Source organism: Rattus norvegicus, chromosome 1, assembly GCF_036323735.1.
Source record: "Rattus norvegicus strain BN/NHsdMcwi chromosome 1, GRCr8, whole genome shotgun sequence".
Taxonomy (NCBI): domain Eukaryota; kingdom Metazoa; phylum Chordata; class Mammalia; order Rodentia; family Muridae; genus Rattus; species Rattus norvegicus.
Genome location: NC_086019.1, coordinates 77,882,247 through 78,001,102, shown reverse-complemented (window position 1 = coordinate 78,001,102; position 118,856 = coordinate 77,882,247). Strand labels below are relative to the sequence as shown.

Sequence of the window (118,856 nt, the reverse complement as noted above, 5' to 3'; positions counted from 1 at the left end):
GGGGTGGAGAGGGACAGGATTACTCCATCCAGATATATAAGCTTGGTATGGTGGCTCAGGCCTGTAATCCCAGCATTCTAGAAGCGGAAGCTGGAGGATCACCTTGAGTTCAATGAATAAGAAAACAAAAGCTGGGGGTTGGGGATTTAGCTCAGTGTTAGAGTGCTTGCCTAGCAAGCGCAAGGCCCTGGGTTCGGTCCCCAGCTCCGAAAAAAAGAAAAAAGAAAAAAAGAAAAAAAAAAGAAAGAAAACAAAAGCTGATTACAGTAGCTTAATATCCATGACCTCAAGTACTCAGAAGTGGAGGCAGGAGAGTTTATTTACCTTGAAGGTATGAGAAAAGGGTCAGTCATGGTGGCTAAAAAAGACTGTAAACCCAGCGCTTGGAAGGCTGAGGGGTGGTGGGATCATCTGGGGGAGACCTACATCTACATAGAGTTCCAGGTTAGTCTGGGCCGCAGAATGTGACACTGTCCCACAAAGAAAAAAATAACATAAGACTGAAAGTGTAGTTCAGGTGGCAGGGTGAATAGTATCCAGCACCGGATACATTTGGGGGATATGGGATGGGATGTAATGTCCCCACTTGGGAAGTGAAAGACCAGCAGAGGTTCAAGGTTGGTCTCCCCAGTACAGTGAACTCAAGTGCATCCTGAAACTGAGCCTCAAAAACAAAGTGAAACAAACTAAAAGATTGAAAAAACAAAAAACCAAAACCAAAACAAACAAACAAACAAACAAAAAAACTCCAACAAACCAACAAAAACAAAACAAAATAAAAAATAAAAACACACCCTAAATTCTCCCCATCCTGCCTGGTGTGCACTCCAGCCACACTGGCCTCCCAGGGGCCCATGCCAGGGCCTCTGCATGTGCGGTCCCTGACTGTAGAGTCCTCACCTCTCCATACCCACCTTCTGCTTGGCGTTCGGGGTCACAGCACTTACTCCAATCAGAAACTCAAAATTTATGTTATTCTTTGAAGCTCTCAGCAGGTCCTTGGGTATTAGCGGATACACACACACACACACACACACACACACACACACACACACACACTCACTTCCAAGTTCCTGTGACTTTTCTACGCTGGATTCCTGCGGACTCCAGACTGGGACTCCTTTCTGCCCTGTGTGGACACATGATCTGAGCTGCGGGTGTCTGTTGTTCTGTCCTCCCATGCTCAGTTGGCCTACTCTGTCACACTTCACACTTTTGTTAACCCAATTGGCCCCCTATTTGAGCTCCATGAGGTGGGGAATCTTGTCTACACGGTCCTAACATCAGGTCCTGGGCCTGACCCATAGCAATGCTCAGTGGAATTGGGGACTTTTGAGACAGAGCAGACACCAGGCAGAGAAGAGGGCAGTGTGGGAAGGAAGCAGCCTGTGCTGAGATGCCCCTAGGGAGAAAGAAGGGAGAAAGCAGGAAAGTACAAGCACCAGAGGTGGGCCCTGAGTCTAGAAGGCTCTGGAACTGTGGTCCAAGAAAGGAGCCTGGGCTCGGTTTACTTTCCCAGATTCTATTTTTGTACAGATTTGCACGGCACTGTGATTGAATTCAGAACTTTATGCAGGCCAAGCAAGTGTTCCATCATCTGAGTTACATCCACGGCTGTGCCAGGGAGGGAGTACAGGAGTAGGGACTCCCGAGGGGTTGCCTTTGATGGGGAGCCTGTGTTATGAATGAGTGTCGCCGGTTCTCCCACTTCTCACGGATCTCCTGAAATGCCAGGCACAGGCGTTCTACCCCAGGCAAGAGCCACAGACTCAGGGGTTGGGGATTTAGCTCAGTGGTAGAGCGCTTGTCTAGGAAGCGCAAGGCCCTGGGTTCGTTCCCCAGCAGGTCGGTCCCCAGCTCCGGGGAAAAAAAAGAACCAAAAAAAAAAAAAAAAGAGCCACAGACTCAGTGCTGGCACTAATGTACCTGGTATGAATAGCTGTTAAGGAAACTGAAGCCAGCACCTGCCAATTAACGTTATAGACTCTTTAACACTGGAGTGATGACATTTGCCTTTTCTTTCCATTTCCTTTTCTTTCCTGTTGTTGTAAAATTATATAAAGTGGGCTGTCTTTTATTCCCGCTAGGTCTGGCACTGCAGTGCCCCAAGATATCTGCTAAATATCTTAATCTCGGGCTGGAGAGATGGCTCAGTGGTTAAGAGCACTGACTGCTCTTCCTGAGGTCCTGAGTTCAAATCCCAGCAACCACATGGTGGCTCACAACCATCTGTAATGAGATCTGATGCCCTCTTCTGGTGTGTCTGAAGGCAGCTACAGTGTACTCATATACAATAAAATAAAAATCAAAAAAAAATATCTTAATCTCTATGAGCAAAGCATCTCACCTGCTCTGCTTCATTTCCTATCACAACTGCCAAAGGCCTCTCTCTGAGCCTGGCAGCAATCTCTCTACCTATCTAGTTCCCAAGGCAGGTTTCCATGCTAGAAACACATATCCCAACTCCGTGGCAGCCCAGCCCAGCCGCCACACGCTCTCTTACACTTAAATCTGCACATGAAAGAACACACAACACAATAACCTCTGATTCAATTGATAAGATATAATTGCCCACCTAAACATACAAAGTCCTGTACACATCCATCCCTTAAGAAGATTTATAACAACCTGTGTAAGATTACACAGAGTGGAATCTTTTTTTTCTTTTTTTCAGAGCTGGGGACCGAACCCAGGGCCTTGCGCTTGCTAGGCGAGCGCTCTACCACTGAGCTAAATCCCTAACCCTCACAGAGTGGAATCTTAACGTCAGCCTCCATGTTCTCCGGCAGCTACTCTTTCTCTTCTCCCTTTCCGTTCCAGTCTTCCTACTTGTCCAATGACAGGCCTCATTCTATCCTGTACCGGCCCTCACCTGTACGATATCTTACACTTTCTTTTTCCTTTCCTTTTCTCTTCCTCCTTCTTCTCACCAACCCCTACTTCTACCCCCACCCCTGCCCAGGGTTTTACTATGTCGATCTGGGGGGTCCTGGAACTCCCTCACTCTGTAGACCAGGCGAACTCCTAACTCACAAAGATCTGCCTGCATCTAATTTCAGAGTGCTTGGATTAAAGGTGTGCACCACCATGCCTGGCTTGTTTTCTCTCTCTCTCTCTCTCTCTCTCTCTCTCTCTCTCTCTCTCTCTCTCTCAAGATTTTATATATAAAATCTTGGGTGTATGTCTGCCTGTATATCAGATGATTCAGTGCTGAAGTGACCAGAAGAAGATGTCTGATCCCCTGGAACTACAGTTACAGGCTGATGTGAGCCTCCAAATGGGTGTCAGGAATTGAACCATGTCCTCTGGAAGAGCAGCCAGTGCCCTTAACTACTAGATCATGTCCAGACCGTGCCAAACTTAGGTGATCAGGCTTGGCAGTAAGCATCTTTGTTCATGGAAACATCTTGATGGCCCCCCTAGCCCTTGTGGGAATCTTATGTTGTTGTTTAATTGGCTTATCAATGTGAAAATTATGACATTTCGTGCTCACTGAGTTTAGGTTGATCTGTAAATCCTCTTGTTCCCTCCTTCCAATCCTCCCCACTGTGCTCTTTCACCCACAGTCTTCCCCTCACAGGTGTTCTATTATCCTCCCCACACCCTTCCTTACAGCATCTTCTCCTCTTGGGGTCCCTCTCTAGTTTCCTGGCCTCTGCCCACACTCTCTCCCACGCAATACACATGCATAAAAATGAAAGCCAGAATCCACATTTGAGAAAGAACATGCAGTGTTTGATTTTCCAAGCTAGAGTTAGGTTATTTAATATATTTTCCAGTTCCATCTATTTTCCTGTCTTTAAAAAAAAAAAGATTTGTTTTTATCTTATTTATGTCTTACATGACCATGTCTCACTGTGTGTGTTTGCCCGTGGAGGCCTGAATGAGCTTTGGACCCCCTGAAGCTGGAGTCACAGGTGGTGTTTGTGAGCCCCCAACAGTGGTGCTTGAACTTCCTCACTGTGAAAGAGCAGTAACTTCTCTTAATGCTAAACCATCTCTCTAGCTGCTGCTCCCCTCTTTGAAAAAAATAATAGTTTGATTTGTGTGTCTGTGCCTGTTGTGTGTCTCTCCTTTCTTCCACCCTTTCAACCCCCTAACACTAGACAAGAGAGAAAACAGGATAGAGAGATCTCTGAATAAGGGAAGGGCCAGAAATGGGGGCGACATCTTTAATTACACTATTTCCTGCTGATTGGGGACATCAAGTTCCTTGAGGCAAGTTTGATCTTTGCTGTGAGGATATCTATTTTTTTTTCTTCTTGTTGTTTCTTCTTCACACACGATTACTTAAGAGACAGTGACCAATAACAACTGACAACCAACAACCAACAACCAATAACCAACAACCAACAACCAACCACCAACAACCACCAACAACCAAACTCCCAAACAACCCACACTGCCTCAAACAACAAACAACAACCAACCACCAACAACCAACCACCAACAACCAACCACCAACAACCACCAACAACCAAACTCCCAAACAACCCACACTGCCTCAAACAACAACCAACAACCAACCACCAACAACCAACCACCAACAACCACCAACAACCAAACTCCCAAACAACCCACACTGCCTCAAACAACAACCAATAACCAACCACCAACAACCAACCAACAACAACCAACAACAACCAAACTCCCAAACAACCCACACTGCCTCAAACAACAACCAACAACCAACCACCAACAACCAACCAACAACCAACAACAACCAAACTCCCAAACAACCCACACTGCCTCTCGGTGGCCTAGCATTTGTATACCCTCTGAAAAATCTGCAGAATTCCATACGTCATCACAGCAACTACCAGCAGGGGGCAAAACCGTGCCTTAGCTAGAAGAGAAGGCAAATCACAGTCAGCTGCTAAGTGCAGTCCAAAACACCCCATCTCCGCACACAGGATTGAAACAAAAGCACGTTCTTGTAATATTTGTGTGTTCTTAAAAGAAATAAAAATTTCAACATTCTTACTACAGTGTGTTCTTTCTTCCTTTCTTAACAGGGCCTCATGTATCCTAGGTTGGCTCGCTTCAAACTCACTATGTAGCTGATTCTGTCCTTGAGCTCTGGGTCTTCCTGGCTCCTTCCCTTGGGTGTTAGAATTTTAGATACATAACACACCAGGCTCAGAGGCTCCTCCCTTCCCTGGGAATTCCAGTTAACAGGCAGGAGGATTACAAGTTCGAAGCCAGCCTGGGAGACTTATTTAAAAACAGGAGCAGAGAGTGTAGCTCAGTGGGTAGAGTGCTTGCCTAGAATGCACAAAGTCCTGTGTTCTGGCTACTTTTCTGTTGTTATGATAAAAATGCCACAACCAAGACAATTTATAAAAGGAAGGGTTGTTTTGACTTCCGGTCCCAGTGGGACAATAGTCCATGGTGGCAGAGCAGAGGCAGCATGCAGCAGACACGGTGGCTGGAGCAGAAGCTGAGAGCTACATTCTTTACTGTAAGCATGAGGGAAGAGAGAGCAAACTAGAAATTCGAGTCTTTAAACTCTCTAAGCTCTCCTCTAGTGAATACACTTCTGGCAGTAAGGCCACACCTCTCAAACCTCCCAAACAGCGCCATCAGCTGGAGACTAAGTGTTCAAATGTCCAACACCATGGGGGACAGCTCGTTTAAACCACCACACACTGGGCTGGACTCCACAGCACTGACTAACACCCAGCGTGATGGTCCACACCTCTAATCCCAGCCTCTGCAGGTAAACGAGGAAGGATCAGGAGTTCAAAAGCTTCCTCCAGACAGCCTTGCCTTTGAAGAAAGGTGGAGGAGTGGACTAGGTTGAGCAGGCACTGCTCTTGCAGAAGACCCGAATTAAGTTCCCCAAACCCACATGATGGCTCGTAACCATCCATAACTTGGCTTTGGGGGGTTTTGATGCCTCTTCTAGTCTTTTCAGTGGTCCACATATACTAATGAGTGCACATGCATATTCACATATAAATATTTTTACTAATAGATGAAGAGGGGCTGTAGAGATGTTTCATCAGGTACAGATATTTGCTGCCAAGGCTGATGACCTGAGTTCAATCCCCAGGGAACATGTGGTAGGACAGAATCAAAACCCTCAGATCATTCTCTTATTTCCTCATACATACTGTGGCATGCTTATAGTGTGTGTGCGTGTGCACACACACACACACACACACACACACACACACACACAGCAATAAATGTAATTGTAAAAGTCCTTTGAGCCAAGTGGTAGTAGCTCATGCCTTTAAAGAAGTTAGAGGCAGGGGAATCTCTGAGTTCAAGGCCAGCCTGGTCTACAGAGTGAGTTCCAGGACTGCTAAGATTACACAGAGAGACCTTGTCTAGAAAAAACAAAACGAAACAAAACAAAAAACCTGCCTTAGTTAAGGTTTTACTGCTGTGGACAGACACCATGACCAAGGCAACTCTTACAAAGGACATTTAATTGGAGCTGGCTTATAGGTTCAGAGGCTCAGTCCATTTTCATCAAGGCAGGAACATGGCAGCTTCTAGGTAGGCATGGTGTAGGAGGAGCTGGGAGTCTTACATCTTCATTTGAAAACTGCTAAGAGAATACTGGCTTCCAGGCAGCTAGGACTATGACATTAAAACCCACCCCACAGTGACACACCTACCCCAATAGGGTCACACCTCTTTTTTTTTTTTTTTTTTTTTTGGTTCTTTTTTTCCGGAGCTGGGGACCGAACCCAGGGCCTTGCGCTTCCTAGGTAAGCGCTCTACCACTGAGCTAAATCCCCAGCCCCGGGTCACACCTCTTAATAGTGTCATTCCCTGGCCCAAGCATATACAAACCATCACAAAGCCCAATTTAATAAATAGCCCTTTGAACCATTACAGAAGGAACTCTGTTGGCACAATGCTGGCCTAGCATTCATGAAGGCTGATGTTCTATATTTATCACCACAAAAACCAGATGCAATGGTATATACTGTAATCCCAGTGCTTGGGCAGTGGAGGCAGGAGGATCAGGAGTTTGAGATCATCCTCAGTTATATATTGAGTTTGAGGCCAGTCTGGAATACATTAGACCCTGTCTCCAATCAACAACAAAATCCCTTTAAACAATGTAACTTCAAAAGCCACCAGAATCATGAGACTCAGTCACATAAAACAGAAGGAGAGAGAGAGAGAGAGAGAGAGAGAGAGAGAGAGAGAGAGAGAGAGAGAGAGAGAGAGAGAATAAGGAAGGAAGGAAGTCAGACAGGCAGGCTAGGCACTCACGCTGGGTTCTCTTTTTTTTTTTTTTTTTTTGGTTCTTTTTTTCGGAGCTGGGGACCGAACCCAGGGCCTTGCGCTTCCTAGGTAAACGCTCTACCACTGAGCTAAATCCCCAGCCCCTACGCTGGGTTCTCTTGAGAAGCCCACACCTATACGTGGATGAAGACTGTCCTTTTCCAAAACTTCCCTTTCTAGTCGCATCCATGCTTAAACATCTCTTCCCAATAAACTCTGACTTTATTTTGTACTGACTTCTCCTGAAACTCTTTTCTGTTGCAGTGGCAAGAATCCCAGCTTAGCCAAGTGCAATCTCAGAGAAGAACTAAGGCTGTAGCAGGAGACAGAATGGTGCTGAGTCCCCACATCCTCTGACACTGAAGCCCTGGGTACACATCAGAAGACACAGGGTCCTAACTAGCACCCCAACTTCTGGTTATGCAGGTCTAGTGTTAGGCCTGAGAAATCATGTTCCTAACAAGTCCTAGGTGAAGCTGAGTTGCTGCTGCTGCTGCTGGCCTAGGTCTGTCTGTCTGTCTGTCTGTCTAACAGGATTTCATATAGTTCGGGCTGCCCTGGAACTCTATATATAGTCTTGAACTCCTGACCCTCTTGGCTGGCACTGAGACCTCGTGCACGCATGCACACACACACACACACACACACACACACACACATTTTTGAGACCCACCCCATCAGACAATGTCCTGAAACTTTTCTGCAAGTTTGAAATGTTTTATAATAAGATGACAACATTTTTTAGCAGGGATACGGGGTAATCCCCAGGGAAGCAGGGCCTGAGGGGGGACCTGGGGATAGGATGAGGCATTGTGGGGGAAAATGCTGAGGATAGCCACTTCTGACCTAGATATTTTTAGGCTGAGGCAGAGCCCAGGGGAAAGCGCTTTTTGCTACCTGTGCCTAAAGGCTTCTATGTGGGAGGCTTGGGACCCTGGGGAGCAAAGACAGAGCCCAGCATGGGGTGGATATGCTTATGCTTATAATTCTAGGCCATAGAGTGCTTTAAAAAATTAGTTGTTATTATTGTGTACGGTTGGGCACAAGTGCCCAACCATATGCGTGTGTGGAGATCAGAGGACAACTTTGTGAAGTTATTGGTCTCCTGGCCATCTTCTTATGGGTCATGGGGATTGAACTCAGGTCATCAGGGTTTGTGGTAGCCGCGTTTATCTGCTTAGCCTTCTAGTGCTCCCCCTTTGACTATTTTTAACTTTTTATGTAGCATGCTCAGGACCCTAGGTTCCCTGGTGGCATATGCCTGTAATCCCAGAACTCGGGAATCAGGAGCAGAAGCAGAAGAATCAAGAGTTCAAGGTTGGTCGCCTTCCCTTCAAGAATCTTCACTCACCCGTGCTTGTTCTCCTGTCACGCCGCTACCCGCTGAGCTTGCACCCTCCCCGCTTGCAGACATGGCTGACATCAAGAACAACCCCAATATTCTTCATTTTTCAGTGTTATGGGTGACTTGACTGCCATGGTCTTCAGCGCTATGGGAGCTGCCTATGGCACAGCGAAGAGTGGCACTGGCATCGCAGCCATGTCGGTCATGAGGCCAGAGCTGGTCATGAAGTCCAGCGGTTATGGCTGGGATCATCGCCATCTACAGCCTGGCGGTGGCAGAACTTATCACTGACTCCCTGACTGATGGCATCACTGTCTACAAGAGATTTCTTCAACTGGTTGCTAGCCTGAGTGTGGGGCTGGGTGGCCTGGCTGCTGGCTTTGCCATTGGCATTGTCGGAGATGCTGGTGTTCAGGGCACTGCCCAACAGCCTCGACTGTTGGTGACCATGATCCTGATGCTCATCTTTGTGGAGGTGCTTGGCCTCTACGGTTTCACTGTGGCCCTAATCCTCTCCACAAAGTAGTCTTTGTCTACCACCAGTCACAGGATAGGATGTAAAGATCACTCCTCCTCATTCCAAAGGAACAGCCTGACACACGCAAACCTGCCCCCTCAGTACTTGGTCTTGTAAATGTGCAGTGTCCTAGTGCCTATTGTCTGTTGTCCCGCCTTGCCGCTACTGACCCATGCTGTGGATGAGTTCACTCATCTCCCACTCAGGCCCCTGACCAGTGACTTTGTCAGTCTCTGGTCACCCCACCCAGCACCCTATTGTGTATAAGAATGAATTAGAGTTGTCATTTTTCTGTTTACTGGATGTTTATTTATAAAAGATTTGACCTATTCCTGTGTCCATGGACACTATGCAGTGTCTCCACTCTACCGCAATCATTTGTAGACTGTTGCCTTGTGGGGTTTCTGGTGCTGAGACTCCTTAGATGGAGCCACCCTCCCCACAGCCCTGAACAGCCAGGGTGGAGGGTACAGTGCTCCTCAGAGCTGGCTCCCAGCTGTGTCCAATAAAAGTTCTCAGATGTGAACAAAAAAAAGAGAATTCAAGATTATCCTCAAATACATAGTGAATCAGAGGTCACCTTGGGGTACATGAGACCCTGTTTCAAACAAAACAAAACAAAACAAAACAAAATAGAACAATCCTCTTGATAAAAATGTACTTTATGGGCTGGAGAGATGGCTCAGTGGTTAAGAGCACTGGCTGCTCTTCCAGAGGTCCTGAGTTCAAATCCCAGCCACCACATCACAACCATCGGTAATGGGATCTGATGCCCTCTTCTGGTGTGTCTGAAGACAGCTACAGTGTACTTATACATATACATTTATATATACATATATATATATATAAATCTTTTTTTTAAATGTACTTTATGCCTCAATAACTCTCTCGCTGCTATGTAGTGACAGACTTTGGCTGCTTAGATTTCCTGACGTGTAACCGAGAGAGCACTTCTTCTTTTCCATCTCTTCTCAGTGGCTGCTCCGATCTCCACTATAGCTCTCAAGTGCCTGAGTCTATTTTATTTATTCTTTTAATCATCGAGACTAAGAAACTGCAAAAGGCATCCCATGTCCCCGGGGACAGGATTGAGGGGAACATCCAAAGAGGTTGTTGAGAGTCTCTGGGAGTTAAGAGGTTAGCTCTGGGCTGTCCGGGAAACCGGTTTCCTCTTTGGTGGTATGAGATGATGATAGTGTAGCCGGGGCTGGACATCCTGGGAGAAGCAAAGCTGGGGTATTGGGCTCCCATTTACTCAAACATGGGCCCAAAATTTCCTGAGGACGTCACCTCTTTATAGGAAAGTAGGTCGCGGGGTTGGGGATTTAGCTCAGTGGTAGAGCGCTTGCCTAGCAAGCGCAAGGCCCTGGGTTCGGTCCCCAGCTCCGAAAAAAAAAAAAAAAAAAAAGGAAAGTAGGTCGCTGGTCAAGCCCTTTACTTCTCTGTCCCTCAATCTCCTCATCTAACGTGAGGATTAATTAGCATCCACCTTCCAGGATTGGCGTGGAGCTGAACCGGTTAGCACTCACTGTGAGGGAGTACTAACTGATTATGGGTCCATATTGAATTTGCTTAGTTCTGTGTCTGACTCATGATAAATGTCACATAACTGTACATGCCATCACTATGTCACCACCATCACCACCATCATCACCACCATCACCACCATCATCACCATCATCACCATCACCACCATCACTAGCATCAACATCACCATCACTACCATCATCGCCATCATCACTACTATCTTCACTACCATCACCATCATCACTACTATCATCACCATCACCACCATCATCACCATCATCACCATCACCACCATCACCACCATCATCACCATCATCATCACCACCATCACTAGCATCAACATCACCATCACTACCATCATCACCATCACCGCCATCACCACCACCATCACCATCATCACTACTATCTTCACCACCATCACCATCATCACTACTATCATCACCATCACCACCATCATCACCATCATCACCATCATCACCATCACCACCATCACCACCATCATCACCATCATCACCATCACCACCATCACTAGCATCAACATCACCATCACTACCATCATCACCATCACTGCCATCACCACCACCATCACCATCATCACTACTATCTTCACCACCATCACCATCATCACTACTATCATCACCATCACCACCATCATCACCATCATCACCATCACCACCATCACCACCATCACCACCATCATCACCATCACCACCATCACCACCATCACTAGCATCAACATCACCATCACTACCATCATCACCATCACCGCCATCACCACCACCATCACCATCATCACTACTATCTTCACCACCATCACCATCATCACTACTATCATCACCATCATCACCATCACCACCACCACCACCATCACCACCATCATCACCATCACCACCATCACCACCATCACTAGCATCAACATCACCATCACTACCATCATCACCATCACCGCCATCACCACCACCATCACCATCATCACTACTATCTTCACCACCATCACCATCATTACTATTATCATCACCATCACCACCATCATCACCATCATCACCATCATCACCATTGCCACCATCACCACCATCATCACCATCATCACCATCACCACTGTCATCACCACCATTACCACCACCATCATCACTATCCACCATCATCACCATCATCACCATCACCACCATCACCACCATCACCACCATCATCACCACCATCATCACCATCACTGTTGTGTAATGCTGTCTTTTGAGCATAGCAGGCACTGCCATATCTGTCAGAGAGGCTGTGGCCACTTCTAGGAGCTGCTTGGCACTGTGTTCACTGATGCTCCCAGGCAGAAGGAGATGGGAGGACTGTTAGTTCTCAGTTTCCAAACACTTGTTCCTGTGCTTCTGTCTTAGGCGTGTGTATTTTCACCACAGCTTCACGTTGTGTTGCGATCTCAGGAGATGGTAGAGTATACCCATGGAAGGTAATGTAAGGGGAGGGGCTGGAGAGATGGCTCAGAGGTTAAGAGCACTGGCTGCTCTTCCAGAGGTCCTGAGTTCAATTCCCAGCAACCACATGGTGGCTCACAACTGTCTGTAACTCCAGTTCCAGGGGATCTGACACCATCATACCAGTGCACATAAATTAGAAGTCATCCTTCATGCTTAGGAGAGACTCGATGGTATTGAGACTGTTTTGGGATCTCCCAAGCTCCTTTACGTTATTCCTCCCTCTGCTCTATAAGTAGGTTCAATAATCTCATCGTCTTGCCAAGTTGAATCTTCATGAAATTGCAATCTTTCTTTGGAGCCCTGTGTGGGGAAGGGGAGCAGGTGTTCATATCCCGCCCAAATAAAAGAATGCACCAATCATCACCAAGGTCACCACCATCACCATAACTACCATCGTCATCACTCATCACTGTCAACAAAATTGATGGTAAGGAAAGTGTGCTCTCTGTTGGGCATAGTGGCTCACACCGTTAGTCTAAGAGAGGGTCAGGAAGGAACTAATCACCCCCATGGACAATATAAAGAAAGAAAACAGTCTCTGAAGCAAGCTTCTGTGGGTTCTATCCCATAGGGCCTGGCCACCTCCTCGGCTGCTCTTTACTGTGTGGTCTTTCCCCCTCAATTTTCTTTTCTAGGTGCATGCACACAGTAGTTCCATTCCTTACTGTTTTCTTCATTATTCTGATTGAGACAGGATCTTGGTGTGTAGGCCTGGCTGACCTGGGACTTGCTGTGTAGCCTAGGCTGGCCCCAAACTCCAAACAATGCCCCTGTCTCAGCTGTTCAAGTGCTGAGATTACCATGTTCCATGACACATTTACTTAATGGGCCATTTTTGTTTGGGTGTTTGTTTGTGTGTTTGTTTTAGATAGGGTTTCTCTGTGTAGACTTAGCTGTCCTGGAACTCATTCTGTAGACCAGGCTATCCTGGAATTCAGAGATCCACTTGCCTCTGTCTCCACAAGTGCTGGAATTAAAGGTGTGCATCACTGTTCCTAGAGACTGAATCACCAACCAAAGATTGAGCAGACGCTGGACCTAGGGCCCACGCATACATGCAGCAGATGAGCAGCTTGTCCTTCACACGGGTCCCCCAACAACTGGAGTGGGGGCTGTCTCTGAGCCTGTTACCTGCCTGTGGATCCTGTGGCCCTAAATGAACTACCTTGGCTGGCCTCAGTGGGAGAGGATATGTCTAGTCCCCCAGCAACTTGAAGGGCAGGGAGGGGGGCTGTTGGGGGATGACACCCAAAGGGGGAGTTCTCTTTCCAAAAGAGAAGGGGAAGGTGGATTGGGGGAAGGACTTGTGTGTGGGGGGACTGGGAGGAGAGGGGCTGATATTGAAATGTAAAGTGAATAAATAGATTTAAAAATAACTAAAAAAGAAAAAAGGTGTGTACCATCACACCCAGATATTTGGGCCCCTTTTTAACCTCCTCCTAGATCTCAGAGCAGTGATTTTCAACCTTCTTAAATGCTGTGACCCTTTAATACTGTTTTTCATGTGGTGGTGGCCCACAACCATAAAATTATTTTCATCGCTACTTCATAATTGTAATTTTTTACTGTTATGAATTGCAATGTAAATATCCAATACGCAGGATATCTGACACAGAACACCAGTGAAAGGATCATTGACTCCCCCCCCCCTACACACACACCCTGAAATGGGTTTCCACTCACAGCTTGAGAATCTCTGCCCTTGAGCCCATCTCTGGAATTTTCATTGTCTTTGGGTTCTGAGGTCTGGTATACAGTGGTATCCAATAAATACATGCTTTGGGTTCTGAGGTCTGGTATACAGTGGTATCCAATAAATACATGCTGGTAGCGCTGGAACCTAGCCTTGGGGTCTTCTGCCATCTACCCTGCAAATCTGGTTGTGTAGGAAACCCTAGTAGTTGGGCCTCCAGTTGGGGACCAGGTGTCCCTGGGCTGCAGCCCCATGGAGTGTGAACAGAAGCCTCTCTGCTTATCAGATCTCAGGGGCCAGTTGAGAGACCGGGGGGGGGGGGGGGGGGGAGGGGGGACACACACGGGACTGACTGCACCAGCTCTCGGTATGGCGATGGGTCAATCACTCCACCCCAGGCTCATACCTTACTCCAGAGCGTCAGCCGGAGGGGTGAAATCGAGGTCCAAATGATTCCTGGAAACAGGAAGCCTAAGAAGCCTAGTCTCTGTGTGGAGGCCATCCACGGAATCCTGAGGTTGCAGTGGCGTGAAGAGGGGACAAGGAAGAGGTTTCCCTGAGTGGTGGTTACTTAATTTTTTCATCTATTTATTCTGGGGCGTGTGTGGGGGTCTGTTTTTGCCACGTGCCCGTGCCACATGACGTCTGCAGAGGTCAGAAGACAAGTTGCAGGACTCAGTTCTCTTCTTCCAAAATAAGGGTTCTAGAGATCAAACTCTATAGAAATCAGGTCCAGACCTCGCAGTTGTTTCTTTTATTGTTGTTGTTGGGGGAGGGGCTCTCACTGTGTAGCCTACGATGGCCATGAACTTTTTTTTTGTTTTTTTTGGTTTTTTTTTTTGGTTCTTTTTTTCGGAGCTGGGGACCGAACCCAGGGCCTTGCGCTTCCTAGGTAAGCGCTCTACCACTGAGCTAAATCCCCAGCCCCATGAACTGGTTTTAAATGCGGGTGCTACCAACCTTCAGTCAAATAGGAGAGCCAGGTTGTAACCCCAAACCTTCGACTAGCCGGGGTAGGGCGTGCTGCGCAGCGATAAGCCAAGGTGCAACCTAGCTACTTTTACCCACATTCCCAGATAGAATCTGAGCTCTCTGCAGAGGACGCCACTCACCGCCTTACCGGCTCTCCATTGATCCTATCCGCTATCTCTCCACGCCCTTGGGCTTCTGCGGACCAATCAGATTCTCGAGACTGACCCGCCTTAGCCGCCTGGCGCCTTTAAAGGGCGCCGCCCAGGCACGGGCGGATTGGTCTGTCGGGAGGGAGGGGCAGGCACGTAAGGGGAGCAGACCTCGTGACCAAAGCGGGCAAAACGGTGACCCAGCCCGGAACCAGTGACAGTCCAGTGGGCAAAGTGCCCTGAAGGGACCTAGTGGAGGGGCTGACTGGACTCGAACCTGGTATTGCTGGGTAAGTCCAACGGCCCGTCCTTGCAGACGGGGTAAACTGAAGCCTTGCGGGGTGTCCGGCTGGAGCGGGGCTCCAATTCGTCTCAGGATGGTCCATCAGGGAGGGACGTCAAGCTTCTCCAGAGTTAAGTTTTGTATCAGACCCGGGAGTGGGTGACTCCCACGCTCATTTCTTCCAGGAAGAAAAGTGTCCCAGAGAGGGACTGAAACTCACTCCGGGTCACACAGCTTGGAAATCTGGGTTCCTGTAGTGGTGGCAGTAACCACTTGCCCAATTGAGCAATCCCCAATCCGTACACAGGAAGTCATTTACTTCAGTTTAGGACAGATTTCCATTACAGAGGGCTCTTTTCAGAACCCCCATGATGTCCCTAAATCTCTCTCTAGTCCAGATATTCCCCTTCACTTCTACACGCCCGCCCCACCTCACCCACCCTTCCCCCTCCCCCCTCCCTCCCTCCCTCCCTTCCTTCCTCCTTCCTTTTTCTTTCTTTTCTCCCTCTCCCTCTCCCTCTCTCTCTCTCTCTCTCTCTCTCTCTCTCTCTCTCTCTTTCTTTCTTTCTTTCTTTCTTTGTCTAAGATTGGTCTTTTCTGTCTCAACTCACACCCAGGTTCCACTTCGTCTTCAGATCATACACACCTATCCTGAACTTTTTTCTTTTTTATTCTGTCAGATATTACATCTTGACAACAGTTTCCCCTCCTTCCCTCCCAATACCCCACCCCCCATCCCATCTACTCCTCTTTCTTTTCAAAAAGGGCACACCTGCCCTCACACACCAGCCAAATATAGCATATCAAACTGCAGTAAGACTATGCACCTCCCCTAGTATTAAGGCTGGACACAACAACTCAGTGTGAGGAAAGGGGCCTAAAAGCAGAAAAGAGTCAGAGACAGACCCTGGTCCCACTGTTAGGAGTCCCCCAAGAAGACCAAGCTATACACGTGTGACACATATGCAGAGCGCCTAGGTCAGTCTCATGCAGCCTCCCTGGAGCCTGGTCCAGTCTCTGTGAGCCCCTCTGGACCCAGTGTAGCTGATCCTGTGGGTTGTCTCCTGGTGTCCTTGACCCCTCTGGCTCCTGCAATGCTTCCTCCTGTCTTCTGCAGGACTCCCTGAATTCTGCCTAATGTTTGGCTGTGGGTCTCTGTATCTGTCCCCACCAGTTGCTGGATGAAACCCCTCTGATGGCAGTTGGGCCAAGCACCAATCTATGAGCATAGCAGAATATCATTAGGAATCATTTCATTGGCTTTTTAACTTTTAAAATATTTATTTATTGCCAGGAGGATTGGTTCTATCCTAGGTCTCTGGGCTATCCAGCCTCCCATTTGTGGCCCTCTAAGTAGTAGGGTGGGTTCCCTCTGGTGGCTTGGGTCTCAAGCTGAGCTAGTTATTGGTTGGCCACTCCCACCATTTCTGGTCCACTTTTACCCCAACATATCTTTTTTTTTTTTTTTTTTTTTTGGGTTCTTTTTTTCCGGGCTGGGGACCGAACCCAGGGCCTTGCGCTTCCTAGGTAAGCGCTCTACCACTGAGCTAAATCCCCAACCCCTACCCCAACATATCTTGTGGGCAGGACAGATTGTAGGTCAAAGGTTTTGTGGCAGGGTTGGTGTCCTAGTCCCTCCACTGGAAGTCTTGCCTGATTACAGGAGATAGCTGGTTCAGGCTCCATATCCCCCTCCATATCACTTGAGTGAGTGTTAGCTAGGGTCAACCTCCTAGATAGCTGGGAGTTTGCATTACACTAGTCTAGCTTGTTACTGAGATGCTCCCCCGCCCCCAATTCTAGTTGTCTCTCCCAATAACTCTCTCCCTCCTGCTCCCGCCCACCCCAGTCTCCCCTTGGTATCTAGTGTATTTTGCCTTCCCTTGAGCCCTCCTTGTTACTTAGCTTCTCTGGGTCTGTATGTAGTGTGGTTATGTTTTAGTGATGTCTAAGTGAGTACATGCTACTATATTTGTCTTTCTGTGTCTGGGTTATCTCTCGAAGGATGATTTTTCTTTCTAGTTTCGCTCATGTGTTCTAGATCCATCCATGACCAGGATGTATCATCCCTTGGGTATATGCCCAGGAATGGTGTAGCTGGGTTTGAGGTAGATTGTGTCTTAGTTTGGGCTTTACTGCTGTGAACAGACACCATGACCAAGGCAACTCTTTTTTTTTTTTTTTCCAGAACCGGTTATCTTTATTTTTTGGAAAGTAAGTTGGCTGTGTTAACAAAACCACATTTGCCAGTGTGGGCTGAAAAACCATATGCTAGGCCCCAAGAAAGTCACCCTGAGCCACTGTCCTGACCCTGCTGGCTGACAGGCAAGGGACAGCCACCCAAGCCTAAGGCCCAGTAACAGTACAAACCGTAACAAAATTGCATTCAGCACTCTCTCCCAAGCTTTGAAAGGTAGCAGTCTAGGCTATAAAAAGTCTAGGATCACTTCATAGGAAGTGTTAAGCCTACAGCAAAACAACTTGTAAAAACTCAATAAATTATAGATGGATAAACTTGTAACAGACATCCATTAACATCTGAATCTTCTTTGCAGGGCCAGCCCCTCCCTGGGCACAGGCCCCTTGCCTGGAACACATAACAATTAGAATAATCTGTATGAAAAATACCAGTTCACCTTGAAATCTTTAAAAATCTTCTAAAGAAAGTCCCTATATAATCTCATCCCCCACAGAAGAGGGCCAAAGGAAACAAACAAAAAACAAACAAACAAACAAAACAAAAACAAAAAAACAAATGCTTACTGGAGCCACCATTAACTAGGAGAGCCGCTCAAGCTCCATGGGGCCACGTCCAGCCTTGGTGGGAGGCCAGACGCACATTCTCAGCAACTCCCTAAATTCAACACAAACCTCTTCAGCTGTTAATAAGTTACAACTTAAAATTTCTGCAGGGGTTGGGGATTTAGCTCAGTGGTAGAACGCTTGCTTAGCAAGCACAAGGCCCTGGGTTCAGTTCCCAGCTCCGAAAAAAAGAAAAGGAAAAAAAAATTTCTGCAATACCCTGGGACTAAATGCTATGAACCTGGGGTCGGGGACTAGAGCTCTGAGGGTTGATAAATAGCTTTACAAATATACAGGTCCAGGTACAAACAACACTGCAGTGCCAGAAAAGGCCCCTGCTTCTCGGCCTGCCTGTGCAAAGCAATTCTTATAAAGGACAACATTTAATTGGATCTGGCTTATAGGTTCAGAGGCTCAGTCCATTATCATCAAGGTGGGAGCACGGCAGTGTCCAGGCAGGCAGTGTCCAGGTAGAGCTGAGAGTTCTACATCTTCATCTGAAGGCAGCTAGTAGACTACTCACTTCCAGGCAGCTAGGACTAGGGTATTATTAAAGCCCATCTCTACAGTGACACACCCACTCCAACAGGGCCACACCTCTTAATAGTGTCACTCCCTGGGCCAAGCATATACAAACCGTCACAGATTGATTACAGATTTCCCAAGAAGCCACCATATTGATTTCTTTTTTTCTTTTTTCTTTTCTTTTTTTTGGAGCTGGGGACCGAACCCAGGACCTTGCGCTTGCTAGACAAGCGCTCTACCACTGAGCTAAATCCCCAACCCCTACCACCATATTGATTTCTAAAGTGTTGTACAACTTCGCACTCCCACCAGCATGTGCTATCTGCTGGGGTTTTGCTTAGAGCTATTCTGAAGGGTCTAACATGCAACCTCAGGGTCGTTTTGATTTGTATTTCCCTGATGACTAAGGACATTGAACATTTAAGGGCTTCTCAGCCGTTTGAGATTCCTCTCTTGAGAATTCTCTGTTTAGATCTGTAACCCACTTTTTAACTGGGTTTTTGATTTGTTGGTGCCTGATTTATTGAGTTCTTTATGTATTTTGATATCAGCCCTCTATCACATGTGGAGTTGGTAAAGATCTTTTCCCAGTCTGCGGGCTGCCTATTTGTCCTACTGACAGTGTCCTTTGCCTTACAGAAACTTTTCTTGAGGCCCCATTTGTCCGTTGTTGATCTTAGTGCCTGAGCCATTGGTGTTCTGTTCACTCCTGTGTGTTCGAGGCTATTCCCCACTTTCTCTTCTATGAGATTTAGTGCACCCGGTTTTATGTTGAGGACTTTGATCCACTAGGACTTGAGTTTTGTGCAGGGTGATAGATATGGCTCTATTTGCATTCTCCCACATGCAGACATCCAGGTAGACCAGCACTATTTATTGAAGATGCTTTCTTTCTCCACCATATGGTTTTTGGCTTCTTCTTCAGAAATCAAGGTGGGTCTTCAGTTCCATTCCACTGATGAAGTCTGTTTTTATGACAGTACTGTGCGGTTTTTATTATTATTGTTCTGTAGTACAGCTTGAGGTCAGGGATGGTGATTCCTCCAGAAGTTCTTCTATTGTTCAGGATTGTTTTGGCTATTCTGGGTTTTTTGATTTTTTTCCATATGAAGTTGAGAATTACTCTTTCAAGGTCTGTAAAGAATTGAGTTGGAATTTTGGTGAGGATTGCATTGAATCTGTAGATTGCTTTTGGTAAAATGGCCATTTTTACTCTATTAATCCTGCCAATCCATGAGCATGGGAGGACTTTCCATCTTCTGAGATCTTCAATGTCTTTCTTCAGAGACTTGAAGTTCCTATCCCATAGATCCTTCACTTGGTTAGAGCTACACCGACATATTTTATATTGTTTCTGACTATTGTGAAGGGTGTTGTTTCCCTAATTTCTTTCTCGGCCCGTTTATCATGTGTATAGAGGAGGGCTACTGATTTTTTTTTTTTTTTTTTTAGATAAGCTTGTATCCAGACACTTTGCTGAAGTTGTTTATCAGGTTTAGGAATTCCCTGATAGAATTTTCGGGGTCACTTATGTATACTATCATATCATCTGCAAATAGTGATACCTTGACTTCTTCTTTTCTAATTTGTATCTCCTTGATTTCCTTTAGTTGTCTATTGCTCTGGCTAGAAGTTTAAGTACTATATTGAGTAGGTATGTCAAGAGTGGACAGCCTTGTCTTATTCTTGATTTCAGTGGAATAGCTTCATGTTTTTCTCAGCCTAATTTGATGTTGGCTGTAGACCTGCTGTAAACTATCATTATTGTGTTTATGAATGTGCTTTGTATCCCTAATCTCTCTAAGACTTTTATCATGAATTAAAAGTCTCCCACTGTTAATGTGTGATTTGAGCTTCAGTAATGTTTCTTTTACTATGTAGGTGCCCTTGTGCTTGGGGCATAGATGTCCAGAATTGAGATATCATCTTGGTGGATTTTTCCTTTGATGAGGATGAAATGTCCTTCCCCATTTCTTTTGATTATTTTTGGTTTGTAATCTATTTTGTTAAATATTAGAATCGTTACACCAGCCTGCTTCTTGTCTCCATTTACTTGGAAAATGTTTTTCCAACCTTTGACTCTGAAATAATGACTACTTTTGTTACTGAGATGCGTTTCTTGTATTCAGCAGAAGAACAGACTCTGTGTTTTCATCTGTTCTGTTAGATTGTGTCTTTTTACTGAGAAATTGAGTCCATTTATGTTGAGAGATATTAATGACTAGTGATCGTTAATTTTTGTTATTATTGGTGGTGGTGGTGGTGGTGGTGGTGTGTGTGTTTCCCTTCTTTGGTTTTGCTGCTGAGAAATTATTTTCTGTGTTTCTTGGGTACCCTTAACCTTCTTGGGCTGGAGTTTTCTTTCTAGTATCTTCTGTAGGGCTGGATTTGTGGATCGATATTGTTAATATTTGACTTTGCTGTGGAATATCTTGTTTTCTCCACCATGGTGATGGAAAGTTTTGCTGCATGTGGTAGTCTGGGCTGGCATCTGTGGTCTCTTAGAGTCTTCAAGGCCCTTCTGGCCTTTAGAGTCTACTTTTATATGGTACTTGGCCTTTATCCCTTGCAGCTTTTAATGTTCGTTTTTAGGTCTGTATGTGTAGTGTTTTGATAATTATGGGATGGGGGACTTTCTTTTCTGGTCCAATCTATTTAGTCTTCTGTAAGCTTCTTGTGCTTTTTTTTTTTTTTTTTTTTTTTGGTTCTTTTTTTTTCGGAGCTGGGGACCGAACCCAGGGCCTTGCGCTTCCTAGGCAAGCGCTCTACCACTGAGCTAAATCCCCAACCCCCTTCTTGTGCTTTTATGGGCATCTTTTTCTATGGTTTTGTTGAAACTATTTTCTGACCTTATTATTCTTAGGTTTGGTCTTTCCATAATGTCTCAGATTTCCTGGATGTTTTGTGTCAGAATTTTTTTTTTTGATTTAACATTTTCTTTGACCAATGTATCAGTTTATTCTATCGTATCCTGTACGTCTGAGACTCTCTCTTCCATCTCCTGTATTCTCCTGTTCACTTACCTAGGGTTTCTGTCTCCGGGATTCCCACAGTTTGTGTTTCTTTATTGCTTCTCTTTCCATTTTCAGGTCTTGAAAAGTTTTATTTCCTTCCCCTGTTCGTTTGGGTTTTCCTGGACTTCTCTAAGGGATTGATTCCATTTTCTCTTTAAGGGCCTCTATCATCTTCATCAGATTGTATTTAAGTTCCTCTTCTTGTGCTCTGGCTGTGTTAGGATGCCCAGGGCTTGCTGTAGGAGGATACCTGGACTCTGGTGGTGCCCTATTGCCCTGGCTCTTGTAGACTGTGTTCTCGTGCTGGCCTCTAGGCATCTGGGATTGGGGTAATTATAGGTTTAGCTGCCAGGTTCTGAGTTTATCTTTGCTGGATGGACATTTTCCTCCTTGGTTGCTGTTTCTTTTCTGATCTTCAAGCCAGAGTGGCTTGTGGTTCTGGTGGCCTGTGAGTCAGGTCCAGTAGAGTGTCTCCGCTGGTGTTTTGGTGGCCCGAGTAACCTCTGAGGTTTTGAGTGTCAGCATTGCCTCTGGTGTTCCAGGAGGTAGCATGGCCTCTAGTAGAGCAGTGCTGGCCAGAACTTGAAAAAGAAAAGGAAAGAAAAGAAATAAACACTGCTATAAAATTAGAGTAAGGGTGCAGGGCATTGTAGTGCATGTTGTAATCTCAGGACTCAGGAGACTTGAGTTTGCCAGGAGACTGAGCCAAGCGTTGGAGGCCAGCCAGTTGAACTTAGTGAGACTTTGTCTTTAAAATGAATAAATAGTACCAGGTGGTGCACACCTTTAGCTCCAGCACTCAGGAGGCAGAAGCAGGGGAAATCTGTGAGGTCAAGGCCAGCCTGGTCTATAGAGTGAGTTCCAGGACAGCCAGGGCTGTGCAGAGAAACCCTGTCCGCCCAAACAATTCCACAAAGCCAGGCAGTGCCAGTGCACACCTTTAAATTGCTGTCCTCTATTGCTGTCCAGCTTACTAAAACTGACACCTTTATAGATAGAACACATTACCTCAGGCTGGGAGATTGCTCAGGAGGTAACGCCGTGCCTGTACCCAAGCGTGAAGACCGGAGTTTGAATTCTCAGCACTCATGCCAGAAGCCAGTAGCAGCCATTGTGTGTCTGTGCGTACTTTGTGCAGCACCAGGACCGGGGAGAAAATGATAGACACATTGATGGGTCGGGTGGGGTGAGGGGACAGGTGAGAGCCAGTCTGATGGAATCCTGCCTCCATCTCCATAATGTCAGGATAAAGGCATGCACGACCATGTCCAGTTTATCCAGGGTTTTGTGTATGTAGGCCAGCACTCCATTAACTGAGCTACACCCCCAGCCCCTACTGTTGTTTTTTTGTTGTTGTTTTTGTTTGTTTGTTTGTTGAGACAAGGTCTCTGTGGTGGTTTAAATGTGCTTGGCCCATGAGGAGTGGTACTGTTGGAGGTGTGGCCTTGCTGAAGGAAGTGTGTCACTATGGGGGTGGGCTTTGAGACCCTCCTTCTAGCTCCCTGGAAGACAGTCTTCTTCTGGTTGTCTTTGGAAAAATATGTAGAACTCTCAGCTCCTCCTCCTGAACCATACCTGCTTGCAGGCCGCCATGCTTCCTGACATGATGATAATGGACTGAACCTCTGAATCTGTAAGCCAGCCCCAGTTAAATGTTGTCCTTTATAAGAGTTGTCTTGGTCATGGTGTCTCTTCACAGAGATAACACCCTAACTAAGACAATCTTTCTGTGGAGCCCTGTCTGACTCCCCTAGAACTCACTGTGTAGACCAGGCTGATCTCAAACTCACTGAGATCTGCCTGTCTCTGCTTCCTGAGTGCTGGGATCAAGGGCCTGTGCTACTCTGCCTGGCCTGAGTTTTTGTAAAATAAATATTGATGTCCTTACTACATAACTTAAAAAAAAGTCTGTTGCTTACCACTACCTCCCTCAGTGTCCCTCTGTTGGGTGTCCACCTCCCTCAGTGTCCCTCTGTTGGGTGTCCACCTCCCTCAGTGTCCCCTCTGTTGGGTGTCCACCTCCCTCAGTGTCCCTCTGTTGGGTGTCCACCTCCCTCAGTGTCCCCTCTGTTGGGTGTCCACCTCCCTCAGTGTCCCCTCTGTTGGGTGTCCACCTCCCTCAGTGTCCCCTCTGTTGGGTGTCCACCTCCCTCTGTGTCCCCTCTGTTGGGTGTCCACCTCCCTCTGTGTCCCCTCTGTTGGGTGTCCACCTCCCTCAGTGTCCCTCTGTTGGGTGTCCACCTCCCTCAGTGTCCCCTCTGTTGGGTGTCCACCTCCCTCAGTGTCCCTCTGTTGGGTGTCCACCTCCCTCAGTGTCCCCTCTGTTGGGTGTCCACCTCCCTCAGTGTCCCCTCTGTTGGGTGTCCACCTCCCTCATTGTCCCCTCTGTTGGGTGTCCACCTCCCTCAGTGTCCCTCTGTTGGGTGTCCACCTCCCTCAGTGTCCCCTCTGTTGGGTGTCCACCTCCCTCAGTGTCCCCTCTGTTGGGTGTCCACCTCCCTCAGTGTCCCCTCTGTTGGGTGTCCACCTCCCTCAGTGTCCCTCTGTTGGGTGTCCACCTCCCTCAGTGTCCCCTCTGTTGGGTGTCCACCTCCCTCAGTGTCCCTCTGTTGGGTGTCCACCTCCCTCAGTGTCCCCTCTGTTGGGTGTCCACCTCCCTCAGTGTCCCCTCTGTTGGGTGTCCACCTCCCTCATTGTCCCCTCTGTTGGGTGTCCACCTCCCTCAGTGTCCCCTCTGTTGGGTGTCCACCTCCCTCAGTGTCCCCTCTGTTGGGTGTCCACCTCCCTCAGTGTCCCCTCTGTTGGGTGTCCACCTCCCTCAGTGTCCCCTCTGTTGGGTGTCCACCTCCCTCAGTGTCCCCTCTGTTGGGTCCTTGTGTCCCCTCCCTCAGTGTCCCCTCTGTTGGGTCCTTGTGTCCCCTCCCTCACTGTCCCCTCTGTTGGGTCCTTGTGTCCCCATACCCCACTGAATGAATAAAAGATGAATGAGCACAAACAGGTCCACACAGAAGCGGTGGGAAGGAGCTGCAGAGAAAGCCCCGCGGGAACCCCGACTCATGCAGCAATTTGAGGTTCCAGCAACAACACAGCCTCCTAGGAACACTGGCTGACATGTGCCATTGGCTGTGAAGCCTCAGACCCTGTGGGTGGATAGACTCCATCCATTCAGGGGAAGTGAGGACAAACGTCCGGGCCCCTCTGGAACACAGGTTTTCCTCCTCTTGGAAAAGTGTTACTGGGCAGGTGGCTTCACTAGCCTGTGAGGGGAGATGGCTCATTCCGCGAAGTACGCGTCATAGGTGCATGAACACCATGTAGAAAGTCAGCGCGGGTTGATGTAAAAGCGGGACATGGTTGCGTGTACGTTGTGACCCCAGCCATGGAGGACAGAGTGACTCCGGTTAGTGAGAGACCTTGCCCAAGGCAGTAAGGTGGAGAGCAAAAGAAAAAGATACTGGACATCCTGCTGTGGCCACACATGCATGCACATGTGTACACGAGCACATGCATGCACAGGAGCATGGACACACACACACACACACACACACACACACACACACGCTAAATGGCCAGAACAAACAAAGCCACAGATACAGACAGCCAGGGAGGGGCTGGGGAAGGAGGGATTTGAGGTGACTGTTAATGGATGCAGGGTTTCCACTTGCCATGATGAAAATGCTTCTCCGAGGTTAACAGTGATGGTAGACACATGAATATGCCCCCTGCGCATCTAAATTTAAATTTTATTTTTAATTTTTCTATTGATTTCCTACTTTTAACACCTTTCTTTTAAAAAGATTAATTATTGTTTTATTTTATGTGTATGGATATTTTACCCTCGTGTATAACAATGCACCACATTGTTGCCTGATATTTGCAGAGGCCAAAAGAGGTCACTGAGTGCCCTGGAACTAAAGTTATAGATGGTCGTGAGTTGCCAGGAGGGTGCTGGGAATCAAACCCAGGTCCTCTGCAAGAGCAGCCAGTGCTTGTAACTGCTGAACCATCTCTCAAGCTCCTTCATTGGCTTTTAAAGGCAAGGTCTTATTCCATATTCCTGGTTGACTTGGAACTCTCTATTTAGCCGCAGGCTGGCCTTGAACACTCAGTGATCCTCCTGGCTCAGCCTCTTGAGTGCTGAAATTACAGTCATGGGCCATTTTGGGCATTCCACTGTAGACTCATATATCACATGGCCTTTGTTATGGGCTTTTTCCTAAATATAGTACTTTTGGGGTTCACCAGAGTTGTAAACGCCTATTAGGTTTTCATTAGTTTTTATAACTTGATAATATGCCATGTGTGAGAATCTTCCCAAGACTCAGAAGGCAGATTCAGCAGCAGTGTTTTGTTTTTTTTTTTTTTAAAGATTTATTTATTTATTATATATAAGTACACTGTAGCTGTCTTCAGATACACCAGAAGAGGGCATCAGATCTCTTTACAGATGGTTGTGAGCCACCATGTGGTTGCTGGGAATTGAACTCATGACCTCTGGAAGAGCGGTCGGGCGCTCTTAACCGCTGAGCCATCTCTCCAGCCCCAGCAGCAGTGTTTTTGTACATGGTGTCTTAGTTACGGTTTCCATTGCTGTAAAGAGACACCATGACCAAGGCAACTCTTGTAAGGACAACATTAGTTTGGGCTGGCTCACAGGTTCAGAGGTTCAGTCCATTATCATCAAGGTGGGAAACATGGCAGCGTCCAGGCAGGCATGGTGCAGGAGGAATTGAGAGCTCTATATCTTGATTGGATACATCTTGATACTGCTCCAGGATAAGAGTTCCAGACAGCTAGGAGGAAGGTCTTAAAGCCCACCCCCACAGTGACATACTTCCTCTCACAAGACCACATCTACTCAAGGCTATACCTCCTAATCCACCACTCCCTGGGCCAAACATCCAAACCAGCACACATGGGTCAACCGAGACCGGAGAAGAACTATTGGCCTTTCTGAAAAGGCCAGGTTTTAAGGTTCTTAAAGCCTGGCTTGGTGGCAAATGCTTATTAGCCCAGCACTTGGAAGGCTGATCCAGAAGGGCATCAGTTTAAATTTAAGGTTACCATGGGCTAAATAACAAGACCCCGTGACCCTTTTTTACCTCAAGGATGATGTCCCAGATCTGTATGCCCTTAGACAGATCACCATACTGCTCATGCCTCAGTTTCCCCAGGGGTGGAGGCCTGAATGAGCTCCACTAGTGACAGATAGAAAGTGAATCAACTACTTGTTGATGTCATATAATCCTTATACAAGAAGGAGAAAGTGGGGGCTGGAGAGATGGCTCAGTGGTTAAGAGCACTGACTGCTCTTCCAGAGATCCTGAGTTCAAATCCCAGCAACCACATGGTGGCTCACAACCATCTGTAATGGGATCTGATGCCTCCTTCTGGTGTGTCTGAAGACAACGACAGTGTACTCACGTTAAATAAATAAATCTTTGTTTAAAGAAAAAAAGAGAGAAAATGGGGGTGGGGTAAGGGGTGGGGTGTCACTGGGGCCAAGGCAGACATGCTCAGAAAAGGCTTCCTTAAGAAAGTAGCCCTACCTATGAACAGGGAAGGAGTGAGAAGGGAAGGAGGGAGGGAGGGAGGACACTCCAGGCCGAGGAAGCAGATGAAAAGGCCTGGAGGTGGGAGCAGGAATGCAGGGTGCTTGCATAACAGAACCAAGGGTACAAACCCTGGATGAGTCCATTAACCCTCAACCCCTGCTGTATCCTCAAGGATCCCAAGGACAGCGCGGGGGTGAAGACGAGATGAGGAACAGAGAAGCACATTCAGGAAAATGGCATCTCTCCTCCCCTCTCCTCTCCCAGACCCCCTACCCCACCACTCAACCTCAGTGTACTTGTTATATACAGTTTGTCTTAGTGTTTTACTGCTATGAAGAGACACCATGACCACAGCATTTAATTGGGGCTGGCTTATAGTTTCAGAGATTCAGTCCATTATCATCATGGTGGGAAAAATGCAGTCAGACATGGGGCTGGAGATGGAGCCTAGAGTTCTACATCTTGAGCGGCAGGCAACGAGGAGGAGACTAGCTTGAGCATAGACCTCAAAGCCTGTACCCATAGCAAGGCCACTCCTACTCCAACAAGGCCATACCTCCTAACTGTGACCCTCGCTATGGGCCAAGCATTCAAGCACATGAATCTATGGGAGTCAAACCCATTCACATCACCACACAGTTGAACCGGGAGCTACTTACTCCATCCATACAGATAAACAAGGAGGCTGGCTTGGCTGATCTTAGCAGTGTAAGATTCAAACTTAAGGACAAAGGCTGCCTTAGGCAAACAGCGGGTGGAATTTAGGATAACACCTAAGAGATAGCTGCCCTTAGCAGGGGTCCTTCACCACCCCCTCTGCATGACAAAGATATTTCCCCACCAAGGGCCTCCAGTAAATTCGAAGCACAATAGGCGGCCACCAATGAGTTCAAAAGGTAATAGGCCCCACCAAGAGAAATAACCAACTCACGCTGTAACCTAAAGCCTATACCCTGAAACAGTATAGAGTGTGTGGGCCTCTGTTCTTCAGGGTCACCTCTGTCTGTACTGGGTCATTAAACCTCTTCCTTATCAGTCCCCATCTCCGTGTTTTCATGAGTGGGACCTCCTGGACGTAGGGCTGATCAGGTCCTACAGCAGGAGCAGCCTCTGTGGAGGGCAGTTTGCAGGCCATAAACATCATGGGTGGGAGAGAGCTACGGTGGACATTTCCTGCACACATTGCCAATATTCGCGCTCAGACTTGACAAAGGCTTTGCCCGTTTCCCATGTTTCTGAGGGTTTGGGTCTTGACATGGTCGTGGTGTGTCAAAACCACACATTTACTAAGCTCTTCACTGAATCCCTATAGTCCTCCCCTGTCCCTGCCTACTGTCCCTCTGTCCACCCCCAGACAATGGCAGCAGCCAGGGCTAGCCTGGGCCGGATCCGCCCAGAGTCCTCCATCCTGTTCCTATGTGACATGCAGGAGAAGTTTCGTCCCAGCATAGCCTACTTCCCACAGATTGTGTCAGTGGCTGCTCGAATGCTTAAGGTACGTAGCGCAGTCTTCTCAAGACTCAAGCCCTCCTCCCTCAGACCCCAGGAATCCAGTCCCTTGCCCTCACCTTGAGATCCAGCCCTTTGTCTCTTTTCCCACGTAGGTGGCCCGGCTGCTAGATGTCCCCATCTTGCTGACAGAGCAGTACCCACAAGGCCTGGGCCCCACAGTTCCTGAGCTGGGCGCTCAGGGCATTAAGCCAGTGAGCAAGACTTGCTTCAGCATGGTGCCCAGCTTACAGAAGGAGCTGGACAGGCGCTCCCAGCTGCAGTCTGTGCTGCTCTGTGGCATCGAGACCCAAGCCTGCATCTTGGTGAGACCCTGTCTGACCCCTGGATTCCCCATCCTCACCTCCTGCCCTGGGGCCCTGGCTGAGCTTCCCTCAACCCTCATTCTCAGTACCCAGCTCAGACTGGGACTTCCCAGTTCCTCACTGGGAGCCCTGCTTGTGCTCTGGGTCTGGACCTGACCTCTCTGCCCTTAGAACACGGTTCTGGACCTCCTTGACCGGGGACTGCAGGTCCATGTGGTGGTGGACGCCTGCTCTTCTCGAAGGTGAGAGGGGAAAAGGGCGGGTATGTATGCTGTGGTGTCCCTGACACACATGGTCCTTCCTCTCTCTCTCCTGCAGCCAGATTGACCGGCTGGTGGCACTGGGCCGTATGAGACAGAGTGGAGCTTTCCTGTCCACCAGCGAATCACTCATTCTGCAGCTTGTGAGGGATGCTGCCCACCCCCAGTTCAAGGAGGTATTGGGCCCTTTGGGCTTTTGTACCTTTCTCCCCCCCCCCCCCCCCCCCCCGAGCTGAGGACTGAATCCAGGGCATTGCGCTTACTAGGCAAGCGCTCTACCACTGAGCTAAATCTCCAACCCCTTGGGCTTTTGTGAATAGAAGAGTTATCCCTCCTTTTGATATAGGGCTCCTGTGTCCCAGGCTAGCCTTGGGCACACAGCGTAGTCAGGGGTGAGTTTAAACTTCTGCTCTTCACGTCTCTGCCAACCAAGCGATTTTACAGGCACACACACCACTACACCCAGCTGGCTTTTTTGTTTTTGTTGTTTTGTTTTGTTTTGTTTTGTGACAGAGATTCTCTGTGTAGCCCTGGATGTCCTGGAACTCATTCTGTACTCTGTAGATCAAACTGGTCTCCAACTCAGATATCTACCTGCTTCTGCCTTCCAAGTGCACCACCACCACCCAGCATGGTTTCTTAATTTATTTTCATTGTATCATGTATGAGTGTGTGTACATTCGTGTCTGCATGTGTGTCTTCGTGTGTGTGTGTCTGTGTGTGTCTGTGTGTGTCTGTGTGTGTGTGTGTGTGTGTGTGTGTGTGTCTGTGTCTGTGTGTCTCTGTGTGTGCATGCACTCACTTGAGGGAGTCAGTTCTTTCCTTCACCCATATGTGTTCCCAGGACAGAACACGGTCAGGCTTGAAGACAAGTGCCTGTGTTCGCTGAGCCAGGTTGCTGACCATGGCCCTTTCTGTTTTTCTGTTTCGTTTTGGTTTTTTGCTCCCCCAGCCCCAACTCTTTGAGACATTCTTACTCTGTAGCTCAGGCTGGCCTCAAATTCATGGCAATCCTCCTGCCTCAGCCTCCTGAGAACTGGGATTACAGATATGCACCATTATGCCTTACTGAGGAATGAATACCATTTTTTTAGGCTTCTGAAAAACATCCAGGGGCAGGGCAGGCTGAAATAGCAGTGTGACATTAAGTATCACAGAACAGAGCAGTGTGACCGGTCAGGAGGCCCCTTCACAAATTCTGGAAGCAGCCGTGGCCCTTCACCAGGGTAGAGGCAGTAGACATACACACTTTGGTTTCCTGGAGATTAACCAATGATGCTAATGTGGTTGACTACTCCTGTTCAAGAGGGAGTTGTGTAAATGGGTTGAGAGTTCATAGGCACGGTTTGGACCTGTGCAGGATCTGAGGGCCTAAAGAATGAAGGCAAAGGTAAGACTAGTGAAGAAGACGAAGAGACCCCAAGAGGGAGCCGTCTACCACTAGTGGTCCAAGGCAACTGAGCAGACCAAGATGGTGGGCGATTAGCTCAACCAGGCAGATGCATCGAGAAATAGATGAAAAGGAATACCATTTTTTTCTTTTCTTCCATTTTTGTGTGCCTTCGTGCAGAGTGAGTGTACGTGAACATTTGCATGCATGTGGTGGGAATATGTGTGTGTGCATGCATGTGGAGGCATGAGGTTCGTGTCTAGAACATTCCTTGATCACTCTTCCACCTCATACTTACAGGCAAGGTCTCTGTCAAACCTGGAGCTTGAGGATGTGGGTAGCTTCTCACTGGCCAGCTTGTTGTGGGATTTAGACTGGAATTATAGCGGGCCCTGCCCAGCCAGCGTTTATGTGGGTTCTGGGCATCAGAACTTGAGTCTTAACACTTGTACACATGTTTTATACATTGAATCGTATCCTCAGCCCATTCCCAGGTGATTCCCCCTGCTTTTAGGACAGGGGCTTACTATATAACCATGGATGGTCTGAAACTCTAACTGTACATCAGGCTGGCGTCAAAATCAGAGATCTGCTCGCTCTGCCTCCTGAGTGCTCTGTTAAAGGTGTGCACCATGTCCAGCTCCAGAATAATTTTTTTTTCTTTTTTTCGGAGCTGGGGATCGAACCCAGGGCCTTGTGCTTGCTAGGCAACAGAATAATTTTTAAAATGTTTTTTATTTTACTTTATGTATGTGGATGCTTTGCCTGTTTATATGTTTTACAGCTCATGTGTGCAGTGCCCAAGGAGTCCAGAACAGGGCACTGGATCTTTTGGAACTGGAGTTAGAGTTGCAAGTGGCTTTGTGGGAGGTGGGAACTGAACCCAGATCCTCTACCAGAACAGAAATGCTCTTTTTTTTTTTTTTTTTTTTTTTGGTTCTTTTTTTCGGAGCTGGGGACCGAACCCAGGGCCTTGCGCTTCCTAGGTAAGCGCTCTACCACTGAGCTAAATCCCCAGCCCCCAGAAATGCTCTTAATGGTTGAGTCGTCTCTCCAGCCTGCAGGAGAACTTTTTAGCAGAGTGATTGGCTTGAGGAGAGAGGCTGCAAGGAGGACCAGAGAGATGGGGCTTCTCAACTTCTTGACCTCTGTCCACAGATTCAGAAGATCATTAAGGAGCCAGCCCCAGACAGCGGGCTGCTGGGTCTATTCCAAGGTCAGAACCCCCTCTTGCTGAACTCCAGGCCCTGACTGAGATGAGAGTGTTACTCTGTCATTGGTGGAAGCGGCTGCCCTGTGGGAGGGGAGGGGTGTAATGCCTCCTGGTGCAAGAGCTGGTCCTGGAAAAGCAAAAGAGACTCCTGGGTGCTGGAAGGGGTTGGGGACAGGAGGTTGACTGAAGAGGGGTGGAGGGGGAACTCTGCTTAGGTCTACCTCACGAGCAGAGGGCAAAGAAGTGTCACAGACTAGGACTCATACTCTGAATAAACATTGATGTGGCTGTGGACTGAAACATTGTTGGGGTTTGCGGGGTGCTACTAGAGCGTGCAGGTAGAGAAGGAGATGGGTCTTTGGAGGTTGAGGGGAGGGGAATATCTCTTCCCAGCCCCAAGCCGGGGCTAACGGAGGCCATGTCTGCATGGTAGGCAGTGTGTGTATCTTGAAGAGTTTCTGGCTGACCCCACGTCTTAGGGTTTCAGCTGCTAAGACAAAGCACCATGACCCAAAAGCAGGCTGGGGAGGAAAGGGACACTACCAGATCAGTGTCCGTCATTGGGGAAAGTCAGGACAGGAACTCAAGCAGAGCTGGAACCTGAAGGCAGAAGCTGATGCAGAGGCCATGGAGGGGCGCTGTTTACTGCCTTGCTTCCCATGGCCTGCTCAGCCTACTTTCTTGTAGAACCCAGGACCGCCTGGCACCACCCACAATGGGCTATGACCTTCCACACTGACCACTAGTTGAGAAAATGCCTTACAGCTGGATCTCATGGAGGCATTTCCTCAACTGAGACTGTTTTCTCTCTGAGGACTCTAGCTTGTGTCAAGTTGACACACAAAGCCAGCCATACAGCCCATCCCAAATAGTACTTGTGCCCAACCCTGCTGGCCCCTCTGACACAACAACTCGTACATCCTGCAGGCCTCACATCCAAGCTCTGCTACCCCGAGAGGGAGCTGGGCGCCGTGTTACCACGGTTGCAGAGGCCACTTAGAACCCACATGACTAAACCAGGAAAAACATTTCCCTAAACAGCCTTTCTCTGGAGAGCACCCACTCGGCTTTATAGCATCCTGTAGGCTTGCACTGAGGTGCCAGAGAAGAGCCTGGAAGACCAGGCAGTGTGTGTCAAGGACAGGTTTCCTTCATGGAGCCCTTGCCTGGGCAGTCCATGAAGCTGTGGAGGGGAAGCCTAAGTTGCAGTGGAGACATCAGGGTGTTGGAGATGGCCCTCGGAGAGACAGATGCACTGTTCTTTTCAGGAGAAAGTCTTCCAAATGAGTTTACCTTTTTATACCCATCACCACTCTTGGCAGGTAAAGTAAGGTTTCCTGGACCACAAGCACGCTGGTACTGGGGCAGTTCTGGTAACGAAGGAGACAGTGCCTAAGTGATTACCGAGGCGGGGCGGGGCGGGGCGGGGCGGGGAGGGCGGAGCACACAGAGCATGGATACACAAGACACAGGTTTTCTTTTCCAACCGAGCAGTGGATGCATACTATTTCGTACTGTTCAGAACGATATGGAAATTAAAATGAATGCTCTATTTCTGGAATTTTCTGTGTGGTATTTGAAGACCAAGACCGATTGTCTGAACTAAAACTAGAGAGATCTCGGATTACATGGGGGGAAAGGAGGGAGGAAATCACTGGATTTTCTCAGATTCCAAATCCCATGAACTAATTCTTTATAATCTCTTTCTGAAGAAAGCTGGATCGGCAGAACTATCCATGTCTATCTGGTGATATCTTCGTAAGACAACCGGTCAGCTGACTGAAGGATAAATACTTGATCCTCCTCATGATGGTCCCTACCCACCCACCCGCCCACCCAGGGACCAGATATAGGAAAGACAGGCCAGCACGGATCTTCTTTCAAGCCCCTTAGGACTGGGTCTGCAGGTCAGAATGTGCTGGCCTTGAAAACCAAAGACTACTATGGCTTTCACAGAGGAGTGACACCCTTACCTCCATATCTTTGTATTTTGGGGGCCCCAGGGCCCCTCCCGAGCTGGCATTTTCTCATTTGCTTGTTTGTGGACACCTTCCTTACTCAGATTTTCCAGGCATAATCTTGCTGGCTGCTACAGTCCCAGACTCTACACGTAAGTGCACACAGCTCTCCACATCATCGTGGGGACTCAGGACAGGGAAAGGGAGACTGGTATATTTCAGCCCTCAAACCGTAAAGCCAGCACCCAGCCCGAGCGACGTGGACACTGGAGCCCCCTCGTGGAGCATTCTCAAAGCACAAGCTTGTGCACTCAGGTCCTGCCTGGCTGGCTGGTTAAACCAGCGGCTGGGACTGGGCTAGCAAGAGTATGCTGTCCTAGCCACAGCAGTGGTCATCGTGTGCCAGCTTCGAGTCTGAGCCTTGCCTTCCAACCCTTCAGAAATCTAGAACCCAACCTCTGCAGCTCCTTACTGAGGCCTCCAGGCCTCCCTCTGGACCTGAGAGCTGGAGGAGGACAGGACGGCACCCCCACCCCCACCCCATCTCCTCAACCCAAGGATGTGTGTGTGCCCAGGACAAAGAGACACAAGTACATACACACAGGAAGGTGGGACCTGCCCAGGACAGACAGACTAGGGCATTTTTGGGAAACCCTAAGAGAGGGGAGTGAGGCATAATATGACAGGCCTGCAATCCCAGCACTGTCTAAAGAGAAAACCCCAACAACCCACAATAAACACTAGGTTTAAACTTTCCTCAATTCACGATAGGCCTCACCTCTTACACACTCAGAACTCTTCAGCTACACTGACCTCCCTTAGTGGCTTCAGAGTTCCACCTCAGGGCCTTGGCTGTGCAGTTCCTGCCCCAGGATCCCATGCCTTGAGACAGCCCGATTCTGCTTACATTTCAGGCCCTCCCTGACCATGCATGTCCCATAGTCCTCTCAGTCAGCCACACATTTGTGTCCTAACACTCATTCCAATCAAAAGCTGGAAATCCATCTTGCTCTCTGAAGCTCTCTGCAGGTTCTTGGGCATTACGTACCCACAGAGACGGGGATCTTGTCTGCTTTGTCTGCAGAGTCTTAACACTAAGTCCTGGGCCCACCCCATAGCAATGCTCTGTGGAATTGGGGACTATTGAGACAGAGCAGACACCAGGAAGAGAACAGGGTGTGTGTGTGTGTGTGTGTGTGTGTGTGTGTGTGCGCGCGCGCGCGCGCGCGCGTGCACGCGCACGTGCAATCCAGCCACTGGGAAGGAACGAGGGAACATTCATGGCCAGCTATTCTCCCAGAGTTCTCCATCCTGTCCCTCTGTGATATGCAGGAGATATGTAGGGGTTAGTCAAAGTGGACAGAGAGTGGCCCTGGGTCTGGGAGCAGAGCTCTGGACTGTGGTGCACAGTGGGAACCCCAGCTTGGTTTATTTTTCCAGGGTTTATTTTACATGTTTATGGGGTTCTGGGCATGGAATCCTGGCTTCTTGCATGTTGGCCAGGCACTCTACCAGCTGAGCAGTAGTCTTACATCTGTCAGGAGCGGGGAGGTTGGCTGGGCCTGAGATGGGTTTGGCTTGTGTTGTGAATGGGTTTCAAAGGGTTCCCCAGCTGTCCAGGATTCCCTGAGGATCACAGGCACAAGGTGCCTCCCAACTGTCTCCCCAACCCCAGCCAGGCTCCAGGCTTCCCCCTTGGGCATCCTGGGGAGGGAGCAGAAAATTGGAGAACCTTGGGGCCTGTATTGGGGTTGGCTGTCCCTGGTCTCCTGAGCCCAGAGCATGAGAGGTGAAATCGGATGCCACCTGGGGGTTACCAGCAGTGAGAGTCTGGCTGAAGCTGTCAGGCGTCATCAAGGGACACGTAGGAGGGAGCAGAATGTCATCAAAGAGGTCAAGGGTCGAGGTGTCTAGGGCAGCTGGGCTCAAGCTGGGGCTACCATGGAGCACTTCCATGGGGGCCTCAGCACATGCCACCCCCAGGAAGGGGGATGGAGGTGGTGGAGGTGGCCTTTGGAGCTGTGGTCTCTGGGCAGGCGCTTTTTGAGACAGGATGGTCAGGGCCAGGTGTTGGGTGGCGGCTTCAATCTTGGCAAACTCCCTGGAAGGAGGGGGAGGGAGGGAGGGAAGGAGAGAGTCAGTTGTTCGCCTAGGAAGACCCCTCTTCTGAGTACCATCCCCCATCCCCTTCCCCGCCCTGCACTTCACCCGGAGAGAGACGCCTCTTCTTTCAGGTCCATTCCTCTCCTCTGCCAGCTCATTTCCTGGCCTCTGCCTTCATTTTCATAAGTCTGACAGGTCATTATGTCTCCCCAGGGAAGTTCTGATTGCTGTGGGGTTGTGCACTGCTCAAGGAAGTTCCGTTAGCCCAATCCTGGACACATCTTGACAGTCAAGATTTATCATAACCCTATTTCAATACAGGAAAGTGAAATGTCTCGGGGAAAGAGCTCCTTTCCAGTCAGTAACAGCGAAGGGGAGCCGTGGGCCAGCGGTGCACTGCCTATTGATAAGCGAGTGTTCTTCAATGCTGCCCACACCCTCGTGTCTCTTGCCAGAAGCTCCACCCCCTCCTGGTACTTCCACCCCCTTAGCAGTCCCGTGGGCAGATTTCATAAGCAGCTGGGGCTGCATTGTGTTTCTCCAAATTCTTTTATGTCTAAAAATTAATTTTTGCTATTATCTTAAATAACTTTTTAAAACATTAATTGTGTGTATGCTCCTTCTGCCTCCTTCCTCCCCCTTTCCCCCTCCCCCGCTCTCCGCACCACACGTGAAGGCTATGTGAGTTTCTGTTTCTTTTAATGTCAGTGTTTGTGTGAGTGTATCTGGATGCCTGTTTATAGATAGTTGTGAGCCACCCGGTGTGTGTGCCGCGAACTGAACCCTGGCTCTCTGGAAGGGCAGCAAATTATTTTTAACTACTAAGCCATCTCTTCCTCAGCCTTTTCCTGGTATTTTACTCAGTAAGTCCGGCTTGGTTGCAAGTACCTTTACCTGCTGAGCTGTCTAGCTGCCCCATAGCTGCCGATCTGTATAAGTGTGTATTTCTGTGGGAGTGAGGGTGGGTTGAGATCGAGAAACTAGAAAAGGCACATGGCAGGAGCCATGAGGTTCCAAGGGAGGGAGGTGCGGAGGGTAATAGAACGGCTGTGATACAGAAGGGGAAGAGGAAGACTGTGGGTGGAAGGGTACAAGTGATGGTGGCACCGGGAGACAGGGAGAGGAACAAGGTGGGTGGGATCAACCCAAACTAAGTGTGTATTAGACCAGAAATTTCTGGACCTGCCAGCGGTTAAATAATGATCCACAGACTTATTAATATCTATAAGAACTTAGGTCTTTGGCTTGGGCTACCTCCCAGTTAGCTCATCTAGTTGACTCTTCGCCCACGACCCTCTGTGGAAAGTTCTACCTCCCTGTCCCGCTGGCAAATCTATGGTCTCTGATTCTTCTCCCAGAGACGCTCTCTCTGCCTGGAAGTTCCGCCCTCCCTTCCTGCGTCAGCTATTGGCTGTCAGCACTTTAGTAAGCCAATCAACAGGCAAGGGAGGAAGGGACGCTTACAATACTGAGGAAGGTGATGGTTCAGAAGAATAACAGTCCCAAAGTCCGCCAGTACTCAGCTCTCTGGTGGTATAGCAATCAACGTCAAACTGCACACAGTGCACCAAAAATACGTGTATGAAAATGCCATATGTGGGGAGGAAGAGATGGCTGAGTGATTAACAGAACTGGCTGCTCTCTCAGAGGACCGGATTCCATTCCCAGCACGCACACGGAGGTTTACAAGCATCTGTAGCTCCACTGCCAAGGGAGCTGTCGCCCTCTTCTGGCCTCTGCGTGCACTGCATACGTGTGGCACACAGACATACAGGAAGGCAAAGCACTCATAAAAAATAAATCTTTAAAAAAGATAAGAAAGTCCCGTAAGGAAACCAGATACTTTGTATACTAATTTTCAAAATTAAAATTTTAAAGCAGAGCGGGGGAGCCACACCTGTGATTAAGTCTACACACAACTGACCGTTAGAATGCTGCAGAATTAGGGGTAAGTCATCCCAGGCTAGCTTTACTTCCGTTAGTAGCCGTTCATGGTGGGTGCAACACACCTGCAGTCCCAGCACTTGAAAAATGGAGGCAGAAGGATCATGAGTTCAATGCCACCCTTGACCACATACTGAATTTGGAGACAGCCTGGACTATATGAGTTCTTATGTCAATAAAGATTCCAGAGACAAAGCAGGAAAGAGAAAGAGGGAGACAGGGAGGTAGAGAGGGAAAAGGAGAGAGGGAGGAGGAGAGAAGGAGGCAGAGGGAAACAGGGAGGGAGGGAGGGAGAGGGAGAGAGAGAGGATATTAAATTATAATAAAAAACCAACTGGGGGTTGGGGATTTAGCTCAGTGGTAGAGCGCTTGCCTAGCAAGCACAAGGCCCTGGGTTCGGTCCCCAGCTCCGGAAAAAAAAAAAAAAAAACCAACTGAGCACAATGCTATACATATGTAATCTCAATTCTCTTGGAGGCTGAGGCAGGGAGATTGGTAGGTGTTTGAGACCAATCTGTCTGACAGAGTGAGTACCAGGACATAGAAATACTCTATCGCAGTAACAACAGCGCACGTATGGATGGGTGACGCGCACACACGAGCGCATACACACACACACACACACACACACACACACACACACACACACACTTTGAGGAACGATTACTCCCTTGGGTTTGGAACGTAGCTCAGTTAGTAGGGTGCACACACCAGTCCCTGGGTCAGATCCCCAGCAGTGAATACACTGGGTGTGCTGGCGCACACCTGCATCCTAACACATGGTCGGTGGAGGCAAGAGGATCAGAAGTGCACTTACTGTGAATGAGTTCTAACTCATCATGATTTAAAAGTCAAGTGCAGCATGTGGTACATTTAAATGTCGTGCACTTGTGACTGTCATCTTCATTATAACCCATCACCATGCCACCAGAATCATTGTCATCATCACCACCAACACCACAGTCACCGTCATCACCACAATCATTATTATCACCACCAGCACCAATATCACCCCCATTACCATCATCACCAGCACAGCACCACCACCATCACCACCACCACCACCACCACCACCATCACCACCACCACCATCACCACTACCACCATCACCACCACCACCACCATCACCACCACCACCATCACCACCACCACTACCATCACTGTCATCACCTCCATCACCACCACCATCACCACCACCATCACCACCACCACCACCATTACTGCCATCACCTCCATTACCACCACCACCATCACCAACACTGCCATCTCCACCACCATCACCGCCACCAACACTGCCATCACCACCACCATCACCACTATCATCACCACCATCACCATCATGATTATCACCACCAGCACCAATATCACCCCATTACCATCATCACCAGCACAGCACTACCACCATTAATCACCACCACCAACACTGCCATCACCACCATCACCACCATTCTCTCCATCACCACCACCACCATCACCACTACCACTATCACCACCACCACCACCATCACCACCACCACCATCACCACCACCACTACCATCACTGTCATCACCTCCATCACCACCACCATCACCACCACCATCACCACCACCACCACCACCACCACCACCACCACCACCACTACCATTACTGCCATCACCTCCATCACCACCACCACCATCACCACCACCATCACCACCACCAACACTGCCATCACCACCACCATCACCACTATCATCACCACCATCACCATCATGATTATCACCACCAGCACCAATATCACCCCATTACCATCATCACCAGCACAGCACTACCACCATTAATCACCACCACCATCACCACCACCACCAACACTGCCATCACCACCATCACCACCATTCTCTCCATCACCACCATCACCTCACTATCCTCAGCCTCGGTGCCTTTACTCTGGCTCTGGCTGCCACCTAGATGCTCAATGTGCCTCACCTTCTCCAAGCCTTAGCTCAAACCCACTCTCAGTGAAGCTTCCTTGGCCTCTTCCTTTAAAACAATCACACTCCCTCCTATCCCATTTCTTCCTCTGTAACATTTGCCATCTCCTAACGTAGTCTTCATTTTAAAGTCTAGGTAAAAGTTTACATAACTGGGAAATTCGCTGTTTTCTATTTGTTTTGAGACAGAGTCTTAAGTGTAGCTGAGGCTAGACTTGAAATCCTTGCAGCAGAGGAGGACCTCGAGTTCCTGATCTCTTGGCTAATTGAGCTGGCATGGTGTACACCTGTGATTCCAGGAGGTCGAAGCAGGCAGATCAGGAGTTCAAGGTCATCCTTTGGTATATAATTGTGTTTGAGGCCAGCCTGGAACACACAAACCCTTTGATTTAAGAAAAAATGTGTTCGGGGTTGGGGATTTAGCCCAGCGGTAGAGCGCTTGCCTAGCAAGAGCGCAAGGCCCTGGGTTCGGTCCCCAGCTCCGAAAAAAAAAAAAAAGAAAGAAAAGAAAAAAAGAAAAAATGTGTTCAGTGGATTCAGTGGCACCTGGGATGTTCCAAATTTTTTCACTTTTGAGCTCCTGATCTCTGTGCCTCCGCCCGCTGGATGCTATGATTACAGCTGCACTGCTGTGCTTGCTTTTATACTACAATGAAGTTGAAACCCGAACTTCATTCATGCTAAGCAAGCATGGCCCAAGGTTGGTGCACAATAGTTTCTGCTTAGTATTATTGCAACTTGAGGTTTGATACTGGAATACATTGTTAATAAACATTGATATGTTAAAACATCATTTCAACCCAGGTTTCTCACTTTGTTACTTTGCTAATTTATTATTTATAATTTTTGTACTATGGAAACTGGCCATGAATAAACAGCAAACATTAGTGACTTTTGTTTTGTTTTGTTTTGTTTTGTTTTAGAGACAGGGTTTCTCTGTATAGTTCTGGCTATCCTGGAACTCACTCTGTAGACCAGGCTGCCCTCAGACTCAGAGAGATCTGCCTGCTTCTACCTCCCAAGTGCTGGGTTAAGTGCCTGACCTGAGTGATTTTTTTTTTTTATTTGAGTACAAAAGAATACAGCAGAAGAGACAATTTGCAACGTTAGTAATGCATTTGGCTCAGGAACTGCTAAGGAATAAACAGAACCCTGGTGACTCAAGACATTGGTTTTGCAAGGTGTGATGGAAGGAAGCTTTGATTCTAGCTCTTGGGAGGGAGAGGCAGGCACATTTCTGAGTTCGAGGTCAGCCTGGTCTACAGAGTGAGTTCCAGGACAGCCAGAGCTACACAGAGAAACTGTCTCAAAAAATTTTTTCCTTTCTTTCTTTCTTCCTTTCTTTCTTTCTTCCTTTCTTTCTTTCTATCTTTCTTCCTCCTTCCTTCCTTCCTTCCTTCCTCCACCTTTTCTTCTTTTTTTGTTTTTGTTCAAGAAGTTTCACAAAGGAGATTAGAAGCCATTTGGCATTTGAAGCAAATAAAAAAGGTGACAATACTTGATAAATGGATGCTTCAGGAGCTGATTTGTAAGCGTGATCATCTAAACCATGTCCTTCTATACAGCATAGAATGATTTTTTTTTTCTTTTTCTTTTTCTCAGAGCTGGGGACGGAACCCAGGGCCTTGCGCTCTTGCTAGGCAAGCGCTCTACCACTGAGCTAAATCCCCAACCCCAGCATAGAATGATTTTGTTGTTGTTGCATAGAATGATTTTGTTGTTGTTGTTGGAGACAAGGTCTCACCATGTAGCCTTGGCTGTCCTGGAACTCACTGTGTCGACCAGGCTGGCCTCGACTCACAGAGCTCCCCTACCTATGCCTCGTAAATGACGGGATTAAAGGCGAGCACCACAGCACGTCCGGCCCAAGAAGTGTTTCTTTGGACTGTGACATGCAATTGAAAGTGTGTTCTATACAACAACAGGCAGCACCCAGCTCAGCTGGACAGAGAAGCTCCACAGCTAACTAGGATCGAAGAGAGAGGGGAGGAGGGAGAGGGGGAGAGGGAGGGGGAGGGAGAGGGGGAGAGGGAGGGGGAGGGAGAGGGGGAGGGGGGAGGGAAGGGAGGGGAGGGGGAGAGGGGGAGAGGGACAGAGGGAGAGGGGGGGAGGGAGAGGGAGAGATCTCCTAGGTCACTGTTCAGTGATCTGCAGCCAGGCTGATCCCCTAACCTTTCTGAATCCCAGCCTCCCGAGTCTTGGGTTGTAGGCATGTGCCACCACACCTGACCAGTATTCACCATCTTGTAAGACCAGTATTCACCATCTTGTAAAACCAACGCCTCTAAGCAGCTCCAGGACCTTTCATGACCTTTCATCCTTTCTAAGATTTATTTATTATATATAAGTACACTGTAGCTGTCTTCAGATACACCAGAAGAGGGCATCAGATCTCTTTACAGATGGTTGTGAGCCACCATGTGGTTGCTGGGAATTGAACTCATGACCTCTGGAAGAGCAGTCGGGTGCTCTTAACCGCTGAGCCATCTCTCCAGCCCCCTTTCATCCTTTCTAAAAGGGACCTATTCCCTGTTATCCACAGCCTCTCTGCCAGTTCGTGCCAGGCAGCTTTGTTGGGCTTCTCTCTTTATGGGTTCTGGCTGAACAGCTGAGATCCACTTTGTCTTAAATCGTCTTTTCTAAGCACATCCACACGGTGGTGGCATACCCTCTCTTATTTATTTATTTATTTATTTATTTATTTATTTATTTATTTATTTATTTATTTATTTATGCAGAATCTTGTTACCTAACCTGGCTGGCCTCTTACATGCTAAGTAAACTGGCCGAAAACTGGGAGTGTTAAGGTTACAGTCCCGGGCCACAGTGCCTGGCTACACTTATTTACTCAGGCCATTTCTTACTCTCTGTCCCCCACCTGGGACTCAGCTTTGCTGAGTGATGGGTATTGATTGACTCGAGTGCACAGAAGGCACACAGGAATGCACACAAAATGGTGCCAAAACCAGCCTTAGGGCCTCCCGGTGTCCACCCTGTGCCTCCCTTCCAGCACCCCTTACCTGCAGATCTGGTTGTGTAGAAACCTCCGGTGGTTGGGCCTGCGCTTGGAGGGCCGGGTATGCCTGGGTTGCAGGGCCCGCAGCATGTGGGCCGAAGCCCCGCTCACAAAGGCACACAGCTCTCGGGGTCCAGGCTCAGAGACCCCGGGGACTGCAGGGGATCCAGGGTGCATGGCGTTTTACTCAGGAGTCACAATGCAGATCAGAAATCACCCCCCAAACCCGAGATGGGGCAGGAGCATATGGACTCAAGGCCTGGCATTGCAGAATGAGAAACCACCCTGGTAATTAAGGTGAGCCCTAGAGCTGTGCCTATCTCACTGCAGATGCTAGACTCTGATGACTGCAGGTGAGGGGCTAATATAGGAAGGCAAGGGGCGGGGAGGGGAGGGGACGCCCCACACATTTCTTACATGCCCAATTAACACATAGTTGGGCCTGGGATATAAAGCAGGGGCGCGTGGGTGCTGAGGCATAGAAAGGCTCTTAGAGATAGCCAATTAAGGGGACAAAAGCCTCTTTAGCAAGGCCAGGCTAGGCAGAGTCAACCGCAGCGATTAATGTTGAGAGCCTTTAGAAAGGAGACGCGGGGAGGGGATCGCTGGTGGCTTGAAGAAGGATCCTGTCTCTGAGAGGGGTGCCAGCACCTCCAGGGGTGGGTCAAGCACCCCACATTGGCCCACCATCCTCAGGCTACCCCACCCAAGGCCTATTTCTTTGTGCTGGCACCAGAATCATCAAGGAGAAATTGAGGCCTCAGGTCTCTGGGAGTCTCAGGGTCTCTGGCTTCCGAATCCTGAGAATCATGTAGTGGAGTGATCAGGGAACCAGGTTTGAGTTCCCAGGGGTGGGGAGAAGAAAATACCATTGGGGTTCTCCCGCAAGGAATTCTGGATTGTTTAAAGAATTATATATGTGTGTGTATGTGTGTGGGGGGGTATGGGCATGTGTGTGCCATTTTGGGAGGAGGGACTGGATCCCTGAAGGAGATGCTGTGAACCAAACTTGCTTGGCTCCTGCTGTTGAGAGACAGAACCAGCCTCCATGACAAGTGTCTGTACTGGGGATAGTCAGGGTCTCCATCACCCTGGTGCCTCTAGTTTCTTGGAATTCTTCCTGAATTAGGTCTCTCAGTCTCTTCCACCTCTAAAACGTTCCTGATTCTCACTAACTTCATGGCTGTCAATCTCCTTCATCCTTATGCCGTCCCTGCCTGTGCACCCCTTTTGTCCTTCCCTGTTGCCTGCACTTCCCTCTTCTCTCGTGTCTTCTGCTTTCCACCATATTGGTCTTTTTGGGCTCCTCTCTGGGTCTCTTAGGCTTTATTTCATTCTTGAGACAGGGTCTTAATTAATTCTTATGTTGGCAAGGTTGGCCTTCAACTTAAAATGTATCAGATTCCAAAGAAACCCAGTACAAGTCTCCCTCAATCCCTGTGGCTCTGCCCAGCACGTCTCACTCTGCCCCCACTACCCTAAACCTCTCCAACCCAGGGCCTGGGCTTCACTTCCCTTCCCTCAGCTTCCTATTCCTACATAAGTCAGCCATTTTGACACTCCCTTGGTCCACAAGTTCTCTCTTGGTTCCCATGGGCTCTTCTTGTCTCCTCCCTCCCACCCCCCTGCCTCCCTGCCCCCTCCCCGACTGCCATGGCCCGGTTAGGTCTGGGCTCTTCCAGATGCTCTCCCTCATATTTACTATACAGCCTTCTCTTCAACCCTATTAAGGAACAGTCAGGTTCTCATTTCATTCGATACGTGGCTGGGAATGGTCCTGGACTTTCGGCTCCTCCTGTCTCCACTTTCCCAGTACTGGGACTACAACAGCACACTGTCACACTTGGTTCTCTGAATGAATGCTACTCACTGTTGCTGTGCCTGCCTTTCCATCTTGACTAGGTTCAATCCCCCTGCCTGCCTGCCTGCCTGCCTGTCTGTCTGTCTGTCTGTCTGCCTGTCTGTCTATGTGTGTGTATCTTACCATCTCATCTAGTGAGGCAGATACAGGTTCATTTTCTCTGCTGATTTAAAGAATTTAAAGGCAGAACAGACATATTACCAGCCCTCTTGAGGTATCTCAGCAGAGATATCATATGATTCAGGGAGGGGGAAATCAGGGTCCTCTCATGAAGTCCTTAGTTTCATTAATAAAAGAATGAGGAAGGGCCTAGAGAGGTGGCTCGGTGGTTAAGAGCACCGACTGCTCTTCCAGAGATCCTGAGTTCAATTTCCAGCAACCACATGGTGGCTCACAGCCATCTGTAATGGGATCCGATGCCCTCTTCTGGTGTTCATGAACACTCATGTATATACAATAAATAAATTAAGCTTTTAAATAAATAAACAAACATATATATAAATAAATAAATATGTAAAATAGCCAATCTCTTTTAAAAAAGAATTAAGATTCAGATGGAAACTCAAGGATAATTTATTAGAGTTTAAAAAGAAACTCCCAGAGCAGGCAAGCTGTCAAGCTCAGGATTGTCAGCAGAAGGGGTGGGGTGGGGTGGGGGTGTGGGGAATGAACTGGGCAGTCAGCCACAAGACAGCAGGTAGCCAAGCCACACTGCAGGGCGGGGATCTTTAGAATCAGAGCAAGGAAGCCCAAAGCCACAGTGAGGGAGTTTAAGAGCAGACTAAGTATCTGGCTAGAATCTGATGGAAAAAGAAGAAAGGAAAAATAGTTACTCCTTTCTAAGGAAACACACAGACCCAGCTGAACCTGAGACTCCAGTAGTGGGCGAGAATTCTGGGAAGGAAAAGTATATTGTCTTAAGGTGACCACCCTTCTTAGTGTAAGTTCCTTGAGGAGAGCTGGTGGCCAGGCCCTGTCCCCAATCATAAAAGCCATTCCAGCCCATAGAGAAGCAAGTGACCAAGCTCTGTCTTACAGAGGGAAAACAAACAAACAAAAAAGCCCAAGAACAGGCCAAAGAATCCCATCAATCCCAGACCATCTTAGAAAACCCTGACCCTCCCACCCAAGACACTATATAAAGCCTGCCTCCTGACCCGTTCTTTGCTGCTTCTCACCTGAGCAGAGGCAGCCACACCCTCTTGTCTTTCCTAATAAATCTTTTTTTAAAAAGATGTGTTTATGGGGTTGGGGATTTAGCTCAGTGGTAGAGCGCTTGCCTAGCAAGCGCAAGGCCCTGGGTTCTGTCCCCAGCTCCGGGAAAAAAAAAAGAAAAAAAAAAGATGTGTTTATTATATAAGTACACTGTCCCTGTCTTCAGACACACCAGAAGAGAACATCAGATCTCATTACAGATGGTTGTGAGCCACCATGTGGTTGCTGGGATTTGAACTCAGGGCCTCTGGTAGGGCAGTAAGTGCTCTTAACCGCTGAGCCATCTCTCCTGCCCCCTCCAATAAACCTCTTGTGTGAGGTTTCTTGTATAATGTGCCTTTGTGGTATTTCTTGGTGTCTGACATCCCAGATACTGGAACAGCAACACTTGCGCTGGGAAAACCTTTCTACCCAGAACTGCAACACTTGTATCAAGGAAACCTTTCCCCTCAGAGCTGTTAACACTTACACTTAGGTCCTATGGGAGGCTTGTCTCCACTTCCAGATAGCGTCTACTTTTTACAAATCTTTGTGGATGGGGGAAGGCCGGGATTCCTTGGTTGGGAGTTGCTGTAAGTGTACTCTCAGGTCTCTCCGGAGTCGAATGAAAGACTCAGACTCCAAGGGCCAGCCAGGGGTCACCACTGCTGTAGCTAGTACAGCAGTCTTGCTAGCTCAGCTTCAGAAGCTGACTTGGATTCCTTGCTCCTAGCAGCCAATAGAAACATCCACCAGCTTCTCTGTTTCCAAGCCATGTCCAGCTTGAGGACACACAGCTTGCAGCCTGGGAATGGCTCTGCCAGGGGAAGCTAATATCTCTACTGACATTGGGAGGTCCAGCTCTAGATTTCAGACCCCCTTTTCTCTTGTACCATTTTGTGTGAAAATCTCCAGTGATTTCCAACCCCGCACCCCCGTGTAATCTGAGGTCTCTCTGGTTTTAGTTCAGACAATCAGTCTTGGTCTTCAAATACCACACAGAAAATTCCAGAAATAAAGCATTCATTTTAATTTCCATACCGTTCTGAACAGTACGAAATAGTATGCATCCACTGCTTGGTTGGAAAACAAATCTTGTGTCTTGGGTATCCATGCTCTGTGTGCTCTGCCCTCCCCGCCCCACCCCGCCCCGCCTCGGTAATCACTTAGGCACTGTGTCCTCTGTTACCAGGACTGCCCCAGTACCAGAGTGCTTGTGGTCCAGGAAACCTTACTTTACCTGCCTAGAGTTGTGATGGGTATAAAAAGGCAAACTCATTTGGAAGACTTTCTCCTGAAAAGAACAGTGCATATGGCTCTTCGAGGGCATTTATTTTTTCTTTTTCTTTTTTTCGGAGCTGGGGACCGAACCCAGGGCCTTGCGCTTGCTAGGCAAGCGCTCTACCACTGAGCTAAATCCCCAACCCCTCGAGGGCATTTTTAACACCCTGGTGTTTCACCAAGGTGAGAGAGAAAAACCTGGAAAATTATGTAATGCATTGCAGGGCAGGGCTCCTTACAGGAAGACTGTCATAGTTAGTTTGTCTCTATTGCTGTGAACAGACACGGTGACCAAGGCAACTCTTATAAGGACAACATTTAATTGGGGCTGGCTTACAGGTTCAGAGGCTCATTTCATTGTCAGCAAGGTGAGAATATGGCAATGTGCAGGCAGACAAAGTGCTGGAGGCGCTCAGAAATCAGTAGGCAGCAGGAAGTAAACTGGCTTGAGCTTCTGGGACCTTGAGGCCTATCCCCTAGTGACATACTTCCTCCAACAAAGCCACACCTCCTCTAAGGCCACACCTCCTAATAGTGTCACTCCCTGTGGGCCTATGGGGGCCATTTTGTTTCAAACCACTACGAAGACCTTGAGTGGGCCATGCATGAAGTTGTGGAAGTAAAGTCTAAGTTGTGATGGAAACCTGAGGATGTTGGAGAAGCCAAGAATGTAGACATTTGGTAAAGAAAATGTCATGGAGAAGGACCAGCCTCCACTGAGACCAAGTATGCTGCACCAAAGCCCACAGGATGTCAGGTGCCCCGCTTCAGCCAGCGGAAGTACAGAGTCTAATGTTTGCCCCGCTGTGATTGCAGTGGGTTTCCCCCCCCTTTTCTATCTTTCCACTCCTCTTCCATTTTGGAATGGGAATTGATAGGACAACATAGACCCCATTTGTCTTCACTTAAGGACCAGGTCTGACTTTGAAAAGAAGGCCATAAGGCAGCAGCTCCAGGAACAGACCATAAAACCCAGGCACAAGGTCATAAAACCCACTCCCAAAGAACGGCCTGGGGATAACCACAAAAATAGAGAAATATTTTATCTCAGGATGGGCCATCTGCGCCGGGCAGACCTATCTCAGTCTGTGGCTAAAAGTTCATGGCATAGGAATGCAGACCATTGGTCACCTGTGACCTAGCACCCACCAATGAAATTTTAGATTACCTAATCCTTCTAGACAGTCCGTGTTGTCCCCCGCCCCCTGGTTTCCTATAAGAAGGCCTGGGCACCTTTGTCTGGGGTGGCCATTTTGAAGAATGGTTGACTCCCGCATGCTGGTTGTTTCTGCAGAATAAATGCTCTTTGTCTTTGCCTACTATCAAGTCTGGGGTTTTCCTTCAGCGACTTTCAGACCCATACAGAGTGTTTATTGTGTCACTGTATATCGGAATCATGGAGCTTCCTTTTTGGTTTTGCAGGGGCTCACAGCTAAGGGGCTGCCGATGAGTTTCAGGAGAGACTTTGAACTTAATTAATAGATTTATTTTTATGTGTATGGCTGTTTTGTCCATGCTTATGTCTGTATCTATGTACCCAGTGTCTCTGGAGGGCATCAGGTTCCGTGGAACTGGAGTTACAGATAGTTGTGCATTCTAGGAATCTAGGGCTCTAGGAATCAAAGCCAGGTTCCCTGGATCTCTCTATACACAAAATGAGGAAATGCAGATTACATTTACCTACTTACTTTGTGCACAGCATAGGTACAGATCAGAGGACAGCTTGTGGGAGTTGGTTCTTTCCTCTCACCATATGCATATTGTAAATGCAATTGTTATTTTCCAGATGTAATGGTCATCTCTGATATTTATTGTTGAATAAACTTACCCTTTCTGCCTCTTTCTGAATTCCGGCTGGCTGGTTCAACTCAGCTGCTCTGGCCCAAACGCTTCTCCAAACAATGATTCTTTCAGCTTCTGGCTGAATTGCTCTGGTTGACCTTAAATCTAGAAATCTGTTCTAATTTGCTTTCTTTTCATTCTCTGGCTCATCCTGTCTTCACCTGCAACCTGTCTCTACAAAACTATCTCTAAAAAATCTGCCTCTGAACTCCACTGCATAGCCTCTCAACTCGCTGACTCGACTGATTGCCTAGAACTCAGGAGATGGCCTGTCTGCCTCTATCTCCCGAGGGCTGGGATCAAAGGCATGCGCCACCACGTCTGGTCCTAAGATTCTCTTTACCTGAAACTTGCTCCACTCCAGGCTGGCCTTGAACTCAAGAGATCTGCTTGCCTCTGTCCCCTGGGATTAAAGGCATGTACTAAGGTCATATCTGTGTTCCAGCCAGAATAGCCATGTTGCTGGATTAAAATTCCTCTACAGATATGACTTGAATTCCAGTATCAGATTGGGCAGTAAGCATCAGTATCTGCTGAGCCACCGCACCAGCCCTCTGCATGGTTTGTTTTTTTTTCTTCCCCGCCCCTGCATGTTTTTTGTTTGTTTGTTTGTTTTTTTAGTTAACACCACTAACTTAGAGCTGGAGTGATGGCTTGGTAGTTAAGAACAACTGCTAGTTTTACAGAGGACTGGGCTTCAGTTCCTTGGGACCACACCTGACAGTTCACAACTGCTCTGAAACTCTAGCTCCAGAGGATCTGACGGTTTCTTTTGGCTTCCTCGGGCACCGGGTACATATGTGGTGCACAGACATGCATGTGGGCACTCGTGCATATAGAGAAAGTAAAAATAAATAGATCTTAAGAAAAAAGCAAAAGAATCCTCTCTCCTTACCCGGGCATCAAGAGAGTGGCTCCTTAGCAACCTCTTGAGATGTAACCTGAGAGTAACCGAAATGGCCTACTTGGCTGATGCTAAGACAACTAATTGGTTACTCTCCCCTAGGAGCCTGTACCTACGCTACGGTGCCATCTTATTTTCCACCCACTCTCCTGTTGAGAAGCTCATATCTATACTTGGATGTGTCTTTCTTCTGAGATCCTTTTATAAACCTTGTGCTTAAATCTATAGTAAAATATCTTTCAATAAACTTACCATATCTGCTTCATAAACTGGCTATAGCTGTGGAATTCCTTAGACCCCAAGCCAAGTCCCCATTTTGACCTACATCAAGAGCCCTAAAAGTCTAGGGGAACTCCTTGGGCTGCTGACAATGGTGGTGTGTCTCCTTGCTACTGACAAGGACCTGGTTACCACCGATCTTTCCAACAAGAGGTAGGCAGAGATGGGTTAGAGATAAAAGGACCTTTGGGTAAGGGCAGAGAATAGCTTGTAGAAGCCCATTGGGGGGGGGCATCGCAGTAATCCCAGCATTTGGGAGATAGAGGCAGGATAAGGACATCAAGTCCAGCGTGGTGCTGGTGGGTGTGTGTCTGGAGGAGGTCCACAGTCCTAGAGTGTTTGGCTTGCAGTACTGGCTTTGAACTTGTGGCTCTCTGGAGTGTCTAAAGGCACTGTGGCTGTTGTTAAGTGTCTGTGTGCATAGGCAGTTGCACCAGTAACTAGTGGGCAGAGGCCGGAGCGGCAGCTGATGTCACTACAACACACGAAACCAACCAACCAACCAGCCAACCAACCAACCAAAGCCAAAACTATCACAAGTGAGAATGCAGGTGCAGGCCTGCAATCCCAGCTTTGGAGAGGTGAAGGCATGGGGATTATGAATTCAAAGCCAGCCCGAGCTGCATACTGTGCTCCCTACATGAGACTATTGCCTCAAAAAAAATTTTTTTTAAATAACAAAAATAATCTATCCCAAAGTCTCAGCACAGGCTGAGAAAGCAAGCAGATGCCAGCAGGCGGGGGAAGAAAAGCAGGCTTGAAGGGGCAGCTCAGACACGCCCCTCCCCAAGACCCAGGCCACGCAGGAAGGTTATGTGCCTCAGTTTCCCGCGTCTGAAGAATTCCTTTTCAGCACGAGGGAACGGAGTATGAGCACATACCATACACCTGAGGCTTGGACCCCCCAGGACTCTGCAGCTGGCGCACCCCAGCAGTGGGTGGGGCCGGGCGCGTTGCGTCATGACGCACGACGGTGGCGGCGGGGTTTGTGTGCGCGAGAGGCCGCCGATAAAGGTTGAGTGCCTCGCGCCGGGGGCCGTGGGGAGGGAGCGCGCCCCCGCCCCCTCCCGGGCCGCGGGTCCCCCAGCGCAGTGCCGGGCCCCGCTTCCCGTCAGCCCCCGCGGGAAGGCCCTGGGGTTCTCTTTGATCCCCCCTCCCCGACCGGGGCCACAGGTGAGAGACCGGAGGGCGCGGAGGGGGAAGGGCCGGAGGGCGGAGTCGTTTGGAAAACGGCGAGCGGGAAACCGGAAGGGGTACCTTAAAGGGAAGGTCGCTATTTTGCCTCCGATATTTATCTGTTAGGTAGGCTCCGCCCTCTTAAAGGGTAAGGGCAGTGTGTTTAGCTGCATTTTTGCAAAGCTTCCTTGCCGTTTTCTCCCTTCTCTTTCTCTTAAAAGGGGGATTATTTCCTTAAGAGCGGATGATAGCTTCCCAAACATTGAACGAAAAGTTTCATAATTCTTCTGGTCCCTAGAATATCTGAACAAAGATAGCCCCCCCCCCCCGGCCCCCAGATATAATCTCATGTAGCTCAGGATGCCCTCAGACTCAACTATATAGCTGAGAGTGACCTTGAGTATATGATCCACTTGCCTTCATCTACATGCTGGGATTACAGGCCTGCCTGTGCCACCACGCAGGTTTCATGGTGTCATGTGAATAGAACCCAGAGCTTCGTGCATGCCAGTCATTAACTCTTAATAACTGACTATATCCCAAACTCTAACAGCTTCCTCTCAAAACCCAGCCTTTTTTTTTTTTTTGGTTCTTTTTTTCGGAGCTGGGGACCGAACCCAGGGCCTTGCGCTTCCTAGGTAAGCGCTCTACCACTGAGCTAAATCCCCAGCCCCAAAACCCAGCCTTTTAAAGGGGATTCTCACTGCTAAGATGGGTCCCTGTTCCTTTGGGCCTCTTGTGTTAAAAGATGTGGCCTCGGGGTTGGGGATTTAGCTCAGTGGTAGAGCGCTTGCCTAGGAAGCGCAAGGCCCTGGGTTCGGTCCCCAGCTCCGAAAAAAAAGAACCCAAAAAAAAAAAAAAAAAAAAAAAAGATGTGGCCTCAGAAGCATAGGCAGTTTCTGAAGCTCATTTGTCATCCACATTTCAAAAGGAACACTAGCGCTTTAAAAGCAGAAGTCCTTTGTAACCTGTCAAGAGGGGATGGCTAGTCTATGTTCTCTCAGGCTGTATTTACTGAGCATGCACTCGGCTGATGTTTTGGTAGGTGCAGGGATGTAACAGTGAATGAGGCAGATGTTCCCTGTTCGGATGATGTGAACATTAACAATAAAACAAGCAGTGAGAGAGCTATATGTCCTGATGGGGCCATCTCTGGTACTGCCACTGCAGTACTGACTTACCGGATTTACTAGGGAAGGGTCAAACTGGCACTAGTTTGGTTACTAATGGCATCCATTCCGTTGAGGTCAGGAATCCTGCTAAACATACAGCAGTGTGTTAGACAGCCCCTCTGACAAAGAATGACCCATTTCCAAATCTCTGTGCTGATGAGGTTGAGAAATCCTGGCTAGGGTGGTGGTGATGCACGCCTTTGAGCCCGGCGCTCAGGAAGCAAAGGCAGATAGCTGAGTTCGAGGCCAGCCTGGTCTCTGTAGTGAGTTCTGGGACAGCCAGGGCTATGCAGAGAAACTGGGCCTCAAGACAAAGAGAAAGAAATCCTTGTACTTCGGTGAGGAGCCCCAGTGAGAAGGGAGCAAATCGAAGCACGGGGAGAGAGCAGGGAGTGCTGAAGGGATTTAAGTAGGCTGGTCTGAGGAAGTATTTCTGGGGTGAGTTCGTGGCTAACTTGGAGGTGACAGTGAATTGTGGATGGTAGAGGGAAGGGGCACTAGGCAGAAGCTCTGAAGTGGGGTTAGCTTTCTCTGCCCAGTTGAAAGGCCAGAGGCACGGAAAGCCAGCAAGATGGGAGAAGACTACCAGTTATGAACAGTCCGTAGGCTCCTGAGAGAGAGTTTGTCTTCTGTTCCCACATAGGTGTGGCTGTTATACTGGTTTGCCTCAAACTCATCCTCCTCCTTTCTTAGCCTCTTCTCTCACCACACCTGGTTTATGCAGTGCTGTAGTTCAAACCCAGGGCTCTGTGTGTTGGATAGGCACTCCACCAACAGAGCTACATGTCTTGCCCAACCTTTGTAATAGGAGACCGTAGAGGGGAAAAAGACATGGAGTTAGATTGTGGTTAAGTGTGAGGTATCTTGTCTACCAAGCCTGTGGAGCAAAGGAGAGGCTTGGGTAGAGCCACACTTGTGGAGTTTTTAATAGATTGTGGAATCCTAGGAGAGAGCGAGGGCTTCCAGAGAGGGGGCAGATAGAAAGACAGCAGTTCTTGACTGAGCTCTAATTCTCCACCTCCAGGTTTAGAAGGATCCAGCCCAAAGGCTAATGTGGTCACAGAAAAGAGTGTCAGCCATCTGCAGCTAGGAGATATGCTTAAAGGAAAGACTCAGCAGCAAGGAGCTGGGGTACGTGGGGACTACAGGTACCTGCACTGGTTCCAGAGGGAAGGGCAGGTTAAGCCTCCTGACCTATAAAAGACCGGAGAGAAGTGAAACAAGGGGTCTTGTTTCTTTGTTTGCTGCTGGGAGTGGGCCTGGAGAGAAGCAAACTGCTAGAGGATGCCATGGGAGGTCAGAGGCCATGGGAGGTCAGAGGCCATAGCAGAAGGCAGCTTGGGGCCGGGTCTTCGTGGTTTTTCAACTGCTACTCTTTTGGACCGGATCTTTGTAGGGATTCATTATATGCACTGTAGGGTGTTAAGAAGCACCGCTGTCCCTGCACTTGACAAGCAACAGCCAGTGTCTCCAGACATCACAAGGGGTCTCCTGAGTGGGAAGACAGTTGGCTCAGTTGGGAACCATTGGTGCCTGGATTGGAGCATGAAAACATTGTTCAGATCGCTTTTCTTTTTCCAGTCATCGGCATGGTCAGTGACAAGGTCACTGGGTAGGAACAGGGAACAAGAGGATTTCAGTTGGGGAAGAAATATGAGGGAGCATGGGGCTCAGAGAAAGTGCTGTGTGAGGTGAGAAGCATGGGCTGTGTTCTGAGTTGTAGGCCTGAATGTATGCATGGGCAGGATGTACCAGGGAGAGTGTGTACAAGGCTGGTAACTCTGGTAGCGATGGCATGATGGAAGGAGGTTGCAGATCCTCTGGGAACAGGATGTCATCATGTTGTTGTAAAAATATAAAAAATAAAAAAAGTATGGGTTGTCTTTTATCCTGCTAGGTCACACTGCAGTGCCCCAAGATATCTGCTAGGTATCGTGTCCGAAACACATCCCAACTCAGCGGCGGTCCAGAACAGCCACCGCACACTTTCCTACACTCAAACCATCACACAAAAGAACACACAACACAATAACCTTAGATTCAATTGGTAAGATATAATTGCCCACCTAAACATACAAAGCCCAGTACCATCCATCTGTTAAGAACATTTGTAACAACCTGTAAAGGTACAGCATGGAATCTTAACATCACCCGCCATATTCTCCTGCTACAGCTTTCTCTCCCTTTCCTCCTGTCTCCTCCTTTCCGTTCCAGTCTCCTCCTCTTCTTTCAAACTTCTCTCCCGCCCATCCTTCCTTCTCCTCCAATGACAGGCCTCCTTCTATCCTGTACCTGCCCCTCACCTGTATTTTACAAATTCAATGGGGAGAAGGTTCTGGTGAAGTCACCTGATTCCTGAGTACGGGACTAGGCAGCTGTCCTTGGGACAGTAGAATTAGCATCAAAATACAGATAACTCCAGGACAAACCACATCATCATCACTAGGGGTTTGGGGGACCTGAGAGTGGATGGTGGAATGGGATGCCTAAGGCTCTGATCACTCCTCGGTGGCTTTGCTTAGAGTGAAATTGTTTAGGGTGAGGTGGGGGGGGGGGGGACGACAAGTGTTGAGGTGGAGAGGTAGGAGGTAACTCTTCAAAACAGGCAGGAAACAAAGCCAGAGGCTTCTTCCAAGGGACTGATGACAGAGGGAGCCATTGTCCTCCTAAAAGCAGGACTCTCTCAAGAGACCACCCCTTCTTGGATGTGTTTGCTTCCTACTTCCTAGAGGAGCTCCTTTGCTGAGAAGTTTCCCCTCCAGGTACTCCATTACTCTTCCCTCGAGTCTATGATAGTGTTAAGCCTAGGCTGTTGCAAATCCTAACCTTAAAGAAGAGTGCCTCCAGCGTGGGCGACATAGGGAGGCTATCCCGTCCCTTGAAGAGCCAGTGTGGGTGGTGGTGAGGCCCAGTGCTTGCTTATTCTGATCAGAATCCTTCCACCAGGTGTGATGGCCGGCTCCCACATGGACATGGTGCCAGCTTCCACCATGGAGGGAACTGGGGAAAAGCCAGATTCCACTACCCCAGCACCCACCCCTGCTGCTCAGTATGAGTGCGGGGAATGTGGCAAGTCCTTCAGGTGGTCATCTCGGCTCCTGCATCATCAGCGCACTCACACAGGTGAACGGCCCTATAAATGTCCGGACTGCCCCAAAGCCTTCAAGGGTTCCTCAGCCCTTCTCTACCACCAGCGGGGCCATACGGGTGAGCGGCCCTATCAGTGCCCTGACTGCCCCAAAGCCTTCAAGCGCTCCTCCTTGCTGCAGATTCACCGCAGTGTGCACACAGGCCTGCGGGCCTTCACCTGTGGCCTCTGTGGTCTGGCCTTCAAGTGGTCATCCCATTACCAATACCACTTGAGACAGCATACTGGTGAGCGGCCCTACCCGTGTCCTGACTGCCCCAAGGCCTTCAAGAACTCATCCAGCTTAAGGCGCCACCGGCATGTGCACACGGGAGAACGCCCTTACAGCTGCAGCATTTGTGGGAAGAGCTTTACTCAGAGTACCAACCTTCGCCAGCATCAGCGGGTACACACGGGCGAGCGCCCCTTTCGTTGTCCACTTTGTCCCAAGACCTTCACACACTCCTCCAACCTGCTGCTACACCATCGCACCCACAGCCCTGCCCCCAGCCCCGCCCCCGCCCCTGCCCCAGACCCCACCCCCACAGGGGAGACCAGCAGAGCTGGCACCAAGGTTCTGGTCTCTGATGCCTACTTGCAGCCCCGCAGCCCACCTGAGCCTCCAGCCCCACCACCCCAGCCCCCACCTGTGGTGCCCGAATTCTTTTTGGCTGCTGCTGAGACTACAGTGGAGCTGGTATACCGCTGCGATGGTTGCGAGCAGGGCTTCAGTAGCGAGGAGCTCCTCTTGGAGCACCAACCATGCCCAGGTCCCACTGTGGCCACCCAGCCCCAGGATGTGCCTGCCGAGCTGCCCCAGGCTGACTCTGCTCTGCAGCCCCCACCTGCCACTACTGGCCCTTCTAATTTTGCTTGCCTTCCTTGCGGGAAATCCTTCCAGACAGTGGCAGGCCTGTCCCGTCACCAGCACAGCCATGGTGCGGCCAGTGGACAGGCCTTTCGCTGTGGTAGCTGTGATGGTGCCTTCCCACAACTGGCCAGCCTGTTGGCTCACCAGCAGTGCCACGTGGAGGAGGCGGCAGCTGGACGCCCACCACCTCAGGCTGAAGTTGCAGAAGTCACCTGTCCCCAGGAACCTGTAGCCCCAGCCACTCCTGCTCCACCTCCTCCTCCACCTGCCCCAGTTTCTGCAGAGCGGCCCTACAAATGTGCAGAGTGTGGCAAGGCCTTCAAGGGTTCTTCCGGGCTGCGCTACCACCTGCGGGACCACACAGGTGAGCGGCCCTACCAATGCGGGGAGTGCGGCAAAGCCTTCAAGCGCTCCTCCCTGCTGGCTATCCACCAGCGTGTGCACACGGGCCTGCGAGCCTTCACCTGTGGCCAGTGTGGCCTCACCTTCAAGTGGTCGTCCCACTACCAGTACCATCTGCGACTTCATTCTGGTGAGCGGCCCTATGCCTGCACTGAGTGTGGCAAAGCCTTCCGTAACACTTCGTGCCTGCGGCGCCACCGGCACGTGCACACTGGCGAGCGGCCCCACTCGTGTAGCGTGTGTGGCAAGAGCTTCGCACAGACCTCCAACTTGCGGCAGCACCAACGTGTGCACACGGGCGAGCGACCCTTCCGTTGCCCGCTCTGCCCCAAGACCTTCACACACTCCTCCAACCTGCTGCTGCACCAGCGAACTCATTCTGCGGAGCGCCCTTTTGCCTGCCCCATTTGTGGCCGAGGCTTTGTCATGGCCGCCTACCTGCAGCGGCATCTGAGGACGCACACCCCAGCCACTACAACTTCGGGGACCACTGGCCCTGCTGTAGCATCGCAGCCCCCTACCCCATTGGCTGCAGCTCCAACTCCACTGGCCGCTCAAGATGTTCATGTTCTCCCTAACCTACAGGCCATACTTTCACTCGAAGTAGCTGGGGGCACAGCTCAGGCTACACCCCCAGGCCCAGTTGCCCCCAGTTCACAGACATTTCTCCTGGTACAGACTGCCCAGGGCCTCCAGCTGATTCCTAGCAGTGTCCAGCCCCCTACCCCACCACCACCGCCTCCACCCCCTAAACTCATTCTGCTGCCTCCTGCCAGTGCTGGAGGTATGGGCAATGGTGCTGCAAGGCCAGGCCCTCGGGCTGTTGGGAAAGCTGGACAGGGGACAGGGGTAGTGTGGTTTCCCGGCCCAGGTGGTCTAGGGGTGCAAGGAGGAGGCAATGCTGGGACTAGCGGGGGCGGGCAGAGCCTCATTGTTCTACAGAATGTAGGGAGTGGGGAGACAGGACCACAGGAAGTGAGTGGGGTTCAGCTTCAGCCAGCACAGGAAGTGGCCACGGTCCAACTACAGCCTGCACAGGAAGTGACCACAGTCCAGCTACAACCAGCACAGGAGGTGACTACAGTCCAGCTCCAGCCCCTGACAGGACAAGTCTCCAATTCTAGTGGAGGAGCTGTGGCTACCGAGGCTCCAAACCTGCTGGTGGTTCAGAGTGGGGCAGCTGAAGAGTTGCTGACCAGCTCTGGACCTGGGGAAGTGGGAGACAGTGAGGCCAGCGCTGGTATGGTTCAGGATGTCCTGTTTGAGACATTGCAGACAGATGAGGGGCTGCAGAGTGTGCTGGTGCTGAGTGGAGCGGATGGGGAACAGACTAGGCTCTGTGTGCAGGAGGTGGAAACGCTTTCGCCTGGACTGACCGAGCCAGCTGCCACTGACCCATCAGGACAGAAACTCCTTATTTTTCGTAGCGCCCCAGCTGCTGACCTTCTAGAAAGTAGCAGCGTTGCAGGAGGTACCACAACGCTGCAACTCCTGGCCCCACCAGCACCTGGCCCGGTCTCTGCCCCTGTGGGGGTGCCTGTAGCTCCCCCATCCCAGATGGTACAAGTGGTCCCCGCAGTGACTGGACCAGGGGTCATGCCTCCCCAGAACTTGCCCTCCATCCAGATAGTGCAGACTCTGCCTGCAGTCCAGTTGGTACACACGTTTTGAAGAGACCCAGTAGCAGCTCTGTCACAAACCCTCTTCCCCCGCAATTAACTGTTCTCCTCAGCTGGGCTGGGGTCAGCCCCAGAGTCAAGGGGGCTGCTGGCTGGACTTGCTAATAAAGACCCAGAATCTCCTCTTGGTTTTGTTTTCATGGGGAAGGGGATAGTCATAAATATAGCTTCTGCCTCAGGCCTGAAAGTCTTCGTTCGTTTTTGCTTCTTGGCTCTGAGAGTACTTGCTTTGTAGTTGGAAGGCAAAATGCTTCTCTGGGGTGGGGCCCAACACCCCCATTCTTTAAACTGTTAAGACTTTACTGTGGTGGTGGTGGTGGTGGGGTACACTTGTGGAGGTCAGAGAGAATACTTAGTGGGAGTCAGCCGTGTGGGTTTCTGTTTGGCAAGCTCTCTTATTTCCTGAGCTATTTCTCTGGTCCTTTCCTGTCCTTTGTATATGTTCGTGTGCAACTACACTTACTATAGTAAGGTGGGTCAGGGGTCAAATTCTGGATTCTCCACTTCTTTCCTATAAACCACCCTGACCTTTACCTCACCTGAAAGGTAGGTAGAGGGATATTATTTATCCAAACGATACCCCAGGTACCACACGGGTCGAGAAAAAGGTCCCTGAGGATGGGGATGCTCATTGCTGCCCCCATCCCTTCCCGCAAAGACCCAAGCGCCAATGAGATTAGGTTCACAAGCAACGCCTCCTCTTCCTGATGCTCAGGTCGCTTAGCAACGAAGAACCAGCAAGAAAGGAGCTGTGCTAGTCCTCCCAGGCAGGCCGGGTAAGGAACCCTCTCTCTGTTCCACGCTCCCATCCCCCTTTCTCCATGGTTTTCCCACTGGCCTCCAGCAGGTCACAGCTCTTCCCTCGTCCTCGCAGTTCCATTACTCCCAACCCCTGCCCCATAGTGGGGAAAGCTTGGCAACAGTTGCTAAGGCGCTGGTCCCGCCTCCAGTCGGGAGCGTAGACGTCACGTCCGGCGATGACCACCCCCCCCCGGCGCCCCCGACTCCGTTCCCCCCGTTACTGTCAAGGGATTCGAGCAGCCCCGTGGAGGTGCCTGCTGGGCCCTATTCCTGCCATGCGGGGTGGGACCACTTCAGGAGACTGGCTGCTAGAGTATGGGGAGAGGTTGAGTTTAAGACAGATCGCTGAATGCCTTCCCTGGAGTGGGGGACGATTTGGGAAGATTTTTAAGGAGCCCCATTAGGTATGGAGGCACCTGGCCTGCGACTATGACTGTCCTCTTTGACGATGCGCCAGCATCCTTGGTGATCTGGGAAATGCTGCAGCCCGTTCCTCCCAGGGCTTTTAGGACTCAGGTGCCCACCTAACACCAACCTACTTGTTTTCAGCAGGTGTACAACGCCAGCTCCCTCCTTGGGGGGCGGCCTGGGGGCTACCATGGCCCCCAACCACCTGTCAGTGCGGGAAATGAGGGAAGATGAGAAGCCCCTGGTGCTGGAGATGCTGAAGGTGAGAGGCCGGCAGGGGCACCAGTGAGCATGCGCAGCTACTTAGGGACGCTCAAAGTGGGTTCCACTAGCCCCGCCCACCTGCCTGACCTCCCGGGAACCTACAAAAGGGGGAGGGGGCCGTACCAGCCTCAGCAGTTTTAATTGGTCTCTTTTCTCTAGTGCTTTCATCCTACTTACATCTCAGCTGCCATTTTTTAAAAAGCAGTTAGTTGTAAGGGTGTAGAGGCTGAATATTCTGGTCTCCTGATCTTCATTCAGTTCCACTTACCAGCCCCAAAATGAGGGGTGATCTCTCTCTCTCTCACACACTCACCCCAGACCCTCCAGCGAAGAGCCCATGTCTTCGCTTTGCCTATCTTGTTCAGTCTTCTTTGGTGCTTTACCCTAGAATGCCATCCGGACTCATTGGCCCCAGGCCCTATTCATTCTTTTCGTTCAGGCAGACTGCATTCACTCAGTCCTTCACACCCAATGGGCCAGACTACTACCCTATCAGCAGGCTTCTCTACTCACTCGGGAATCCTTCCTCAGGAGTTCCAATGACTGAGCCCTTACCCCCACCCACAGGCTGGTGTAAAAGACACGGAAAACCGTGTGGCCCTTCACGCTCTGACACGTCCTCCAGCCCTTCTCCTCCTGGCTGCAGCCAGCAGTGGACTGCGCTTCATCCTGGCCTCCTTCGCCCTGGCCCTCCTGCTGCCCGTGTTTCTGGCTGTAGCGGCTGTGAAGCTGGGTCTGCGAGTTCGATGGGGCTCTCTGCCTCCACCAGGCGGGCTGGGGGGTCCCTGGGTGGCTGTCCGGGGATCCGGCGATGTGTGTGGAGTCCTGGCTCTGGCCCCTGGTGCCAACTTGGGGGACGGAGCCCGAGTTACCCGCCTCTCTGTCTCTCGATGGCACCGTCGCAGGGGCGTGGGCAGGAGGCTGCTGGCCTTTGCTGAGGCCCGAGCCCGAGCATGGTCTGGGAGTGTGGGGGAGCCTCGGGCCCGGCTCGTGGTCCCAGTGGCTGTGGCCGCTTGGGGTGTGTCAGGGTTATTGGAGGCCTGTGGCTACCAGGCAGAGGGAGGCTGGGGCTGCATGGGCTATATGCTGGTTAGGGAATTCAGCAAAGACCTGTGATTGGAGACTATGCCCATTGGGTAGATGGGCAGAGAACCAGCACCTAAAGAACACCTACTGTGTGCCGTGCACTTTACATCCCCTCCCGCAGTGTCCACCTAGTCTGCTGGGCTGATAGTGAGGCACCAAGGTTGATGGACTTACATGCTCACAGTGGACCTGCCAGATGCAATGGGGACTCTAAACTCAAATAGAACAAATTCCTTCTTGGTCTTCTGGGACCACTAGAAGTCGCCCTGTTCACTTCTCCCCCCCCCCAACCCCCAGCCCCAGTCTGTATGCACTGAAAAAACTTGTGGTTCTGGGTCTACAAAGCCCCTGTTGCGTGTATTTGAGGTCTGGAAGGGATATCTGGGGGGGGGGGAGAGAGAGAGAGAGAGAGAGAGAGAGAGAGAGACTGAGACTCTCAGAGTTAGAGTCTGACAGGGAACTCCCAAAGGGGACAGATCTTCTGGGAGTGGGTGGGACTGGGAGCATAGTGTCTCCAAGACCATCTGGTTTTTTACACTGTTTGTTAATAAATCCTGAAACTTCTGTGTGCCTGTCTCCTCTCTGATGCATTTTCCAGCTGCTCTCTCCAGACTCCCTCCTTCTGTCTGGCTCCTCCTCTCCAAAGTTGACATTAATTGCTAGAGAAGTTGGGGGGGGGGAGGCGCGTGCACTGTGCTGGGAAAAGGAGAAGCAGTGAGCTCACAGCGGCAGCCCAGTCTCTGCCAGGCCTTCTGAGTCATGCTCCCCATTACCAAAGTTTTTCCCTTTACAGCTGCCTGCTGTGTGTGTGTGTGTGTGTGTGTGTGTGTGTGTGTGTGTGTGTGTGTACACCCCCTCCAAACCGAGGCCTTGACCCCCTTGGTCTCTCTACCCTCCATACCTTTGTTCTAGGAACTGGTAAGTTGTAAGTTCAGACACTCCTTCCTCAAATAGGCACTGGGAGGTTCCCATCCAGATTTGCCACAGTGGGTGTCAAATGGAGAGAGAGGTTTTTCAGTTTCTCTTCTAGATCTAGGAAGTCCCTCCTAGTGTCTGGCTGCAGGCCCTCTTGCTACTGCAGGATTCCCCCAAATCTGTCCACTCCCGTTTACACTTACTTGCCTGGCTGGACAATAAGAGGAGGCAAAAGGGTGTGCCCTCAGCCCTGTCCCCCAGACACCCAGGCCTGCCCCTTCCCAGAACTGCCATCCCCAGAAGCATCTCTAAGCGCGTGGCCCTCTGGAGCTTGGCTGGCCGCCTCCCTCCAGTGTGGGTGTTTGCACTTGAACACCTCCCTTCTGCCTGCCCACCGCCCCCCCTCCTCCAGGCTCAGCTGTGGCCAGCCCCCTCCCCCTCCTGTCCCCTGCTGCATCCCTGCAGCCTCTCTCCCTCCTGGCAAAGCCTTCAGCCCAGCCTGCTCCTAGCTGTCCAGGGCGCCTCAGCAGCGGCTTCCCTCCCTCCTATCCTCCCTGGCTGCCTCCGCCTCCCCTCTCCTGCCCTCTTTCCCCTTTCACCCCATCCCCTGCCCTGGACTCTGCAAACATGAGGGTCTTGGCGTGTCTTCTTGGTGAGTGATCCATTCCCGTGGGGGGTGGGGCACCTTAGGGGCCTGGACCCTCACCTCTGACACTTTAGCTTCTCCAGTTCAGGGACTCATACTATAGGGAGCCTGTTCTGGTCCCTGGTGCTGTGTGATAGCCTGACATCTGGTCGGCCCCTCTAATCCCTCAGGGACCCAGCCTTCTGCTAGTCCTGCCTAGCAACTCAAGTGACCTGCCCTTTGTTGCCCCTGCATGCACTCTGTGGAGCTATCACTCCCACCATTCAATATGGTCCCCAGCCCTGTCTTCAAGGGTCAGGCATCCGGGGCCCCACCCACCCCAGGGACCTGTAACTTATCCCAGCCTCCACCCAAAGTCCATTCCAGCAATGGGGCTTCTGACTCAGAGGTATGAGGAATCTGTATGTGAATGATGCTTCCCACTGAACTGAAGCTGGAAGCCTGCACTGGGGAAAGGACCCCTCCCCTCTGATTTACCCTTCACTCTGTCCCTTCCAATCTCCTTTGCAGCAATGCTGGTGGGGATCCAGGCTATAGGTAAGTGTCCTGATTCTGCACTTGGCCTCACCCAGCTCTAAGCCTCCCCTCTCTCCTGCTGGTCCCTGCTGCCCAGATTCCACTCAGCTCCCCTGACAGTGCAGGCCATGGGTCCCCATCCAGCAGGGACACTGAGTCTTCTCTAGAGTTAGCTGCACGCTGACCTATGGGAGAGAAGCAAAGTTATGAGGACAGTGATGGGGGAGGAGTAGAAGGGCCATTTGACCCCTGGCAGAAGGACTTTGGATGCCCGAATTCCCTGGTTCAGTGTCCTTCCACACAGCCCCCAGCATCTCTGAGATACTCCTCTTATTTGCACCCAGGAGTCTGGGACCAGGGCCCAGCCTCCAGGGTAGCTGGATTCCTGATGGTAGCTTGTAACACACACCCCCCACCGCCACCCTTGGTGTCACCGTGCCTACAGTACTCCTGTCTGGAGTTACAGTTTTTTTCTTCACCCCTCAGAGCGACTCCGCCTGGCTGATGGCCCTCATGGCTGTGCAGGACGCCTGGAGGTCTGGTACAGCGGGCGCTGGGGCACCGTGTGTGATGACGGATGGGACCTTCGGGATGCTGCAGTGGCCTGCCGTGTGTTGGGCTGCGGAGGGGCGCTAGCCGCCCCCGGGGGTGCCTTCTTTGGGGAGGGCACTGGGCCCGTGTGGCTCAGTGAGCTGGCCTGTCGGGGCAGTGAGGGACAGCTGGGTATCTGTCCCCACCGGGGCTGGAAGGCTCATATCTGCTCTCACGAGGAGGACGCGGGCGTCGTCTGTGTAGGTAAAAAGATTCAAACTCCTCTTATGGTTCTGGCCCCAGGAACCCCCAAGCCCTTAGTTCCCACAGATCTGAGCTGTCTGGAAGCTGAGAGATAACCAATTCCAGATCTCATAAGGCCAGGTGCCCACCCCCAAAGACTGCCAGCTTATTTCTGAGCCCCAGGGAATTCAGGCATCCAAGGTCCTTCTGCCCCAGGGGTCAAATGGCCCTTCTACTCCTCCCCCATCACTGTCCTCATAACTTTGCTTCTCTCCCATAGGTCAGCGTGCAGCTAACTCTAGAGAAGACTCAGTGTCCCTGCTGGATGGGGACCCATGGCTGGCACTGTCTGGGGAGCTGAGCCCCAGCTCAGAGGAGCCCCCTATAACTCATGGTGAGCACAAAGGACTAGGCTTCCCATCCTGCACCCTGGTTGGACTCATCTATGGGGAAGGTCGTCACGCAGACGTTTTCCCAGCAAGCTGGTTTCCTTTGTTACCTAGAAATCCTCTGTCCAGAAATCTTTCAAACCCTCAGAAAAGAATCCCTAGACAGATGAAAGAAGTCAGGAAGGGTGGCCAGCTCAGATCCTGAGTTCCTGGTCACATGTCACTTTCCTAGCTCCCCAGCCGGCAGCAAGCTCCCAGAATGGCCCCCGAAAGAAGAACCCCCGGCCACCCAAGCAGGTCAAGTCCACCCGAGCCCCTGTACTGACAAATGGAGCTCCCCGCCAAGGTAAGTCTCTAAATCTCCCTTAGACAAGGTCCTGATCTGGGTGCTATGAGACCCTAGACCCGGCCAAACTGAGGATCCCAGACCTCCATTCAGCCAATGACTCTCCAAGGAGACCAACATTCATTGTTTCCTCCCTTCAGATCCAGTCAGGGCTGGCCACCCCCTCTTCTTGATCCTTCCTCTATGAGAACCAGAGGGATAGCAGTTTTCTTTTCTAAATTAGCCAATCGGCAGGCAAACCTCAGTCCTCTGCTATTTCTGGGCCTTAGCTTCCCCAGGTGAACAAACAAGAAGCTGCCCCTCCAAGCTGACATTAGCCTCATACGGTCTCCTGTCTTCCCTGTCTGCACCCCCCAGAGCGGCTGCGTCTGGTCTCAGGTCCCCATGGATGTGCCGGCCGCCTGGAAGTCTGGCACGGTGGACGTTGGGGTACTGTCTGCGATGATGGATGGGACCTCCGAGACGCAGCAGTGGCCTGTAGGGAGCTAGGATGTGGGGGAGCGCTGGCCGCCCCTGGAGGTGCCAGATTCGGACCTGGTGAGGGACCCGTGTGGATGGACGATGTCGGGTGTGGAGGAGGAGAGGAGGCCCTCCGGGACTGTCCCCGAAGCCCCTGGGGCCGGAGCAACTGTGACCACACAGAGGATGCAGGGCTGGTCTGTACTGGTATGTGTGTGGGGGGGTGGGGGGGGCAACTACTTCCTCTTCAGATCTCAGCTCCCCCCTGCCCCCAGGAAGCAGTAAAAGGCCTGGCCTCACGTCTGTCTCTCTATACATTCTCTGGGAGAGGCAGTGAGGATCTTAGCATGTCGAGTCTCAGTTTTCTTGAGGAAGCAACTAGAAACTGGGACCAAGTGTTAAGGGCCATGGAAGGGCACTTGGGGGCTTCCTCCTCCATTCTCTCCTTCTTCTTCTACCTCACTTCCTTTCCCTCTTTCCTTCCCCCAGCGTTCTTGTTCCCTGTCGGCGTAAGTCAATACCTGTTCACCCATCCTGCTTCTTCACTGGTCTAACTCAGTATCTGCTCACAACCCTAGACTCCCACGGTGTTAAGGTGACCCTTGCAAACCCACTGTAGTTTTCCTTCTTGGTTACATAGCAGGCACTCGTCCATTCTGACCTCTTGTCACCCTGACCTCTGTCCTTCCGTTTCAGGTCCTGCACCCAGGTTGCGCCTTGCTGATGGTCCCCACGGCTGTGCTGGGCGCCTGGAGGTTTGGCATGGTGGCCGCTGGGGGTCGGTATGTGACGATGCTTGGGATCTTCGTGATGCCGCTGTGGCCTGCAGGGAGCTGGGCTGTGGGGGTGCCCTGGCTGCCCCAGGGGGTGCCTTCTTTGGTGAGGGGGCTGGACCCATCATCCTGGATGACCTCAGATGTCGAGGAAACGAGACAGCCTTACGATTCTGCCCTGCGAGGCCCTGGGGTCAGCATGACTGTCACCATCGGGAGGATGCTGGGGCTGTGTGTGATGGTAAGGGCATAGGAGTGATGTGAGTGGGGAAGGCTGGAGCAGTGCATGTGTAGTCACCTGAGTGGATGGGAGAGAAGCATTGTCCAGGCTCAGCCTTCACTTCCTGTGTGATTTCCCTATCTTATATTCTTTTTTTTTTTTTTTTTTTTTCGGAGCTGGGGACCGAACCCAGGGCCTTGCGCTTGCTAGGCAAGCACTCTACCACTGAGCCAAATCCCCAACCCCCTATCTTATATTCTTATGTGAAACCTTATGCCAAGTTAACTAAGGATTGCCTAAGGGGTACTGGATATTATTTGGTATTTGATGGTCATAATGAGGGGTGAGCCCTGCTTCCTTGCTCTTAGTAGATGCCAATCTTGCCTTGCCCCCGTCTTCTTTTTCACCTCCAAACTCTACTTCCTGCTCTCTCTACCCTGTTCTTCCTACCCACTTCTTACTGCAGTTTGGGGAAGCCTTGGGCCTGTGGAGGAGGCAGCCCTGGCGGCGGTGCTAATGTCTCTTTCCTGCCTCAGGCATGCCTCTCGGTGGCGATGTGCAGCCTACAGCTCCTGCAGTGGACAGCAACAGAACAACACCCAGGCTCCAGTCTACCTCAGTGGGTCATACGCCAGGCCCAGCAGGCAGTTGGCCTCCTCCTGCTTCTCCTACTGCCCCTCCAGAGCCTGGACCTGAAGCTGGTGAGTGTTTCTCTGCTCTGGCTGTGAGACTGTCTCCATGAAACCTGCTTGCAGAAAGAAGGTAGAAAAGAGGAGCCCAAGCCCCTGCTCAGACCAGTACTTGATTTAATGGTCTGTTGATTGCGGAAAATCCAGGGTTGCTTGTACAAGAGTCCCACCTTCTGTAGCTGGCCCTGACCTGGACATGAGGATGGGCATGAGAGCTTACCATCTAACATCTGGGCTCTATGGTGGGACTGTCACAATGTCCTCTGGCTAGCCACTGACTGCTCTTCAGAGGTCCTGAGTTCAATTTCCAACAACCACATGGTGGCTCACAACCATCTGTAATGGGATCTGACAGTGTACTCTGACTTATGTATAGACACTTGTGTAAGCAGTTTTGGGGACCAAAATTAACATTACAACACTAGCAGCATTAGGTCAAACCCACTTCATTTCCCCCCTTTTGTCCAATTAACAAGGCTCTCTCTTTTCCCTCAGATATAAATTGAGCACAACCATAACAGTTATGTAAATTACAAAGTATGATGTACACGTAAGATCTAGTCCATCATATTTGTCAAAGTATTCTACCATCTATCCTAACTTAAAGAGGTTACAATTCTCTTCCTGAATTATGTTCTAATTTTAGCCTGCATTACAATCTGAAAACCACATTTTCAAATCTATGTCATCTCTCTCAGTGCTAAACAACTTGACTTTAATTATGAGACTATACCTAGTCTTCAACCCCGTCAGAAATCTGAGAATGAAATAAATATAACCTGAATATGTGGAAGCACAAAAACATAGCTTCCAAAACTTTAACAAATTGTGGAGACGTCTGACTTCCTGGACAGTTCTCTAATTTCTTATAACGTTGGAGCATTTCTCTTCAGCCTTTCGGCCCAGAACCATCTGATAGACTTGAAATGAAGCAGGAGTATAAAGGACTAGCTTACCCTGTACTGGCAGAGCTTAGCAGTTGACTACCCCACATCTGTTTGTCCTCTTTGGACAGCATTTTTGTCTGCAGATGAATAGGGCAATTCTTGCTGAGTGGTCACCGTGCCATTACTGGGTGTTTTGACGCTCAGTTGCTTCTTTGAACTGTGAGGGGGTACTCTCTGCTCCTGACATGTCTCTAGTCAAAATTTCTAATACTAATGAAATGATTAAATGTTAACAGATGCTTTCTTTCAGCTTTTAAAAATCATGTTTAGTCCTGTGTGTATATGTACACGTGTCATGATACACATAGGTCGGAGAACTCTTTCTCTGCCAGGTGGATGTCCCAGAGATCAGACCCTCAGGATTGTTAGGCTTGAGGGCAGGTGCCTTCACCCACTGAGCCATCTTGCCAGCCCCCTTTCAATATACTTTGGGTGTATCCCTAAGGGTGGAATTTCTACATCATATGGTAATTCTACATTATCTTTCTGGGGAAACACCCAGCTCTGCTTGGCTCTGTGTCCACTGCAGGCAAGACCTTGATCAGGGCCTGCTCTCTGGACTGAACGATTACAAGGAAAAGCACAGCCAAGGGAATAGATGGGCATTTAGAAAGGAAGTCATAAGGCAGGTGGATGAAGGCTCAGAGTGCTACCTGGGCTCTTTGACCCTGACTCTTGGCTTTTTTTTTTCTTCCAGGGTCCCCCCAGTTGCGCCTGGTGGCTGGACCCAGCAGGTGCTCTGGTCGGCTGGAGGTATGGCATGATGGACGCTGGGGGACAGTATGTGATGACAGCTGGGACATGAGAGACTCAGCTGTGGTCTGCCGGGAGCTGGGCTGTGGGGGGCCCCGACAGCCAGACCCTGCAGCAGGCCGCTTTGGCTGGGGCGCAGGCCCCATCTGGCTGGATGATGTAGGTTGTGTGGGGACGGAGGCTTCACTGTCAGAATGCCCTGCTGCTTCCTGGGGGAAACACAATTGCGCCCACAATGAGGATGTCGGGGTTACCTGCACCGGTGAGGACGTGCTAGCTATCCACTGGCTCTAGGAGGGCTTCTCAGAGGAAGGCATGGAGGCTAAGGGTGGCGATAACTTGACTACTGCAAGTCCCCACTCTGTGGTGCATATTTAGCTCATACAACCTTATTGACATCGCCTATGTCTACCCAAAGTGAGGGCTACTTCCCATCAAGGCTGGCAGTGCACTTCCCCCCATTTATAGGGGTCTGGTTTCCAACCTCAGTGGTAGATGCTAAGCTAGGAGTTGGGTGCTCAATAGGACGGGGCTGTGAGACGCTCAGGCCTCGTGGAGGGCAAGGGGAACACAGGTCAGCTATTGCAAACCAGCAGGACGAGGTAGTGTTTGGGAGGCCTCTGAAACCGCACTGAGGGTCCTTCTGTTGCTAAAGGACTCTCGGAAGTAAGAGGCTCGGTGCTATATTTCAGTATAGTGAAGATGCAGGTTAAGTTAAACCAAGGGAAACACACAGGGAGCGGCGTTTGGGTGTGAAGTGCTGGTGGTGTAGACAGTTCTGCATTATCCCAGCAACCTGTGTGACGACATACAAGAACAGCCATCCAGACATGCTAGCCTCGAGGTCTGCAGGTTTTATTTATTTATTTATTTATTTATTTATTTATTTATTTATTTCTGACAGGGCCTTGATTGACCATGCACGTGGCTGTTCGGAAGTCACATTGTCAGTATGGACTTAAGATGGTGCGAGTGTCCTCTTCTCTCTGCCCCAAACACATAGTTTCTTACCAGGCAAGAACATTCCAAGGGTGTAGAGGTCATCCTCCTGGAGCCAGGGGCAAAGTCCCCAAGCTTGTCTTAGGCATGGCTCATCCTTGATTGCCTAGGTGACCTAACCAGAGAGACAGAGTGTGGATATTGGTGACTCAAAGGATGGAGTCATCAGCTCTGCCTCTGTCTCTTCTGGGAGCCACGGGAGGAGGGGGAGCAGGGAACGGGCATGTAGGCTTCATGCCACTTTCGAGGGTAATAAATATGAAAGAAAAGGCAGGGACAAGAGAACATGCCTGTAGTGCCAGCACTTCAAAGGCTGAGGCAGGAGAAGTCTTATGAATTTAAGGCTAGCCTGGGCTATAGTAACCTTGTCATGGAAAAAAAAAAAAACCCACGAAATGAACAAGGGCTAAGTGGTTAAAAGCGCTGGCTGCTCTTGTAGAGGACCCAGGTTTGATTCCCAGCACCCACACGGCAGCTCCCTAACGCCGCTTGGTGGGTGAGGATCTGATTCCCTCTTCTGGCCTCTGCAGGCACTGAACACACATGGTGCACAGACATATGTGCAGGGAAAATACATCGAATAGAAATAAATCTGTAGTGTGTGTAGGGTTCGGGTGAGGAAAGAAAGCAAGGCCTGGTGGCACAGTCCTATAATCCCAGCTATTTGAGATGATGTAAGAGGATCACAAGTTCAAGGCCTGCCTGGGCAGCTGTGCCCCTGTCTCAAACAGTAGAAACATAAGCAGGTGTTAAAATAAGAGATGAGGGGTTGGGGATTTAGCTCAGTGGTAGAGCGCTTGCCTAGCAAGCGCAAGGCCCTGGGCTCGGTCCCCAGCTCCGAAAAAAAGAAAAGGAAAAAAAAAAAAGAGAGAGATGAAGGCCTTAAGGCAGTGGTTCTCAACCCATGGGTCGTGATCCCTTTGAGTGTTCAATGACCTTTTCACAGGGGTCATTTAAGACCATTCGAATAATCAGATATTTACATCATGACTCATAATAGTAGTAATATTACAGTTACAAAGTAACAACAAAAATGATTTTATGTCTGGGGGCCACCACAACACGAGGAGCTGCATTAAAGGGTCACAGCATTGGGAAGGTTGAGAACCACTGCCTGAGGGTGTGTGCCTAGGAGTGGAATAGCTATCCTGAGTTGCCCTCTTCCTTGCCTTAAAAAAAATACTGATTTTATTATTTTAAATCATGTACACGCTTTTGTTTGTGTATCGTTCTTCCCTGCTGAACTGTCTCCCCAGTTCCTTATTCCCAGCTCTTTGTGGAATCTGCACACTAGCTTCCCGGAGTGGCTACACCACTAGACACTCCCACTAAGGGTGAATGAGGACTCCATCTTGTCCACTGGCTGTCATTTGTCTCCTTGATGATGGTCCTTCTGACTGGGATGAGATGGGCTCTCAAAGTAGTTTTAACTGTTGCACCGGGCACTTAATGGCAGTTTCAATCCAGTGGTAATGCAGGTGGCCTTTGCTGGAATTAAGTGGGTCACGTGACAAAACCCAAGGCTATGAAGTGGGGAGAGGGTCAGATAGGGATGAGAGAGATAAGAGAGGGCAATTAGGGAATGATGCATTATAGGCATGCTCGCAATGGTCAGGAGACAAACACACCTAGTATAGACTGCCTTTACTTAGCTGTTTCTGTGGGGGTGGGGTATTTTGCCTGCAAGCACCATGTGACTGGAGCCCTCAGAGGCCAGGAGAGGCCATCGAATTCTCTGAGACTGGAGTTACAGCATCATTGTGTGTGTGCTAAGAATCAAACCCAGGACTTCTGAAAGAGCAGCAAGTACTCTTAGCCACGGATCCATTTCTTCAGTCCAACAGACTTCTATTTCCTTAAGGGAAAAGAGGGCGGAGGGTATGGGTTAGCGGTACAGGATGCGATCTTCCTTCATGATCTTATCTCTCCTCCCTCCCGGCCTCCTAGGGACCCCCGGCCTGGACACCATCTCAGACCCTTTCAGTTGGAGCTGGCTCCCTGGGCTGGGTAGAGATCAGGATGCCTGGCTCCCAGGAGAGCTGGCCACCAAGCCTTCTGCCAGTCTCACCTCCAGTGTGCTACAGAAAACCACAAAGGCTCCAGGGAAAGTGCCCAAGAGTACCAAGAAGTGGGTGACTAAAAATGCAAAGAGACCAACCACTCAGCCCCCTGGGATACCAATCACTAAACGCCCCAGGGTCCCAGGCACCCCAACCTCCCTAAGCCCAACCCCACGTACCTCTGAGTTACCAAAGAGACTTACTGCCGAGGCTCCTCGCAGACAGACCTCACACACCACCGAAAGGCTGACCCCTAGGGTCCCCTGGGAGTGGACCTCAGAGACCGCGGCATCACTGTCCACTCAAGGCCCCCAAGAAGTGACCTCTGAGGCCACCACCGCACAAACCCCTCAGACCTCCTTGGAGCCATTTGGTGAGAACCCAGAAGGCTCTCTAGAATCTTCCCAGGATCCAGCTGCCACCCCGACTGCTGGAGTTCCCGTGCCATCGGGTGAGTAGTAGAGAATTAAAAGGGTGGGAACAGTGAGATAGCCCTGCACCTCCTAACCTGAGGGCCTCCCACCACCCCCAGGTCCCTTCCGGGTTCGTCTGGCTGATGGGCCCAACAGGTGTGCTGGCCGGCTAGAGGTGTGGCATGCCGGGCTCTGGGGGACAGTCTGTGATGACAGCTGGGACCTCCGGGATGCCACAGTGGCCTGCTGGGAACTGGGTTGCGGAAAGGTCCGGCCCCGAGTAGGCAAAACCCACTATGGCCCTGGCACTGGGCCCATCTGGTTGGATGACATGGGCTGTAAGGGAAGTGAGACGTCACTGAGTGACTGCCCCTCGGGGACATGGGGGAAGCACAACTGTGACCACGAAGAAGACGTGGTGCTCACCTGCACTGGTACCAGGGAACAGTGAGGGAGGCCGAGGGGGTGAAGTTAGAGTGGGACAGAATGGTGTCTATGGAGCAGGCCCAGGCTGGGAAAGGGTTACCGCAGGAGACTGGCAGAGAAGAGCAGAGCAGTGGCAAGGATCGGAGGGGATGGAATTAGAGGGGACAGAATGGTGTCTAAGGAGAGGGCCAGAGGGGGTTCAGTGTGAGGACAGGAAAGGGTTACTTCAGGAAGCACAGTGGTAAGGGCCTCAGCTAGCAGGAAGAGACACAAGCTGCCTGTCTCTCCCCAGGCTACACAGGGGATGACGATTACCCTTCCTGGACCTGGGACCCCACTTCGGAAGAGGACCTGACCAAAAGGACCACAGTGGCCACACAGCCTGGACATACACCTTCCTGGGCTACTACCACAAACCCTGAAGTTCTCTCTCCAGCAACGCAGAGCCTTCCAGACATAGGTGAGGGGCTCGACCCTGGTGCGTATGCCAAGGCATGTGTGCTGAGGCCAGAGGAAAACTGGTGGAGCTCTCCATCCACAGGCACTTTACACCCTGTTTGTTTTCGCTTTTGCTTTGAGGTGATATATCGTGTATCCCAGGCTGACCTTGAATTTGCTGTGTAGCTGAGGTTTGCCTTGAACTGATCCTCCTGTCTTCCCTTCCCAAGTGTTGGCATTATAAATGTACACCACTATGGCCAGCCATAAAGATCTAACAGCTAGCCTAGGCCTCTGTGACCTGGCAGGCTTGCCTAAATGTATTCCATTTGGGGCTTGACAGTATTCATCTTCTCCAGAGTGCAATGGGACAGCATGTGGCTCTGAGCGAACAGAGGGCACCAGCTAGTACTGAGCCTACCAAAGCAGCCAGGCAGTGGCTGTAACGCACCAGCCTGAGCCCTTCAATCCGAGCATCTGCGGAAATGACCCAGAGCCCTCAGCTCAGGGTTATCCTGTGAGCGCATGGTTCCACACTCAGCAGAATCGTACCCAGTGTGGCAATGCACGCTCTGTCCTGGTCAAGCTCTAGCTCAGGCACAGACAGGACCCTCCTAGGGCATATGTTCTAACTCCTGCCCTTCCCAGCCCCACCCATCAGGGTCAGTGCCTTACATGACAGCTATCTGTCCTGCTTTTCCATGGCTTCTGTCTCCCTGTGGTCTGTGTCCTTCCGTCCTTGTGGATCTCTATCCACCCTGGTCCCTGAGCTGCCACCCTGCATGCTCTGTCATCTCCCATCCAGCTCTGTCCCTATGGCTCCCATGCCTGTGACCTTACCAACTTCTTGACTTCATCATCTACATTTTAAAACTCCATTTTGCTTTTCTCCTGGTGTCTTCCTCCCATTGGATTCGTTCCCACTCTCTCCTCTCTATTCCTGTTTTCCACAATGCAGTGTCTCTTTTCTTCTTTAGATTTCTATACTCCTTCCTCCTTCCACTCTTTTTAAAAATTTTAAATTATTATCTTGCGGGTATGGATGTTTTTGCCTGTATGTATGCATGTCCGTGTGCCATGTGCATACAGTTCCCACACAGGCCAGAAGAGGGCACCAGAACTCCTGGTACTGGAGTTACAGACAGTCGGGAGAGAGAGAGAGAGAGAGAGAGAGAGAGAGAGAGAGAGAGAGAGAGAGAGAGAGAGAGAGAGAGAGAGAGAGAGTGTGTGTGTGTGTGTGTGGTGTGTTGGGGGGGATTGAACCTGGCTCCTCTGGGAGAACAGCCTGAACTCTCTTTCCAGCCCCTGTATCTTCCTTTCAAGTCATCATCTCACCCCATTTCTCACTAGTTTGCTTTTTCTTTCTTTCATTGCTCCAGCTGGTCTAGAACTCCTGTTCTCCCCTTGCCTCCACTCCCCAGCTCTGGGGTCACTGGCATGTACCACCATGCCCAGCACTCACTGTATTTCATGTCACTTCCTCTCTTCTTGCCTGCCTGGGTTTCCCCCTTTATTGTCTTTTTAAGACCCTTCACTTTTATCTCTTACCTTCTGTAGCTTTCTCCTTTTTCTTAGTTACATTGATTGTGTACGTGTGTGCATACATGCCTGTGCTTGGGGCCATATGCCACAGTGTGTGTGTGTGCACATGTGTGTGAGTGTGTGAAAGTACACTCACGTGTGTGAGTGCATGCATGTGTGCATGTGTGTGCATGTGCGTGCACGCACACATTCATGTGTGTGAGCACACTCAAGTGTGTAAATACATGAGTGTGCTTGCATGTGTGTCCACACGTGCGTATGCAAGCTCGTATGTGTGTGCGTGCACACTTGCATGCATGGATACCTTCGTGTGTGTGTGTGTGTGTGTATGTGTGTGTGTGTGTGTGTGTGTGTACATCTTGCAGGACTCAGTCCTCTCCTTCTGCCATGTGGGTTCCAGGTAACTACTAGAATTGTCAGGCTGGGTGCCGATCCATCTCACCTGTCCTCTAATTTATTACTTCAGCCACGCGTCATCCATGGCTCTTTCCTCCCTCCTCCTTTCTCTTTCTCTTTCCTTCCCTTTTCTCCCTTACTCTTCTCTGCCCCTCCCCCTTTTGGTATGTTCTTTTATAGCTCAGGCTGGGCCTCTCTATGTACCCGAGGCTGCCCTTGATCCCTTGACCAAATCCTGGGATTACAGGCATGGGGTACCACACATACCCCGACTTCTTTTCAGTCAGCTACTAAGTCACACTCTGTTTTTTGTTTTTTGTTTTTTGTTTTTTTCTTCTGCTAGCCTCAGTCCTTTCTTTCTCTCTCCCCGTGTCTCCTGGCCCTCATTTCAGTGAAGGAGGTTGACACTATTTCTGCCCAACCCGCTGCCTTTCACACCACTGTTTCTCTGGCTTCTTCATTTCACTCTCTCTACAAACACTCTTGACTGTGAATGCTCACTGCCTCTCTCTGTGTGTCCCTCTGCCTGTCACTGATCGTAGGATTACCTTGTGTCCTTTCTGGAACCCAGCATGCACAGTCAGTCCTGCCTAGGTAGGTACCTGCTCTTCTGCCTAGCACCTCCTTACATCACAGGGGTGCTGCGCATTTTGATTGGCCACCAGGATCTCCTCTTTCCAGTAGGCTTCAGAGACTTGTAACTTAGACCTGGGAGTATCTCTTGCTGGTATTAAGGTTGATCATTAGAATTCTGGAGCCAGAAATGATCTTTCAGAGACCCTGCTTCTTGTTAAGGTGCAGCCGGATTTACAGAACTTACATTTTGCACAATTAGGGAGGCTTCTCGGTTACACCGCGCCCCCTTGTGGTGGAATTGATTGTCCCCTTGTGGTGGAATTGATTGTATGGAGAGGCACAGCTCGCTGCAGAGACAGCTAGCCCATGAGGCAGGGGGATTCTTTGGGGCAGTGGGGAAATAAATCACAAGTACAAACCGTGCAAGCAGACTTTTGGGACAGTTCTATGTAGCAAGATATGTAGCAAGTTCTATGTAGAAGAAGGTATGGGGTGTATGGTAGGATGAGACTGTTTCAAACAGTTTACATGTGATATATGTCTGTGTGTGTGTATGTTGTATGGTATGTATGTAAGTATAAATGTATGTAAATACTTGCGTATGTCTCTGCAATGCATGGACAGTGTGTGTGGTGGCCACAGGGAAACTTCTGGCGCTGTTTCCTAGGCACTATCTAACCCTTGTTTTTGTGAGACAGAGGCCTGGGGTTCAACATCGAGGCTAGGCTGGTGGAGCATAAACCTGGGCGGTCCTCCTGTCTCTGTGTCCCTAGCATGGGGATTACAAGAGGAGCCAGCATATCCAGCTTAATATTTACTTTAAATGTGTGCTCTGGGTTCACATGTTCCCTATGTTTGCAAAACAAGAACTTTACAGACTGAGCTGTCTTCCCGCTCTTGTTTGTTTGCTGCTGAGGCCATCTTATTCCAGAACCTAGGCTGGCTTAGAAGTCACCGTGTAGTTCAGGCAGGCCTTGGACTCTCAGTGGTAGGACTATAGGCATGCATCATCACGCCAACCTAACGCTATTCACTCATTGCACTGGGGCGACGTGTGCTGCCATTCAAAACACAAGTCTGGGCTCCCCTCACTCAGCCGACTCCAGTCTACCCTCCACTGGGTCTGGAGCGAGTTGTGTGTCCAACGTACAGAATGCCTGTGTAATCCCCCAGAATAGAAAACGTTGTTGGAAGAGTTCTTTACTAAAACAACCCATAGGTTCAGGATCCCAAGGTTGTAATGATTCTTTATAGTAGTGAAATCATGAAAAAGCCTCCCAGAAATGTGACATTATCCGCCAGCACAGGAGAGCAAGAAGAGAATTGGTTTTTTGTGTGTGCCGTGGCACATAGGTGGAGGTCAGAGGACAGCTTCGGTGAGTTTGGTTTTCTATTTCCACCACGTGGGTTTTGGCAAGGTATAACTCAGGCCATCAGGATGTACAGCAACCAACTTTACCGGCTGGCCCAAGAAAGGGAATTCTCAAGGGACCAAAGGCCTGTGGGGAAAAACGTGCATAGTCACATGGTTAGGATTTTATTCTAAAAGACTTATTTTATGGTTTGGGCTTGGTGGTGCATACCCTTAATCCTAGCACTCTGAAGGCAGAGGCGGGTGGATCTCTGTGCACACTTAACAAGTTCCAGAACAGCCAAGCTACACACACACACACACACACACACACACACACACACACACACACATGCACGCACATACACAGTGCTCAATGAGACCAGAAGAGGACATCCAATCTAAAACTGGAGTTACATGCAGTTATAAACTGCCTGAAATGTGTGTTGGAAACCCAATAGATGCTCTTAACCACTAAGCCATCTCTCCTGCCCTAGCAAGGGTAGGCTTTAAGCTCTAAGAAGTACCTCCACGGATCTCTGACTGATAGAACATCACCACAGATGTCTTAAACAGCACAAGCTCATGCTCTTGATCTTCTGTAGGTCAGATGCATGGGTCTCACCGATCTAAGATCAGGGTATAAGCAGGGTTGATCCCTTTGGCAGAATCTGCCCTCTTGACTTTTCCAGCTATAGCCCCTTCCTTCTTCAAAGCCGGTGGTGTTGCCTTTCTCTGGGCTTACCTATGTCTTTATTCTCTTCTCCTTCAATTCAGCCTGAAAAGGTTTCTGTATTCTAGGTAGTTATGAGACTCAGGACTATTGTTTTCTTTTTATTAATTATTTTTGTCACCTATTTATTTATTTTAAATTTATTTTGTTTGTGCATGTGTGTATGTGCATGTTCAGTAGGTAAGGTACTTGGTGACAACAAACCTGACAAGTGTTGTTGGAGCACACATGGTGGAAGGCATGTGTGTGCATTCATATACACACACATGCACAAATAAGTACATGTAATTTTAAAATGTAAAGGGAGATCAGAATTCAAGGCCAGATTCAGCTACGTGAGTTCAAGGCCAGCCTGAGCTATCTGAGATCGTATCAAAAAATATTGCTTTGAACAGAAGCAATGCATGCATTTGCTTTATAAGATAACTTCTTCAATTTCTGCTTTTACTAGCCAGGAGCATCCTGACTGGTGGCCAAGGTGACATAGGTTGTAGAGGGGGCTGGATGATGGGTCAGCTGGGGTAATGAGCCAGCAGGATGAAATGGGAGGACTCAACTCTCTTCCTCACACTTTTGCAGATGACCAGGGTAGTTATGAGCTCTCCTGGACATGGGATACACCTTCAGGAAGGAGTCTGTCCAAAGGGACCCCCACCACAACCAAACCTGGATCCACAGTTACCACTAGCACCAGAAAGAGTCCAGGCCATCCCTTTCCAGCTCCAAGGGCCCGTGCAAACACAGGTGAGGCACAAGAAGAGGCCTGGGGAGTATGTGCTGTGGGGTTCAGAGACGGACCCCAAATTTCTAGGGGTAACTTACTTCTTACCTCAGAAAGACCCACAGACCCTCTGCCTTTGCCTCTAAAATGCTGGGATTAAAAGCATGGGCCAGCACGCCCGACCAGCTTACTTCTTTTCATTCAGTTTAGAACTCTAGCCCATGGGGTAGATACAGTTGTTTTTCCCTCCCCAACAAAATCTCTCTGTAAACCCCTGCATAGACATGTCCAGACCTGTGTCCCCTGGGTGATTCCAAACCCTGTCAAGTTGAAAGTGAACATTAATTATCACATAGAGTCTCACTGTGGGTGTTTCCTAGTAATCTTCTTGTATACCAAAGCGTGTCCCTCTCTCTGGTTCCTGGACTCATTCTCCACTCTTGTATCCTCCATACTTGTATCCACGTGTGTTCCCCTCATAGGCCACCGGGTGGCAGCAGGAACCTCACAGGAGGCCAGGAGGAGGGGCACTAGGGCCTGGTGAAGTCTGCCGGTGACCCATGATGTCATGAAGATCTTTGCCTCCCCATTGGTCATCTCAACAAGGGACACGGTGGATAGGGCAGACTGACCTCTGACCGATCTGACCCTCTTTTCTTCAACTCTAGGTTTACCAAGGAAGCCAAAACCTGAGCGCCGGACGCTGCAGCCCACCTCAGCCAGGACGACACACACCACCTCATCCCCGGCTTCCTACACCTCACCAGAGCCTTCTGGCTCACAGCAGACCTCTGGCTCCTGGCCACAACTCTTCCCAGACTTGGCTTCAAAGCAGGAGGGGACGTCTACCCCTCCCAAAACATCTCCACTCACCCCAGGACTTCCCTCCCCAACAAACTTTGCCTTGTCCACTACTGATGCCAGTTTGCTTCCAACACGTCCCCCAGAGCTTTCAGGCAGCCCAACATCCAACTCCCCTGAAGGGCTAACCTCTGACTCCCCCATGCTATTAGAAGTGAGCAGCCTTTCCCCTACCTCAGAGCTGACGCCAGGATCTGACATGACACCAGACCTGGGCACAGCACCCAAAATAATCCCAGAAAGTTCTGAGTCCTCAGACCTCCCCACGAGCCCCAGCACCCACACACAACCATTCACAGCCTCTTACCCTACCAGCATCCCTCACCCCACCACCATCCCTCATCCCACCACTACCCCTCATCCTAGAGCCCCCTCCCACCCCACCACCATCCCTCAACTCAACACAACTTCCTACCCCACCATGGCCCTGCAACCTACCACCAACCCTCAGCATCCCGGGAGCCCTCATCCCACCACAAGTCCTCAACCTCCCACCAACACTCACTCTTCTTCAACCTCTGCCACCCCCACAAAGTCCCTTCCATCCTCCCCAGAGACAGAATTTTCCTCTCCTACTCCACAACCAAGGGTCAAGCCTAGCCTACACCCAGATCTGACCTTTGTAGGAGTCCCGCCCACAGGCAAATCCCAGATGCAGAACCTAGAGTTCTCTCTAGCCTCAGAGTCTGGCCCCTCCAGGCCCTCTCCAGCCCCAAGCATGGACCCACTATCCACAGAGGTCTTCAAACCACCCAGAAGCCAGACCTTACACTCAGTTTCAGAACCCATGGTGACCGCTGACCTTGCCATCTCCTCTATGGCCCACCCATCTGACCAACCTCCCCCAGATCGCCTCGCTCAAGGGCCAACTTCTAATCACAACCCAGGTCCCTTTGGGCCATGTGTCTCCTCAGTACCACCTGTAAGGGTCATGGCTTGTGAGCCACCTGCCTTGGTGGAGCTGGTGGCTGCTGTGAGGGAGGTGGGTGACCAGCTGCAGAGGCTGACCCGGGTCCTGGAGCAGGACCGGCAGGAGCGCCAAGTCCTGGGGCTGGGCCTAGTCAAGTTGGTAGAGGCTGCCCAGGGGTTGGGGCAGCTAAGTGAGACTGTAAAGAGGCTTGCAGAGGTGGCCTGGCCCCCCAGCACACCTGTGCCCACAACCACCACCACAGAGGAGGAGGAGAGGCCTCTGAGAGGAGATGTGTGACCCATTCTGAAGTTCCAAGTGCTTAAGATACTCTCAAAGAAACAAAAGCCAAAGTATCTACAATCAAAGTGTGGGTGTTATTCCTGGGGAGGCAGGGGACTCTGGAGGAAGAGAATTGCAAAGCTGGTCCTAACTTGTCAGTGATACCTGCGATGGTGTTGGTGATCATGGTGAGGCAATGGCGGTTGATGGTCGTGTGCTCATGGTGTTGATGGTGATGGCCATGGTGGGGTGATAGTGGTGTTGATATGAAACAGTGGTCACTGACAGGATCGTGCTTATGATAAAGGTCATGGTGATGATGGTGGCTGGTGGCCATGGTGGTTATGGTGATCATGGTGATGGGAAGATGGAGATAATGGTGTGATGATGCCAGCGGCCATGAGTGTGATGACAAAGACGGCATGGTGGCACTGGTGGTATAATGACAAAGATGGTGATCACACCAACGAAAGCCATGACTGTGTGTTAATGGTGGTGGTGGCGTTAGCTGTGAAGGTTATGATAACGGTGAAGGTAATTTTGTGGTGACTGTGGGGATGGCATTGATAATGGGGATGATGGTGGTGTTGTCTGTGGTGATGGTGAACTGTGTGGACGGTGGCGATTACAGTGGCGATGGTGTTGCTGGTGATGTCGATGGCGAAGTGATGATGAAGGCAGTGAGTGTGGTGACAATAGTGATGGTGGTGATGGTGTTGGTAATGGCAGAGGCATGATGACACTGACGTGCTAATGTTGATCACCCTGGTGGTGAACACTGTGACAGCCCTGACACTGACGAATCTGTGGAGGCAGGAAGAGGTCTGAGCCACGGTGTGCCCAGCTTTAAGAACAGAGCACACCGGGGTGGGGATTTAGCTCAGTGGTAGAGCGCTTGCCTAGCAAGTGCAAGGCCCTGGGTTCGGTCCCCAGCTCCGGAAAAAAAAGAAAAGAAAAGAAAAAAAAAAAAGAACAGAGCACACCGTTCAAGAGTCCGAATGGGTGGGATAGCATCACCGTAACCGGAACAGGCACTTATGGGGTGTGTCCTGTATCCCACTCTGCAGCGATTCTCACCCTTCCTGCAAGCCCCTATGACAGTTCCTCTTGCCAGGGCGAGCCCCAACCATGAATTTATTTTTGTTGGGACTTCATAGCGGTAATTTTGCTACTGTTATGAATCACAATATAAATATCTGCTATGCAGGATGGTCTTAGGTGACCCCTGTGAAAGGTGACCCACAGGTTGAGAACCCCTGGTTTAGAGGCTTTGCAGCCGGCTGTCATTCCATCTCTGTTAACACTGACTGGGGAGGGTACGGTTACCACAGCTCAGCAGAGGAGGAGATGCACTCTCGGCCTGGACGCTGGGGTGGGGCCCTTGTTAGGGGTAGTCCTGAGCCAGCTACTGAGCCTCTTACTCTCCGTCCCCACCTATAAACGGGGATAATAATAGTGTATGTCTCATGGGCATGCGGAGATGACTGGATGGGAACACTGTATCTGTGAGTGTGCTTAGGCTCTGGAGTATATGTGTATGACCGCTCTGTTATCCCTGGTTCGTGCCCCAGTCTATGCAGCAGCCTTGATTGGCAACCCAAGCCTGTCTCCTCCAGACCCTTTTGAGACAAGGTTTCATGCATGTAGCCCAATCCGGCATTTCAGTCAGTGTGTCATGGACGCTCTCGAGCTCCTGATCTTTTTGACTGTATCTCCCGAGTGCCAGGATGTGCATTTTCACACCTGGTTCTGTGCACTGCTGGGGTTTGAACCTAAGGCTTTGTGCATGCTGGGCCAGCACTGTACCAACTGAACTTTCTCAGATAATATTATGTGGCCACATCAAACCAACTGGGCTTGGGTCCAGTCTTGTAGCCTGTATTCCTCTGGAATTTTGGATCCTTTCTCAGAGCTTCAGTTTCTCCTCTGTAAAATGGGAATATTAATCACACTAAGCCCACAGGGTGAGGATTACTACTGAGTTAGTTCACGTACAGGTAGAGATGACATGCGGTACATATGAAGACTGAGCTCAGGGCTAGTGAGATGGCTCAGTGGGTAGACACTTGCTATGTAGCCTGGATGATCTGAGTTTGGTCCCTGGAACTTAAATAATAGAAGGAGAGAACCAGCTCCCATAAGTTGTCCCCTAACCTCCATATGCGCCCCTGATAAATTTAACGAATTAATGAAAGAAAACCTTAAAAACAAAAGTGATCCCAGATACATCTAGTTATGCCACCCTGTGCCTAATGTGTGAACTGTGTGTATGTGAGACACACACACACACACACACACACAGAGAGAGAGAGAGAGAGAGAGAGAGAGAGAGAGAGAGAGAGAGAAAGAACTTTCTTGAGTACTGGGGTTTCAGGCATGCACCTCCAGTCCACATCACTGCTGCCCTGCAAGGGCTTGATCTGCACTGCAGAAAGGACTCAGGGCCCTCTAGCCCATCATCAAATCCACACAGTAGAGCTGCAACCCAGCCCTGCAACAAGGAACATGCCCCTTCCTTGACCTCATCAGGTTAGGACTTTCATGACTCCCCCTATCTTATTGACCTGAGCAGGTGCCTTCCTATCTCTGCACCTCTCCTTACTGGTCTGAAAACTGAGGACCAGCTTGGAAGACACCCCACCGTCACACTCCAGTTCTGACCCCTGAAACTGCGGCCAGGAAACTGGTCCCTCCTCTTCCCAGATCCCAACTCAGAGGTCACAGAAGGTGATGGAGTCTGGCGCCCCTGCACTCCTGCAAAGGCCAGCAGGGTCCAGTTACTGATTCGGGTGTGGAGTAGGCTAATGTCCGGGGGTCTTAATGGATGGACAGTCTGGTCCTGCCAACAGGCAAACATGCAGGGAACTCTCTGGTCCTCAGATCTCATTAAGCCGAAGACTTAAATAACTACTGACAGCTAAACTTGGAGGGCAGGATTTCTGCTGCCTTCTCCTTCCTGTCCTGGCTCATTAGAGTGTCACAGAGCAGCACCCCAGATTGGAGAAAAAACATCGTCTCTATCCCTGGTTGGGATCAGGTGGACCCTGGCTATCGGTCATCTCTCTGTGCCAGAGAGCCAAGCCTGGGGGACGGCCTTTGACTTTTCTGCAAACCAGAGGTGTGTGGGTGTGTAATGGGTGTTCTAGCCCAAGGTCTCTCTACCCCCGGATACCTTCTGCCAGCCCCAAACAAGCGGGTACCTAATTACTCAGTCATCCTATCCCTGTTTGGCTGAGCAGCTAAGCCCAAACATCTGGCTCTAGGGCCCACAGCCAGGATGGGTAGCCAACCCCACCCGCTGTTGGCCCTGACCCTCGACACCTCCCTCAGGACAGCTGAGCTCTGTGTCTGCTTACCAGCTTTCGACAAGCCCAGAACAGTAGCTGCATAGGACTAGCAAGCTCAACGGGTGTAGATAAACTACAAACTCAAGCTCCATTAAAAACACCTCCAACAGGCTGGAGAGATGGCTCAGTGGTTAAGAGCACTGACTGCTCTTCCAGAGGTCCTGAGTTCAAATCCCAGCAACCACATGGTGGCTCACAACCATCTGTAATGGAATCCTCTCCTTGTGTGTTGAAGACAGTGACAGTGTACCCATAAAATTAAAACTATAAAAAAATGTTTAAACAAAACAAAAAAAAAACCCACCTCCAACACATTCTCTCTCTCTCTCTCTCTCTCTCTCTCTCTCTCTCTCTCTCTCTCACACACACACACACACACACACACACACACACACACACACACACACACACATACCACAAACATACACACAGCAGAAGCAAAGTCAATATCTTCCTCAGGTAAAGCAAGATGTGTATCCGTCAGGATCCACCTGGGCTGTGACTATTGACAGAAAAAAACTCTAATGAATGGGTGGGATAAATCATGGTGCTAGGAAGCCTGTGCAGAACACTGGATCTGAATTGCAACATTACACCCTGAACCGCAGAAAGAAACATCCAACATTGACTCCTCAGAGGTTGGTCCAGAACCCAATCTCAAGAGCTGTCAAAGAAAACCTTCATCTTCGCCAGCACATGTAGTTAAAATCTGTTACCTGGGGGGTTGAGGATTTAGCTCAGTGGTAGAGCGCTTGCCTAGCGTGCACAAGGCCCTGGGTTTGATCCCCCACACTGCATAAACTGGGTTTAGTGGGTGTGTGCTTTAATCTCAGGCCCAAGGAGACAGAGGAAGGAAGATTAAAAGTTGAAGGTCATTCTTGGCTGCATAGGAAGTTTGAAGTCAGCCTGGCCTACAAGAGACTGTCTCCAAAAACAAAACAAAACAAAAAAGAAACAAAAATCTTACCTATGTGAAGGGCCGCTGGGCCTTCTGTCTCTCCGTACTGGGCTCTTTGGTCATGAGTTTCCTGCAAGAGGCATGCGTAGTGGGCAGTTGTTATTAATAAAAACTTTCGGGCTGGAGAGATGGCTCAGCGGTTAAGAGCACCCGACTACTCTTCCAGAGGTCCTGAGTTCAATTCCCAGCAACCACATGGTGGCTCACAACCATCTGTAAAGAGATCCGATGCCCTCTTCTGGTGTATCTGAAGACAGCTACAGTGTACTTATATATAATAAATGAATAAATCTTTAAAAAAAAACTTTCTGGTAGGTGGCACACACATTTTATGCCAACACTTGGATGCCAGAAACAGGTGTATCTCCCAGGGAGAGAGAGAGAGAGAGAGAGAGAGAGAGAGAGAGAGAGAGAGAGAGAGAGAGAGAGAGAGAGAGAGAGAGAACAAAGCAAACCTGGCCTTGAACTCACAGAGGCGGGCTTATCCAGCTTGTATGTTTCGCCTGCGTGTATGTCTGTCGTCTGTGGGTGTGCCTGATGCCCACAGAAGCCAGAAGAAGGAAGGCATCAGATCCCCTAGAACAGGAGTTTTGGGTGGTTATGAGCTGCCACATGGGTTCTGGGAACTGAACCCTCCTCTGCAAGGTCAGCAAATGCTCTTAACTGCTGAGCCACTTTCCCAGCCTCCTGGCCACAAGCTAACTGTACGTTAAGATAACTGTAGAACTCATCGTGATCTGACCTACGAATGTGTCCTGCTCACACACCCCCCCAATGGAAATCCATGGCTTTTAGCAGTCACCTCAGTGACAGCCCCAGGACCTCAGCTGCTACCTCACCTGCTCCTTTCTAACTACGAGCCGCCAGCCTGTTCTAGATATTTCCTGTGAATGCAATTACCACCTGTGGTACCTGTAGCTGCTTCTTCGACAGTTCAAGGTGCCTCTGTGACACTCAGGACGATGTGTGCCCTATTCAGTCCTCTACTAGACCTCATGCACAGAGGAGCCACAGTGTTCGTGCATCGGTTCATCGAATGAGTTGTCCTCACTCTCTGGAAACAGTGCTGTGAGCACGTGTGTGCATGTGTGTGTGCATAGGCGTGAATACATGCATGCATGTGCAGAAGCTGGGAGTCCGTGCCAGATGTCTTTAATCCTCTTCAACTTAAAAAAAAAAAAGCAACCGAGTTTCATTCCTCTACACAATGAATCTTGGTCATTTTCATTCCTTTTTCCTCCTGCATGCCTCTCCCCTCCTGCTGGAGCCTTTCTTCCCAGCTGGTTTTCTTGTTTTCAATTTTCCCACTGTTTAATTGTGGCTACTTGCAACACTAAAGAAAATGGCATTTCCCTTTCCCTCACCTCAACAATTAACTACCAGGAGCCATTCAGAGGGGAGAGGGGGGCTGGTGAGCCTCTTTGCACTATCCTTCCACAGTGGGCCCAACCTGATGCAGATAACCACAGCAGCTGTGACCTCCTGAGTGCGGTGGCCATGTCACATCCGGAAAGCAGTGTCTCACAGCAGTCCTTCCCACCCTCCCATTCTTACACGATCTTTTTTCAAGTTGGACAGGGTGACTTAGATGTCCACTGAAAATGCACCTGATTTCCTCCCCTCCCCCAAACCACTCCCCCTCCCAGACAAGATCTCTTTGTGTAGCCCTCGCTATCCAGGCTCATTCTGTAGATCAGGCCTGCCTCTCCCTCCTGAGTGTTGGCGTGCCCTGCCACCACCTGGTTTTTTCGAAACAGTCTCTCACTAACTCTAGAGTTCATCGAGGGGTTGGCTAGGGGATCCCTCTGCCTACACCCCCCTAGTCCTGGAATCGCAGGCACATTCTGGCTACACGCTGTTTATGTAGGTGCTGAGGAACTGAACTCAGGTTTTTATTCAGGCTGGGCCATCTCCTCTCTGTGGCCTTTTGTCCTATCCTTGTCTCCTGGTCATATACCTAGAAGTGGGATTGTGTGGTCTGATGTAACTCCTTGGTGGAAGTTACATATATATGATGTGTATGTGTGTGTGGTGGGGGCGGTGCACACACACGTGCCATTACACGTGTAAAGTTTAGGGGATGACTCACAGGAGTTGGTTCTCTCCTTCCACTATGTGGGACCTGGGGATGGAACTTGCCATCAGGCTTGGCAGCAAGGCCTTTACTTACTGATCCCTCTTACTGGCCCCGGCTGACGGTGAGAGCCCGCTCCGGTATGTGAAGGGCCCAGCTTCTCACACCCTCACTTTTTTATCCCTTAAAGGAGGCGGTGCTACCAGATCTGAAGTGTTTATTGCTTTACTTCCGGTCTTTACCAATCAGGTGCCCCAACTCAGGGAGTACGCGTATCCACGTACACCTGCCATCTTCACACGCTCTTGCACACCCACTCTCTTGTTCACACCTTTGCCCACCCACCTGCCCCTTGCATTCATACTCTTAGAAACGCCATACTAGCTTGTTATCCATATCTACAAAACTTGGGTCCACAACTCATAAACTGTTGCACAATCAAGCTCACACTCATACCTGCATCCATATTTATACCCATGGACACACCTGCACACTTACATTCACAACTAACCCCCTCACCCTCACCCCCACATGTTCACACACACATTTGTGATCCTGCACACACACCATCTTGCGCACTCATTCATACTTACACACGTACAGATGCGTTCATCTTCATGTCTACTTCACACTTCATATTCACACTTCGGTTCGTGTGCAAACTCGTGTTCACACACATCTTTGAGCATATGATCCCATTAACCCTAGCACTCACTTCCACACCCACACATGTACACTCATGTAACAGACGCGTGCTCACACCCACACGCTTACATCTATACTTTTGTTCACACTTACCTGGATAGATCATATTCATACTCAACTGTGAACACACCTGTGTTCACTCTTGTACACACAAACAACCTCTCGTGTTCACACCCACCCTTACACTCATGTGCTTACTTCCTGTTCACACATATTCATGCTCTTGCACGCAGTGAACATTCTTACACGATTCATACCACCCACTCGTGTCCACACTCCGGCACACATGAGCAGTCTTTTCACTCCCACCCACACTTTATATTTGCACTTATTTTCACACCACTCGGTTCACTCTTGTACGCACGTGCACTCATATTCACATCTACCCTCATACAACCACACGAACAATCACATTAGCCCTAGCAACAACCTCCACACCCACGTGTACACTCAGCCCATGTATACACTCAAATTCATACCTGCCCACATGGTTTGTGTTCACACTCACTCACGCTCACCTGTGCATGCACAAATACTATCATATTCATGTGTACACTCAATCTGACAGCCCACACCAGATTCTTCATATTTCTGCATTCATACCCACCCTTACACACTCAGATAACCACAACTATGATCACACTAGGCCTAGCACCTCCATGCTCATTCATGCACACTCATGTCCATATGCTCCTACTGACGTGTATTCACATCCACACTTGTGCACTTGTTTGCATCCACCCCCACATTTAGTATCACACTCACTTTCATAGTCATGTCGGCTCCTGCACACACTAGTACAAATCTCTTAGTCACACTGGCATTCACACCCTGCAGTTAACATTCACATTCACACACATTAACTTCTGCACGCACGCACACTTCCACATTGACTCCCGCCTCACAGACTCCTGCAGCCACTCTTGCCACAGTGTGTCACACCCACCCATACTCACACGCAAATATTTCCCCACACTTTTGTGGCTGTGGCTGCATTTGTGCTCACACTTATCCATGCCCCTCCTATCACACCCCTGTGGCTCAACAGTGAGGCTGCTTCTGGGATTTGAATTCCAGCTCTACCACTGGCAAGTGTGTGAGCTCTGATCGGTCTGTGGCTGTGGCTGCTGTGCAGTGCCACAGCCTGAAGGGGAAGTGTGCAGAGTCCCAGGGACCCCCTTTGGCATGCTAAGGAGGAGGAGTCAGTGAGCAGGGAGCATCTGTGAGCAGGTGGGTGTCCTTGGTGTGAAATGGTGCTATTAGCATTGTTAATTAGTGTTGTCCTTTCCCGCTGGACCCTCCCTAGGAATCTTCTGTTCTCCCCTACTGCTCAGCTTGGTGCCTTGTCATTGTCACCTTCCAGCTAATCCTCAGCTGCCACCACCAATTAACAAATGCACAGGCGCCCCTGTGCCCCACTGCCTTTCTCCAGTCCCATTACCCAGCGACACCCTCATCCCAGGCACCTCCAGCTTTTATGGGACACATTCTTGGCCTAATTGTGCATGCTATTTTAGATCCACGGAGGAGGTGGCAGGATGTCTTGACACAGCTCACCCCCTTTGCTGTCCCCATCTTTTCTTTCTAAAGGGCCTCTATTCCCAGGCACCCCACCCGCTGCTCAGGATAGCAACTGTCATCCCTGCCACTTTGGCTGGAACCCAGAGTCGAGGAGTCCTTGGGGTCATGTCACACACAGACACACATGGTCTGCCAGCCCCCTACCAGGCAGCACCTCGTAGCCACAGCAGGGGCACTGGAGGTGTGTGCAGGGGGCTTGGGAGCCAGTGACACTTGATCCATTCCTGAGTTGTAGCCTTGGTCTGGGCCTGCAGCCAAGCAGGGCACGGAGAGGAAGAGAGAGTGTTTGCAAACATGGTTGATGCCAGGAAGGGGCTAGGATGGGGAGGAAGGTGAGAAGGAGTGAGGAACCAGATGGATGAGGACTGGCTGGGACTCCTGTCTGGCCACTTGTGCTGACACAAGCGTGTGTACCCAGGTACACTCATGCATGCCAGCATGCCTGTAATCCCAACCTTGAGGGAGTGGAGAGAGGAGGATAAGGAGTTCAAGATCATCCTCAGCTACATAGAGAGTTCCAGGACAGCTTGCCCTATGTGGAATCATGTCAAAGAAAAAAAAGGGGTGGGGTGGACAGATGCCTCAGTGGTTAAGAGCACTGGCTGCTCTTCCAGAGGTCCAGGTTCAATTCCCAGCACCCACATGGTGGCTCACAACTGAGGAATGTGACTTCAGATCCAGGGGATCCAACACCCTCACACAGACCAGACATACAGAAGGCAAAACCAATGCAAATGAAATTAAAATAATTTTTAAAAATGAGGAGTTTGGTAGTGCATGCCTTAAATCCCAGCATGGGGTGGGGGGAGAGTAGAGGCAGGCAGATCTCTGAATTTGAGGCCAGTCTGGTCTCCATAGTGAGTTCCAGGCCAGCCATGGCTGCAGAGTGAAACTTGGTGTTATAGAAATTAAAACAGAACAAAAATGTAAAACCCGGGCAGGTGAGATTGCTCAGTAGGTAAAGACGCCGGCCTCAGCCTGTCAGCACGGCAGAACCGACCTCTGCAGCAAGTTGTCCTTTATATCTACAGGCACGGGGTGACATGAACATAATGATCAATTGTCTTGCTCTCTTGCTCCTTGTTCTTTCCCTTTTCCCCTCTTCCCCTTTGTCCCTTCTCTCCCCATTCCCCTCCTTGCTTCCCTCCATGTGCTCATGGCTGACCTTTACTCCTCTCCTCTCCTACTCTTCTTCTCTCATTAAACCTTTCCACATGGAAAAAATGATTAATTGTCTTTAAAATTAAAAATTAAATAGCTACCCAAACAATATTTACATACCTGCCATCACAGATTCCATGTAAGAGCGCCCCAATGGGGGTCCTTACCCAAGCACCACTTGGCCCTTCGGCCTCTCTGTCTCTGTCTCTATGGTGTCTCTGTCTCTGCCTCACGTCCCTTCCACTCTTTCCCAAGTGAACAGAATCACAGCACAAGATTCAGTTGCCTGGGGAACTTTATTTGCAGAGAGCAGCTGGACAAGTGTACCTCACACAGAAGGTGCTGTCCCAGCATGCAGGTGGGTGAGCGACAAAAGCCAGAGCAGCTCTGAGTGGAGCGAAGCCGCATGAGAGAGCCAGGGGACAGTGATGAAGAGGGTGAGAGGCCCAGTAGTGGGGAGCAATGCTGAGTAGCTGTGTCTACTCATTGGCTGCAGGCTGGGCATTGCTCAGAGATGTAGGGTCATTCCTTCAGGGGTCAAAACCAACCCTCTGGGGGTTCAGAAAATAAGCAGTTAGTAAAGGTACGGCACACGCCATGGAAGTACAGAGGGGCCTAGGATTGTGAAGTTCACAGCAGGTGGCCATTTTACCTGGGTTTGTGGGGAAGGCTAGCTGAGGTGGGTGGGATGGCGAAAGCTATGCAGGACAGCTGAGCATGGTGCATGCCTGCTATCCCAAGACTCAGGAAGCTGAGGCAGGAGGATCCAGAGTTATAGACCAGAGCCTGCAAGACGGCTTCCATAGGTAAAGGCACTCGAAGACTGACAAGAATTCAGTTCCGTGGCTGGGCTCAAAGGTGGAAGAAGAGGGCTGACTCCTAAAAGTCCTCTGATTTACATACAGCACCACACACATACACACACACACTCACGTGCATACACACATGCCATGCACACACATATGTGTGTACACAGATACATGTATATACATGTATACACACACATACACATACACTCATGTACATACACACATGCCATGCACATACACATATGTGCATACACAGATACATATGTTCACATACATATACGCACATGAACACATGCACACATAGAAACACATATGTGTGCATACACACAGATACATATATCTGCATGTCTACACGCATAAACACATGTGCACACATATACAAATAAGCACACATACACACATTTACGGATGCACACACAGCATAAAGGAGGGACACACATAACACATAGGACAGATCAGAGACAGATTGAAAACAGAGAAGAGGCCACAGCCAGGCAGCTCAGGCTAAGCCGGTCTCAGCATGCAGGTTGCTCTCCCTTTGCAGCCTCCTGTCCTCCTCTCGACCCATCTTCTCTCAGCTCCTTTGTCAATTCCTCAGCCCCCTCCTCCCTCTGCTTCCAGGGTTGGCCTAGATAGCTCTTGATGGAGCTTACAGGGTTCCGCTTCCGGGGGTGAGGATCCAGCAGCCCCCACAGGAGAGTGTCTGCTGCAGGTGACAGGTTATACCATGGCTGTGGCCGGTCTTGGGGCTGGCCAGAAGCCTGCCAGATGAGAAAGTCTTCGAAGAAAGGGTCAACCTCCACCAGGGGCTGGTCCCAGGGGAAGTAGCCAGTAAGAAGGCAGAAGATCAGGACCCCCAGAGCCCAGGCATCCAGGGCAGGTTGGATGGGTAGTCCCTCAGGGAGGGGGGGTGGGGCACAGAGCTCAGGGGCAGTGTAGGGGATAGGTGGCCCAGTGAGTCGGAGCATTGTCCCTCGGGGCCGGGTGTGGCCAAAGTCTGTCAGTTTGACACGCTGGCAGGCTGGGTCACACACCAGCACATTCTCTGGCTTCAAGTCCCGGTACACCAGGCCATGGGAGTGAATGTGCTCCAGGGCAGAGGCCAGTTGGGCGGCACAGCGCTGGACTGCTGGCTGTGGGAGACCCACCTGTGGGGGAAGTGGGGGAGAAGATGGAGCATGTACACTGCTCTCCCAGCTGTTGAGGGAAAACGCAAAGGTAGGGCTTACTTTTCAACCCCATGTGCAGATGCTGAGGGAAAAGCTGAAAGGCCAACAGACAGTTCACACAGCAAGGCCCATGAGGCCTGCCTGGTGTGACTGTGTAAGTCTGTGAGACTTGTGACCCTCGGGAGGTCTCATGGGACCTGGTGAGGGTTGCGACCCTTGAGAGGCCTACTTTAATCCTGTGAGGCCTGTGAGCCCCCGAGAAGCCAGTGAATATCTGAGGCTTAGCGGCCTGTGAATCCTTTGAGAATGTAGTGTCTATGAGGCCTAGTATAAACCTCTGAGATCGCGTGTGAATATTAGTGTTATCCTGTGTGCCTGTGAAGCCTATGAGGCCCGGTGTGAGCCTGTGTGGTGTGAGCTTCCAAGGTTTTTGTGAGGCATAGTGTATGTCTGTGAGGATGTGAGCCTGTCAGGCCTGTGAGGTCCAATGTGAGCCTGTAAGGCCTAGGGGTCTCTGAAGCCTGGTACAAGCCTGTCAGGCCTATGAGAACCTCAGACCTGTAAGGTCTAGTGTGAGCCTTGTGAGGCCTATGAACCTTTGAGTCCCAATATGAGCTGTGAGGCCTTTTGAGCCAGTGAGCTTATTGGGTCTACTCGGGGGATGAGTCTATGAGCCTGCGAGACATAGTGTGAGCTGTGAGGCCATTGTGTGAACTTCTGAGGTCCCTGAGGTCTAGTGTGAGCCTACAAGACCTACGGGCTTGTAGGAATGCTGAGGCCTACCTCGCATGAGCAACTGGTGTGACCTGGTGTGAGAGATCTGTGAGGCCTGGTGTAAACTGATGGATCCCAGAGAGCCCATGAAGCCTGTTAATCCCCACAGAGAAGACTATGAGCTTGTGAGTGCTGGTTAATCTCAGTAGGACATAGTCAACAAAATCTAAAGTGACCCAACAAACCCAGTGTGGCCTAACACAGTGAACATGATCCCTGCGGTCCATGCTGTTTGGAGCTTCCCATAAATGCTGGTGAGGCTCAGGAAGGCATGCTCAGGGCCTACCTACTTACCTTGGGCTTGATGAAGGTGATGAGGTCCCCGTGGAGAACAGGCTCTGTCAGGAAGCTGTAGGAATTGGCTGACTCAATGCCAATGCCATAGGCTGCCACGATGGCTGGATGTGTGCCAAGCGAGAGGCCCACGCAGAACTCATACAGGAAGCTGCGGAGGGAAGTGGAGTGCTTGGGGAGCTGCTTCAGCGCCAGGGGTGTTCCTGGAGGGGGAGAGGCGGATATAACAGGGACAGCTATCAGAGGTGGGTAAGAGTTTAGGTCACTGGACTAGCCCTGTCCATTCCTGTGCTGGCCTTCTGGATAGAAGAATCCGCTTGCCAAATGCCATCTTGTCCCCCAATCCCTGCCTCCTTACCTACTCCAATAGCATAGACTGCTACCAACAATAGACGCAGCTGCCATGTCCACTCTACATTTCTCTACTGAACAGAAGTGGAATCTGGACTCTCTCTTCCGTGGCTCTAATTCTCATGATGACAATCCCATGAGAGGGGATTTTTTTCTCTTTTTCTGAGATAGGGTCTCACATATCCCAGCTTTCATGTATATCTGAGAATGACCTTGAACTCCTGATCTTCTTCACAGATGGGATTACAAGTATGGACCACCATGGCTGGCACAAAGATGTGTTTGCGGCAGCTGGGGGAAATAAGCTAAGTACAGGACGATGGATACAGTCAGGGAGTCGGGATCCTATCCCATGTAGAAATGGCTTCCTAGGTTACGAAGTTCTCCAAGGTGGAAACTTCCACTACTACTTTTTCTTTGCTTTAATTAATTAATTTTTGGTGTTTTTTGAGACAGAGTTTCTCTGTGTAGCCCTGCCTGTCTTGGCACTTGCTCTGTAGACCAGGCCGGCCTCAAACTCAGAGATCCGCCTGCCTCTGCTTCCTGAGGGCTGGGATTAAAGCCATGCATCACCACCACCTGGCAAAAAAAGTACCCTTAACTGCAGAATCATCTCAGAGCCATCTCTCTACTCCCCTTTTTTGTTTTCAATTTTATTTGATATGTATGAAGTGCTTCTACATGCATGCATGTGTAATGCACCATATTTATGCCTGGTGCTACGGAAGTTGGAAGAAGGCATTGGATCCCACGGAACTGGAGTTATAGATGGTTGTGAGCCACCTTGTGGTACCAGACATAGAACGTGGGTCCTCTGCAAAAGCAACAAATGCTTCTAACTACTGTGCCACCTCAATAGCCTGAGAGAGTGAGTGAGAGCGAGAGTGAGTGAGACAGAGTGAGAGTGAGAGCAAGAGTGAGAGAGCAAGAGAGAGAGAGAGAGAGAAAGCAAGAGAGAGGGAGAATTAATGTGTATGAACTTGCACACGGCATGCTGAGCTTGTAGAGATCACAAGACAACTTTGTAGAGTCAGTTTTGCCCTTCCACTTTTATGTGGGTTCCAGGGATTCAACTCAGGTAGAACAACTATTGAGGCTAGTTTTACCTGCTGAACCATCTCAATGGCCTGTGGGTGATCTCTCTCTCAAGCCGGAGAGATGGCACAGTAGTTAAAAGCATTTGTTGCTCTTGTAGAGGACCAAAGTTCTATTCCTGGCACCCACAAGGTGGCTCACACCCATCTGTAACTCCAATTTTGTGGGTGCCAGGCATGTACCAGGTATGTATGGTGCACATACATACATGTAGGCGAAGCCCTTCCTACCTATGCTTCGTGAGTGCTGGAATTAGAGGCATTCACCCAGCAGGATGCTGAAATGTGATGAGATGTTTTTCTTCTTGTTCAGAATTGGGGATTTAACCCTGGGCCTCACATATGCCAGACCCTAACACTAAGCTACATCTTCAGCCCTGCTCAACCCCCTCTCTTTTCTGAGACAGGGTCTCATCCCTTGAAGATTACTGTTTTCAACCCGAGTCCTCAAGGATCCTGACTCCTAATCTCTTCTTTGAAAGATACCAGTCAGACTGTGTTGGAGTCTACCCACATCGTCTCATTTTATCTCTCTACAGCAGTGGTTCTCAACTTTCCTAATGCTGGGACCCTTTAATACAGTTCCTCATGCTGTGGTGACTACCCAACCATACATGAAGCCTCCGGATCTATCCCTCAGACTACATAAGCTGGGCCTAGTGGTGCATGTCTATAACCCTAGCCCTTGCTAGAGGTAGAGGCAGGACAATCATGAGTTTACAGCCAGCCTCAGATGTGTAGCGATTTTGAGACCAGCATGGGTTGCATGAAAAATTTGAGAAAGAAAAGGAAGAAAGAATTAAAAAATGAAAGGGTGGAGAGATGGCTCGGGGTGGAGGGCAGTGGCTGCTCTTCTAGAGAACTCAGTTTCGATTCCAAGCACCCAACATGGCAGTTCAAAATCATATGTCGCTCCAGTTCCAGGATGTCCTCTTCTGGCCTTTGGGGGCACCAGGTATGCAAGTGGTACATAGGTGTGAATGCAAGCAAAACACCACACACATAAAATTTAAAAATGAGGTAAAAATAAAGATTAGAATAAACAAATAGTAATCCCTACTCTTCCAGAGGACCAAAGTTCAAATCCCAGAACACAACATCCAGTGGCTCACAACCACCTGTAATTCCAGCTTCTGGGGAATCCGTCTCCCTCTTCTGGCCTCTTTGGACGCTGAACTCAGGTGTAATAACACACCCCCCATGTATGCACATAACCCAAAACATTTTTTTAATAAAAATGTACAAAGAAAGAGGAAAGGGTAGATGTTGCAGTTGATACAACATTTATACAGTTTGAGGATGGAAAGATGGCTCGGCAGTCAAGAGCACTGGCTACAGTTTCAGAGGACCTAGGTTCTGTTCCCAGCAACCACGTGGCAACTCATAACTGTTTGTAACTATAGTTCCAGGGGATCCAATGACTGTATATATATAATAAAATAATAAATAGAAAATAATAAATAAATAGATAAATAATAGATAAATAATAAATAAATAAAATAAATAGAAAATAATAAATAGAAAATCATTAGTTTTTTTTAAAGTACAAACACTTCTTCTTTTCTCCTCTTTAATTTTATATTGGTTGGTTGATTGATTGATTGCATGTTTGTCAGGAGATGATTGCAGAGATCAGAGGGCACCTTGGGGCAGTTAGTCCTCTCCTTCCGCCATGTAGGATCTGGGGGATTGAACTCAGGTCATCAGGCTTTGTGGCAAACACCTTTACCTGCTGAGCCGTCCTGCCTGGTCTTCTATTTTTGAAATGGTTCGAGATGGTTATCTTGCTGTGCAGCCATGGCTAACTAACATGGAACTCACTGTGTAAATCTTAGGCTGCTTTCAAATTCACAACAACCTTCCTGTCAGCCTCCTGGTCTCTTATCTTTTCAAAGGAAAAAGCTGGGGCTCAGAGAGGTTAAAGGAACTCCCTAAAATGAACAGCCTGAAAATAAAGTGGGGAAGGAAGATGAGACTGAAGTTTGTAAGACTCTCTGGTCTTGGCCTAGTTTGCCGAAATCTCTACTCTCAGCTGCACCCTACAGCATGCCTGTCCAAGATCCAGTACCTTTCTGGCGGTGAGTAACCAGCAGGACACGACCGAACCGGCCCTGGCCCAGGGGGCGCACTTCCTCGTACAACTCTTCCACCTCTGTTCGGACCAGGGTCTGGGCACTCAGAGCCATCATGTCTTCCAAGGCCAGAGCAGCCTCCTGACCCTGCTGCAGCTCCTCTACCGTGAGGCCTCCCAAGCCTTCATCACCTCCATCCTCCACAGCTGCCACTTCCATTGGCCTGTCTTCTGACTGTTTGCCAGGCATTTCTGCAAGACAGACAAAGAAAGTGACCCAGGGCTCAGAGGTCACTAGCCTATGACCATGAGAGGGAAAGCAAGGAAACCAGACTCCTGGGTCTGAGGGAGGAGGCTTGCAGTCTGGACTCCAGGGTCTGAAGGAGGACGGCCAGGGTCTGGGCTCCAGAATCTGAGGGAGGAGGACTGGGGTCTGGACCTCAAAGTCTAAGGGAGGAGGGCTGCAGTCTGGATTCCTGGGCCTGAGTTAGGAGGGCTGTGATATGCTCCTCTGGGTCTTAGTGAGGAGGGCAGGGTATGGACTCTGGGTCTGAGGGAGGAGGGCTGTAATCTGCACTCCCAGGTCTGAGGGAGAAGTCCTGACCTGGACTGAGGACTTCTCCTTACCACTTCTCTTTGTGACTCATCTCCATTCATTCAGAGACCCTGAGGAGTGGAAAACAGTCACTTGTGTGAGGCGAGGTCAACTGAGAGGTCAGATGCCCCCCCATTCCCACTGCCATCTGGTGGCCTGAGGGTGAAAGATGAACCAAGTCATCGAGACACCCCCCATCTTGTTTCCAAAGCAAACAATCTTGGGCCCAGAGTGGATGAGCAGCTTCTCTCCAAAGAGCAAACAGGTGCTCTCTGCCTCCAGGGAAGGGTGGGGCTCTACACAGCTTGGGACACCAGGGTCCTGACTGAAGCTGTCACTTGGACCTGTCCCCAAGCCTTTAACCCTCAATCATTTTGTGGTCCAAGTCTCACAGCTCAGCAGCTCATCCCTAGACTCAGGGCTCTAGACCCCAGTTCTCTTCCCAACACCCAGAGAAATCGACCCCAACTCTCCTCCTTCGAATTCAGGGCTCAGGTGTAATAACACAGATCCCAGCCTTTCCTCCTCAGATCCAGGACTCCAGGTCCCATTCTTCTACCCTCAGACCCAAGGGCCCAGACCTCAGCCCTCCTCCCTCAGACCCAGCGGTGCAGCCCTCTGCCCTCCTCCCTCAGACTAGGGCTTCAAACCATAACTTATTACTGTCCCAGGAACTTCTAGAACTCACACAAATTGGGCCTTGATTTCTGTCACCAACACTAAAGCACTCGATTGCTTCAAGGTGTCTCTTGTCCTGTCGAGGGGCCAGGACTCTTGCCACCTGTTTTCCTGTTCAACTGCAGCCTTCCCTCAGGCCGGTTAACCTTGCCCTACTTCTGACCTGGGCTCAGAGCTCCAGACCTTGCCTTCTCCAAGGCTTGTCTGACCCCTTTCTGCCTACTGCTGTTAGTGCCCTGCAGTTCAGTAATCCTGCCAGCACTAGACTGCTTAGGAGCAAGTCCCGCCCTCACTCTGGGGGGTCGTAAAGCCCCACCCTCTGCTCCGCCCCTTCTGCCCCCCACTTGGGGTAGAGCGACCTCGTGTGTTGAGTCCTAGTACTGGCTGTCGTTGGACCACACCAGGGGGGGGCTCAGCTCTGCTTCTTCGGACCCAAGGGTCCAGGAAGCGTACTGTCAGACCCAGAAGTCCAAACCCCAGCCCTGCTTCTTCACTTTGAGTCCACACTTCAGCCTCCATTCCTCAGTAGGAAGAATCTAGAATGTATCCCTCCGATCTTAGATTGGGGGTGCCTAATTACCATCCTTTCTCCCTCATATCCAAGTTCCCCTCCCCTAACCTATTCCCTCAGACCCGCTGGTCTGGGCAGCCTTCTTCTCTCAGGCCCAGGATTCTAGAGACCAGCCATCCTCCTCCAGGCCCAGAATTCCGGGACCCAAAGTGCTTTCCTTAAACCCAGGGATCCAGCCCTCCTCCCTCTGACCCAGGGATCTTGATTCTAGCCTTCTTCTTTCAGATCTAGGGGTGCAGCTCCTAGCCTCCTCCCTCAAAAGGTCTCGTATTTTCTTTAATCTGACCCCTGTTCTGCTCCCCCCTGCTCCTGCCTCTGGAGTCCTGTTGACAAACACAAATCTGAGAAGTGTGTCCAGGAGCCACGCACTGGGTTCCTGTTTAGGAACAAAGTAAGACAGGATTCTAAGATGATGTCATGAGAAATGACCTCAGACTGGGGACCAGAAACAGGTGGTAGAGCAACTGGGGATCAAAGATGACTTTCCCCCTTTTGTGGGACAGCTGTCAGGTTTAAAGCACTAAGAACCACATGGGTTCATTTCATTGTTCAAAATGCACTTTTTATTTTGTAAATATTTTTAGTTTTACAAAAACAGTCGCAAAGGTCACACAGTTATAAAGGTCCCTTGGACCCCTCACCCAGCTTGCATCTCACGAAAGGTTCATTGCTGAATTAGCAAAGCTTCCAACCACAGTCATCCATCCTACCCAACCATCTTTGCTCTCAAGGTTCTTTTCCTGTTCTCAAGTTCAGGGCACCATGGTGCATTTAGTGAACTCACTTTGAAATCTAGAAAATGCAGGTTCCGGGTTGGGGTTGTAGTTCTAGTTGCAGTGTTTGTTTCCCTGCATGACCCCCTGGAAGCTCACATCCCCAGCGCCTCTGTCATAGCACAGGCCTCTAATCCCAGCATTTGGATTATCAGAAGGATGATCAGAAGTTCCAGGCTGTCCTCTGCCACCTCGTGAGAGGACATCCTGGGATACAGGAGAACTCGAATCTTTTTAAAGTGTGAATCCCTGTGATGGTTCCAGTTCCTGCCCCTCTGCTGGGTGCGGGGGACTCCAGCCACACGGAACTGGAGTCTGTGTGCTCTTTGGGGAAAAGGAGGAGCCGTGGAACCAGTCCTGGCTCTCAGGCCTGATGGGTCCCTGAAGATAGATGGATCTGGGATATTCGTAGCCCGAGAACTTGGGGCTTTGTGGAAACAGAAGGTGGAAGTGAGAAAACCCAAGCACATCCCAGCGGTTTGTGACAAGGACGGGAAGAGAAGCATAGATGTCTGGGAGGGCTCCAGGGATGGGGACGTTTCTGAAAGCCGAGATGGAAGTAAAAGGTGCTAAGTGGGGCATATAAGATGTGTGGGTGTCGGTAGGCGGTGGTGGTGGTGGTGGTGTGTGTGTGTGTGTGTGTGTGTGTGTGTGTGTACACGCATGTCTCTCTTGCTGTGTGTGTGACGGTTCCCACAATGTCACCAACACAGAGTCCAAGAAATGTCAGGTAACATACCGTCGGATCCTATTTTGTGCCTCAGATGGTGGGAGCCCCCATGGTCTTAGACAGTGGTTCTTAACCTTCCTAATGCTGTGGCCCTTTAATATAGTTCCCTAACCACAAAATTGTTTCATCGCTACTTTAATATGGAGGATTCCTGATATGCAAACCCTGTGAAAAGGTTGTTCGACTCTCCCAGAGGGGCCACAGCCCACAGGTTGAGAACCACCGCCCTTACAGAAGAGTGGTCCCGTCAGAATTCATGATAAATGGTCAACACTTCAGAGTACAGAAATAAATCTGTAGGAGAAACAGAAGCGTTCACTGTGAAGACACTCGGGAGTTGGGGAAGAGGTTCAGTGGATAGAGGGCCTTCGTAGCATGCAGGAAGCCCCAGCTCCCATCTATACCCTGCACTTCAAAAATACTGTGGGGGTGCATGCCTATAACCCCAGCACTGGGGAGTGGAGGCAGGAGGATCCGAAGTCAGCTACATAGTCGGTTGAGGACAATATGGCATCCCCGGGATTGTCTCAAAAGGAAATCAGGATGAAAAGGAGGAGGGAGAAGAAGGAAAGATCACAGGAGGAGGAGGGGAAGAGGAGGGGAGGGGGGCAGAAGAAGAAGAAAAGGAAGAGGAGGAGGAGGAAGAGAGAGATCAAGAGGAGAAAGAGATGAAGAAAGAAGACAAAAGGAAGATGGAGAGGGGGGAGGGGAGGAGGCTGCAGCTGCAGCAGCACACACTTGAGACCCTTGAGCCCTCAGCTGTGTGTGTGTGCACTGCAGGGAGGGGGCTTGTGTGCACGTTCTAGTCCAGTGTGTTCCCTGTCTTCTCCCGGTAACGGTTATTGCCTTTTCCACGTGGACCCAAGAGCTCCAGTTCCGACCACCGTCTCAGGAAGCTATGTTGTTTGCCTCCGTCCTCCCGCCATCTTTGATTTCCTCTTCCTCCTCGTCTGTCCACTCCTCCAAACTCGATCCTCCCTCTTCTTCCTCCCCATCTTCGTAGGATACACCTCCCAAGCTTCCCGATCTCTCTCCGCTACCCTGAAGCCCCCAGTCGTCCCCTAAAACATCTAGGACAGCCAGTGGTGGGCTCCTAGTGTCAGGATCCAGGTCCAGAAGTCCCTGGAGCAAGGTCAGAGCTGGGGGTGCAAACTGGTCCCATGGCGCGGGTGGCCGAGGGGGCTGGGGCTTAGTGGTCATCCAACGAGCAAAGGCCTCAAACTCAGGATCAGGAGCCAATGCCACATCCCAAGGGAAGCAGGCCATGGCAGCACAGAAGAGAAGCACACCCAGGGCCCAGGAGTCCACGGCTGGCCTCAGGGGCAGTGTGTTTGGTGGCAGCAGGAGGCAGAGTTCAGGTGGTGCAGTGGGCAGGGGCACTGGGGGAGCAGGGGTCGGGCTGCCCTCAGGTCGGGTCAAACCCAGGTCACCCAGGGCTACCCTGTTGCAGTCAGGATCGAAGACTAGCACATTGTCTGGCTTGACATCTGCGTGCACTAGCCCCCGGCCATGGAGGAAGTCCAGGGCTCCAGCCAGCTGGGCCACTACCCGCTTCATCATCAGCTCTGGGAGGCCCTGAAGTTGGAGAGAAAGGAAACAAGTCATGCTCTCTTCCTCGCTTCCTCATTTTGAACATAGCTCTTAATTCTGAAAGATTCTGAGTCTGGAAGTTTGAGAATCTGGAACCCAGAGCCCCCAAGGTCACCTGATATATCCACAAACACCCAAAGTTCTTCAGATTAGCCACCCTCTTCTCTCCACTCGCTGACTCCCAACAGGACCTTCTTTTAACCAGAATTTATTTTCTCTCTGTGTGTCTTTCTATGTACCTCCCTCTGTCCCTTTCTGTGTGTCTCTCTTTCTCTGTCCCTCTCTGTTTCTCCTTCCCTACCCCTCCTCTCTGTTTTTATTTGGGTTTTGTTTTTGTTTCGGAGGTAGGGTCTCACTATGTAGTCCAGGTTGGCCTTGAATTCATAGAGATCCCCAGCTTCTGCCTCCCAGGTGCTGGTATTAAATGTTTCAGTGAGAATCTAAACTGTCTAGTTAACTCTGATCTTAGCCCCATATTGATGTAGAACTCATCTCTAACTCAGATTGCCCTCATATCAGTCTGTCCTACTGTCTAGCCAGGCATCTATTGAACAATATTAAATAATGCATCCACTCTATGTCCACTCTGCATCCAGGAAGCAATGCAATTATCCTGTTATCGTATCGAACACCTCCCATCCTCCTTGGCTTCCTTCTTGTCCTCTTATCCTCTTTTTTTTTTTTTTTTTTTCTTTTTTTCGGAGCCGGGGACCAAACCCAGGGCCTTGTGCTTGCTAGGCAAGCGCTCTACCACTGAGCTAAATCCCCAACCCCCTGCTTTTCTCTTGTACAACCACAGCCCACCTATGTATGATCAACCATAAACCCTCCATCCCACTCCAGCTATTCCCACCTCCTAATCCCAGCACCAACTGAATCCTCAAAGCTGTCTACACTCCAACCCCACAGTAGCTCCAATCCATTCCCAACCCTAACAGCTACCCAACTCTTCCCTTCCAAGCTTGCTTTTGGAACATCATGTGGGTCAGTGCTGGGGTCAGGCAGGGAACTGTGGATGCTTAGAAATGGGGAGGTCATTTGGGGTCTCAGGATGGATCTAGATGGGGCAGTGGAGTAGGGCTAGGGACTGAGGGGAGCCCGAGCAGTCTTTCGAAGCCTTGCCTTCTCCTGGAGCATTCCACTGAGATCCCCACAGGGTGCATACTCCTGAGCAAAGGCAAAATGTCGGGGTGTCTGCAGGGGCCTCCCCAGGGTCTGCAGTAGGCCTGGATGTGAAGAGACGCAGCGGCCCACACAGAATTCTCTCAGGAAAGTTGTTCTCAGGACTGAGTCCCGTCGGAGGAGCTTGAGGGCCACGGTTTGACCTGTCAGGAAGGTGGAATCAGATGAGAACCTGAGACATCATGGTCCTACTGTGGGACCTTAGGGAAGCCACTTGACCTCTCTGAGCCTGGGAATTTTCATGAGAATCAAGTTTCTCCATCTGTGAGGTGTGGATTGGAACAGATCTTCCCTTATGGGCTTTCCCATTCTACCTTGGCCTGCTTTGCTGCCTTGTATAACTGGCTTACCCTTTCTGGTCCTCCATTTCCTGTAAGACAAGGGGACATGACAGTGACAGGGATCCCAGTTCAAATTGTTCTCTTGCCTTGCTGTGTGACGTGAGACTTGAAGTCTGCCATTTGCCCATTCTGGGATACCTCTATCTCTCAGACGATCACAGAGTTCTGCGCTTTCTGAGTCCCCACCAGATCTGGCTTATCTCTGAGAAGTCTCGTGATGGGAGAATTTGAAGTCCACCCCCTTGGTGGCTGAACTCACCTCCTTGTCGTGACTGGGCTAGGAGCACGCGGCCATAGGAACCGGAACCTAGCTTTCGGATGAGACGGTACTGTATACGCAGGCTTCTCACCGATGTCACTCGGCTGGCTGTTAGCTCCACTAGCCGCTGCAGGGCCACAGCTGTGTCCTCCTGTAGGGAGAAGGAGCCGAGTGGTTGAGGGGCGAGTCTGGGGCCTCTTGGAACAACAGGAGAGTTCAGGGGCCAAGCCCAGAACCACGCTTCAGATGCAAGGGCCAGGGGTCACTGTCCCCAGAGAGAAGGATGAGTCACAGTGAGTCACTCTGCCTGGGGACACCTGTTTTTGTGTCCTAGCAGAATTAGGGGTCTTTGTCTCTGAGGCTTTGTCTGCTCCCTACTTGAGGGAGGAAGCCAGATATTCTCAATCCATGTTACTATGGCTTCAGTGGTCGGTCCACTGGACCCCCTCATCCTCTCCCATGTGATCTGATCTTTGTTCACTGGGGGACCGAGAGCCCAGAGAGTGATGCTTTGGGTCTACACTGTTGTTCCTCCTTGAATCTGGGTTTCTCTGTCCTCTGTCTTTCTGTCTTTCTCTTTGTCTCTTCCTGCTCTCTCTGTCTCTCTGCCTCCCTTTTATCCCACTTCTCACCTCTGTGTCCCCATCCTCGGTGGTCTCGAGGACCCTGAGCTCCATCTCAGAGTTGCCTGGGATCAGCTGGCCCTTACAGGCACCCCTTATTTAGACCCCTCAAAGAGGAGCCAGCCTCTGAGGCACCCTTTGTACACCAATGGGTCCTTGCCCAGCAGAGGTTGGTGAAGCTGATGGAGGGTCGTCTTGGTCTCACTCTGTCTGAAACAATCTTCCCAGCTCCCTGAAATTCCTCAGACTCCCCTTCCTGCTCCCTGTCACCTTCTGGGGGGTGTGTCACCTTCTGTACTGCCTTGTTTGTTTCTTTTGTGTCTTCTCAGCCTTCGATCCCTTCTCTACAACCTCTGGCAGTCTCTCTTTCCTTCTGAATCAATCTCTCTCTCTCTCTCTCTCTCTCTCTCTCTCTCTCTCTCTCCCCCTCCTCTCTCTCTCTCCTCTCCCTTTTATGTCTTCGTTCCTCTATCTTTTTTCTTTCTCTTTCTTTACTCTCCGTGTATAACTTTGACTCTTTTTCTTTTCATCTGTCTGTCTCTTTTCCCACCACCCCTGTCCCTCTTTCTGTTTCTCCCCAGGGTACTCTCCCTCTCTCTTCCCTGCCTCTGTTTGCTGGGGCCTCTGACTTCCCTACACACTCTTTCCTGCTTCCCTGCTTATCAAACCAGTCTGCCAATGGGATGATCCCACACTCTCTTCTTTGACTCTCCTTCTGTCTGGCTCTCTTGGGTTGTCTCTGTGTCTCTCTTTGTTCTGTCTCTCTGAGCCTTTTGTCCCTCCCTTTCTCTGGGCAGAGGTGAGTGTGACAGCTCAGAGACAGAGACATCCTGTCCCCCCACACGCCTCCCTCACCCCCCTAACCCGATGTCCCCTCCCTCCCTCTTCCAAACTTAGACCGGCTTGGACTCTGGGCGCTGGTCCCAGGACAGAGGGGACAAAACATATTGTGAACCCCCAAGAGCCAGGCCTGAGAGCAGAGGTAAAAGGAGGGGAGCCTCTTTCAAAGCCATCTGGGATAACTGGTGGGGGGTTCAGAGCTTCCTCTAGGGGCTCAGAGTGCTGACAGCCAGAATCCAGGACTCTGCCTAAGCCCAGCCTGCCTTAAATATAGGAATCCAAGCATTAACTCCCCCTTCCCTAAACCTAGGGATCCAGATCCCCAGGTCTCCTCTGCTAGCCCCAGAGATCCAGACCCTCAACCTTCCTCCTTTAAAGAGGCCAACCCTGACTTCAGCCCTCTAACTCAGACTCGGGAGTCTAGATCCCAGCTTCCACACGCAGACCTGGAGTTCCACATCCCAAACCCTTCTGTCTCATACTTAGGGGTCTAGACTCCTACAGACTCAGGAGTTCAGGCCTCTGCTTCTCTTTCCCCAGACTTATGGGTCCAAGCACCATCCCTTCTCTCTCAGACCCAAAAGTGGACACCCCAGCCCTCCTCCCTCATACTCCAGCCCTCCTTCCAAGACCCAAGGGCCGTTCTACCCTTGGGACTTGGGAACAGAGGTTGCTGGGGACACTGGGTCACAGCATCTCTCAGTACTCTACAGCCTGCCCTGACGCTCGCTGGAACAGGGGGCTTCGCGCTGCTCCCCTCCAGTTGCCCATTGTATCAGGCGTATCTCCAGCCCGGCGGAGCAGGAAACTGAGGTTCCGAGAACAGCATCGCCTTACACCGGGCCAGAGGGAGCCAGGTCCGTGCCAGGCCTGGGTGACTCACAGTCCTGACGTCGGCACCGCTCGAGTTTCCACTACTACTACAGCCGGCTATTAATAAAGACACAACACTGCTCTCAGAGGCTCTGGAATGATCCCCAGGAAACTGGCTGTGGTGGTTGCCACTGAGGAGCCTGACTGGGCTGAAGGAGACTTTCCCTTGATCTTTGTCTTTTTCATGTTCCATTTTGGAGAGTAGAAAAGGCACAGAAAGGTTGACACGGGGCTGGCTAGATGGCTCAGGGTTTCACACAACCCGAGTTCAAAACCTGGAACCCATACGATAGGAGAGAACTGACTCCCACATGTTGGCCTCTGACCCCAACATGTGAGTTATGGAATGTGTACACACACACACACACACACACACACACACACACACACACACACACACACACACACACACACAGAGAGAGAGAGAGAGAGAGAGAGAGAGAGAGAGAGAGAGAGAATGAACAAATGTCATAAAATGAATAAAACAAAAATACTCCAACAAAGTCAGGCATTGCACTCAGAAGGCTAAAAATGAAAATAAAAAATATGTGTGTGGAAAAATAGGCTCCCTTATATTTTCTTCATAAAATAATAAAAGTTATAGAAGAAAATACAGGTGAGTGATAACTTTACTATCACTTATATATTAAAGTTCTTTAAAAAAAAAGTGTTGGCTCTTTACATGTGTGTATGTCTCTGCACTACTTCTGAATCCACAACAACCAGCAAATCCTTTAAATAATTTAGTTAAGGCAGGAGTGCATGAAGGGTGGGGCTGAAAATGGTGCAGTAGGTAAGGAGCTTGCTGCCCAGCCTGACCATTTCATTTTGTCCCACCTGTGGAGGGAGAGAACCGGCTCCCACAAATTATCCTCTGACTGCACTGGAGTACATGTGCAGGTATGGTGGCTTATGTGTGTTTGCCCAGAATTCAGGAGGCCGAGTTGGGAAGATCTTGGTGAGTTTCAGGCCTGCCAGGGTTCCCTGGGGAGATCCTACCTCAAAGAGAAAAATAAAATAAAATTTAAAAAGACAACGAAAACTCCCCAGGAATTTATATACAGCAGCGGAGAGATGGTTCAGCCGCTAAGACACTTGCTGCTGTTGCAAAGGACCTGGGTTCAGTTCCCAGCATCCACATACAAGAATTCCAGTTACAGGGAATCTACAGAAAGGGGAAGTCTGACTTCTTCTTCTGCCTTTGGAGGATATTCTCATGCATGTAGCAAACACCCCCCATCTTTATAAACAGATAAATATCCACGCACGTCTTTCAGGAAACTTGTAAATAGCTGTCTCTTTTGCATTATTTGTTTTTTTCTCTCTCATGAGTATGTGTTGCCTATGCAAAAAAATCAAAATAACGAGATGATATGGTGATAGCATTATGTTCTTGATGACAGGTCCTGGACACCATGCTCCTTTTCTCTTAATTTATTTATCCAGGAGTTTCTGAAGTCCAACATGCTCTAGTGATCAGAATGCTACTTCTCAGGTTACTGGCAGGGAAACTGAGGCATGGGGCAGCAGTCATTGGTCACGGACACCAAGTGCCAGTATTCCATCTGGTCTGCAGAAGCCAGGGCACCATTTGTCTCCCATCCAGAGGGTTTCTGTGGACACTTCTCCAGGCTTACCCATACTCCCTGGCTCAGGGGATTTAGGGTCAGTGGTGTGAACCTGGCCTGCAGGGATGGCACTAACAGAGGCTCTGTCAGAACAGAAAGGTCAGGCTGGAGAGGTGGCCACCTGGACCTCTGAGAGGAGCTTGTGAGGGGGCCCCCTCAGGCCTCCAGCCTGTCACAGCCCTCCCCCAAAGCTCACTGATGATCCGGGGAGCTTTGCACCTCCCCATTTAGCAACGACTGCTTCACGGGGTCACCCAGAGTGACCTCAGTACACAGGTGTAGCAGGGGACAGTCCTGGCCTGGCCATAGAGTGTACACGAATACGCATACCACTCCCCTCTTTAAAATTGAGCTCTGGGCACCAAGCCTTCCTCCTTCAGTCCTCCTGCCTGCCAGCTTCAAGGGCTCCTCCTGTGACCCTTTCCTGACTTTCTAACTTCCTGGCTGATCTTGGGGTCTCAGTGCCTCTGTGCCTCGGTTTCCTTCCATGTGGTGTAGAGGAACTTGCAGTCCCTATTAAGAACTTTGTGGAAGGGACGCTTTAAGGGCTGACAAGGTGGCTCAGTCAGTAGGGGGGTTTCCTTCCAAACCTGACAGCCTGAGTTTGATCCTCAGAACCCCCTTGGTGAAAGCAGAGAACAGACTCCACAAAGTGTCCTCTAGGACCTCCACATGTGGGCTGTATCACCAAGGCATCCCCTCCCCACACACAAAGTAAATAAATGTAATAAGAAACAAAACTTCCCAGATAACTGAAGCCTTTTGTGTGATTTTTTTCCTCTTCAAATCTTGGCCTTTCTTCCCAGAAGCAGCCACTAGCTTTAATGAGGCGTCTGCTACTGTTTGATTTAAAATGGAAAAGATTTTTGCTACATTTTGCTCCCTGAGTGTATAAATCCATCACTGCCATAGGGTGTCATGTTGCCTGTTTTCAATTTTGTATAAATAGCATCCCGTTTTGACCTTCTGTGACTTGCTTTGACCCTCAGCAGCTCGACAAAACATTGGTGAGTTCAGTTTCTCCCCTTCTGGCATGTGATACACCGTCTCTGATCTGAGGATGCACACAGAAGGTTCCAGCCAACCCTGCGCTCTCATAAGCAGGGGTGGCAAGGACTGCTTGAACGTGTTGCTGCCTGTTAATATCTTCCCCTACTTGCAAGAAGTGACACATTTTCACTAGCCTTGGCCTGGACGAAGAATTCCTCAGTGAGAGGAGTAAGAATGCACAGCTTTCTTAGGCGTTGCTACACAGCCCTCCCGTCAGGTTTTAGGCTTTTTTTTCCCCCCTGAGGTCACAGACCTGCCTGACAATCTGAGGAAAGCTAAAGATTGTTGCATTATCTAATGAAGAGCTGATAACCACAGGACTTGACACATGATTGATCCAACTAGAGGACAGTAGAAAATAGAGTTTCCATCTATTTGCTAAGACCGAAGATCCACCTTTGAGGATCTCCAAAGATGAGTCAGTGGTTAAGGCCACTTGATGCTCTAGAAGAGGACCTGATTCGGTCCTCTACGTGGTAGGTGACTCACAAACGCTTGTTGACTTCAGCTCCGGGATCTGACACCCTCTTCTGGCCTCTCCAGGGACTGCACTTGCACTCACATGCGCGTGAGTGTACACATGCAGGGTCACACACACACACACACACACACACACACACACAAGTATTTACAAAATTAATAATGACTAATAAAAGTGGGCTGAGGAAATGGCCCAACAGGAGAGTATTTGTTTGACAAGTGTGAGACCCTGGATTTAATCCCTAGCATCAATAATAAGACAGGAAGAAAGAACAACAAAACCCATCACAGTACTCATTTATTTCTTTGAGACAAAGTCTTATTCTGTAGCCCAGGCTAACCTCACATGATCCTCCTGAACCAAAACAAAAGAAAACAAGCAACAGCAAACCTGTGTTGGGCAGGCTCCAATAGGACATGAGCTCCATGCTGTTACTGCTGAGTTCAATGCCAATGAACCAACAGTATGTATTTATGGGGCCAGTGAGACAGCTGAGCAGACCAGATGACCTGAGTTCAATCCCTGGGACCCACATGGCTAAAGAGTAGAACTGACTCTGGCCCCCACAAGTACTCCTCTGACCTCCACACATGCACAGACACAGACCGAGAGAGACAGAGACAAAGACACACAGAGACACATAGAGAGACAGGCACAGAGACACACACACACAGAATACATACATACATACATACACATACATACATATAAATACATGTAATAACATTGAAGAGAGAAAAGCATGTGTTTGCATTTATTTATGCATGTGTGTACACAGCCTGTACCTTCCTCAGCATGAATACAGTCAATCAGTTCTCCTGTTCTTCTGTGTGGGGACCTGGGGATCAAACTCAGGCTAGGTGGCGAGCACCTTTGTGGGATGTACATCTTACCAGCTCCCACAATTCATATTTAAATAAAGACCCGCAAATAAACAAAGTTATGTTCTGACAGGCTGGTGAAAATGGGAGCAGGTTTTTGGGAACCTGACTCTTGCCTTCCTCAGGGCAATGGTTCAATGATGGCTCATTCTGTATTCTGGGCAACTTTATAGACCACAACTGCCACAGAGGCGATGGCACAGATCTCTGATTCAAGCACTCAGGAAGGGAAGGGAAGGGAAGGGAAGGGAAGGGAAGGGAAGGGAAGGGAAGGGAAGGGAAGGGAAGGGAAGGGAAGGGAAGAGAAGGTTCAAGGCCACTTTTGGAGACCTTGTTTCAAAATGAAAAGTCAAAAACAACAGAGATAACAAAAACAGGGCTCAGATTGTATCTCATTGATAAAGCACCTGTGCAAGGCCCCGAGGCTGGGCCAGTGCACATGTGCCCACGTGCACAGACATAAACACACATGCAGACACAGACACACAGAGACACAGATACATTCAGACACACACCAAGAGAGACAGAGACAAAGACACACAGAGACACATAAAGAGACACATGCACAGAGAGACACACACACACAGAAGAAACACACACACACAGACACATAAAGACACATGCACTGAAAAAGACAGAGACACACACATACACACATACATGCAGACACACACATACAGACACACACACAGAGACAGAGATGAACACACACAGAGACACACAGAGAGAAACACACACACACACACACACACACACATACACCACATGGTGAAGAGGAAGCTGGGTTGTATCTTAGTATACTTTCCCAGCATGTGTGAGACCCTACCTTTAATACTTAGTATTGGAAGAATCTCTCCCAACACACATTTTTTTTTTTTTTGGTTCTTTTTTTCGGAGCTGGGGACCGAACCCAGGGCCTTGCGCTTCCTAGGTAAGCGCTCTACCACTGAGCTAAATCCCCAGCCCCCCCAACACACATTTTTTAAGGCAAGGTCTCATATAACTCAGGCTAGCTCCCAAGAATGACCCTGAGTTTTTGATCCCCCCCGCCTCCAGATCCTGAGTGCTGGGATGACATGTTCACCACTACACCTAGATTTAAAAAACAAAACAAAACAAAAACATTTATTATATTTGTTTGAGTGATTTGCCTGAATGTGTGACTGTGTACTGTGTGCGTACCTGGCACCTTTGAAGGCCAGGAGAGGGTGCTGGATCCCACAGGAGTTAGGAACAGTTGTGAGCTGCCATGTGGGTGGTGGGACCAGAACCCCGATCCTCTTCAAGAACAGCACGTGCTCTTAAGCACCAAAGCATCTCTCTAGTACCATATACCTGTGGGCTGTTTTATAAAACGTGGTACTAGGGATCAAATCCAAGGCTTTGTGCACGTTAGGCAAACACTCTGCCAGACGAGCTATGCCATGCTATTTTTAGTTTACATACAAAACTTAACAACTTGGCAGAGAACATCTGGGACCAGAAACCCCACCGGAGCCTACTCTGGGTTTCTCAAGAACACTGGAAACTGCCACCTAAGAACTGTTGCCTTTTTCAACCCAGGGGCTTCTCTCCTAAATGGACCATCATCTCAGCCTTTTCCCATCTCTGGACTGTCTCCTGGAGTGGCCCACCATAACCCCCAAAGGGCATCTTTTTAATGCTCAACTCTGACCTGGCCCCTCCTCTTTTCCATAGCCTCTCTTGGCTCCACACTGCTCTTGGAAGAGTCCAAAGCTCCCCATCCTGGCCCCAGATCTCTTAGGGGCTGGCACCTGCTCTGTCTTATCTCCAGTCTCACCCCATCTCACCCAACACCCCAGTCACACGGAAGGTTTCAGAGTGCCCAAGGCACGCTGGATTCTTTCTCTCTGTCTCGGGAAACGTGTGGGGAATGAAGAGCCAGACTGATGGCCAAATACAGTGGGTCTAATGGTTGAATAAATCCTGTGTGATTAGCAATAATTCTAGCTGGTATTTACTGAACTCTACGTATTACCAGCCCCCGTGCTAATCCTCACAGCAGCCCTAGGGAGGTCTGTCCTATTCTTAGCTGTGTTTCATAGTTGAGGAAAGAGAGACTTGCAGAGATTAAGTCTCCTGCTCCTTGTCCTGCTGGGGGTCAGTGGCAGAGTTGGGATCTCCCATGCAAAGCCGCTGCATTTCATACCTTTTGCCGAAGTTTGCAAACCACGGGCTATGGGCAGATACATGTCAAGCAAGGTTACTGCCTTCTGTCTCAATTGCACGCAACCTTAATACACACTTCCTTGGACCTTGCGTAAGTTAAGTCAGGGCTCCTTGACCCCATGGGTGTCTGCAAAGGATTTGGACAGGCCTGGTAATAATTTTAAAACAGGGTGAACCTGATCTAACAGAGGTGCCAAAGTCAAGTCCAAGAGTAGCTCTCAAGAGTCCTGAGGGTGAGGCAGGAAGAGGTGTTTGAGCAGAGACCATGTGACAAGTGTAGGAACTGAGGTCACTGCCATGGAGACTGAATTCTTATCAGAACAAGGGGATGAAATAGCTGTGGAATGTCCTCTCTGCTGCTGTGTATCCAGCGGTGTGGGGGATTCTGAGGTATAGCAGAGACCAAATCAGCAAACAGGTCTTACAGAGTCTACACACAGGTGATCTACAGAGAGAGGAAACAGCCTGGGTGCTGGCCCACATCTATATTCTCAACATTCAGGAGGTCGAGACAGGAAGATCTGCAGCTCAAGGCCAGCCTGGGTATACAGTGTTTAAGGCCAATCTGAGCTAAAGGCCAGACTATAAACAAACAAACTGTAACAAAAATACAGAGGTGGGGCTGGGAATGTAGCACATTCAGTAGAGTGCATGTTTGGCATGCGCGAAGCTCTGGGTTCAATCCCACATGTCCTATACATGCCATACACACAGGAAAACAGTCATACACATAAAAGAAAAGAAACAAGTCTTTAAAAAGGAAAACCAAAGCAAGACAGCTAGGCACAGTGATACTTATCTGTAATTCCAGCACTTGGGAGGTAGAAGCAGGATGATCAGAGGCTCAAGGTCATCCTTAGCTACATAGCACGTTCAAAGCCAGTCAACAATAACAAATCCCTGGTTGCCGAGGACACTGCTGTGTGTGTGTGAGAGAGAGACAGCTAATTTAGTGTTTCTTTTGCAGATAACGAGGACATTGTAAAATCGATTGCAGCAACTGTCATTGGTTGAGCCCACACTGTAATGACAGACTATAATGAAAACGGACCGTGGAAAACCATAGATCAAAGTAAACACTTATTCCCCAATTAATTGATTGATTTTGGTACATTTTAATTATTTACTGTGTGCATGTATTGGGTGGAGGCTGTATGTGTCAGTCAGAGGGAGTCAGTTCTCTCCTTCCACCATGTAAGTCCCAGAACTTGAACTCCGGTCTCCAGGCTTGCTCAGCCAGCACCTTTAACAACAGCTCAGACATTTCCTTGGTTTGTTTTCTATTGCTGTGATAAAGAGTCTGACCAAAAGTAACTTGGGGAGGAAAGTCTTTATTTGGCTTACACATCCCAAGTCACAGTCTAATAAAGGCAGCTTCGGTAGGAACTCAACACAGGAGCTTAGAGGAAGGACCTGAAGCAGAGGCCATGAAGGAACATTGTTTACTTACTTTGTCAGCCTGCATACATATACAGTCCAGGATCACTTGCCTCAGAGTGGCATCACCCACCCTGATTTGGGCTCTCTGATATCTCTCACAATCAAGAAAATGCCCTACAGACTCCACCTTGTAACAACCTGACAAAAACCTAAGCAGGGCAGCCATCTTGCCAGCTTTATTTGTTTTTGAGACACAGTCTCATGTAAGCCAGGCTGGCCTCTAAAAGCACTAAGTAGCCAAGGATACACTTGAATTTCAGACCCTCTTCTCTCCCGCCCCCCTGAGTGCTAGAATAGTCATTCTTAGATTATACACGGCAGGTGAAGCTACCATTCAAGCTTGTTAGACTGGTACTGTGCCAACTGTACCATGGTTTCCAGTCTCATTTCAAAGATTTAACCCTGCTTTCATATATAGAAGTATTATCTTAGGACTAACATGGTCTCAGTGGTAAGGGTGGTGCTTGCCATCAAACCTAATGACCTGAGTTCAACCCCCAGGTTCTACATGATGGACGGGAATATGACCCCCCATTCTTATAAGTCGTCCTTTGACTTCCACATGCACCATGAGACACACACACACTTACACACAATAAATAAATAAAATTCATAAAAATTAATTTCAGCAAGCCAGGTACTGGTGGTGCATGCCTTTAATCTCAATACTTGGGAGGCAGGGGCAGGCAGATCTCTAAGTTCAAGGCCAGCCTAGTCTACAGAGTGAGTTCCAAGACAACCAGGACTACACAGAGAAATCCTGTCCTGAAAAACTAAAAAGATAAAAAGAAAAAAGAAAGAAAAAATTACTTTCAGTGATGATCAATTTTGTCTGTTCCCCCCACCCCCGACCTGTGGTTTTCTTTTTTTTTTTTTTTTTTTTTTTTTTTTTGTTCTTTTTTTCGGAGCTGGGGACCGAACCCAGGGCCTTGCGCTTCCTAGGTAAGCGCTCTACCACTGAGCTAAATCCCCAGCCCCTTCTTTTTTAAATTCAAGACTGTATGAATGTATGCATGTAGTTTTTGCAACACTAAATGTAGAACCTAGGGACATACTCTAGGTAAGTGGTCTAACACTGAGAAACACCTCCAGCCCCTTACTGGGAAATTCTAGGCAGGGGCTCTACCACTGAGCTATGCCCCCAGCTCTGCTCTTAAAAGTCTTACTCTTTTGATACAGGATCTCACTATATAGGCATCTTGGCCTTAAACTCACAGTCTTCTTGTTTCTGCCTCCCCAGTACTGAGATTCACAGGTGTTTGTCACCTGTGCAGCTGTCCTCTGGTCTGTCTGAGCCTCACTTGCTTTCATTATAAAGTAGGGAGTCGGCTAGTCTACGGTCCTCACCTTGCTCATTGCTGTGTGTTTACTGTGCATCTGATGCTGAGGACACGGTGAGCTCCATGGCCTCTAGGTCCCAATGAGAAGGAGTGGATGACCAATGAGTCGATGGGGAATATACAGGAGGGACAGTAGCTTTAACTCATTCAACAGATGAGAAGAGAAGCCCAGAGAGCTAACTGTTCAGATTATTTTGTACCCGCTCTATTCAAGACACATCCTTTAAAAATTACATTTAGGGGTTGGGGATTTAGCTCAGTTGTAGAGCGCTTGCCTAGGAAGCGCAAGGCCCTGGGTTCAATCCCCAGCTCCGAAAAAAAGAACCAAAAAAAAATTACATTTATTTATTTATTTATTTATTTATTTATTTATTTATTTATTTATTTATTTAATACTTGTGCTTGGCACAGCCTGTGTGTGGAGGTCAGAGGAGTTTGCAGTAGTTTTTCTTTCTGTCCTCCCACCCTCTGGGTTCTGGGGATCAAGCTCACACCATCAGGATAGGTGGCACGTGCCTCTACCCTCTGAGCCCTCTCTCAGGCTGGCAGAAACACTTCTTCTCCACGGGGGATCAGTGACTAAACCTGACTGAGATCAGCATGCTGGCATGTAATCCATGTGGATGGAGGGACGAGGTGGCACGAACTGTTTCTTATAAAGACTCACTGCAGCTTGGTATGGTGATACCACATACACATAATCAAGGGAGGTGGAAGATGAAGGACCAGGAGTTGACCTGGACCCTGTGCACACTGCGTATTGTAGATATTGTAGATGTAATGAGGTATGACTACAATCCCAGTGCTTGGGAAGTGGTGGCAAGAGGATGCAGAGTTCAATGTTATCCTTGATGACATATAAGCTCGTTATAGATGAGCTTAGGACCAGCCAGCAAGAGAGAGACCTTGTCTGGAAAAAAAAGTGATTGACACCCGAAGAAAAGCACTTGAGGTTGTCCTCTGGCTCCCAAACACACATGACTACTCATGCATGAACACACACACACACACACACACACACACACACACACACACACACACACACACACGTATACGCAGAGAGAAGAGAAAAGCATTGAAGTCCTAATTCTTAGCATCTCAGAACATGGTGTTATTCACAAATAGGATTGCTGCAGTATCCTTGCCCAAAGGAGAGTACTCCAATGTCAAATGGGCTCCCATCCCTGCAGGGTGGACTCCTGTGTAGTTTTGTCAGGTCTGACATGGTCTGGAGTCTTTTGGAAAAATTAATTTTTCCTGTGGTTATTTCTATGGAAGATTATCTTGATTGTGTTCATTGACATGGGAAGATCTGCCCATTGTGGGTGGTGCCATTCCCTGGGCAGAGATTGGCACTGTATAAGAACAGAGATAGTAAAATGAATACAAGCGGGCATGCATTAATTCACTGCTTTTGGCTCTTGACTTTGACTAGCTGCTGCAGCTTGTGCTCTTTGCACTCCCTTGCAGTGATTAACTATAACTTAGAATTGTGAGCCAAATACAGCCTTTCTTCATGAAGTTGTTTGGGTTTTTTTTTCAGGGTATTTTTTAAATCACAGCAACAAGAAACAAAACTAAGACAGACTCTAAGTCAAAATGACAACTGTCCACATAGGAAGATGCTCATGTGTAGACAGAGATATAGGGAGATGCTGTATGTGGCTGCGAGGCTGTGTCTACAAGTCAGAGGACCCTGAAGGCTTCCAGGGAAAGGCAATGGAAGAGACCTCATGTGGATTTAACTGACTTGGGAGCTTAGACCTCTGTACCCCTCAGGACAGTGCAACAGAGCAATGTTTAATCTCCACAGTTTTAAGAGCTTGTCTGTGCTTTGTCACGACAGCTTTAGAAAAGGAACAGGTGGGTAGACTGCAAGCAAAGAGAAAGAATTCCTTGCCAGATGACACAGTTAATATGGTGGCCAATAAGTTCCATGGGTGGCATCTAGCTCCTGATAGGGAATGATGGACATGATGGTAACTGATGTAGGGTCAGAGACTGAAAGAGAGAGACAGAGAAAAAACAGAGAGATGGAGAGACAGTGATAGGGAAAGAGAAAAAAGAGGCACAGACAAAGGTAACAGAAAGCAGAGACAGAAGAGAAAGCAGAGACCCAGAGATAAACAGGGACAGAGACCTAGAGACCAACAGAAAGATGCAAAAAGAGACATAGACAGGGAGAGACATAAAAAAATACAGATAGAGGTGGAGAGAGAGACAAAGAAGCAGAAACAGTGGCAGAGAGATAGCAATGGGGAGGTGAGATGCAGAAAGGGCAGGCCTGGCTAACTTGTTTGCTTGGCAGAAGGATCAAGACAGTAGTAGACTGTGTTCATTTTCTATGCTGCACCCTGAAGTGGCACCCAAATTCTCTGGGCCAAGAATCCAGATGGCTGTGGGCTTCTCAAGACTGAACTCAAGATGTGGGCTGGGCTGGGTCCTGCTCCAGGTTCATTCAGACTGTGGTGGTACCCAAGTCCGTGTCTCTAGGACCAAGTTTTTAATTTCTTGGTACCTTGCTGGCTATGGGCTGGAACTGCCCTCAGTTTCAGAGGCCATCTGTATTTCTTGCTGTGCAGTATGGTATGTGTATACCTCCAAGGTCAACACAAAGAGCCTCCTCCCCCGTGTGGCATCATCCTCCAGCCTCAGAAAAAGCTTGGTTTCTTTTAGGACTTCATCTGGTGAGGCCAGGCCCGTCTCCCAGGTTTCAGGGAGATGGGTCAGACAGGCTGATTGGCATCACCTGCCTGTCACCTCCCTTTAGCAGCTGGGAAAGCATCCAGTGGAACAAATGGATTTCGATATCCTGGAGGTTAGCTTACATTTATGTTGTGTGGGGGAACAGCAGAGGTTTGGGGTGGACTCTAGGTGGGGGTAGAGCATTTACAGGGAGGCCTGGAGGGAAGTGTAGGGTTGCTCCAGGCAGAGAACTGCCTATCAAATCTATGAAAGGTGAGAGCTGTACCAGGACTGGACAGAGGCAGGGAGACAGCCAAGGTGAGGTGCCCATCCCTGGAAGCTTCATGGGAAGGGCGCAGGAAATCAGCTGGGTTTATGGGTCCTGACACAGAGTCACTCTCCCTCTGTCTCTCTTCCTCCTCTTCTCTTTCCCTACTTCCCTATCTTTCTGTGTCTCTGGTCTCTCTCTCTCTCTCTCTCTCTCTCTCTCTCTCTCTCTCTCTCTCTCTCTCTCTCTCTGCCTGTCTCTCCTCATCTCTAGAACTCTGAGTCTTTGCATGCCATCATTTCATCACTGTTCTCCTCACATCCCCTCCTCCTCTCTCCCTCACTTCCCTTCTCCACACAGGGTGGGGTAGGAGCCAAAGGTGATATTTGTCTGGTCTGTTCCCTGCCTGGCACCATGTGGGCAGTAGCAGATAAGGCTTGAGGAGGCTGGGGGCTCTGCCCAGTTGCATTCCAGAGTCAGCCTAGAGGAGTAGAAGTTCTCATGATGGAGACCTAGCGAATTACTGTTCCCACAGCTTCTGTTCCCTGGGAGAGAAGTGTGCCCAGGTCCGGATCACTGTAGTCTCTGTTTTTCTGACTGCACCTGTATCAGAACAGGTAAAGTCCAAGGAAATAAATAAAGCAGAGTCAGATTTACGCCACTCACCTTATAACACAGCACCTGACCTATAAATCATACCACCTAACCTATAAAGCAATGCCTTCAAGATCAACTTGATGCACAGAAATGACTGGATAAATTAGTAAACCAGGATATGGAAAGAATGGACAACACTTCCTTGCAGTTAAGAGACAAAAAAGATTATTCTAGAAACTTCCATCTCTACTAGAAGCTTCAATACCACGTCTTTCTTCCCCATGTGTACATGCTTAGTGACTTATTTACAAAGAATAGAAGCCAGGCCACCATGGTTGGGGCTGCGTATGATCCCAGGGTTCAGGAGGCTGAATTAGGAAGATGAATTTGGTGGCCAGCCTGAGCTACATGGGAAGACCTTGTCTGAAACATAAAATAGAACAAAAACAAAACAAAATCCAGGTGATGAGGTGAATGCCTGTAATCCCAGCTTGGGCAATAGAGGCCGAGGTTGGGAAATTTGAGACTAGCCTGGACTGCATGAGACTTTGTCATACAACAAAACAAAACAAAGCATACAGGCTGGACCTGATGGGGTAAGACATGGCCCAA

The 118,856-nt window shown here is 49.7% G+C and overlaps 7 protein-coding genes and 1 pseudogene across 31 annotated transcripts; 5 read left to right on the top strand and 3 right to left on the bottom strand.

The window, feature by feature from the left end:
• The first annotated feature begins 8,642 nt into the window (after positions 1-8,642).
• Positions 8,643-9,258, top strand: Atp6v0c-ps2 (ATPase H+ transporting V0 subunit C, pseudogene 2; annotated as a pseudogene).
• A 5,842-nt stretch (positions 9,259-15,100) lies between these two features.
• On the top strand, positions 15,101-33,352 carry Isoc2a (isochorismatase domain containing 2A). 3 transcript variants are annotated; one of them, XM_039100618.2, is made up of 7 exons: positions 15,108-15,225; positions 17,407-17,432; positions 28,469-28,609; positions 28,719-28,928; positions 29,100-29,170; positions 29,247-29,364; positions 31,737-32,091. In XM_039100618.2, exons 3-7 carry the CDS (start codon positions 28,472-28,474, stop codon positions 31,827-31,829), a joined length of 630 nt encoding a protein of 209 aa, XP_038956546.1. In that variant the 5' UTR covers positions 15,108-15,225; positions 17,407-17,432; positions 28,469-28,471; the 3' UTR covers positions 31,830-32,091. The 3 variants fall into 3 exon arrangements, with proteins under 3 accessions (NP_001396071.1, NP_001396072.1, XP_038956546.1); NM_001409142.1 differs by lacking the exon at positions 17,407-17,432 and having other exon boundaries at positions 15,101-15,225; positions 31,737-33,352; NM_001409143.1 differs by lacking the exons at positions 17,407-17,432; positions 28,469-28,609 and having other exon boundaries at positions 15,101-15,225; positions 31,737-33,352.
• Positions 33,353-35,154: 1,802 nt separating this feature from the next.
• C1h19orf85 (similar to human chromosome 19 open reading frame 85) lies at positions 35,155-43,088 on the bottom strand. 2 transcript variants are annotated; one of them, NM_001401555.1, is made up of 2 exons: positions 42,767-43,088; positions 35,155-35,850 (listed from the first exon to the last, which is right to left on the bottom strand). In NM_001401555.1, exons 1-2 carry the CDS (start codon positions 42,937-42,939, stop codon positions 35,346-35,348), a joined length of 678 nt encoding a protein of 225 aa, NP_001388484.1. In that variant the 5' UTR covers positions 42,940-43,088; the 3' UTR covers positions 35,155-35,345. The 2 variants fall into 2 exon arrangements, with proteins under 2 accessions (NP_001388484.1, XP_038956539.1); XM_039100611.1 differs by lacking the exon at positions 42,767-43,088 and adding an exon at positions 35,958-36,345.
• An 8,001-nt stretch (positions 43,089-51,089) lies between these two features.
• Zfp628 (zinc finger protein 628) lies at positions 51,090-58,672 on the top strand. 13 transcript variants are annotated; one of them, XM_063281063.1, is made up of 5 exons: positions 51,090-51,296; positions 53,496-53,602; positions 53,868-55,233; positions 55,418-55,594; positions 55,741-58,672. In XM_063281063.1, exons 4-5 carry the CDS (start codon positions 55,523-55,525, stop codon positions 58,540-58,542), a joined length of 2,874 nt encoding a protein of 957 aa, XP_063137133.1. In that variant the 5' UTR covers positions 51,090-51,296; positions 53,496-53,602; positions 53,868-55,233; positions 55,418-55,522; the 3' UTR covers positions 58,543-58,672. The 13 variants fall into 13 exon arrangements, with proteins under 13 accessions (XP_063137133.1, XP_038956526.1, XP_038956521.1 ...); XM_039100598.2 differs by lacking the exon at positions 53,868-55,233; XM_039100593.2 differs by lacking the exon at positions 53,868-55,233 and having other exon boundaries at positions 55,418-56,004; positions 56,200-58,672.
• A 480-nt stretch (positions 58,673-59,152) lies between these two features.
• Positions 59,153-61,673, top strand: Nat14 (N-acetyltransferase 14). 7 transcript variants are annotated; one of them, XM_006228272.5, is made up of 3 exons: positions 59,153-59,326; positions 59,901-60,021; positions 60,591-61,673. In XM_006228272.5, the coding sequence occupies exons 2-3, from the start codon at positions 59,950-59,952 to the stop codon at positions 61,137-61,139; spliced, it is 621 nt and encodes a 206-aa protein (XP_006228334.1). In that variant the 5' UTR covers positions 59,153-59,326; positions 59,901-59,949; the 3' UTR covers positions 61,140-61,673. The 7 variants fall into 7 exon arrangements, with proteins under 7 accessions (XP_006228334.1, XP_006228335.1, XP_006228331.1 ...); XM_006228273.5 differs by having other exon boundaries at positions 59,245-59,326; positions 59,904-60,021; XM_006228269.5 differs by lacking the exon at positions 59,153-59,326 and adding an exon at positions 59,444-59,601 and having other exon boundaries at positions 59,904-60,021.
• Positions 61,674-61,818: 145 nt separating this feature from the next.
• Positions 61,819-80,322, top strand: Ssc5d (scavenger receptor cysteine rich family member with 5 domains). 3 transcript variants are annotated; one of them, NM_001134545.1, is made up of 14 exons: positions 62,529-62,676; positions 63,181-63,207; positions 63,673-63,981; positions 64,241-64,354; positions 64,582-64,695; positions 65,053-65,361; positions 65,851-66,168; positions 66,684-66,848; positions 68,481-68,798; positions 71,483-72,046; positions 72,128-72,442; positions 72,727-72,894; positions 78,050-78,214; positions 78,860-80,320. In NM_001134545.1, the coding sequence occupies exons 1-14, from the start codon at positions 62,652-62,654 to the stop codon at positions 80,257-80,259; spliced, it is 4,311 nt and encodes a 1,436-aa protein (NP_001128017.1). In that variant the 5' UTR covers positions 62,529-62,651; the 3' UTR covers positions 80,260-80,320. The 3 variants fall into 3 exon arrangements, with proteins under 3 accessions (XP_006228319.1, XP_063144760.1, NP_001128017.1); XM_006228257.4 differs by lacking the exon at positions 72,128-72,442 and having other exon boundaries at positions 61,819-62,676; positions 78,860-80,322; XM_063288690.1 differs by lacking the exons at positions 63,673-63,981; positions 64,241-64,354 and having other exon boundaries at positions 61,819-62,676; positions 78,860-80,322.
• A 10,022-nt stretch (positions 80,323-90,344) lies between these two features.
• Sbk2 (SH3 domain binding kinase family, member 2) lies at positions 90,345-98,177 on the bottom strand. Of its 2 annotated transcripts, XM_039091543.2 has the most exons (5): positions 97,913-98,177; positions 97,257-97,295; positions 96,627-96,881; positions 93,114-93,316; positions 90,345-92,024 (listed from the first exon to the last, which is right to left on the bottom strand). In XM_039091543.2, the coding sequence occupies exons 3-5, from the start codon at positions 96,877-96,879 to the stop codon at positions 91,392-91,394; spliced, it is 1,089 nt and encodes a 362-aa protein (XP_038947471.1). In that variant the 5' UTR covers positions 96,880-96,881; positions 97,257-97,295; positions 97,913-98,177; the 3' UTR covers positions 90,345-91,391. The 2 variants fall into 2 exon arrangements, with proteins under 2 accessions (XP_038947471.1, NP_001121011.1); NM_001127539.2 differs by lacking the exon at positions 97,257-97,295 and having other exon boundaries at positions 97,913-98,111.
• An 836-nt stretch (positions 98,178-99,013) lies between these two features.
• On the bottom strand, positions 99,014-105,793 carry Sbk3 (SH3 domain binding kinase family, member 3). Its single transcript, XM_001078116.8, has 4 exons — positions 103,981-105,793; positions 103,349-103,499; positions 102,689-102,891; positions 99,014-101,551 (listed from the first exon to the last, which is right to left on the bottom strand). Exons 1-4 carry the CDS (start codon positions 104,023-104,025, stop codon positions 100,865-100,867), a joined length of 1,086 nt encoding a protein of 361 aa, XP_001078116.3. The 5' UTR covers positions 104,026-105,793; the 3' UTR covers positions 99,014-100,864.
• Between the last annotated feature and the right edge of the window lie 13,063 nt (positions 105,794-118,856).

Excerpts from the sequence above, each read along its gene's own strand:
- Isoc2a (NM_001409142.1), top strand. The coding sequence starts at position 28,472 with ATGGCAGCAGCCAGGGCTAGCCTGGGCCGGATCCGCCCAGAGTCCTCC. Across the intron at positions 28,610-28,718 it reads TGGCTGCTCGAATGCTTAAG|GTGGCCCGGCTGCTAGATGT; the intron begins GTACGTAGCGCA and ends TTTCCCACGTAG. Across the intron at positions 29,365-31,736 it reads CCCACCCCCAGTTCAAGGAG|ATTCAGAAGATCATTAAGGA; the intron begins GTATTGGGCCCT and ends CTCTGTCCACAG.
- C1h19orf85 (NM_001401555.1), bottom strand. The coding sequence starts at position 42,939 with ATGCACCCTGGATCCCCTGCAGTCCCCGGGGTCTCTGAGCCTGGACCC. Across the intron at positions 35,851-42,766 it reads CTACACAACCAGATCTGCAG|GGAGTTTGCCAAGATTGAAG; the intron begins GTAAGGGGTGCT and ends CCCTCCTTCCAG.
- Zfp628 (XM_006228303.5), top strand. The coding sequence starts at position 55,423 with ATGGCCGGCTCCCACATGGACATGGTGCCAGCTTCCACCATGGAGGGA.
- Nat14 (XM_006228268.5), top strand. The coding sequence starts at position 59,528 with ATGACCACCCCCCCCCGGCGCCCCCGACTCCGTTCCCCCCGTTACTGT. Across the intron at positions 59,602-59,900 it reads ATTCGAGCAGCCCCGTGGAG|CAGGTGTACAACGCCAGCTC; the intron begins GTGCCTGCTGGG and ends ACTTGTTTTCAG. Across the intron at positions 60,022-60,590 it reads TGGTGCTGGAGATGCTGAAG|GCTGGTGTAAAAGACACGGA; the intron begins GTGAGAGGCCGG and ends CCCCACCCACAG.
- Ssc5d (NM_001134545.1), top strand. The coding sequence starts at position 62,652 with ATGAGGGTCTTGGCGTGTCTTCTTG. Across the intron at positions 66,169-66,683 it reads TGCTGGGGCTGTGTGTGATG|GCATGCCTCTCGGTGGCGAT; the intron begins GTAAGGGCATAG and ends TTCCTGCCTCAG. Across the intron at positions 72,443-72,726 it reads CGTGGTGCTCACCTGCACTG|GCTACACAGGGGATGACGAT; the intron begins GTACCAGGGAAC and ends GTCTCTCCCCAG.
- Sbk2 (XM_039091543.2), bottom strand. The coding sequence starts at position 96,879 with ATGCCTGGCAAACAGTCAGAAGACAGGCCAATGGAAGTGGCAGCTGTG. Across the intron at positions 93,317-96,626 it reads GGTTACTCACCGCCAGAAAG|GAACACCCCTGGCGCTGAAG; the intron begins GTACTGGATCTT and ends CTCCCCCTCCAG. Across the intron at positions 92,025-93,113 it reads TCACCTTCATCAAGCCCAAG|GTGGGTCTCCCACAGCCAGC; the intron begins GTAAGTAGGTAG and ends CTTCCCCCACAG.
- Sbk3 (XM_001078116.8), bottom strand. The coding sequence starts at position 104,025 with ATGGAGCTCAGGGTCCTCGAGACCACCGAGGATGGGGACACAGAG. Across the intron at positions 103,500-103,980 it reads CCGAGGATGGGGACACAGAG|GAGGACACAGCTGTGGCCCT; the intron begins GTGAGAAGTGGG and ends TTCTCCCTACAG. Across the intron at positions 102,892-103,348 it reads AGCCCAGTCACGACAAGGAG|GTCAAACCGTGGCCCTCAAG; the intron begins GTGAGTTCAGCC and ends CCTTCCTGACAG.